A 144179-nucleotide genomic window follows, 5' to 3' on the forward strand; every position below is an offset into this window, starting at 1 on the left:
CAATGAATCATGGAACACTATATCTAAAACTAATGATGTAATGTATGGGGATTAACATAACAATAAAAAAATTTTAAAAAAATGAAGAAGGAAAAATAACTGGATACCGTGAAAATACAAAGGATTAAATGAGAAAATTATCAAAAATTATATCACAAATTAGACAACCTAGAAGAAATGGATAAATTTCTAGAAACATAATCTTCCAAACTGAATCAGGAGGAAAGAGAAAATTTGAACAGACCCATTACTAGTAATGAAATTTAAACAGTAATCAAAAAACTCCTAACAAACAAAAGTCCAGGACGAGACAGCTTCACAGGTGAATTCTACCAAAATATTTAAAGAAGAGTTAATACCTATTCTTCTCAAACTATTCCAAAAAAATAGAAGAAGGAAAACTTCCAAATTCATTCTATGAGGCCAGCATTACCCTGATACCAAAACCAGATAAAGACTCTATAAAAAAGAAAATTCTCACTGTCTCTGTCAAATAAATAAAAATCTTTAAAAAAATAAAATAAAAATAAAAAATAAATAAAAAAGAAAACTACAGGCCAATATCTCAAATATAAAATAAAATAAAATAAAATCCACCAGAAATATTAGCAAATTGAATTCAACAATACATTTTTAAAAGTCATTCACCACAATCAAGTAGGATTTATTCCAGGGATTCAAGGATGCTTCAATATTCACAAATCAACATGATACATTATAAGATAAAGGATAAAAATCACATGATCATCTCAGTAGTTGCAGAAAAGTATTTGATAAAATAAAACATCCATTTATAATAAAAATCCTCAACAAAGTAGGTCTAGAGGGAACATACCTCAACAGAATAAAGGCCATATCTGATAAGCCCACAGCTAATACCATACTCAATGGTGAACTGAGAGATTTTCCTCTAAGGTTAGCAACAAGACAGGGATGTCCACTCTCACCACTGTTATTCAACATAGTACTGGAAGTCCTAGCCTCAGCAATCACAACAAAAAGAAATAAAGGCATCCAAACTGGTAAGAAAGAAGTAAAACTCACTATTTGAAAATGACATAAAACTATATATAGGAAACTTTACAGATTCTACCAAAAAGGGATTAGAACTGATAAATGTATTCAGTAAATTTGCAGGATACAAAATTAATATACAGAAACCTGTTGTATTTCTATACACTAATAACAAAGTAGCAGAAAGAGAAATTAAGAAACAATCCTATTTACAATTGCACCAAAAAAAAAAAAGATACCTAGAAATAAACTTAACCAAGGAGGTAGAAGACCTATACTCTGAAAACTATAAAACATTGATGAAAGAAGTTGAAGATGACACAAATGAATGGAAAGATATTCCATGCTCTTGGATTCAAAGAACAAATACTGTTAAAATGTCCACACTACCCAAAGCAATCTACAGATTTAATGCAATTTCTATCAAAATACCAATAGCATTTTTCACAGAATTAAAAAATAATCCTAAAATTTGTAAGGAATCACAAAAGACCTCAAATAGTTAAAGCAATCTTGAGAAGAAAGAACAAAGCTGGAGAAAATTCCAGATTTCAAGTTTTATTACAAAGCTATAGTAATCAAAACAATATGGTACTGGCACAATAAAAATTGACACGTAGATCAATAGAACAAGTAGAAAGCCCAGGAATAAACCCGTGTTTATATGGTCAACTAATCTATGACAAAAGAGGTAGGAATATGCAATGGGGGAAAAAAACAGTCTCTTCAACAAATGGTGCTGGGAAAACTGGATGCAAAAGAATGAACCTGGACCACTGTTTTATACCTTACATGATAATATCTCAAAATGGATTAAAAACCTAAATGTGAGACCTGAAAACATAAAACTGCTGGAAGAAAACATAGGCAGTGATCTTTTTGACATCAGCCTTAGCAACATTTTTCTAGATAGGTCTCTCTAGACAAGGAAAATAAAAGCAAAATTAAACTATTGGGACTACTGTAAAATAAAAAGCTTTTGCACAACAAAGGAAATCATTAATAAAACAAAAAGGCAACCTACTGAGTAGAAGATATTTGCAAATGATATAGATTAATATCCAAAATATATAAGGAACTTACATAACTCAACACCAAAAAAGCAAATAATCCTGTTAAAAAATGGGCAGAGGATCTGAATAGACATTTTTCAAAACAAAACAAAACATAGAGATGGCCAATAGATACATGATAGATGCTCAATGTCACTAATCAATCAGGGAAATGCAAATCCAAACCACAGTGGATATCACCTTACACCTGTCAGAATGGCTAGAATTAAAAAGAGAAGAAATAACAAGTATTGGTAGGATGTGGAGAAAAAGAAACAGTCATGCACTATTGGTGGGACTGAACACTGGTTGAAGCCACTGTGGGAAACAGTATGGAGTTTCCTCAAAAAATTAAAAATAAAAATACCATACAATACAGTAATTCCACTCTCGGGTATTTACCCAAAGAAAACAAAAACACTAATTCGAAAAGAAAGCTGCACCCATATGTTTATTTCAGCATTATTTACAATAGTCAAGATATGGAAGCAAATCAAGGGTCCATTAATAGATGAATAAAGAGGATATGTAATGTATATCTAAATCTATCTATCCATCCATCCAATGGAATATTACTCAGCCATAAAAAAGAATGAGACCTTGTGTTTTGTGGCAACATGGATAGACCTAGAGGATATTATGCTAAGTGAAATGTCAGACAGAAAAAGAGAAATGTCATATTATTTCACTTATCTGTGAAATCTAAAAAACAAACCAAATGAACAAAGAAGCAAACCAAAGACAGACTCTTCAAATACAGAGAACAAACTGGTTGTTGCCAGAGGGGAGGTGGGCGTGGGGATGGGTAAAATAGATAAAGGAGATTAAGAGGTACAAACTTTGAGTTATAAAATAAGTCATGGAGATGAAAAGTACAGCATAAGAAATATAGTCAATAATTTTGTTAATAACATGGTGACAGACGGTGACTACAGTGTGATGAGCACTGAGTAATATATAGAATTGTTGAATCAATGTTGTACACCTGAAAGTAATATAACGTTGTATATTTCAATAAAAAAATTAAAAATTTAAATAACAAGTGCATTTTATATCGCAAACCAAACAGTGATGTGTACATATGTGAATATATACAGACAACTAAAACAGAATATTCAAGAAAAAGAGTTACAATTTCTATGTGCCATGCATTCTGGTATTTCCTATTCATCCCATTTTGTTAAAAATATAATTCCTGTTGCAACCCACAAAACCAATTCCATAACCACTATGGAGTTATCACCTTCAACCTGAAAATTTGCACTGTACAATAAGGTTCTCGATAAAGAGTTCTGTGCAGTGGAGTGCTAGGACGTTAAAGAACAGTTTCCCCAGGGTTGGAGGGGGAGTTCAGCTGCAGTGTTTGCCCACTGCTGTGGTGTAGATATTCCCACCATGACCGCTACCAGCCAGTGATGTGTTTAACAACCAGCTAACAAAATTCCTGAGGATCTAGCAATGGACTCGCATGAGTTGGTACGAGGCAACCCGGCAGACCACTGATTCTAGGAAAACTGGCTACACATAGGAGAAAAATAAGGATTGGACCTCTATATCACACCACATATGAAAATCCATTTCACATGAGCTGAATACCTGAAATGTGAAGAACAAAGTTATGTGTGAACATGAAATGTGAAATGCACAACTTATAAAAGTAAAAAACAAATACAAATTCCTGGGTAGAAAAGGATTTTTTAAGGACATGAAAAATACTACTCAAATTTAGTAGAGGCTTTGAAAACTAAAGGGTAAGACAACCAGGAGACTAACTGCAGGAGATCCTAGGTGGGAGAGAAAAGAGATTGTGTTCTCAGAATCCAGGGGCTCAGGCTGCCCAGCAGTCACTGAAGGGAAAAGGGGCCATTGGGCAGAGTTGCAGCCGTGACGGGGATGGGACAAAGGGAGCTGGGATAGTGAGGGACATAAAGCACTGCTGGAGACCCCACCAGAAGCAGAGTGGATGGGGAGAAAGAGCCTGGCTTCTCCCCTTCAATCTCCTACTTGTGCTTCCCATTTGCTAAATGAAAATGGCAGCCAGTCGGCAAGGGACCTTGGGAAATGTTTTTCAGAGATGAGCTCCCTCCAGGATAGAGGAGGGAAAGGCTGAATAAGGATCTGACAGCAAACAGGTAAATAAATGCCCAACAGGTCAGGGGGTTGCATATTAAAGCTAGACTGAGTCCATTTCATATCCAGCAGATCTGGAATTTTTTTTTTAAGATTTTATTTATCTATTTGTCAGAAAGAGAGAGAGCACAAAGCAGGGAGAGCACCAGGCAGAGGGAGAAGCAGGCCTCCCGCTGAGCAGGGAGCCCAATGCGGGACTCGATCCCAGGACCCTGGGATCATGACCTGAGCTGAAGGCAGATGCTTAACCAACTGAGCCACCCAGGTGCCCCTGGAATACTTCTAAAGTTAGACCATTAAAAAGCATTTTAAGGATATGGATCGAAGACAACTCTCATACTCTGGCAGTGAGCAGGGAAACGGACACAGCTAAGTTTGAAAATGGAGTGTCTTCCTTGGTAAAACTGAAGATGCACACACTTTCTGTGACCTAGAAATTCTACTCCAAGGTATGAATTCCAGAGAAAATGCTCACATTTATGAATAAGGTGACATGTACAAGAATATTAACCATTTGGGGATGGTAAAAACTTGGAAACCAATTAAATGTCTATCAATAAAAGAATGGATTTTTTAAATGTTATAGATTAATACAATAATGGAATACTATGTCATGGTTAAAATGAATGAACTATTTCCACATCCATCAACATGCATTAATCCCCTAAACCATGCTATTAAAACAAAGCAAGTAGGGGCACCTGGATGGCTCAGTCATTAAGCGTCTGCCTTCGGCTCAGGTCATGATCCTGGGGTCCTGAGGTCCTGGGATCAAGCCCCACATGGGGCTCCCTGCTCAGCGGGAAGCCTGCTTCTCCCTCTCCCACTCCCGCTGCTTGTGTTCCCTCTCTCACTGTGTCTCTCTCTGTCAAATAAATAAAATCTTTAAAAAAAAAAAAAAACAAAGCAAGTAGCAGAAGATCACACACAATATTATTCACATGAAGTTTTAAAACATAAGAGATAATTATGTTCCATGGGATATTGTTTGGGATTATGTACATAAATAGCAAAAGTATAAAGACATACATCATTTTTTAAAAGATTTTATTTATTTATTTGAGAGAGAGAGAGAGCACAGAGGGAGAGTGGGAGAGGGAGAAGCAGACTCCCCACTGAGCCGAGAGCTCGATGGGAGGCTCGATTCCAGGACCCTGAGATCATGAGCTGAGCTGAAGGCAGACGCTTAACCATCTGAGCCACCCAAGTGTCCCCGTACATGGGTTTTTTAAAAAATGTATTTTGGATACTAACCCTTTATTGGATACATCATTTGCAAAGGCCTTCTCCCATTCAGTCAGTTGACTTTTAGTTTTGTTGATTGTTTCCTGCACTGTGCAGAAGCTTTTTATTTGATGAAGTACCAATAATTTATTTTTGCTTTTATTTCCCTTGCCTCAGGAGACCTATATAGAAAAATGTTACTGTGACTGATGTCAGAGAAATGACTGCCTGTGCTCTCTTCAAGGATTTTTATGGTTTCAGATCTCACATGTAGGTTTTTAATCCATTGTGGCTTATTTTTGTGTATGGTGTAAAAAAGTGGTCCAGTTTCATTCTTTTGAATGTTACTGTCCAGTTTCCCCAACCATCTATTAAACAAACTGTCCTTTTCTCATTGTATATTCTTTCCTCCTTTGTCAGAGAGTGATTGACCATATAATTGTGGGTTTATTTCTGGGTTTTCTATTCTGGTCCATTGATCTGTGTGTCTCTTTTTGTGCCATACTGTTTTGATTACTACAGCTTTGTAAGATAACTTAAATCTGGAATTGTGATACCTCCACTTTTGTTTTTCTTTTTCAAGATTGCTTTGGCTATTCTGGGTCTTCTGTGGTTCCTTACAAATTGTAAGATTGTTTGTTCTAGTTCTGTCAAAAATGCTGCTGGTATTTTGATAGAGACTGCATTAAATGTGTAGATTGCTTTGGGTAGTGTAGACATTTTAACAATACTGGTTCTTCCAATCCATGAGCATGGAATGTCTTTCCATTTCTTGAGTCATCTTCAATTTCTTTCATCAGTGTCTTATAGTTTTCAGAGTACAGATCTTTCACCTCTTTGGTTAGGTTTATTCCTAAAACAAACCATTCCTGGGATTGTTTTCTTAATGTCTATTTCTGCTGCTTCATTATTAGTGTATAGAAATGCAACAGATTTCTGCATATTGAATTTGTATCCTGCAACTTTACTGAATTCATTTATCAGTTCTAGTGGTTTTTTGATGGTCTTTAGGATTTTCTATATTAATATTTCTATTTTCTATATGTAGCATCGTGTCATCTACAAATAGTGAAAGTTTTACTTCTTCGTTACCAATTTGGATGCCTTTTATTTCTTTTTGTTGTCTGATCACCATGGCTAGGGCTTTCAGTATTATGTTGAATCAAAGTGGTGAGAGTGGACATCCTTGTCTTGTCTTGTTTCTGACAAGAAAGGCTCTCAGTTTTTTACCATGGAGTAGGATGTTGGCTGTGGGTTTTTCATATAAGGCCCCGATGTATGCTCCCTTTAGACCTACTTTGTTGAGGGTTTTTATCATGAATGGATGTTGTATTTTGTCAAATGCTTTTTCTGTATCTACTGAAATCATCATATGATTTTTATCCTTCCTCTTAAAAAATGAGAAGACATGAACGGACATACAGATGGCCAGCCAACAGACCCATGAAAAGATGCTCAACATCATTCATCATCAGAGAAATGCAAACCAAAACTACAATGAGATATCACCTCTCACTTGTCAGAATGGCTAAAATTAGCAACACAAGAAACAAGTGTTGGTGAGGATGTGGAGAAAAAGTAACCCTTGTGCATTATTAGTGGGAATGTTGATTGGTGTAGCCATCGGGCAAAAACAGTATGAAGGTCCCTCAAAAAGTTGAAAATAGAACTACCATACAATTTACCCCCCCAATACAAAAACACTAATTCAAATGGATACATGCACCCCTATGTGTATTGCAGCATTATTTACAATAGCCAAATTATGCAAGCAGCCCATGTGTCCACTGACAGATGAAAGGATAAAGAAGATGTGGTATATATGTGTGTGTGTGTGTATACACACACATATCTATACACAATGGAATATTATTTAGCCATGAAAAATGATGAAATCTTGCCATTTGCAACAACATGGATGGAGCTAGAGAGTATTATGCTAAGTGAAATAAGTCAGAGAAAGACAAATACCATATGATTTCACTCATGTGGAATTTAAGAAACAGAACAAATGAGCAAAGAGAGAGAAAGAGAGAGAAAGAGGCAAGCCAAGAAACAGACTCTTTACTATAGAAAACAAACTGATGGTTACTAGAGGGGAGGTGGGTGGGGGGAGGGGTTAAAGAGGTGAAGGGGATTAAGAATACAGTAATGATGAGCACTGAATAATGTATAGAATTGTAGAATCACTATATTGTACACCAGAAACTAATATAACACTGTATGTTATCTATATGGAATTAAAATCTTAATTTAAAAAAAGACATGCATGGGAAGGATGAATACAAAATTCAGAGTAATAGTAACTCTGGGAGTGGTATAGATGAAAATGGAATCATGGGGTGGTCCCCAGGAATCTCTTCCAACAATATTTAAATGCTTTGTTTCTCAAGCTAGGTGAACAATACTTGCCTGTTCATTACATTTTCTTTCTACCTTTTTGTGTGTCTGATATATTTGATTTTTATTAAAAAGATAAGGAAGCACTGGCATCAAACCCTAATGTTTGTCAAAACTCTGTAACATGTTTATAAGGACTCATCACATACAGCTCGTGCAAGAGATAGCAATGGTTCATAAACTGTCCATTAAGTAATTACTCCCTGTGTTTCTGAACTTGTGAGCTTTCCTCTGAATAGCTCAGCTTCTTTGTTTTGTCAAGTACGTAAAAAGCCAGAAGGATTTTAGATAGTATTGGTGGCTGACATTTATTAAGCACCTACTCTGTACAAGATACAAATCATCCCCTGTGTTATGTGAGACAAACACAGCACCAGGAGGCTAAGTCAGTTTCCCAAACCCAACCAGCCAATCAGGGACAGAGTGGGGTCCAGAGCCTTCTCTATACTTTCCTTTTGCCCCTCCCAGAGTAGCCATTATGTTTCTGTCTCACTTACGAGTAATTTTTAAACAAGTACGGATAAAATAAGTACTCCTCACAGTTTCTAGAACTGACCATAAGGAAAACAAGATTGACAGAGCTTCTGAGAAGTGAGGCCCCCTATCAGACCTCGTTCTGAAGCCCTGAGGTAGCTCCCACCAGTTGCGTGACCTCCGGCGAGCTAATGAGACCACCTGCATTCTAGTCCTGGCTCTACCACTTCCAATTCATAACTTAGCTTCTTTAAGCATCACAAAACCTCATTAAGTTTGTCTGAGTTAAATGAAAACATGCACAGTGCCAGGTCTGTAACTTCCCTGAGACTGTTACCCTCTGGGCAGAGCCCCAATGGTGCCCATCTCTTCCCAAACCCACATCCAGTCACCTCGCATTTGAAACTGACCTTAGCGGAAGGATTTATACCACAGAAATTGGCAATTTCTACATTTCAGGGTTTTTTCTTTGTTTGCTTTGAGACTGGTTGTTAAACATTTACCAGCACCCCTGTGTTGTTGGAAGTTGCTTTGTCAATTGAAAAGCACTATATAAATATTAGCTATTATTATTTAAGATTTCATGACCAACAGAACAAAAAGAACTTTTAAGGGTGAATACACCTCCCACAAGAATATTGTTCTGCATCTCACAGAAAACCTCATGCAGTACACAAATTTAAGGCCTTCCTCTGCACCCCAAGCTGGTACGATGGGGCTCCTGGGACAGAGTGGTCTTTCCAGGGAGTCAGTCCAGCTCAGTGGGGCAGAGCTCCAGGGTTTGGTTATGAGCGAGCTGATGGTATCTGCAATGTTACTTTTGACTCTTGTGTTATGTTTTCTTTTTTAAGATTTTATTCATTTATTTGACAGAGAGAGAGACCACACAAGCAGGGGTAGCAGCCGAGGGAGAGAGAGAAGCAGGCTCTCCACTGAGCAGGGAGCCGGATGTGGGACTCGATCCCAGGACCCTGGGACCATGACCTGAGCTGAAGGCAGATGCCTAACTGACTGAGCCACCCAGGGGCCCCATCTTGTGCTGTGTTCTTCCTGAAACCCCCGTGAGCACAGAGGACCCTGTCTTTGGTTTCCTTTGCCACTCCCTAACTGTGTGAGGGAGAATACCTTCTTCTAAAGGTTTATTGGACAGAATTTCCACTTCATCAAAGGCTTAGGATAATACATTTAAGATTTTAAATTATGAGTATATTTAAAAATGCCACACTTAACATAGGAAAGGTAATGATGAAAATCTAAATGTGTAATGATTTGTGATTTTTTTTTTCTAAATGGCACAAGAATGTGGCTACTCTGAGAACTGCCTTGTGACATTTCTTGTATAAATATTAACTTGCTCAGAAAGTGGAAAATCCTCAGCATGACAAACACCTGAATATATTTTACTAAAATTTTCAGCAGCCTCTTCCCTTAGACATATTTAAAGAGCAATTGCAGAGCAGAATTAAATGCTTTCCTCAGCATGCTCTAAATGAGAGGAAATGGAATTGTAATGAAGTCTATGCAGGCTGCTTCAGCCACCACCACAAATGAAAACACTCCCTTCCCTGTTCTAATCACCACGGGCTGACTTGGCTGATTAGAAATTCCCAACTCAGAACCTAAGCTCTTTGAATTGGAGGAAAAATGTTGCCAGCTCATTTTCAGATTTACCTCCGAGAGTCCAGTTGCTACAAAGCAATGGACAAAATGTACTCCATGTAAATGGTTTGTTCTTCCTAACGGCCAAGCTTACAGGAATCGTGTATGGTTTCTATTTGCCTTCACGGCGGCAGAGTTACGACACTCAATATTTAAAGTGTTTCCCAGTGAAGCAGAATCGCAGGTGCTGAATCATGGCCCTACTTGTCCTCAGCTGCCTGCCCCTCAGCTTGGCCCCTCTAGAATGTTCCCCCAATTCTGCTGCTACAGTTCTCCTCCTAAAATTTCAGGCATTCACAGATCAACTTCACAGCTGCCTCCTGTACTCTTATTTATTTAACGTTTTTATTTTGATCAAATCTCAATGTCTCTAAGCTTGATTTTGCCCTAAGCTCTAATAGCTGTGGGGGCCCGTGTTATTTGCTGTCACGCAGTAGAAGAAAATACTTGCAAAACATATCTGCTAAAAGCTTGTGCATAGGGTACAGAAAGAATGCTTACAACTCAGTAACAAGAAAACAATCCAATTTAAAAATGGGCAGATTTAAACAGACACCCTACAAAAGACAATATACCAATGGCCAATAAGCACATGATAATATGTTCAACATCATTAGACATCAGACAAATGCAAATTGAAACCACAGCAAGATACCACTACACACTACAATTTAAAAGACTAATAATTCAATGTTGGTGAGGACGTAGAATAAACCAGAGTCTCATACAACACTGTATGTAAAATGGCACAAATACTTTGGGGGAGAAAATCCTGGCATTTTCTTAAAAGTTGAAACAATATATTCAAAAACACAATCATCTAGTAAATGGTTGTCTCTACATTAGACATAGAAATATATACAGAATAAAACTTTTTTTTTTTTAAATATTCGAGAGAGAGGGAGAGAGAGGGTGCAAGCAAGGGGAGGGGCAGAAGAGGGAGACAAGCAGACCCCCTTCCCCGCTGAGCGGGGAGCCAGATGAGGGGCTCGATCCCAGGACCCTGAGATCAAAACCTGAGCCGAAATCAAGAGTCAGACGCTTAACTGACTGGGCCACCCAGGCACCCCTAAAACGGGTTTTTTTTTAAGTTAAATATATAGTTACCATGTGACCCAGCAGTTGAACTTCTAGTTACTCATCCAAGTGAAAGTAAAATCCACAGAAAGATCTGGACATGAATTTCTGGGGACGGAGACCGTTCTGGGGAATAGCGAGCGAGCCTCTGTGAGCGACGCCTCATCCTAAGAGCTGAGTGCTTGGGGGAGGGATGGAGGCGGCAGCCTAAGGTGCCCTCGGCTTGCCTCGTAGGGAGCCATTACCTCACCAGGAGGACCCCAAGCTTGGTGTGTTGCCCCCAAGGCAGAGCCTCCACTCCGTGCCTGGTGACTGGGCGGCAGAAGAGAACCTTAACCAGGAAGGAAAACATATTTTTGCATTTTAGACAGATCACCCTAGCACTGATCTGAGGTCTGCCAAACTGGCAACCCGGGGTGAAAAGAACTCACCGTGAAGAGCAAAGCAGAAAAGAAACCAAGAGACTGGGCCTGGTTAAGGTCTTACTTTTCCTTTTTAAGTTCTTAGTCAGAATTTTAAATATTGTAGACCAGAGTCTGGTTCATCTGGCTCATCAGTAGGGAGAGCCCCAAACGGCAAGCTTACGGGGCAAAGGTAGTGGGTCGCAGAGGAAGTTGGAGCCTTTGTCAGCATGATGAAGCTGAGCATTCTGGAATACGGGAGCGCCGCGCACTCCCCTCACATTCTGTCACATTAAGGTAAAAAGTGAGAGCCCATAACAATATCTAGACAGAACACTATGATCTTACCTTGAACAAGTTTCTCTCTGTTCTCTGTAGGCTGTAGAAGGCAGAATGTTTCCCCCTAAATGTCAATGCCCTAACACCTGCAAATTCTGAACATGTTACATTAAATGGCAAAAGACTTTGCAGCCGTAGCAACAGATTTTACGATTGGGAGATTATTCTGGATTATGTGGGCAGGCCCACTTGAATCACGTGAGCCTTTAAAAGCACCAAACTTTCTCCAGCTGGGGCAAAAGATGTAGCGGAAGGGAAAGTGGGTGAGATGTGAAGCCTGAGAGGGACTGGACTGGCCCGGGCTGGAGGGGCCGCATAGACCGCATGAGAAGGAACGTGGGCATCTTTTACAAGCAAAGACTGGCCCCCAGCTGACAGCTGGGAACTCCATCCTACAACTGCAAGGAATTGAATTTGGCCAACAACCTCAATGAGCCTGGAAACACAATCTTTCCCAGAGCCTCCAGGGAAGAGCGCAGCCCAGCGGACAGCCTGATTTCAGCCTTGTGAGGCCTTCAGCAGAGGACCCAGCTGAGGCCCCTTATGCTCAGACTGCTCAGCCATGAAACTGTTCTGGCAGCAATAGAAAACTCATACATAAACACACTTTTTTTTTTAAAGAAGCAAGCAAGCAAAAGTGACTTTGAATATAATTCTCTTTCCTCATTGCAAACATGTGATGTAGGAATCTTGGAGTACTCTGATCAAAAAAAAGTTACAATCTATACTCCCACCGATGCCTCTCAGTATATGGCTGCATACAATGGGAGCCTGAAGCTCTATGTAGGGGATTTTCTCTCCAGGGCCTTCTAGAAGACGAGTGGAGAATGGATTTCAGTGAGATCAAGACTGTAACCAGGATACTGTCCTACTTCAGTTGAGGGATGATAGGGCAGGGCTAGCTGGTATGAAGTCAGGTTGAAGAGCTACCCAGACTGAATGGTTCTGGAAGAGCCGGATAGGTGGAAGGTAGTCCCGGTGATTCTAAGAATGCAAGAGAAGGGGACTTGGGGTGAGAGGCCCACGGTGGGAGCTGAGTATGGGGGAGCTTTGTGGAACATCCACGTGGCATCCAGGAGGTGCCTGGATATGGAAAAGTGAAGCTCAGTGATCCTCAGAGACTCCAATTTGGGAATAGTTAACATATAGGTCCAGAAAATGCTTATGGATTTCCTTTTGCTTTAAAATACAGTAAGAAGAGGAATGAGGAAGAGATACATATAGAGAGTAATAGAGGATTTTGTGTGTTTGAGGTGATTAGAAAAGGACTGGAGAGAAAAAAGTTAGAAAAGATGAGAAAACTGTTGGCTGAGGCGGAACTGATGGATATATTTACTAATAAACTACAAAAAAGGTGTGCCCAGAGTTTGCGATCTCTCTCGGAGGGAGGCAGAAGCTACAGAATGTTCCCGTTCGCCCCCAGTGAGCACTGGCAGCCAGGACAGCTCGGTCCTGCCAGGCCCAGCGAATGATGAGGTGGGCGCAACAGGCCGCAGAAGGAGGCACGGGAGATGGGTCCGCCAGCCATCCGCACACGCGCGGCCTCACCAGCTGGGGGTTTGTCATGTCAGGAAGGTGAATGTTGTGTTCCTCTTGAGAACCGCAAGTGAAGCTTTAGCTATTTCTAACATCATTTTCAGGGAAATTGGAGACTCCTCCTACCCCCCCCTTTCTGTGAAAACAGGGCTGCTTATTGGGTAACATGGAAAAATCTCAGCTCCTGCAGCAGCCACCTGTGCATTCAACAGTTTCCTCATGGAAAGCTCACAGTGACTTTTCTTTTTTTTAATTTTATTATGTTATGTTAATCACCATACATTACATCATTAGTTTTTGATTTGGTGTTCCATGATTCATTGTTTGCATATAACACGCAGTGCTCCATGCAGAACGTGCCCTCTTTAATACCCGTCACCAGGCTAACCCATCTCCCATCCCCCTCCCCTCTAGAACCCTCAGTTTGTTTCTCCATAGTCTCTCATGGTTCGTCTCCCCCTCCAATTTCCCCCCCTTCATTTTTCCCTTCCTGCTATCTTCTTTTTTTTTTTTTTTTAACATATAATGTATTATTTGTTTCAGAGGTACAGGTCTGTGATTCATCAGTCTTACACAATTCACAGCTCTCACCATAGCACATACCCTCCCCAATGTCTATCACCCTGCCACCCCATCCCTCCCAACCCCCCCCGCCACTCCAGCAACCCTCAGTTTGTTTCCTGAGATTAAGAATTCCTCATATCAGTGAGATCAGATGACACATGTCTTTCTTTGATTCCCTGACACAGTAACTTTTCTTGATGTCCTTTGCTAAATCCCAGTCAGGGAAGGTACTTGAAAGCTGCAGGCAGCAGCGGAGGCGGGCCGGGGGGGCGGGGCGGGGAATAAATCGCCCACACAGCACAGCGCAGGAGGGCGCCCTGCTGAACTGCCAGGTGTGCGGGAAACAGCCGGGAAAGGTAGCATTTAGGACACAGTGTGCCTCTAGATGGGCTCAAAAAGAACTACAGTTTAACCCATTCCAAAGCACCAAATGATTATTTTAGGTCATAGGACCAGATGCTACACTTTCATGATTCTTCCTGACACCTCTAATTTTGGCTAGGAATCAAAAGAGTTGTTAAGATTCTCTTCCACTCTCTAACACATCTAATCCAAAACTGCCTATGTGAAGTGTCTCCAGAATCTTATATTGTTGCCTTTTAAATTCCCCTTAGATACAGGGGGGATATTGTTGCACTCAAACACATTTCCACCACAAGAATTAAAAAGTACTTATACTTTTATTCTACTCTGTATCAGTGCCACACACACACACACACACTCACACACTCACACACAAAATGGATCACTTAATAAGTTATAACATTCCATGTTTTAATAGTAATACAAGGACATAAACGATCATTTCCTGAGTTAACAGTGCAATGTAAAATTTAATCTGTATTGCTAATAAGACATTTTACGGCATAGAAATGTGATCAAAATGATCATTTACTTTATCATGTCATAAAACACAAGAGCTTACTGTAGAACAGTGATACACTTTAAATGGTAAGGAAGTTTGTGACTCATCACAAAAGATTCCTGTATGGACTTGTTGCCATGATAGATTCCAGGTCAGAGATCAGTAGTAAAATAAGTTATGGTACAAAATAAAGTCAACAAGTCATCTATACTGAAGAACAGTTGATTTCATTGAAGAAACTGAAACCTGGATTCTAGCTGACCTTTTAGTTAGTATGTACAAAAATGTGCTCTTAAAAAATCCTAAGTAATCACAAATTTAGACAAAACAGTTGAATAAAGGACAATGACAGCTCTTCATTATGCTGTAAAACTATGGATCTCATCTTTGGAAAAGTTCAGATCATGCAGCAACCTGAAAAACAAATACAAAGGACATGTTTCTTTGGGAAAATGTTTAAAAATAAAGAAGATCAAAGTTTACCATCATAAACATAGTATTTTTTCATTTTCCCCGCTTAGCATGTACTTTCTAAAAAAAAAAAAAACCCCACAATTATCACTTCTAAAAAACTAATAATCATTTCTTGATATCATCAAATATCTAGTCAGTGTTCAAATTTTCAATTGTCTAATAGATGCCATAATTTTTAAGTTTGTTTAATGCCAATTTAAAGTCTACCCATTGTGATTGGCTGATGTCTTTTAGGTATCTTTTGAGCTACAATATCCCTTCTCTCTCTTTGTCCTGCAATTTCTTTGTTGACAAAATCAGATTTCTATGTGTTGAGCCTCCCAGAGACTTCATTTTGCTGCATCTTTATGGTGTACTTTATAGCACATAATACCTGACTGCCTCTCTTTTTGAATGCTAACAACCATTGGTGATCTACGTACACATCCATTAGTTCATTAGGGACTAAAGTTGCTGACACCTACTATAATTCTTTACTTATCAGCTAAGGAATTCTATAGAGAAAAACAAACTTCTGCTAATTTATTATGTAGTTACTCAGTAGTATAGCTCATACAGAAAAGGCAGAATAAATGCATGATATTTTCCCCCCTTTATTCACCAGTTTTCAAAGTAAGGAGTTGATCCTCCTAGCATTCTATCTTCATTCTCCTAAACTGAACAAGACAAGCATATGATTCCATATGATTTCACTCATGTGGAGTTTAAGAAACAAAACGAACAAACAAAAAAGAAAAAAAAAAAACAGACTCTTGAATACGAAGAACAAATCAGGGGTTGCCAGTGGGGATGAGATGACATAGATAAAGGGGATCAAGAGTACACTTATTGTGATGAACACTGAGTAATGTACAGAAATGCTGAATCATTATATTGTATGCGTGAAACTAACATAACACTGTATGTTATAAATAACAAAAAATTTTGCTGAAAACAAAAACATTTGTTTAGTACTCACTCTATGTAGTCACTGTGCTAAGATTTCACATGCCTAAACATTATTATTTATTACCTTGTACAGACGAGTGCACTAAAGCTTGGAAAGGTTAAGTAATTGGCTCTAGGACACCCGATTAGTGATTGCAAGATGACTGTGAGTGGTAGAGCTGGGATTCAGATTCAAGTTAGCAGCTTCTAGACATACACACATATTCAGACAAAATAACAGTACGGAATAGGAGCCCCAGGGCCAACTTGGTGCAACAGTCAAGCCTCTCCCTGGCTGAACTCATCCCACCTTTCCAGCCACGCTCACTTGTGGCTTCACACTGGCCACGCCAGTCTCGTCTTTTGAATACCTGCATCCTCAAAGTGTCTGCTGTTCCTCTGCCTACCCTACCCTTCTCCACCTCCTCTGACTGGCAATATTTTGGCCATCACTCAGAGAACAGGTCTTTCTGAGCATGCAGCTCCTCTCTCTCCAATACACTACCCCTAGGTAGAAGTAAATTGCCTCTTCCTGAATTTTCATAACACTTCGTTTTTACCTCTCCTAAGAGTGTTTATGATATTCTGAGTCATATTTTAGTTACCAGTGTGTGCAACTGTTTCCACCACTAGATAGGGTGGGCCTCGAGAGCAGAGACTGTTTTATTTATCTAGGTAATAAACAAGTGGGTATTTAGTAAACGAAAGCACCTTTACTGAGCAAGTAATTATCTTGCTCTTTATATTAAAATAAAATCCATTTCTGAGTCTTTCTCTGTTATCATATCATACAAATTTAACAAATTTTCACCAAATATGGAGAGTATGTTTGATATGGTTATACATACATAGCAGACATGAGATTAACTTTGGAGGGCCTTAGGGAGTGCGCATCACAGAGTCATTTTTCAGGACAGCAAAAACTATGATATAGTAAGAGATCCAAGTAACTGCCAAATAAGAGATACACCACATCCATTAAGATGGTCAAGGCAAGGAAATCAAAGAAATGAGAGTCTTAAATTAGATGTCACAAGGGCAGATGTTATGAATTGCAAGTACAGGCACTCTTCAGAGATATTGTGGATTCAGTTCCAGACCACTGCAATAAAGCAAATATTGCAAGAGGGCAAGTCAAATGAATTTTTTGTTTTCCAATGCATATAAAAGTTATTTTTACACTATAGTCTAGTAAGTGTGCAATGTCATTATGTCTAAAAAAAAAATGCAATGGCATTATGTCTAAAAAAAAATGTAAAAGATCTCTGCCTGCCTTATTTAATTAAACAATACTTTACTGCTAAAAAATGCTAACCATCATCTGAGCTCCCGGCAAGTTGTAATCATTGATTGTAGATCACTGTAACAAATGTAGTAATAATGAAGAAGGGTGAAATATTGTGAGAATTACTAAAATGAGACACAAAGTGAGAAAATGCTGTTGGGAAAATAGCACCGATGGACTTGCTTGATGCAGGGTTGCCACCAACCTTCGATATGTTAAAAAAAAAATGCAGTATCTGCGAAGCACAATCAAGTGAAGAGCAGCACTGAAACGAGGTGTGCCTGTACTGATGTGAATCAGGCTACAGCTCACAAGGCAACTCCATGCAGCATGTTCGAAGGTGAGCAAAAGCAGGGATCCATAGATGATGATCAGTAACACTCCTGAGCAATCCTAGGCAAGCCAGCTAGTGCAGCACGGAAAGATTAGCCCTGAGGTAACGCTGAGAAACTAAAGCTGTAGAGATTATAGTCAATTTTAAAAATGCAGACATACTAGGATCTTGGCTCCCTTCTATTCAATTCCACACACACCGAGGCTCCAGTGTGCAAGGAAGTGGGCTAAGCCTTGCACGGAATGAGAACGAGAAGGAAGAACCCACAAATAGCCCATCATTCATGGGAGAAAACAACCCACTTCTTTAGGAGGCTGGACAAGGGATTCTTCCTCAGTCAGTTAATTGTGCTACGTGGCCTTAAAGACAGTCTCTTTCAATGCTGAAGAGTTTATGATTCCCATTATTTCAAAGGATTATTATGCTGCAATCTATAAAGCAAGCATTAAGATACATCTAAAATAGCAGTGTCAATAAAATTGAAGAATGTAGCTCTTAGCCTTTTTCTTTTTGAAAAAGTATTTTACTTCAAACCATATTGTTAGTCTTCACTATAATTTTAATAGTTTTGTTTTAACTTTGAAAGATTAAGAGTTTAAATTGTAGTATTTTTTAAAAATTTTGAGAGTACTTAAACAAAAGAACATTTCTGAAGGTATTAAAATCCAGAAATACACTTAAATTTAATTAAAATGCTTTTAAAATGCAACATGGAAAGAAACATTTCTCAACGTCTTTATTTATTGAGGTCAATCTTTTTTTTTTTTTAAGATTTTATTTATTTATTTGACACAGAGAGAGAGATAGCAAGAGAGAGAGAAAGAGAGAAAGAGCACAAGCAGGGGGAGCGGCAGGCAGAGGGAGAAGCAGGCTTCCTGCATGAGCAGGGAGCCTGATGCGGGGCTTGATCCCAGGACTCTGGAATCATGACCTGAGCCGAAGGCAGTGGTTTAACCAACTGAGCTACCCAGGCGCCCCGAGGTCAATCTTTTTCTTAATTAAAATTAAAAATAAAAAAGCAAGAGAGAAAACTATCCAGGAAAATGTTAGGTTTAGTCATATATCAAAAACAAAGAAAAACAGGGCATTTAAGGCAGTCATATTTTAAAATCACCTAGACACCCAATAGTGGCTACATTTAACGAAATATTTTATTTTTATTTATTTTATTTTTATTATTTATTTATTTATTTATGTTATGTTATGTTATGTTATGTTATGTCACCATACAGTATATCATTAGTTTTTGATGTAGTGTTCCATGATTCATTGTTTGCATATAACACCTAGCGCTCCATGCAGTATGTGCCCTCCTTAATACCCATCACTGGGCTATTTTAAAGTGTCATTTTAGATTTAAATCAGAGCAAGGTTAATTTCAAATAAGATGAACACCACCACTGATGTTTCATTATCCAGAGTCAACTCTTAGTCTTTGCTTATTTATGTTCCAGCCTCTCCTTCTGTCTTACTGTCTGGTTTTCAATCACTGTAATTTACTAGCTTTTGCCTAGTTGCAGAGAATGAAGAAAAGTCAAAAGCTACAATGAGATGAACAGTGCTTATTAATTCCTATATGTTATAAAGCTTTGGTGGAAGAAGAGGTTGAATCCAATGTCCCACCTAAGATTGTGGCACCAAACTTGTGAATATGTATCCATAGTGCGGGTCATTAGCAGAAATCATCACTCACATCTAACTCCATGCATAAACCTGGCCTCCAACCTCCTTCCTGCATGAAGGTTAAAAACTTTACTATTTTCTTAGGCTGTAACAGACTATTGCAGTGTCGGTTTGTATGAATGGGAAGAACAGAGGGCTAAGTCAATTGCTTTTTATGGAAGATTTGCATAGAGTATTCTTTTCCCTACCACATTGCTACTCACCTTATTCCTTGTTCTGTGAATGGTGTTGGTCCACAAATGCAGATGAGGACTCTGGAGTTGTCTAAACTTCTTTTCAAAAATTGAGAAAGAAGAGCTGGTGAAATGTATCCCCGTTTGCCATTCCATTCAGAAGTAGGTGCTGAGAGAACAAATTCAACATCAAATCTAGAGAAAAGAAATATTTTTTAAAAGTCTATTATTTTAAACATATTATTAGCATGTTTCAAGTTCATGAAAATGTTTTCCTTTTTCCCCCTAGAGAACAATTTAATACATTAAGATTGATACACTTGCTAGAAAAGCACTAGAAAAGATTGGAAGCAAAGATTTAACAAAAACATACAGGTAAATCCATATTTACTAAGGATTAGCTTTTGCTATGGATAAGAAGAGTAATCTGGCATTATTTACTGAATTCACTAGATAGAGAGTTCTAAGGGATCTCAGAGAACTCCACATTTCTATTAATAATCTGCTTGTATAAATCACAGTACAGAGCAATTTAATGACATGTACATTTTAATCTCCAACCCAAACCTCTCCAATGAGTTCCAGACCCAAGAGAGCCTATTTGACTTCTTACTATTGCTGTCTCAACCGCTTCAACCTCAACTTATTACCTCCCTACCCCACACCTGATGTTATCCTTGTGAATGGTGACATAGAACTTGGTTGCCAAAGCCAGGAGCCTGGGATTTATCCTGGGGACCTTTTCTGCGTCACCCCCCATAGGCACACCCTCACCAAACCCTACTTGTCTCAGTCTTCCCATGCTGCCCATCCTCTTTCTTTCTGTCAATGCTTCTACCATGCCCCACTCATCACTTCTTAGCTCAAGCATCATTTCCACAGGGGGAAGCACTGCAGCCCATCAGCCCTTTGTTACAATGTGTTGGAGAAATGTCTTTCTTTCCCTTTTCTTCAGCTTGTAAATATGTGGTCATCAAGATGACTATTCTATGAATGTCCACCTTCCCCGTTAGATCATGAGCTCCATGAGAACAAGGGCCATGTTTGCTTTGGCTGTCAATGCATCCCTAGCAGCCAACACCCAGGAGTCACTCAAGTACTAAGAAACCACACATATGAAAGAAAAAGGAAAGATACAGAATTAAAATGAGAAAGAAGAACATCAAACCAAGTTTCACAATGTAACTACAGGCCATTTTTTCCCCATAGTTCTGTAATCTGTTGAGTGAACTGCTGGTAAAGAATCACAGTAAATAAAAAATTTCATGTTGTACCTGCTCTCCGATGTAGCAAACACAATTCTTACCATTTTTAGTAGCATCAGATCAAATGATTTTCTACCATTTCCAGTGAATAACTGAGATATTTTCTCAAGACTAGCAGAAATGAATCATCCATTAATGTCAATCTTAAGAAAAAGCAGACGTGAACAGTTTCCCTTGTGAGGGCGCCTGGGGGGCCAAGGACCAGAATGGAAACAAGATGGGGTCGGTGCTGCGCCCCTCACATCGCTGTGCTGCAGCCGAGTTATGGTTCCCAAAAACTGGCACGAAGCACAGTGGACCAACTCAGAGTGCCTGCTGGGGGTGAGAAAACCGGTCCTAGCTCTCACCCAGATGCCAGCCTCTAGGTCTTATTTGTCCATTTGTAGGACAAGGTAGGAGAACTCTGTGATCCCTATACTAATACTCTGATTTTATATTTAAGAACCCTGTAGAATTATGTTTATTTCTTACCTCTGAGGCTCCCATGTAGTTTTAGCAGCACTCTAATCTACTCTGTACAAAAGAGCTTCCCCAAAGACTTTCTTTCACTAACTGATTTTTCCTTGCTAGCATGTAAAATTAAGATAGTTTTAGGTAATTCTAGAATATCGTATTTGTTTACTGCTCCATGAGGGCAGGATCCTTGCCTGCCTTATTTAATACTGGACCCAGGCTTGGCTTGAGGTAAGTGTGCAAGAATACCTGATGAATGAATAAAGAAATGTATTTATAAAGAAGCCATACTGATCAAAAATAAAAACTGCACTTAGAAGAACAAAAGTCATATGTTGGCATCTATGAAATCACATTAAAAAATGTACGTGAATTCGTAAGTACATTTTTCTGGGAAGATCCATATAACCTTTGAACAGATTATCAAGGGAGACCCAAAAGCAGGTGCAGAACTACTATCTTAAGACATTTCCAATTACACATAGACAACTGGATAAAATATAGCAACTGCCTTGCTAAATTAAAAATAAAAAAGTGTCTCCTCTGGCTCTATTTCCAACAAGTCTGTCACTGGAACAAAACTGCGAAGATATATAAATCAATAGTGGTGTCCCTCTCATCTGAAAAAATTCATAATTTTCCTTTACTGAGATGTTTAAAAAATAAAGCCTATCATTGGCATACTTTCTGCAGGCATCTACTAAAGGGTGGTAAATAACTGAGATCCTTACATAAATGATGTAAACTTCTCATGCATTTCACATTTATTCACACAATGGTCCCTTGGCCATAACTTTTGGGCACTCAATGGAAAAAGTGAACAGCCACATGGATGCAATTTTTAGGGATATTGTAAAGAGGCTGCTACCTTGCTTATCCCCTTTATAGGACTAGAAGAGCTTACAGTGGAGTAGAAGCCATGCCAAGTTAAGACTCAAGAATAGTTAAAAGAGGGACTCCTTTTTACCCAATCAAGACACAGATGGTTACTATGGAATCCTCTCTTCTGGATTATTCTGAAAGGCCAACTTACCATCTGAAACAATTATAGCCTTGAGGCATAAGGGTAAATGTTCTGAAATTCCTTCCTGCCCTATGATTTCAAAATGCAGGGAAGGACTAGAACTCTTGAACGTTACCTGAAAATAAATTAGGTAATCCATAAAGTGCAAAGCAACAAAAAAAGAGAGTGAAGAGAGAGAAAATAGACCTGCTTCTAGAAAAGGCCTGTGTGTTCTAAATGTCAGTGGAAGTAAATATGCTTGTGAAAAAAGTTCTTTTAGAGTAGACTAATAATGATCTGAGATGACAAATCTTGACATACAAATGTATTCATTCAGTCTAAATCTTGTGCAGAGCCCGCAGTCATCCAACAACCGAGGTCCTCCTCCTTCAGCCAATCAGCTTCTGAAACCTACCTCCTTCACATTTCTTACACACGTCCCCTACCTTCCCATTTTACTGCCACAACTCCACATCAAGCCCTTAGATCTCTTGTCTAAAATACTGCCCTAATGCCCTCAGCCCGAATCTATCTGACACATCACTGCTGTATTAGTTCTCCTAAAAACCCATATCCCATCTCAAAACTTTCTGCTTACAAAGCTTCTGTGATTTGTCACTGCCCAGAGAATAGTATTTCAGGGTATCCAGGGCCTAGATTTCTCTAGATAAAGAAAAATATTAGATTATATGGTATTTGTCTTTCTCTATTTTCTCTATTTTGTTTGCCATTATACAACTCCATCCGTGTTGTTGCAAATGGCAAGATTTCATTCTTTTTTGTGGCTGAATAATATCATATGATTTCACTCATACACAGAATTTAAGAAACAAAACAAATGAGCAAAGGAAAAAAGAAGAGAGAGTGAGGGCGCCTGGGTGGCTCAGTTGGTTAAGCGACTGCCTTCGGCTCAGGTCATGATCCTGGAGTCCCTGGATCGAGTCCCGCATCGGGCTCCCTGCTCAGCAGGGAGTCTGCTTCTCTCTCTGACCCTCCCCCCTCTCATGTACTCGCTCTCTCTCATTCTCTCTCTCTCAAATAAATAAATAAAATCTTTAAAAAAAAAAAAAAAGGTTTTAAAAAAAAAAAAAAGAAGAAGAGAGAGTGAGACGAACCAAGAAGCTAACACTTAACTATAGAGAACAACAGGTGGTTATCAGAGGGGAGGTGGGTGGAGATGGGTGAACTAGGTGATGGGGATTAAGGAGTGCACTTATGATGAGCACTGAGTCATGTACAGAATTGCTGAATCACTATACTCTACACCTGAAACTAACAGAACATGTTAACTATACTGGAATCAAAATTAAAAACTTAATAAAAAATACCAGAAACAGCAAGAAGACTTGCTATTTGCTCACAGGAAAACTCACAAACTAAACTCACAAAATAAACAGCTAGGGATTAAAATTTGATAAAATATATATATTATGGAAACACTTCTCAAAACGAATCTGATGAAATACTAGTGTTCTTCTTGATGTTAATGCTAATCCATGAGAAAAGGTTAACCTATCAAATGAGTTTGGGACTACTGGGTTAAGAAAAGTTAAATAGATTTCTTCAAAATTTCTCAAAACCTTGAATATGCTAATTTCCAGCAAATCTTCAAGAAGGTAATATAGTATACATTCTTTCTCAAACTTTTTATTCACAGAGCCCTTTAAAGGGGAACACATGAATATTTCAAAAAACACATTCCAAGAAACACACCATTTGAGGGACATCTGGGAGGAACAGAGCGCTTAAGGGTCCAGATTAGGGGCCCACATATCTGAGCACACCACAGGCTAGAGAAAAAGGGGCTCGGGCACATTTTTCAATTTACTTGTGCCTCTGAAGTCATCAGCTTTTGCTATCTCAAGTGGACTGAAACACTGCTAGTCCTGATGCGGAAATCAGAGTACAGAAACAGAGCCAGTCATTATCTACAGAGCCTGTCAGTAATAAAGGGAGATGAGCTTCCTTTCCATGTGGCTGGAGCTTTCCATGCCCACTTTGTACACACTTATTTGATATATGAATTATACTTAAGGTCTTCCATTCCCTGATTTTAATCTACCCTGTTTCTTCGGCTGCAAAACAAGAAGATTCAAAGTGATCACCACTAAGATTCCTTCTAAATAGATCTAATTAATGGTTTTATTTTTGCAGTTATTTCACATTGTTCTCCATCATGCACCGTATATAGTCCAATGAAACTGGACTGTGCTCTTTTGCTAAATGCTGAATCACTCAACATACTGGCCCTCGTGGTTTTTTGCTCCTAAAATCCTGTTACCCAAATTCCTTTTGCTGTTCACAGAAATGCTAATTGCTTCCCAAAGCCCAACTCCAAAGCCCCTTCTTCCACTGAAGCTTTGCCATCCCCACCCTCAGAAAAACAGATCCACTCTTTCCTCTTCTTAGACCTCTGTAACACAGGATTTGTTCCTCTCAAGGTACAGACTTTATAGTTGCCGCTGACCCTCAGAACTTCTCCACCACTAGGGTATTCTTACTCACTCTGCATCTTTTCCCAACATTAAGTACGTTTTGCAAATAGTGAGCACAGAGACATCTGAAGTGATGCATGTGATCCACTGGTGCCTATAACGGGGTACACAATCCCCTGTCCTTTGTGCCCCACTCCTTTGCTGCTTGGAATCCCTTTCCCTTTCTCTTTCCCTTATGCCCTAAACATTAACCTCATCCTTTCTAAAGGAAAAATAAGGACACTAACATATTAAGTGTGCGGGGTACAATATTCTGTGCTGGGTACTTTACCTTGCTAGAGGCTATTTGTCAAAATATATCAATAGCCTTGGTATTCTCTGATCTCATGATTCTTCTGATGAATTTTTATCCTGTATAGAGAGGTACAGAACAACTTCTGATCACTATGCCAAACAGCAGGGGATTGGTTAAATAAATCATGGTATGCTTACATGACTGAATATAACGCAGCTATGAAAAGTCATGGTACAGTGCAGGTTTTCCCAACTGGCACTACTGCCATTTGGGGATGGATATTTCTTTGTAGCGAGAGGCTGTCCTGTGTGCTGTAGGAAGTTAGCAGCCTTCCTGGCCTCTACTAACTAGATGCCCTCCGTGGTGAGGATAAAAAAATGTTCTCAGACAAATGTTCTTCAGTTCTGCTGAAGTCATGGCGGGGGGTGGGGACAGGATGGGGGGAGTTGAGGTGGCAGCAAAAATTACTCCAGATGGAGAACCACTGGTTTAAAGTATTCCATACACAGAATAGGCATAATACACTAAGTAGAAAATATAGTTATAAAACATATAGTCAGTATGACTACATTGTTTAAAAAATGCAAAACAAAAAGATGAGTGTGTATACGTGCACACGTGTTTGTGTGTCAGAGAGAGACAGATAGCTTTACTAAAAGAAGGTTATTTTCTCCAAAAATGACTGCTCTGAAAGTAAAGGAAAACATTTGTTACATTTATATATTACAAAATGTGGCCCAGAAGACAATCTCGTTGTCAAGCTATCCCACCCCTCAAAAATCATTCTGCAAAAGCTGAGAACTCACACAGCTAGGGCATTCTGCTGGGATGGGACCTCATACATAACACCGTTCAGTAGTCAAGAGAAAGATAAGTGAAATTTAATTTGCATTCCAGTTTACATAGTAATTAGCTACATCTACTACCATACATATTTGCCTTCTGTTTTCTCTCAATTTTCTTAAGAAAAATAAATGTGTGAGATTTTGCTAGATCTGAAATGTTGTGAATGGAGTCTTAACTACTGGAGTTAAGAGTCAAGTGTAATAACATACTTGAACAAAATTCAACTAAGCTCTTTTCTGCTCAAATTTTATACTTAATGGAGGGGCGCCTGGGTGGCTCAGTCGTTAAGCGTCTGCCTTCGGCTCGGGTCATGATCCCAGGGTCCTGGGATCGAGCCCCGCATTGGACTCCCTGCTCCACGTACGGGAAGCCTGCTTCTCCCTCTCCCACTCCCCCTGCTTGTGTTCCCTCTCTCGCTGTGTCTCTCTCTGTCAAATAAATAAAATCTTTAAAAACAAAAAAAAATTTTATACTTAATGGAAATTTGATTGAAATAGAAATATCCCAAAAAAAGTGCTTATGATATACCTGTGTTTTGCACAATTCTATTGTCTAGCAATGGGGGTAAATGAAGAGATACATTCCATGGACTGCATTAGAAAATAAACCAACACAGTATCTTGTTCACTGTCGTACCCCTGTATACAGGCACATGGTAGAAGCTCACATGTATTCAGTGAATGAATGTTACAAATACGCTAATTCTGGGCTTGGCACTTACATATACACTACCTCATTGACCAAACAATTCTATGATGTAGGTATTGATATCCCTATTCTACAAATGGAAAAACCGGAGCCTTAAATGCTAACTGAAATACAGATGTGACTAACTAAAATAACCTTATATTAAATCTCAACTTTTACTTTCCTTTTTTGTATGGGACTCAATAATCAATAGTGCTACAAAACCCATCTACAAACTTTTATGGCTAGCTTTCTCATACAGCCTCAGAATATGGTAACATTGCTGACAAACACTCCAAAGCCATCTATACAAGCACAGCCTTTCTGTTTTCCAGTGAGGGCCCAACAGGAGTCTCCAGGGAGCATACGTTATACAACGTTAGACGTCAGCGCCAACAGAGTGCCTCATGCAAGGACAGCTATGTCTCCGAGAAGAGGAAGGAGGAGGTCAGTGAGGGGAGAAAGAGAAAGGGAGAGAGAGAGAGAGCACACACAGGAGTGAGAACGGAGAGCAAGAAGAGAAAGAAGGAGAAGAGGGAGGATAAAGGCAGGCCAGAAGTCAGAACACTAGCACTTCTCTCTGCAAGGCACCAGTTAGACCAGTCACCCAGATGTGAAAAAGGGGTCTTGCCTCACCTTCAACACTCCAGCCTATGTAATCCACCAACCCAAATTATGTAGACCAAAACAAAACGAAATGAAATGAAACACACTGTATATTCAGAGGCTGTCAACACATTTCTTTATACCAAATACTTCTTAAATCAAGTTTAACTCCTATTGGAAGACTAAATGGACAATGTCTGTTCATTCAAATAATGGTAAATGCATCTTCTTGTACAAGGAAACAATCTTAAAAAATAAATTTGTCAAAACACTGCCAGAAATACTTTTTTTAAAAACCTAAAGTTAAAAAGCCTAGCTATGCTGTTTAAATTATTTTAAATATTTGGTTAGGAAAACAGGAGCTCACACAGTTAATACAGAAACAAAACACAGGTAGGTAGAGTTCTTCTAAACCACAATTCAAATATCTTGAGGTAGGGCTTCCCAGTTTTCAAGGCAGTTATACAATCTTCTCTAATCCTCACATTACAGCCTTATGAAGTAAACAGGAAATATGTCATTATTTTATTTTGAAGATAAAGAGGCCCAAAGAGCTAAGTAATTTCTGAGTAAGTTCCAAGCTAGTGAAGAGCAGAATGAAAACTCAAAATTAGGGCTTTAGGCTTTTTGATACATGCTGCTTCTAATTTTCCACTTTGAAAACAGCAGAAAAGACACTTGTAAACCCAGGAATTTGTATTTCTCTAAACCATGCTCTAAACTGCCATATAACTACCAAAATAATAGTAAATGCTCTTAGAGGTTTATGGTTTAAGTATGTAAGAAGACTAAATACTTCAAGGATAAATAAGTTCGGGTCGTCCTTAACTTGTGAATGTTATTTATGAAGAGAGAAGGAAGAGGAGGATGGAGGAAAAGCCAGAGGCGGCCAAGCATTCCCTTAGCTAGGATGCTCAGAAAGTATGCACAAGAAACGGAGCCCCTGAACAGCTGAGTTTCTGACGTCTTTAACTCTAACTTTCAAAAGGCCTAGAATTTTATCTGTACTGTACGATCCTCAGCGTATTTACTTCATATATTTTGTGTGAAGTCCTTATAGAGCCCCGAATTTCTTAAAAATAGCTCTAGAAATGCTTTAGAAAGTATGACAGCTAGTCCAATTCACTCTTCTAAACAATTCCTTTAAAATTTCCTACCGCTTTTAAATCTGCTTAGGGCACATGGGGCACACGGCCATTTCAATCATCTTATTTCAGCTGGCTGTGCTAGGGCTTTTTTTAATGAAACAGATTTCCATGCTCTTTCATTTTACCACAGTTTGGCCTGACTCAAGCTCTTCTCTACTGCCTATCCCAGCAGTTTCCAAGGTGTGCACTGAGGACCACAGCCATTAATCAGTGTTAATGTAAATAGACAAAAATAAAGAAAATCTTAAAATCTTAACAATGTATAAGGAAGCCCCCATCTTGAAGTCACAATGGACATTAGCATATTAAAGGCTCTAAGAAATCCTGTACTAAAGAAAAATACTTATTTTTGCTTAGTCCATCTCATCACATTTATTTGATTTGTACCCACTATAACAAGAAAATCTTGAATTATCAAATTGGCTATACTATGTCATTTTCAATGAAACCCAACTCAGTATAAGTCACACAAACGTAAAGCCCAGTATATATTTTATTGATACATATATGATGTCATATTAATCTTATTGAAAGTATTTCTTTGGGGGAAGGGAATTAACATTGCTTACATTGAAAGAATTACTGATTAGCTTATTTTGTCTTTGAAGGAGCTTCCTGGCCAATTAAAAACTCCAATCAAAGAAGATAAGGCCTAGACTGACTACACATTTTTGAATATTGAAATGCAGAGCTAACACCAGTTTAATACCTTTTATCTTTAAATGCTAATTTCTCCAACTGGCTTCTCCAAATTATATCATCCTCTGTTTTATTGAAGAACATCAGCTTCACTTTCCTTAAAAGAAAAAACAACAACAACTCAAAAAGAACTATTTCGATTACATTAAACACACGCATGAAAGGAAAAGTCTAAACGTAAAGTGGCATGAAATGTTTTTTTAGTGCCAATTAGGTAACCAAAAGTATCAAAAATAAAAGAATCAAGTTAGTAAAACAGCTAGGACTGGAGGGCATCGGGTAAGAAATGGTAAATGAGGGAATGAGAATATGTCTATTAAGGTCCACTGAGTATTTAATTAATTTAGAACACCTCATACTAATCTAACAGCCTCACAAAGGACAGTAATTGAAGATAAAATTACATACCTGAGACCGGGTATGTTAGTCAAAGCATAATTCAGTATTTTAACCATTGGTGTGAAGCCTGTTCCAGCTGCCAATAAAAAGAGATCTTCTAATTCTCGGAACTGGGATATTTTAAAATTGCCCTCAGGATTGCTTACGGAAACAAAATCTCCTAAACAATGAAATACAAACTAAATCAGAAAAAAAAAAAAATCAGGGAAACGGAGGTTAAGCTACTTGAATTCAGAACACTGATGAGTAACAGGGTGAATGTATAACTTTCAGACTACAGCTTAGTCTTTAAAATGTATAAGGAGTTTTGGGAATACTCATTAAGCCCCCAAGTATACTCGGATTACGTCATTCTAACCAAATTAATAATGAGGCTTTATTATACTCATTTCCCATAATTATTTTCCCAAACCATCTGGAGTCTCTAATTTACAAAGTACTGACAAGTATTTAAGTAGAAGTTATCAGTAAAGAACTGATTGCTAAACTAAATTATAAGCACCTCGAAAGTAAAGTCCATGTATACCTGCCTTGCACAGTACAAGGTGGAGAATATATAACTCACTACTTTCGTATTGATTCATAGCCAGAGCAATAAAACTAGGAGAGAAAATTGAAATAGCAATGTATTCTACAGTCACATGTTAGTAAATGTGCTAATGTCACCTCCATCAAATCTTTGAAAAAAACCTATGATTAAAACAACAGCTGTTCTGAATTTAATGCCTATAAAAACAAAGACCAGAAATTGTACTTAGAGCATGTGACTTCTCAATCTAGAATAAGAATATTTGCAAAAAATCATTTGCAGTGCATTTGATATAATCACTATGTACCACTCATATAAGAGAACTGCCTTTAGGACATTTCAGAAATTTCCAATGTAATTTTTAAAATAAAAAAAATAAAGTTAAACATTTTTAAAACAATTTCAAATACTTTATTTTTTTTCAATGCTCATAAATTTTCCTTCTTGTCCATAGCAGGATAGTAAGAATCTTGCAGTAACTGATGAATTAAGTATTGGAAAGGAACAGACGCTCCCTGTTCTAGTTCAAAAGGACCATAAGATCAGAATATCTTCACGAAAAAGTAAGCTGGCTGTTTACTGGAGATGCCTCAAAGAATGAGGCTAACTTGAGAATTTTGTCAGCAGTCCAGTCTTTCCAATGTCAGAAAACTGATTAGGCTCGGCAAGGGACCTGATTTTAATCGAGTTCACGAGATATTAAAGTAGGCCTACCAGAACAGCAATTGACTTACAGAAGGCTATCTGCACCTAGCGACCTGAACCTTACATACCCCACCTGAGGCATCTCATTCCCAGTACCAGAACATTTGGAAGGCCAAAATAATCATAAAAGAGTTGCTTGGTGAACATGGAATTGAAACAAAGAAGTGGATAATTTCATAGGGCAGCTCATGTAGGCCGTGATGAGGCTTCATGAGTTAGCACTACCAAGCCAGTATGTCACCCTCTAAGTGACACAAGTATTTGCGCTATGTCTAGCTCCCCTGGATGAAGCTGAAAAAACACTGATCTTGTTCTTTGGGCTTTCCTTTTCCATGCTCCAGGCTAATTCTCCACCCTGCTCTGTTCACACAACCTCTATAAATAGGGTATAACAACATGGGTTCAGTTTCCACATGCTATATTACAATCATGCGTCAGTCTACCACAAGATGATAGTCACCTTCGCTAGATTTGCAGGCATTCCAAGATTCTTTAGGTTCACATTTATATTCAGTATTTTGATTTATGTAATCAAAGAGGACTAATCACATCCATCATGTAAAGACTGGCTTAACTTTCAAAATGCAACAAATTTTCTTTATTTCCAAATTTTAGTGACCTACTTCACTGGTACTTGATGTTACTGCTAAAGCTGTGTTAGAAATGGGAAGAGCACTTTTACTGTTAAACAAAAGGCAGTGAAAAGTTGCAGATGCAGAAAAAGGAACAGAAACAGGAACAGGGGTCTTGACATCTTAATAGATGTCATTATAGTCTTTTTATTAGTTCTTTCAAAGTACATTTATTGAGACCCTATTATGTGCCAATTGCCATGCTAGGTATGGGAACTACAAAGATAACACAATCTTTACCCTCAAACTCAAAGTTCTGTAAAGAAGGAATGTTATTTATTCCTATCCTAGAGCTATGAACAAAGTGTTAGTTACTGAGGGGTTCAGGAGAAAGGAGGCTTCATAAAGGACATGATATTTTGTTTTGGTCTTTAAAAAAAAAGGCTACCTGACAGGTAGAGAAAGGTACATGCATGTAGGAGGCACCTGCATGTACCTATGAATGAGGATGATAAATTGTGGAACTCTGAATAGTATTCACACAAGTAGTTACATGGAGAGATGAAGCTGGAGAGATCAGGAAAGTCTGTGCTGACATAATGACATGCAGAGGACTTAATCAGTTAAGTAATGGACACGCATCAGAATTTTCAAAGCTGCAGAACAACCTGATTAAATCTATCCTCAGGGTAGTTTGGAGATGCAGATAAACAGAAAGAGAAAGACACAGTTAGAGGCAACTGAGAGAGACAGAGGTCATGAGAGAAATGATGAAGTCTGAGAGGGTGGCAGAAGGGATAGAAAGGAATGAGTAACAAGTGACTAGAACTTAGTGGCAGACAGGACTGGGAGGGCAAAAATGGAGTCAAGAATGACTCAAGCCTGCAGACTGGGTCCAGGACGCACAGTGATGCTGTAAATAATAAAAATGAGGAATGTGGGAGTAAGGATAGGTTGGGTGGGACAAAGAGAACATGACTTCAGTTGTAGACATGTTGAATTTCATTATTTCATGGACTCCCACATGTAGATAACTAGAAGACAGTGTATGTAACATGTGATCCAATCTAGAACACAAATGAGGTTAAAAAACGAATACTAACCAATATGAAGATGATCAAGCTCTGGTGTGAAGAGTCCAGCAGGATAGATTTTGATCAAAAAGTAGATGTATTTATTGTTGAGAAGAACCGGTTCCTTGAACTCTGAGAGTAAGAAATCACATACAGGTGTATATGGCTTCACAATTTCAGTACCTAGAAGAAGTCATGACAAAGAAATTCCATTCTAAAAATCTCCAAAGCTCTGAATAATGATCAAACATACTAATTTTATGATGCTATCAGTACATATTTAAAACTGTACATCTAATGTATATATAATTCTAAGTATATTTTCTATATATAGTATGTGTGTGTGTGTAAATATATCCCAAGCCTATGCATGCCGAAATAATTTACACAAATCAATACTTTACACATCATATAAACAATGTATTTTTATTAAGTGTGGCATAAGATGATAGGGATTTATGGTAATAAACTTAGACAACCATCTGTTCTATCAGGATATAAACTTTGTAATGGGCTACAAAAAAAAGGCATCAAAAGTTTACACAGAGATATAAGAAAGTACTTACATAATAATTTTAATTATGTACCAAATTTTTAACAATGGTTACTGATAGCCACGGGGATCATTTGGGTTGAGAAAGGGAAGAATTTCACTTTACTTTATATATTTTGAATTGTTTTAATGTTTTAAAATATGTTACTTTGGCAACTGAAGGAAAAAATATTAATCCAACTAGCTCTAAGAATATAATATTAAAAAAAACAGGATAAATTTAATAAGAATTCATGTTATATTTTTAGCTAGCCAAATTCCATAGAAAGAGGAGTCACCACAATTGAAAAGACCAACATTTTCTACATGGCTCCTTGACATATACAGAATTAATCTACCTGTAAATTCTAATCCATTGACAGTAACTGCGCTGGGGAGCATACCAGCTATTGAATGACACCTGGCACTGGTGACGATGAAGGGAGGAACTTCCTAGAGCTGTGGTGGTATGTTGTACCGACCAAGTCCTGGCTGGCAGTTGGCTAGACTGACTGCAGGAAACACTGAGAACTGATGTGAGAATGTGGCCTTCTGCAGCTTTGAAAGGCCAAGAAAATGTTAGACGTGGCTAAGAAGAGCATTTAAAACAAGTACATAAGGTAACTTCAGGATGAAAACGAGGGGAAAAATTCCCAGTAAGGAGTATCTTTATAGAGCTGCTTATCCCGGTGGCAGATGGAAGGAAATCATTTATAATCATGCACTCCTTTTGAATTTTATAAATTCAACTCTATAATGACACAAGCAGACGTGGCTCCAACACGTTGGAACGCTGCATCTACAAACCTAGAACTGGGCTATCACTCACTCAGCTGCCAGAAACATGTATTAAGAACCTAAACGGGTACTTCCCAAAAGATTAGTACTGATTTGGAACTGCTTTTAAATAAAGAAAATGTTTCCCCAAAGCCTCTATTACCTTACCTGTAATAGTTAGCTTGAGGTAAACATGTTGCCCAACTGGCACCTGAAGATGAGTGCTTGGTGGTAGCATCAGGCAGAAAAGCTTCGTATCATGAGTAACGCCTTCCTTGGAAATTAACTGGCACTTTCTGTAGTACAAACCTAGAAAGCGATTCATTTTCTCTTATCGATGAGTAAATTAAGTAAGAAGTAACACCAGACCCGCTAAGTGAAAGCACAGATTCAGCTTCAACGCTTTCACAAGCTTGAAATTCACTAAAATGCCTACGCACTTTAAAAATTCATCAGTAGTCTGAAAATCTTACAGTTGGAATTTCATTTTATTTCCTGAGATACCTATTTTCTAAAACCTGCCAGTACTTCTGTAGGTTGAAAAACAAACTATTAAGTGAGTCTTATTTCCTCATATCTAATTATAGCATAGTAAAAGCATTACATTTTAAGAAGTTAAAACCTAATTTATTTCTTCATAAATTCACTTTTTAAATAATTTCATCTTTTAAGCCGATTACTCACAGCTATATAACTACATTACAGATGTGAAAAATATTTGATAATCAAGAAATCTACATTCTAAAGTCTTTTCTTACAGCGTGGTCTTAAAATTCAAGTATTTAAGGTTTAACAATATTAGTACTATGAAATAATTTTGATAAACGCAGGAAAAATAAACACTCTTTCTCTATGTTGTGTATAAATTATAGAACATTTTAACTGTCAAGAAATGATTAAAACAAAAAAAATAAAATTTTATGTTTAAGGGTGTAAGTTTTCATTACCTGGAAAATTAATTTAAGTGAAAAATGAAAATTCCCAGTTTGTGCTACTAATATACAAATAAATAAAAAGGAACAAACTGTTTCCATAAGTACTGAAAATATTTAAAATTAATATCCCAAGCTCAGGAAATATGTATTATTTGTATACAGAGCAAGAGAATACTATTTAAGTTAGAAGAACTTGTTATAGAAATTCTGAAAGCATTAATATTTTCACTTACAAAACTCTTGTGGACATAAACAGCATGCCAGACTAGACTAATGATACTGGTTTGTTTTGTTATTTCCTGTCTTACAAAACAGCATTTACAGAGATGGAAAGGAATCAACTCTGATAATGTATTTCTTAACCTAATTATTCTCACTTTTTTTTTTAACCTAAAAATATTTAAGTAAGCACAGATTTACTCCAGATTATAGGAAAAGTGAAGGCCCAACACTTAATAATCAATGGTTTGTGGAAAACTAAAATTCACTTATAATCCTAAGAAATCATTTTGGGCATGGTTTCATCCAACTTCTCTTCTTCCCTTGTCCCTTCGGGCCCTAAAGACCCTGGTCACTAAATCTTTCCACCTGCCCCCCTGGTAGCTCAGTACACACATAAATTTAGAGTGCAGCATAACACACCAAAACCAAGGGGCATTACTGAAGTCACCTCATTCTAGTGCCAAGGCATAGCTCAGACCAGATTACAGCTAAAGGAATCACTGTAAAGTTATCCTAGAACACCTAATCCAGTATTAGACTGACAAAGGATCAATGGACATAGGCTCATCTAGAAGGAGAAATGAAGGTTCAAATGATCTCCTCGTCCCTTCCTTTCTGGGACCCAGAGTGAGAACACAATCAGAGACCCACATACTATATGTCTAAACATGTAAAAGTTATAAATCAGATGAATAACAGTTAAATAAAATATGTTCTTTGCTGTACCTTGAAATATACCTTCAAAATGTCCTAGAAGGTTAGGTTCAAATTCAGGATTCTTGAACTCCTCAGAGTTCTATGCAGGAAGATGGCAGAGGGATGAGAGCCCCCCCGCCACCCCCTTCTTCTCTCACCTCAGGCTCTGCCTGATACTGAGTGGAGCTTTATGCAGGTGTGGACATACCAGCCCATATGTTTAAGTTCATCCTCTTGCTTTCCTCATAAACAGCCTTGGCCACTCCTTGAATGCAAGGGGAGTTGGGGCCATTTGAGCAGGAATTCTGGGTTCCAGATACTTAGCATGCAGTTGTTGAAGGAAAGAGGGTGAACTGAGGTGGACATTTCTTGGCCTTGCATACTTCTCATCCTGTGGGAGGGGCGTGACCAGAAGAGAGGAGGAGTTCTCTAAGTCTGGAGTCCAGGGCAGGGTCTGAGGGTCTTTAGTGCTCTCTTACAATGACATTGAATGCATGCCCTTCTGAAAACGTTACTGCTGGCTGAAAAGGTTCATGTTCTGACTTGACAATTTCAACTCTAGCATTTGCCAGAAAGGATTTGCTGCAGGAGGTATGCATCTCCTCAATTATATTTCAAACACAATGAAAGCCCGGGTTACAGTAATTTATGGACACTTCTTTTTAAGTTCATAGAGTATTCTTGCTATTTAACACCCAAAAGATAATTTCAACATCTTGCCTATAAGTCTGCCATAATTTCAAAGAACATCCAGGTTCTAAAAGTTTAGGAAACACTAAAGACAGTTTTCATCTTTTAATTACACCGAGGAGAGAGACGGCACAGACAGATGGCCGTGAAATATATGAGAAAAGACCGGAAGGAGACACGCTGGCTACTTCAGGCTGCACAGTGCCATTATTTAAGTGTCAGGTTTTTGGCTTTGTAAGCATAAATAATTATACAAGAAAATGAGAAACTGAAATAAATATAAGATGGTGAAAGAGAAGCATAAGACAGAAAAATTTCTGTCCCAAACACCTAACTTCTCTTAATAACATACATATGATATTACTCAGGGTAATACTGAAATAGTAAGGATAATATGATTAATTTGGGCATACTCTTTTCTTCTGGCTGAAAAGAAACTGTATTTTTCCTTCTAAAGAACAGAATTTCACAAGGCTCGAGTCTAGACTAAGTCTTCAGTGGGAGAGAGAACACAAAGAGAACCCTGGTTACGAGTCCACACTGCCTTCCATCTGGTCTTCAACTCCTACTTGAACTTAGTACACTTTTAAAGCACCTATCCACTCTTACTTTCCCTACTGGAAACAGAGGCTTAGAGAAGTTAAATAGCTTGTGCAAGGTCACAGAGCAGCTCGAGAAGATGTGGGAAGAGGCAAGATGGGATTAGAGTTTCTTGTTCCAGTTCATCGGCTTTGTTCAAAAAGTGAGAAGCCACTGTTCTAGACTGGCTTATGGTTTGGTGTCTTCCTCCCTGTTCTAACCATGTCAGTTCAAGCACAAATACTTATAGATTATCCCTCCATCCTTTACAACTTCCTACTAACTATTTAATGTACAGATTAAGGAATCAGTTCAGCAAGTCAAGATTCATCCCAGGTATATCTCTTCTTGAATATTCCCATTCTCTACTATTCTCATCAACCACACTTTTTCTTAGCACTCATTACTACTTTTGATCACCTAAATGTCATTTACTTACCTCCTAATTTGCAATCTACCTTTACTCATTTATTCCTCCAAGATCTTCCCGAACCAATGTAGGGCAACCAATTAGTGGGACCACACACTTAAAAATGCAGTCCATGGAAAAGAGACAACCCCAAACATACTAACATCTATAATAGTTAAAAACATATTTATGTACATACCTAGATATATCCACACAGAAAAAAACACAACCTACAGCCATTCAATACAATAGACATTCCACTCAGAATCTGTCATAGTTCACATAGCAGGGGCCAGGATGATTTAGCCTAGCTAGCTATTTCTACCAAGACAGTGATCTTGATGAGCAATGAACCTGACTGCAGGGATGATGTCCAGAACACTTGAGTATAAACTATTTTCAAGCACTGTACAAATGTTTAACATTTTGACTACTGATAAAATAATTCAAACTTATGAAGTTATTAGAACATCTTCCTATACTGAAGATACAACAAAGTTGGAATATTACTCTTAAAAGAATTACATAACTGCACTTATTTTGTTGTTTTTAAAAAATTATTGAGGCTTTTCACTAATTTTGATAAAGCTTCCACTTAATCTCTAGTAGTTTAAATATCCTCACTCAAACCACTCTGTATATATGAATAAGAACACACAGGCTGCCTGGGTGGTTCAGTCAGTTAAGCATCTGACTCTTGATTTTGGCTCAGATCATGATCTCAGGGTCGTGAGATCAAGCCCCACGTTGGCCTCTGTGCTGGGTGTGAAGTCTGCTCAAGATTCTCTTTCTGTCCCTCCCACCCCATTCTCTCTCTCTCTCTCTCTCTCTTAAAAAAAAAAAAAAGAATACATCCACAACTGGTCTTCAAACACTAAGGATGATAAATAACTGTGGATACATGTCTATTCATATATTAGAATAAAACACAATGAAAGAGAATGCTCAAAGACTGAGAATTCTCATACATAATTGTTAAATTAGTATTATCAAATCAACAGTAAAGCACAGATTCCTTTTTGTTTTAGCTATTGTTAAAAATATTCCTAAAGTTATAAAGATGTTTTACTACCTCAGACTGATGGGAACTGAATCTTTCAAGGTGAGGATTTTGTGGAGTTAAACATAGGAGAAAGGCAGCTCTTTCTCCAAGACTAGATTCAATGGAGTCTTAGACCAACACACCATTTAGCAAGACTGTCACTAAATTTGAACACCTCTATACCTATCACCTTTCCTCTCTTGTTCTGTAACTAATAATGCAGCCAACACTGTATATTCAAGTGCCTGAATCACCTGAATTCTAAGGTTTTAAACTTCTTCCATTTTATCTTTTAATTCAGTAAATAATTTCTTACTCAGTTAGAGTCTGCCCCATCTACTCTGTGTTTCTTCAGATTTCACATTTGGGCCATTCGAACAGAGACGAAAAAAGACAGCAAGAATGCCAAAGCATTGTATGGTTACTGAGTATGCAACAACTTCACGTGTGCCGGGCAGAGGAGAGAACTGAAGAGAACAAAGCACAGGGAAGTTTTTCTTTGCTACTTGCAGTACTTCTTCATTTCTAGTAATTTTGAATGCTTATTTTAGGCAGCAAAGAAACACGGATGTATAGGCAAAGATTGGGGAGAGGTGTGGGCTGGCTCTTCTTACACCTGCAAGATGGTCTAGTCCATGGTGAGCAAGCAGCTTGCCTGCAGAATCACGGGCCCTACAGAAAGGCTCAATTAAAGGATTGCTTAGAGTGTGTCCACAAGCACATTTACGAGTACAGACAGTACACCTCGGGGTGTGTGTGTGTGTGTGTGTGTGTGTGTGTGTGATCCGCATTTAAGAAGCCATTATGAAAGTATAGGTCAAACCGTGCAAAACTGTCAGCTTCCTAGGTTAAAAATAGTAAAATATCAACAATTTCACGTAGTTCAACTTAGATTAAAAAGAGTAAAGTTACAGATTCAATACATATATTTAGCATAAAGGTTTATAAGTGGCTGCTGACATCAAAATTGTGACAAAATTTTTTAAACTCTTCTTTACAATTTTGTATCCTGATGTTCATTTACTGAGGTGTTTGTTGGCAAATCTATAAAACTAACTGTCTCATGATCAAAGGCCCCACAGTAAAGGCAACTGCAATTAAAATAAAATTTTAGGTTGGCTGCAGAAAGAGTAACCCAATTACCTATCAGTTGCTGACCCTTAATAGACAAACAAGGTCCTCAGCCATCACACACACACACACACACACTATTCACTCATAATCGTCACCTCTGGGGGAGAAAATGGGAAGCATCCAACTTAAAAATGGTAGTCTAGTTCCACTGATACTATTGCATTTGGATTAAAGGTTAAAATGAAGTAGTTTCTCTTCTCTAATTATGTTCTTTGCTTTATTTTAATCTTTTGTGTAAGTAAATTCTAGATTTGCCATGAGAAGGTATCACATTAAAAGTTTTAGATTTACATGCTTATTTTCAAACAAACTTCATTTAGCTAAGAAATTTTAATAAGAGTAAATCAGCATGCTAGTATTGTAAGAGTCAATAATTTTAACATACTGAAAACCCAGGACCATGTGATGGACTGTAAACATTTGACATTACTGACAGCAACTTAATTGTAATAATTTGATGATGTAAGTGTTCAGCTTTGTTAGTGACTAATTGACAATTTCTGTCATGAGTTAAGGAGTGGAAAGAACAAAGAAGAAATTATCTTTGCTAATTCAGTCACATAAGTAAACACATCCCCTAAACTCTGAGTCTTTTTCCAAAGTGGAAAACCCAATTCAATGAAAAATACCTGCATTGCTTCAATTTCAGACAAGAAAGCTAAAACTAACTGTGGTGGTTCATGACTCAAGCAGAAATTTATGGCAGAGACAAAAGAGTTCAGGGAAAGCCTTGGGAAATTACTGAGAAAACCTGAGTGATGCTCATTTTAACAATTTCCAAATGGAGGTCACCCTTTATTCTTAGTATCATTTATTTCTTGGACTTGGCTTTTATCTGGTTTGCTATGATTTTTCAATCACTAGATAGACAATATCAGGGCAAGAGATTTCACTTTAATAATATCTCTTTTCATTCTTACTGTCTTTTATCTATTTTCTTCTGATCTGCTGGATCACACTATTATTCCTCTATGTTCTCTCTCCCTTCCTAATACCGCAAAATTCAGACCTCTGCTCCCATAAAAGAATTCTATTTGGACCTTTCCCCACTTGTGGCTTACATTTTTCTTTCTCTACAACCTGCAAAATGCTGGCACAGTAAGTACCTAGTAACAATTTGAAGCTCTTCCTGGAAAACCCTTCATAGTTTCTTGTTATTTGTTTGAAAGTTATTTTCACAACATTGCTTGAAATTCACCTCTTTCAGGGAGTCACTCACAATAAAACTCATCCACATCTGTTTGCTTGGGGTTACCTTGGAATATGCTCAGTCTGTACTACAGAACTTGCTCTTGTTAGTCTGTCGCTTTATAAAAAAGTATTCTTCAGTCTCATGTCAGTGTATGTTCTTTCAATTGGGAAAATAATTAACACAGTGCCTAAAACAGCTTTCTACTCACAATGTCTACCCAAAATAATGCTACCTGATAACTTTTCTGAAATTAAATATTATCCACAAATATAACTTTGTAATTTTTAAAATATTTATAATAATTTTAAATATTTAAAGACGCTAAAGTGAATACGTGCAGTTAATTCCTTCTAACTCCCCTAAAATAATAGCAAAGGGGTGTGTGTGTGTGTGTTTGGTTGTTTTTTAAGGCATAAGCCTGCAAGCACAGAAAGAATGGAAATAAGAAAAAGCAACAAAACTTTAGGAGCTGACAAGGCAAAGAAATGACTGGTAACTGACTCAGCAGACTCAATAATGCTGATCTTAAATTAGAAGTAAAGAAAACCAAGATTTGACTCACTTGTAACAAAAAAATCCCTGAAGGCTCAGAAATTGGCAGGACCAGTTATATCTGGAATCAGAGTGAAGGTGTAGCTGAACAACCACTTTCTGGGTGAAAGTTCATTTAAAAAATCTAGATGCTCCCACCCGTCACCTTTTCTGAAGTCTTCCCCTACTTAACATAGCCACATGACTGACCCTCTCCTATTCCGGGAAAACATTAGAAGTGTACTCTCTAGAGTGGGTAAAACAAAGGGTCTCTGGATTGGGTATATGTTATAGGCTGAATTGTGTTCCCCTCAATTTTCCTATGTTGAAGCTGTAACCCCCAGTACCTCACAATGTGACTACTTGGAGACAGGTTCTTTTAAAAAGTGAAAATAAGGTCATTAGTGGGAGTGATCCCTAATCCAATATGATTGATAACTTTGTAAAAAGAGGCAATCAGGGGCACAGACACACAGAGGGAAGATAATATGAAGATGGCCACCTACAAGCCAAGGACAGAAGCATCAGACGGAACTAACTTTGCCAACATCTTGATCTTGGACTTCTGGCCTCTAGATTGAGAAAATAAATTTCTGTTATCAGGCCACCCAGTCTGGTACTTTGTTATGGCAGCCTTAGCAACTAATACAGTATGCTGTATTGGACTTCTGAAATTCTGGGTGCAAAGTAGGAGACTGTCCACTCTCGAGACTGACAAAATACTGGCATTGAACTCGGGAACTAGGAAACAATCCATCCATATAGTTAACATTACTGTCAATAAGTCACACCCACATGCACAACATTTCTGAGCAGTTTTTAGAGTTCCACTCCCAGAAATATGAGCAGATAGTCAAGGATGAGCAGACCTTCAAAGAAAGCATCTAACATGAAAGACTAAAACAAACAAGGCGCCTGGGTGGCTCAGTTGGTTAAGCGACTGCCTTCGGCTCAGGTCATGATCCTGGAGTCCCCGGATCGAGTCCCGCATTGGGCTTCCTGCTCTGCAGGGAGTCTGCTTCTCCCTCTGACCCTCCCCCCTTTCAGGTGCTCTCTCTCTCCTCTCATCCTCTCTCTCAAATAAATAAATAAAATCTTTAAAAAAAAAAAAAAGAAAGACTAAAACAAACAAACTTTGGGGACACAGGTTACACAGGGAGAGGGAAACACAAAAGCTCTATCAGTAATTAAAAGATAAGAGAGGCTGGGGCGCCTGAGTGGCTCAGTCGGTTAAGCATCTGCCTTTGGCTCAGGTCATGATCCCAGGGCCCTGGGATGGAGCTCCACATTGGGCTCACTGCACAGCGGGGGGCCTGCTTCTCCCTCTCCCTCTGCCTGCCGCTCTATCTGTGCTCTCTCTCTCTCTCTGTCAAATAAATGAATAAAATCTTTAAAAAAAAAAAAAAGATAAGAGAGGCTATTAAGAATAGGATGCTAGGGGCACCTGGGTGGTTTAGTTGGTTAAGCATCCAACTCTTGATTTCACCTCAGGTCATGATCTCAGGGTTGTGAGATGGAGACCTGTGTGGGGCTTCATGCTGGGCATGGTGCCTACTTAAGATTCTTTCTCTCCCTCTGCCCCTGCCTGCCCCTCTCTCCCTCTCTTAAGAAAAAAAAGAATAGGATGATAAAAAAAAGGAACAGAAATCAAGAGTTCTTAGGAGTTAAAAATATGAGAGCAGAAATGAGTAACTCAGTAGAAGAGCTGAAAGACACAGCTAAAGAAATCACTCAAAAAATAGAAAAGGGCAAAATTGAAAATAAGAGAAAAAATGAGCTATTTAGAAGTTTAAAAGGTTTAAAATAAGAATACTTCTAGACAGCAAAAACAGACTATGAAGAGAAGGAAAATCAATATTTCTCAGAACTGAAGGTCATAAGTTTCCATAACGAAAAGATAGCACAAAGGAGAAAGAGCCAACATGAAAAATGAAAACAGACCCAAATTAAGGCATATCAAATTGTGAAATTTCAAAGAGCAAGTCCTGCCAATTTCCAAAAAGATAGTGTACATTTACCATGTGAAAATTCATTGGGTAGAACACTTATAATATTCATCCCTTTCTATAAATGTTATACTAACATTAAAAACCTAAAAAAATAAAGGAAAAAGGGAAATGAATGAAGAAATGAAATGAAGAAGGAAATGGATTACATCCTTTAGAAATAAACTGAGACAATGGTTTAGATAAGCAGAAAAAAAATACACACGTCTCCTTTAATATAAAAAAATTAGATGTGCATACAAGGTATAAACTTAAACTTGGTTGGGGGAATTCGGAGGGGGAGATGAACCATGAAAGACTATGGACTCCGAGAAACAAACTGAGGTGTTTTAGAGGGGAAGGTGTGGGGGGATGGGTTAGACTAGTGATGGGTATTAAGAAGGGCACGTACTGCATGGAGCACTGGGTGTTATACAAAAACAATGAATCATGGAACACTACATCAAACACTAATGATGTATGGTGACTAACATAACATAATAAAATAAAATTTAAAAAAATAAACTTGGTTGTGCACCTTTTATAAAAAGGAACCTGAAAGAGTAAATGGTTGAACAACAGTCTAAGCACAAGTGGGCTTCCCCATTCAGATATCACTATCTAATAACTGTAATGTCTAAATATTAGATATTAGAGGCTGAAATTTAATCTCTATTAAAAACAAAAGAGTTTTCCAAACAAGTAAAAGCTAAAGGAGTTCATCACCCTAAACCAGTCTTACAAGAAATGTTAGAGGTACTTCATTAAGCTGAAAAGAAAGAGCACTAATTAGTAACAAGAAAATACATGAAAGTATAAATTTCATTGGTAAAGGTAAATATATGGTAAAGGTAGTGGATTAATCATTTATAAAGCTAATATGAAGGTTAATGACGAAAGTGATAAAAACAACTATAACTACAATAATTATTTAAAGTTTACACAAGAAAAAGGTTCTTATTAAATGTGACATCAAAAACATAAAACGTGGGTGTAGGGAAAGAGTAAAAATGTAGAGCTGTAGAATGCATTCAAACTTAAGTTGCTATCAACTTAAAATAGACCATTACAAATATAGATTTTTATATGTAAGCCTCATGGTAATCATAAAGCAAAAACCTACAGTAGATACATGAAAAGTAACAAAAAAGGAATCCGAAGAGTAACACCAAAGAAAGTCATCAAATCTCAGGAGAGAGCAAGAGAAGAAGAAAGGAACAGAGAACTACAAAACAGCCAGAAAACAATTAACAAGATGGCAAAAAGCACATTTCTATCAATAATCACTTTAAATGTAAATGAACTAAATCCTCCAGTCAAAAGACATAGAGTAGCTGAATGAATTAAAAAACAGGACCCATCTATATACAGCTTACAAGAGACTCCTCACTTTGTGAGGAGACACACAAATGGAAAGCAAAGGGATGAAAAAAGATATTCCATGAGAATGGAAACCCAAAGAAAGCTGGGTTAGCTATATTATATCACACAAAATAGACTTTAAACAAGGACTGTAATCAGAGACAAAGAAGGCATTATAACATAATGATAAAGGGATCAATCCAACAAGAGGATATAACATTTGTAAATACTTATGTACCCAACAGAGGCTAGAGTACCCAAATATATCAACCAAATATTAATAGACCTAATGGGAGAAACTGACAATATAGTAATTGTAAGGGACTTTAATATCCCACTTATACCAGGAAGGAAATCAGTAAGGAAACACTGGCCTTAAATGACACAACAGACCAGACTGACTTAATAGGATAAACACAATAGGATTCTACCCAAGAGTAAGTAACAGAATACACATTCTTCTCAAGTGCACAAGGAACATTCTCCAGGATAGATCATATGTTAGATCACAAAACAAGTTTAATACATTTAAGAAGATTAAAATCGTATCAAACATCTTTTCCCACTATAATGGTATGAAACTAGAAATCAATCACAAGAAAAGTGAAAAATTCACAAACGTGTGGAGATTAAACAGTGCGCTTGAACAACCAATGGATCAACAAAGAAATCAAAGGAGAAATCAAAAAAACTTTGAGACAAATGAAAAGGAAATACAACATATCAAAATTTATGGGACACAGCAAAAGCAGTTCTAAGAGGAAGTTCATAGTGCTAAATACCTACCTCAATAAACAAATAAATCTCAAATAAACAACCTAGCTTCACATCTCAAAGAATGAGAAAAAGAAGAACAAATAAAGCACTAAGTTAATAGAGGGAAGAAAATATTAAGGATCAGAGTGGAAATAAATGAAACAGAGACTAATAAGACAATAAAAGAGATGAATGAAACTAAGAGTTGGTACCACGATTAGATAAATAGAATTGACTAACCTTTAGCTAGACCCACCAAGAAAAAAAATAGGGCTCAAATGAATAAAATCAGAAACAAAAGAGAAGATGTTACAACTGGTACCACAGAAATATAAAGGATCATAAAAGAATTCTATGAACAATTATACATCAACAAATTGAACAACCTAGAGGAAGCAGATAAATTCCTGGAAACATACAATCTTTCAAGACCAAACCATGAAAAAATAGAAAATCTCAATGACCAATTATTAGAAAGGATTGAATCAGTGAGTAAAAACCTCCCAACAAACAAAAGTCCAAGACCAGATGTCTTCACTAGTGAATTCTACCAAACATTCAAAGTAAAGTTACAGGCCAATATCTTGATGAACATAAATGTAAAAATCCTCAACAAAATATCAACCAACTGGACTCAACAATACATTAAAAGGATCATACACCATGATCAAGAAGGATTTATCCTAGGGACACAGGAATGGTTCAACACCCACACATCAATGAATGTGATATACTACATTAATAAATGGAAGATAGAAATCATATGATCATCTCAATAGATGCAGAAAAAGCATTTGACAAAATTCAACACCCATTTATGACAGAAACTTTTAACAAAGTGGGTAGAGAGGGAATACACCTCAATGTAATAAAGGTTGTGAATAACAAGGCCATAGTTAACATCATCCTCAATGGTAGAAAGCTGATCAGGAACAAGACAAGGATGCCCCTCTCACCACTTTTATTCAGTATAATACTGGAAGTCCCAGTCACAGTAATTAGGAAAGAAAAAGAAATAAAAAGCATCAAATTAGAAAGGAAGAAGTAAAACTGTCACTATTTGCAGATGATACAATATTATATAGAAAAAAACCCTAAAGACTCCACCAAAAAGCTGTTAGAAATGATAAATGAAGTTGCAGTATATGAAATCAATACACAAAAAAATCTGTTGCATTTCTATACACTAATAATGAACTATCAGAAAGAGAAATTAAGAAAACAATCTCATTTACAATTGTATCAAAAAGAATAAAATACCTAGGAATAAATTTAACCAAGGAGGTGAAAAACCTGTACTCTGAAAGCTATAAGATACAGATGGAAGAAACTGAAGATGACAAATAAATGGAAAAAAATACTGTGCTAATGAATTGTAGGAACCCATAAATATTGTTTTAAAAAAATGTCCATACTACCTAAAGGAATCTACAGATTCAGTGTAATCACTATCAAAATACCAATAGCATGTTTCACAGAACTAAAATAATTAATCCTAAAATTTGTATGGAATCAGAAAACCCTCAAATAGCCAAAGCAATCCTGATAATGAACAAAGCTGGAGGTACCATACTCCCAGTTTTCAAACTATACCACAAAGCTATAGTAAGCAAAACAGTATAGTAGCCATAAAAACAGACATATAGATCAATAAAACAGAACAGAGAACCCAGAAATAAACCCATATTGATATATATATATATACATGTCAACTGATTATATAATTTATGACAAAAGACGCAAGAATATATACAATGGGGAAAGGAGAGTCCCTTCAAATAACTGGTGCTAGGAAAATAGGACACAACAGGCAAAATAATGAAAATAGCTTATTATCTTATACCATACACAAAAATTAAAGTAGATTAAAGACAGGAATGTAAGACCTGAAACCACCCACTCCTAGAAGAAAACAGATGGTAAGCTCCTTGACGTTGATCCTAGCAATGATTTTTTGGACATCAAAATCAAAGGCAACAAAAGCAAAAATAAAGTGGGACACTACATCAAACTAAAAAGCTTCTACATGGAAAAGAAAACCATCAACAATATTTGCAACAAACTCAACACCAAAAAAACAATAATCCAGTCAAGAAATGGGCAGAAGACATGAACAGACATTTCTCCAAAGAAGAAATACAATGGCCAACAGACACATGAAAAAATGCTCAGCATCACTTGGTATCAGGGAAATACAAATCAAAACCACAATGAGATACCACCTCACACTGGTCAGAATGGTTAAAATTAACAACTCAGATGTTGGCGAGGATGTGGAGAAAGGGGAACCCTCTTACATTGGTGGGAATGCGAACTGGTACAGCCACTCTGGAAAACGGTATGGAGGATCCTCAAGAAGTTAAAAATAGAGCTGCCCTTTGACCCAGCAATTGCACTACTGGGTATTTATCCAAAGGATACAAACATAGAGTTTCAAAGGGGCACACGCACCCTATCGTTTATAGCAGCAATATTTACAATAGCCAAAAAATGGAAAGAGCCCAGATATTATTCATCAATAGATGAACAGATGAAGAAGGTGTGTGTGTGTGTGTGTGTGTGTGTGTGTGTGTGTGTGTGTGTGTGTGTAATGGAATATTACTCAGCCATCAAAAAGAATGAAAGCTAGTCATTTGCAATGACACGGATGGAACAACAGGACATTATGCTAAGCAATATAAGTCAGTCTGAGAAAGACAAATACCATATGATTTCACTCATATGTGGAATTTAAGAAACAAAACAGATGAACATAGGGGAAGAGAAGGAAAATAAAATAAGATGAAAATAGGGAGGCAAACCATAAGAGACTCTTAACTATAGGAAACAAACTGAGGGTTGCTGGAGGGGAGGTGGGTGGGGGAAATGGGATAATTGGGTGATGGACATTAAGGAGGGCACTTGATGTAATGAGCACTGGATGTTATATGCAACTGATGAATCACTAAATGCTACCCCTGAAACTAATAATACAGTATATGTTAACTAAATTGAATTTAAATAAAAAATTAAAAAAGAAAAAAGAAAACCATCAACAAAATGAAAAGGAAACCTGAATGGGAGAAAATATTTGCAAATCTTATATCTGATAAAAGGTTAATATCCAAAATATATAAAAAAACTCATACAACTCAATAGCAAAAACACAATCGATTAAAAAATAGATTAAAAATCTAAAAACAAAATTCAAAGGACCCAAAGAGACATTTTTCCAAAGAGGACATACAGATGGCCAATAAGTACATGAAAAGGTGCTCAACATCGCTAACCACCAGGGAAATGTAAATTAAAACCACAATGAGCTATATCACCTCACACCTGTGAGAATGGCTATTATCAAAAGGATAAGAAATCACAAGTGTTGGCAAAGATGCGGAGAAAAGGGTATTGTTATGCACTGCTGGAGGGAATGTAAATTGGTGCAGCCACTATGGGAAACAGCATGGAGGTTTCTCAGAAAATTAAAAATAGAAGTACCGTATGATCCAGTATGCCACTTCTGGGTATTTATCTGAAGAAAACGAAGACACTAATTTGGAAATATATGTGTACCTCCATGTTCATTGCAGCATTATGTACAGTAGCCAAGATATGGAAGCAACCTAAGTGTCCACTGATAAATGAATGGATAAAGAAGATATGGTATGTATGTATATACAGATACAGCTATTTTAAAAAAGAATAAAGGCCTGCCACTTGCAACAACATGGATGGCTCGAGGATATTATGCTAAGTGAAACAAGTCAGACACAGAGAGACGAATACTGTATGATCTCACTTACATATGGAATCTAAAAAAACGAAACAAAACAAATAAACAAACCCAAGCTCATAGATACAGAAAACAGACTGATGGTTGGCAGAGGTGGAGGTGGTGGGGTGGGCAAAATATGTGAAGAGGGTTAAAAGGTACAAACTTCCAGATATAAAATAAATAAATCATGGGGACATAACATACTGCATGGTGATTACAGTTAATAATACAGTAATGAATATTTGAAAGTTGCTAAGAAAGCAGATTTTAAAAGAGCTCATCACAAGAAAAAAAAGTTTTTGTGACTGTACAGTGATGGATGTTAACTAGACTTACTGTGATGATCATTTCACAAAGTCTATAAATATCAAATCATTGTTATATACCAGAAACTAGAATATTATATGTCAGTCATATCTCAATTTAATAAAAGGAGGAAAACAGATACAATGTCCTTTTACAACTTCTTACAGGGAGATAGAAGGGCCCTCTGGCCCCTCCCAAAATAGCCTTCCAAACTCTGGTACAATTGCACCACTGACACAACAATTTGATGAACACAGGACACAAAATAATAGCGCAGCATACCTGTATCTTTCTTTGGAATAAGTAAATTATGATTCTCTAGGGGGTGACCAAGACGTTTCCAAGAAGTATTCTCTTTTTTCTTTAGGACAATCTCTATTTTTCCCACATTCTCAACAACCCGCACTAAAAAGAAGATAAATTCCATTTGTATTCATTGAAACTAAATATAACACATTACTTTAAAATCAGTCTTTCTCAAACAATACAAATGTCCTGATCTGATACAAATAACAAGGATCATTATTAGTAAGAGAAGACTCTATACATATTCGTCAAAATTGTTTATGCCTTAAATGATATTAAATCCAGCTTATTTTATGAATCAAATTAACTTTTTTCAAACTAATTTATCAAGGGCCAAACTAACATGTATTGCTAGTTTTCATACAAGCTCAAATACGGCCATGGCAAGTACTTAACACATAGCTTTAAAAAAAAAAAAAGGAGGGAGCTAACATATACAAATTAGTCATTGAGTGGACCTATAAAAGCAAATTTAATTTATACTCTTCCATTTCTTAATTGGGATCTGAGGGGTTCTTATGAATAAATTTAGTAGACCAATACTGAACCGAGTAAACAAAGAAAAAGCCGCATGAATCATTATAAAGTACATATGAATCTTAAATAATTAAAGACCTTTTAGGGTATCTTTTAATTTTTGACTGAGTTCAGAATATATGGGTATAATAACAAAATACAGACTTTTATATACTGGTTAAAGTTTATGAACTGAATATGCTTTTAAGGATCTAAAGTATATTTCAGTTTGTCTTTAGAAACAATCTATTCATTCCTCAAGGTAAACACATAATTCAACAGCAATTTAACAATAACTTTTTTAAGATAGTCAAATACATTCATTTCAATGAGCACTGATTTGAAGCTTAACCAATACAGAAACATGGTCCTTGATTTTAATTTATACAATTTACAGAGCTTGCTACCATATATAGGAAAGAGAAAGCACAGAACCAGTGTAAGGTATTCTGACAGTACTTTAAAACAAGAAATTACATATATATATTTTTAAATATACACATTTACACATATATGTGTGTATATATCTCTATATATCTATATCTATATAATGAAATATAATTCAGCCTAAAAAAAAAAAAGAAAGAAATCCTTCCATTTGCAAGAACATATGAACCCGGAGGCTTTATGCTAAATGAAATAAGCCAGACAGAGAAGATAATACTGCATGGTATCACTTATATGTAGTATCTTTAAAGAAAAAAAAAGTCACGTACTCATTAAAAAGAGAGTAGAATGGTGGTTGCCGGGCTGGTGGGGGGCGGGGGCGGGGTAAGGGATGGGGAGAGGATGACAAAAGGGTACAAACTTTCAGTTAAGACATGAATAAGTCTGAGGACCTAATGTACAACCGTGGTAACTCCGTTGATAATACTGTATAATTCCAATTTGCTAAGACAGCGGTCTCACACGCAAAAAGGAAATATGTGAGGTGATGGATGTGTTAACTTGATTGTGGGAATCTTTTTACAATGTATACATATATCAAATCATCATGCAATTAAATCTATTATAATTTTGTCAATTACACATCAATAGAGCTAAAAACAAAAGACAAAAAAACAAGAAACCACTATTCTATGAATCTTCTGTTGTTAAACAGCTTTGTGAAATCCACATTGTACTTTTATATGCAGCAATATTCATAACTTAATATGCTCTGTGAACATTACACATTTATATATATATGCCTAAGAAAAATTTGTCTGGTCTAGTATATTTCTACAAATTGCATGTCAGGAGGAGGGCAGAGACAAGGAAGGAAGGAAGAACGGAAAGAAGACAAGAATTTTAGAAGAAAATTAGGAGAGAAAAAGGAAAGGATAAAAAGATGAAAGGAACAAGGAGAAAGAAAAAAACAGAGAAAAAACCTGAAACCAGAGGGAGAAGAACATATTTATAAAAAATTAATGTATTTGTTTACACAGAAAATGTCACATCTTTGTTTTGCAATATGAAAATCTACATATGAAAAATGAGACAAATGCTGATTTTCTCTTTCTCTCTCTCTCTCTTCCCATGTATGTATATATGTAGGTGTATATATACACATAATTATTTTTTGGTAGCTTACCAGAAAAATCTTCTTGAATTTCATGACTTAGCCCTAGGAAAGAAAAATAAGTCTAGTTAAAATCCAACTTCAATTCACACAGTCTACGAACACCATGTAAGATCATCTAAACAGTTCTTACATGCACTATTTCAAATCTCTCAAGATAAGTAAAACATATTCTGATAGCCAGGAGAAAAAAACTGTACACAACCCAAATGTCCAACTGTTTAAATATAAATCCATACAGGCTTTCAACTTTTCAATTTCTCTCCCTACTAAAGAGCAAATCCCCAATTGCCCACAAGTGGGTAACCACACTAGTCCAAAGCATGGTCCCAGAATGACAAACTTACAAGCCAAGAAGGGAGCAGGGTAGGTAGGGATGCAGCACCTGCAGCGCGCATGCTCTACTGTGTGCACAGGTACACGTGTGCGTACAGGCCAGGCTTGGGTCTGGCTCCGTTTTCTCTTTCTTATTGTTCTCTAAGGTTGAATATTTATTCAGCTATTGAAAGAAAATTACTGAGTATCTATGTGTTACTTTCTAGGCATTATCGATACAACAGTTAATGAAAGAGAAAAACCACTGCCGTTATGGAAACTGCATTCCAGAAGGGGGAGAGAGATGCAAGAAATGTTTTTACAGACATCGGCTCTAAACTTCACTGTGTTAATATGGTTATCTGGAACTTAAAATTCTACATTATTTTAGTCTTTCCGATCCAATATCAGCATCCAACAGTGTCATATTTTTTGACTGTGGAATTTTTGTTTCTTTTGTATTGTGTGTTACATATTGTTAGCTATAGTGGGAACAAAATTAGCCATAAAGTATTTGAAACATAATAGATGGTGGCACAGAGGTTTTACTTAAAGAAAAATCATGCAGTGCTAATGAGTAACGTATACTTTTCTAGACATCTGAGTGTTTGGTTAAAACTCTCCCTTAAGAGGCAATATACATTAGATCTTTTATTTTCTTTTAAGATTTTTTATTTATGAGAGAAAGGGCACAGGCAGGGGGAGGGGCAGCGGGCAGCGAGAAGCAGACTCCCCTAAAGAGTGGGGAGCCAGATGGAGGGCTCGATTCCAGGACCTTGAGATCATGACCTGAGCCAAAGTGAGACACTTAACTGATTGAGCCACCCAGGCACCCCTCCCTATGCGTTAGATCTTATGCTAAGAAAAAATAGGACAAATTATTTCTAGAAGAAAAGTTTAAGGTTCTAGTTTGATTAATCTACTGAATGGAGAAAATAGGAAAGAAAAAACATTTATCAACTCTGATCAAATTCAAGACAAAAGATACTTCATTAATACAATAAAGCAGTGAACAGAATCCTGAGTCAGCTGATGTCTGGGGAATCAGTCTCTGTTTTGCAAAAGTAAATGATATGTTCTTCATATAAGAACGCCTGCTTAAAACACAATTTTCTTGTTATTGTTGTTGTTTTTATTGCTTCATTTCTACCTTCTAACTAGAGTAACATCAGCTTCATTAGAGAAGAAAAGGGTGAAATCCTAGTGTCATTTGGATGAAAAGCAGATTAAGAATCTGGTACTTTTGATTCCAGATTTTAGTTCCTGGTTTCTTTCTTCTGATCTTTCATTTCTCAAAGCAGACAGAAGTGATTGTATAGTTGATCTCTCGTCATGAAGGAACAGGCGGCTGAGGAATACAACACAACCTTACGGTCCATGTTGCAGCCTCTGACTTCCCATGACAGAGCCGGCAAAAACCAGGTCCATGGAACTAGCACTTCAGGATGGCTGCTTGGTAGGAGCACGTGACAGGCCTCCAGAGATTTGTTTGTAGGTGTCAAGTAAAAGACACTTAACAAAGCCAGGAAAACAAATATTTCATATTATGACTGATTTTGACTGCATCCAATTATTTAAACTTGGGAAAAATGAGGTCATGCTGCCATTTCCTAGCTCTATCATCAGTATAAAGAAAAAACAGAATAGAAATTGATCAAAAGTGACAAACCAATTGACAATATCAGATAAAAATATTATAGCTACCTAGACTGTAGACCAAGTTATTGCCAACCTTAAAGGAAACTGGAGTTGTTTCCATTAATATAAAGTACTTACCCATATGTATAATATATGAATAATCCTTGATAATTGTTTCTGCTCTAAAGGAATCATCCTGATGATCAACTATTACTGAGTCTAAGTTAATATCCTTGAACAGAAAGCAAAAAGAGAAAGATTAAAAAGTAAAATTTTCCCCAAATTTCTACAATTACACTTTTAAGATGATCCATGGATGTTCATATGGCACTTCTTTATAGAATTCACAAGATGAGTAAAGGTAGTTAATCCTGTTTTTTTCTCATACAACCCAGTTCTCCTTCAAAACACATAGTGCAATTTTTTTTTTTTAAAGATTTTATTTATTTATTTGACAGAGAGAGAGAAAGAGAGACAGCGAGAGAGGGAACACAAGCAGGGGGAGTGGGAGAGGGAGAAGCAGGCTTTCCGCTGAGCCAGAAGCCCAATGCGGAACTCGATCCCAGGACCCTGGCATCATGACCCGAGCCGCAGGCAGACGCTTAACGACTGAGCCACGCAGGTGCCCCCACATAGTGCAATTTTAATTATACATTTGTCTCTGCTTAATATCTACCTCACCTACTCATCTCTAAGCTCTAAATGTATGGGACTATCTAGAATATTGCTTAGTACCTAGTAGGTGCTCAATAAATATTTGTTGAATAAATAATTTGGAAAAAATTAGAATCAGACCAGCAATCAAGATATGTATGCTTATTTTAATCTTTCTACTATTACATGATGCTGGGCAAATTACACAACCTCTGACTTCAGCTTATAAGAAAAATTCACTAACAAATTTTTAGATATCTCTAATTTCTACATAGCCTCGGCACCTATCATTTATACCATACACTGAGCACATTATTCCACATAGAAATCTTCCCCCTTCCCTCAGTCATTCATCCCCCGTGCCTCACTGATATTACCAACGGGAGTAGACCCCAACCTCCCTAGGCTGTGCCCTCTTGGTTTTGGACTGCATGATGAGGAGGAGACACTAACAAGAGGGAGTGGAAAGGGTTCAGGCAGTGCCTCTGGCCCTCTGGGCTGTAATCAGGCAGAGAGCCTGGTCATTCCACGCTGCTACAGTCAGGGGAAATCACAGCATGCAGTCTCAGAAATTCCTAGCTGCCAGAACTTGTCTTTAAATTTACATGGTTCCTCAAGTGTGGGAACCTTGCCAGTTGCTGAAGGATCTATTTGGAGATGTTATACGTTGTCTGTGTATTTATCTGATTTCCCAGACTGTAAGTCCCATGAAAGCCAAGTATCTACATATGTGGCTCATCATTAGATCCCTGAATTCTTAAATAGTGTTGCAAATAAAGTAGGAGTTCAATAAGTACTTAGTAAATCGACTGTCTCCTTAATTTTAGTTTCAAGAGGGCATCTGAATCCCATTAGTGGTTTAAGCTTAGTAAGCCACAGTAATACAGTCTCTACTGTCTCTCAAATCCCAATTTATATGCAGGAAATTAGTTCTTACAATAAAGTTAACTGGGATTCTCACTTTTGTTATCCATGCTTAAAACACACACACACAAAGTATATAATATATTTCCTAGTCTAGCTTTTTTAACGAGGCTACAGCACGGTTGTTAAGAGTATATACTCTGGAGCCAGCCTGTCTGGGTTTAAAATGCTAGACCTGCCACTTACTGTGTGGCATTGGGTAAATTATTTAAGCTACTCCATGGAGTTTCTGTGAGTAAATAAGTTAATATAAGGGTGCTTAGAAAATAGCTAACATTTGTTGAGCATTTACTTTTTTTCTGATTTTAAAGTTTACCTTCTGTTTAGTATATATGACAATGGTGACTAACGAGTCTGTCTGGAACCAGTCATAGCTGTAAAATATTAAAAGAAGGAATAATTACATTGACAATCTTGTACTAAATATATTAAATCATTAAATATATGATTTAAAAATATATATGGTTTAAAAATATACAATATAACTTAACATAAGTATATGATTTTAAATATATGGCTTAAAATCTACAGTAAGAAATATATTTCTCTAGGGAAACTTTTTTCTAAATAATGGGGGGGGTGTCTACCATTATATAGGTGGTAATTATTTCTGAATTTAAAATACCTATACTCGCATGTATTCCAACTTGGATTAAAACAAACAATATCCCCTTGATAAGATACTTTTTTTTTTTAAAGATTTTATTTATTTGACAGAGAGAGACACAGCGAAGAGGGAACACAAGCAGGGGGAGTGGGAGAGGGAGAAGCAGGTTTCCCACCGAGCAGGGGGCCCGATGTGGGGCTTGATCCCAGGATCAGGACCTGAGCTGAAGGCAGACGCTTAACCGACTGAACCACCTAGGCGCCCCTTGATAAGATACTTTTTAGAAAGGTTACATTCTACTAAAATCTTTTATCAGTAACACAACATATTTTCTTAAGAAGCATGATAAAATCTACATACTTATTACCTTCACTCCTCCCTGTCACAAATTATTCAAGATATTAATCAAGGTCTTTTAATGGTTCAACAGGAAAACTTAAGGTAAAACTTCTGTTTTGTAATAGGTGTACATCAAACTGATACTGTTTTTGCACTTATTACATACATAAGGACACCCACAGGTAAATCCTAGAGGTTTCCTCATGCCCTTCAGTTAAAACTGTATATGAAATACTTAAATAGATTTAACAAACATAGCAGGATGCTGCTGTTACGGGCTGGTGGTAGAGAGAAAGGCAGAAAGAGAAAAAAATCACAAAGAATAATCATAACCCTGAAGGCATCTGAAATGTTAACATTAACAAAAATACATATGGATCAAATAATATACTAAGACAGCTGCTGTGCAGTACACTTTAAAAACAGAATATAGTAGTTGAATAAATTATGGTATGGTCATATGATGGAAGGCAGACAAAAAAATGCTTTTGCAGAATATTTAATGACATAGGAAATTGCTCACAGAATACATTGCAATGCCAGTATTATCAAAATAGAATAACACAGAAATAGGTGTTATACGAGTCAAACTGGGTAGAATAAACCAAATATTAAGTATATATCTAGAGTTGATAGATTATGACTGATTTTATCACCTGCTTTTTGTATTTCTCTGTATTTTTCAAGTTTTCTACCATGAATGTATACTTTATAATCAGAAAATAAAATTTTTGAATAGTTTTTTAAAGTTAAAAATATTTTTGAAGTTTTTTAAGTTTAAAGTTTTTTTTAAACACAAAGATTTAAACACAATGGTTTTTAAATTGGATCAAACTTCAGTTATACTAAAAATTCACATTTGCAGAAAACAGCTCATTCTCCAACAATGCCTGATAAATGGGACACTACAGTTCTTGTATCAAAGATGCATGATTAATATAGTAGGCAATAACTCAAAGTCAGAGCTGTTTATTTTTTTTTAATGTGTATGTTTTGGTGTAGAACTGATTTAGCTTTAAAAAAGCAAAACAAGAATGCATACCTTGGAGAACTAGGACCTTCTTTGGCAAGTGTATCTGACACTTGGCTCTTGGGAAGCATGCCTTCACAAAGAAAAACAAAAGAGCTACAGTTCATCTAGAAAGCATATTTATCTTTTTTTGCTTTTTAGTAAAGGTATTAAAATGTCATAAAAGGACACAAATCATAGATGTACTACGTAATGAATTTTCATAAAGTAAAACATACCCTTGTAGTTAGCACCCATCCTATGCCCCCTTCTAATCACCACCTCTCCTCCAAGGGTACCCATTATTCTGACTTCTAGCATCATTAGTTTTTGCCTATATTTGACCTTTATAAAATGTAATCATAAGATATTTTCTCTTTTGGTCTGGCTTTTTTTGTCCTGCATTACAGGCCTTACATCAAATAAGCATGATTGATAGTAAGCAGTAAGTCAAACCTGGAGGTTTCTGAGATTTTACCCCTGCTGTTGAATGCAACAGTAGTTTGTTCCTTTTTATTACTAAGCATTACTACATTGTATAAATATACGAGAATTTATACATTCTCCTGTTGATGGACATTTGGGTTGTTTCCAGTTTTTGGCTATTAGACACAAATAGCACTGTTATAAACATTCTTGTATATGTACGTGTACATTCTTAAAGAACGTATATCCACATTTCTGGTAAGTTTATAAGCTATGTGTATGTTCAGCTTTAGTAGATGCTGCTAAACGCTCTTCCAAAGTGGTTGTACCGATTTACACTTTTTTACCAGAAACGTCTGAGTTCCAGATGCTCCACAACCTCAATGACACATGGTGTTGTCTTTTTCCATCTTAGTCATTCTTGTGGGCATGTGTCAACACAGCATTTTAAAAGCCCACTAAAACTGTGATTTTCAAATGAAAACTCTGAGACGTGGAAGAGCTCTGGAGATTCTGGAAGCATTAAGTATTTCCCTCCTACAACAGGAGTGCATTGTTTGTTACCTATAAGGTTCAGTTTGGAAAAAAGGAGGACTGCTGCTAAAAGACTTTTGAAAATCACCGTATCAATTACATTTCTATTCCTCAAACTCTGCAGGAAAACAAATTTTATGTTTAGTCTCTGGTGAGTCTTAGAATTCTCACATTAGAAGTCATAGTAATTATATAAAGTCAGAGAGGAGAGGCACCTTTCAGACAGGCTAGTTTAGAGGTTTCCAGGATTCTTTCTGGCCAAGAAGCTTCTGTTTAAACCCAACTTAAATGCAAGCCATATTTTGGGGGATGAGGCTGATCATCAGTCCTGAGCTCAAGCCTTGTACTCAGTTTCCATCTCTTCCTATGTAACTCAATTAACTTTCAGATAAACAAAGGAAGTCTCAGAGATGTGACATAACAAAGCCAAAGTTATGAACTAACTAGTGGTGAACCCTAAAGAAGAATGCTTTACTAGAAAACTAAAAGTATAACAACAGGACTATAATAATTAAAATGTATTTTTGTCTAAAATGACAAAAAATAAGAAAAGATAATCTTATCAAAGTATTTGAAAATCACTGGAAAGATATTTTACTAAGAGATTAATGTCATTTATCTTTTAGAGGACTTATAGATATATAAATAAAAAACAAATGCATCACAATCTAACAATTTGTATAAGAAAAAGCTATCAACAGGATTCACAGATTGTTAGTCAATTTTGATCTTATTAGGACCTGATTAGGACCAAGAAATCTGGACTTGAGGTGTCAGCACTGTGATCTTACAAAAACCACCATTTCTGCTTCCTCGAATTCAAACTAGTAAAGAAATCTGCCCTGCAATCTCATGAGAAAGCAAATGAGCTGATTTCCACACCTTCTAAAAAAGTATATGGTGTCATACAAATATAACTTTTTAGAACAGAATAATGTCATAGGCTGTGGAATGTGTCTTGATTTCAACATTTACCAAGCAAAACAAAACATCTTATATATAATATCCTTCTAGAAAAGCTGAAGGAATCTGTGGTGAATATGGGGTTGAGTAAAACAGTTAATTAAAGTTAGCGGACTAAATGAACATTCTCCTCCCCAAAAGTGCTGCTTGATGACTGATGTTAATTTGAAGGGATCAGTTCTCTAGTGGACTACCATAGCAGTTTACCTCACTCAGGATTTAAAAAGCTGTTTGAATAATGACATTGCAGGCAGACATCACATCTGCAAATACACAGACTTACCACATAGACTTAAATGAGCCAAATACGAGAAACAGCTAATAAATATAAATATTACAATCTTAGAGAATCCAAGATCATAATAGGTAACTGTGCTGGCCAGATCACTTGTGAAATGTTAATATTCCATTCTCAAGACCATCTTGAACCAAGGTATTAGTTAAATACAGTGCATCCAGAGGAGGGCGATAGGAAAGTAAAGGTTCTGGAAGTCATATGTGGTGGGAATGGAAATGCCCAGTCCATCAGTAATGAATCTTTAAGCGAAGATTGTATGCCTAGTATCACAAAAGAGTCAATCATCAGATGAAACCTAAGATCAGCCCTTCACTGAAAGCAGTGCTACACTATCAGACAAAAAGCTTCTGGTATTACATCACAAACTGCAACAAGTAAGTCTACAATATAGTCTATTTTCTCAAGTTAAAAAAGAAAAGGTAATTTGGCAATCTAGATTGTAGCTATATTTCTATAAGTTTCCTTTACAAATATGGAGAAAAAACCCTATAAAATAGTGCAATCGGAGTAGCCCCAGGCATTTCCTAAGAGTCAATACTGACCCCTACACCATACTTATTTTGGTTTTTGTGGATGGCGGGCGTCAGGGGCGGGGGGGTAGGTGCACGGTGGACATTGGCAGCTGTAATTCTGAGTCAAACTGAATGGCTGAAGAAGCCAGAGCTGCTGAGCCTGGTAAAGAAGTTTAATAGGCTACTCAGCATCTATATGAAAACACTGGTGTTGAGCTCCATGCCGGAGGGATGTGACTTGCTCAATCTTGCTTCTGTGGGTAGAACTCCTCATCACTACAAATATTCAAGCTGCGGGCAGATGAACACATGTTCAGGGATGTTACAGGAGAGACTACTTACTTACTGTAAGAGTAATGGCTGGAATAAGGGATCTAAAATGTTCTGCCAAATCCTCTAAGGCAAGTGAAGACATCTTTTGTATAAAAAAAATATCGAAATACTATCCCAAATAATTCTGTAAAGCAATTTTGTATGTGAAGGTAACTTAACTCATGTGAATATGATCCATTTTTTTACCATAAACATATATGACTTACCATTTAAGACTTTCTTTTCTTCACGATAGTCTGTACAGTGATTTAGAAAAAAAAGCCAGGTAAGAATACTATAATAAAAGAGAGTATCACTTAATATTATATTTGAAGATAACAGCCCTGTTTTTGAAGGGCTTTCTTTCAAGGTCTGAAGAGAAAAACAAGGCTAATAAATAGATGGCCTATGTTTGAAATAAGGAAGCATCATCTCTGAAAATTACCAGGCCTATTTTTTCTCCAGGTGTTTATCTCCCACTTCACTGAGGTTTTTTCTACTTCTTTGAACATTTTTTTCTAATATCTTGGTTAATTTCTTTAGAAAGCATACAAAAACCCAAGTTTTGTCCAGGTTATCGTATTCTAAAGTAGTCAAAAGTATCCAGAATTTATTATATTATACTTTATAAATAAAACATACATGTTAACAACCCAAAGAAAGACACTTTATTATCTTTCTTATCTAGGTCAGTACTTAAAATGATTATTGTTACTCCAAATTTAAATGGCAAAATTATTAAAATATAAGACTTTCACTTGCATATGCAATGCACTACAATTAGTGTTACAACCCAGGAAAATTTAACAGGTATTTTCTTTCAGGATGGCAGCCAACTCAATCTACATTGTATTTTGATCACCACAAGTGCCACACCATATGGTCAAAATAAAACCCTCAGCAAGTTAACAGAGTTAAAAAAAAAAAAAAAAGAAAGAAAGAATGACAAGCCAACAAAATAACCAAATAATAAACTGACAGATATCAATTGTTAAGGTGAACTTGTTTCACAGAAAAAGAAACTAAACTACTTAAATGAAAGCTTTCAAATTTTTTATGTTCTGATTTTCAATCAATCAGAGATCTCATAATTACCTCCATTTCACCCAACTATCATAAAATAATCATGATTTAGGAAGCCAGATGACTACTGTTTTTATTTTCTTTATTTTACTGAAATAATTTCATAGCTGAAAGGGATCTTAACCACATACAGCAAATTATCTGATAATTTGGATCTGATCCCCTCATTTAAGACTGAAAACCAGAGGTCAAGGACTTGAATGAAACCCATAGCTCTTCAGGAACAAAGCCAAGATTGGACTTCATCTTCTGAAACTCAGCATCATATTTCTTACTATGCCATTGCTATTGTTAATACTTCCAAAAGACGAAAGACCTAAAAATCATTTAAATTATACCTCAAAATGAGCTTTGTTTATCAAGTGCCAAGTAAAAATCTAGTCATTACAGTTCGCAAGGGATCATCAATGTCCCTGCTTGATCACTTACTTTCATCAGTGTTTCATCTGTCTTTCCTACTGCAGTTGTGATTGTTTTATCTTAGAACAAACAACAAACTCACAGATAGAAGTAAATTAAATCTATTTTCAGTGCACCACATAGTTGGCAGTTTGAGGAATCTCATTTATCAAGTAAAACAATTTGTTTTCATCTAAGAGGATCACTGATTTTGAAAAACTGCCCCAGGTAATTTGTTTCTAGGGGGAAGTGTACATTTATCTTATATGACTTACCTTCTGCCTGATGTGAATTGATTGAACCTGTCAGAACTTTCTGGATCCTACCAAATAGGTAATTTTTTCCCTGAATCTTTTTTTTTTTTTATACAACAATTACCAGTAGGAAGAAATCTACTTAAACAATCTAAATTACATTTAAAAACTCTACTAGTCTTTTGCAACTCTTTTAAAAAAACTGAGACATAGAAATAAGAGGCAATTTTGTGTTATTAAGCACATTTACATCTGAATCATGTTAGTCACATGAGACTGACAAGAAATCTGATATTCCATCTCGATAATTAATCCCATCATTTTAGCGTGCTCCATGGCCAGAAGATTTTGTGTTTTCTCACAATGTTGGTTAAACTGCATTACTCTGGTAAGAATTTCTGCTTTCTGGAGAGATCGGAGTCATTTTGAAAACTAGCACTGCAATTTATAGACTACACTCTACTCTTTTTTGGTAAGAGAGTGGATGAGAATTTTTCATTGTGACCCCAATCTAGATTACCTCTGTTGAGTGGAGCCAGGGAGGACCCCTCTGGGATAAAGAAAGAAAAATCCTGTTTTACCAGTATGCTCCTTCTTTTAATAAATATTTATTGATCAGCATCTTAATAGAGATATTGGTAGAATACGAACCCATTTTGATAAAAAGTTAGGAAAATACAAATATATATTCAGTTTGCTTACTGAATTACTAAAATTACCCATAAATTTGGAAAGATTCATAATGAGAGTAGTAACATGGTTACCTTTGTGTGTGTAGGGGAGGGTAAACAAGTAGATGGGAGACAAGTATGACAAGGGCACTTTTCATGCTTGAATCATGTGAATGCATTATTTATTCAAATAAATTAAATAAACAGAATTAAAAATGAAATGTTGATACGTTCTTTTGAATACACACAATATGATAATGCTTTAAAAGAGGTATGTAGAAGGTTAGGTATAGAAGCATAGAGAAGGGTATCTCTACTTGGAAGGAATTTGAAAGGACTCCATTGAGGAGGTAATATTTTAGCTGTGTTTTGAAAACATGCAGGCATTTGTCACAAGGCCCTGAAGAAAAGCATTCTAGGAAGACAAATGCTGAGCATTTATATTTGAATGTTTTACATTTATCATGAAGCTACAAACCTCATCTTCTCTTCTTATTTTCTCTTCTCTGGATTTTGGGTTAGATAATTTTGGGCTGGATAATTCTCCGTTGTGGGGGTCTATCCTGTGCGCTCTGCTGGATAATTTTGGGGTGGATAATTCTCTGTTGTGGGGGTCTATCCTGTGCACTGTAGGATATTCAGAGCATCACTGTCCTCTCCTCTACCCACTAGAATGCAAGTAGCATCTAGTTTAGTTGCGACAACGAAAATGTCTCCAGACATTGCTCTCTTGAGGAGCAAAATCAACCCCTGTTGATTTTGGCATATATAAATATTGGCATATGTAAATATAAATATAAATATATATATATATATATATGCGCAAAAGTGGGTAACTTTTATGAGGTGATTCTCTGCCTTACAAAAAAGAAGCATCCATGAGTTCTTTAAATGGCAGGATTCTCCAGTTGAATAACTATAGCTTTTAAGTAAGGTACATATACATATAAACCTCAGTATCTTCACTTTTATTTTTATTTAAAATTAAAAAAAATTTTTTTTGTTTCAACTTTCTATTGAAATTCCGGGTAGCTAAAAAAAAGGGGGGGGGATGGGAGGGGGAAAAATTCCAATTAGTTAACATATAGTAGCTTCACTTTTAAAGTGAAGGTGTTAGAACAGCTTCTAAATCCTCTTTCATCTCTAAGTAGTCTACTGATCTATGGTTCCAAGTGCTTTATAGTCAGTAACTGCTTGAGTGAGTGGGTGTGAAAATGAAAAACATAAAAGTATTAGAAACCATGATAAAGTAATGAGAAATTAAGAAGAAACATTTCTGACACTGCCCTATGCCATTGGCAATATGACTATTTTTAAAATATGACTTCCATTAAAATTTTTTAAAGTATACTTATGGTCTAGAACAGTGCTGCCCAAAAGAAATATAATGCAAGCCACAAGCATAATTTTAAATTCTCTAATAACCACATTAACAAAATAAAAAGGAACAGGTTAAATTAATTCTAATAATATATTTCTACTTAACACAATATATCCAGAACATTATCATTTCAACATGTAATCAATGTAAAATTTATGAGACATTTTACATTCTTTTTTTTCAACTAAGTCTTGAAATGCAGTATTTTACACTTTTAACACATCTATATTTGGAGGAGGCGCATTCTAGCATTCAAGAACCACAGGTGGTGTGTGTCTACAATAATGGCAGCAAAGGATTAAAATAAGGGCAAAAAGCAAGAACATTTTTCATCTTTGCCAGAGAATGAAGTGTTCCACATAAATAAGTAATCAAGAACTGAAGCTTTACCTTTGCAAGCAAAGTTTCTCCTTTTATTCATTATTGATATCTTTCTAAAGCACAATACAAACCATAATGCTTTTTAAACAAAGGATTATTAAAAAAAAACCAGATTCTTCCCTTGATAAGGATCCACTAGTATTGCGTTTGGTTTTTTTTAAAGATTTTATTAATTTATTAATGAGAGAGACGGGGGGAGGGGGGGAGGCAGAAGCAGAGGGAGAAGCAGGCTCCCTGCTGAGCCCGATGCAGGACTTGATCCCAGGACCCTGGGACCATGACCTGGGCCAAAGGCAGACACTTAACCGACTGAGCCCCCCAGGCGCCCCCACTAGTATTATGCTTTATATTCTGATGCTGTTAGCTCCTGCATATGCATTTCGCCACTGCTACACTAGAAACCACCAGATAAACTGAAAACTTTTCTTCCAGAACTGCCCAACTGTAGGGATGCCCATAAAATGCCTGGATTCTGGATTCCCTTGCTTTGGGGTCTGGCAGGCCACCTACCTAAAAGAGGGTGCCAGGGATCTTGTACTGAAAGAAGCCCATGCATAAAATTCCTCTTCGGTGTAGCCCCTGTCACCCCATCTCCCCCCCCACAAATCCTCATGCCGGCAATAGTCTCTCTCCACCTACTGTTCCCACCTCATCTCTGGCTTCACTCTCTACTCCTACTTCATCTGTTTTCATCCTCTGTCCCCATCTCATCTAGAAGTTGCAAGTTCTACTTGCAGTGTGAACACATGCTCTGGTTTGCCAGAGTCACAGTTTATCCCCTGTCATCCAGCACAATTATGAACAGAGCCTCCTTGCATACTCAGAACTGCCCCAGTTTGGACAACTACACAGTTATCCCAATCTAGTAGTTTCCATCAATAAGGCCAGCTGAGTTCAATGATCAATCCCTGCCCAAAGGCACAAGCGGTCCTTACATTAAAATGGTACTTCACCTTAATTATCATGAACATTCCTTATTTCTGACACATTAGATCTTTCTCTTTAGTTACTCTGTCCCTTTTTATATGCTCTACTCCTGCTGGTTAGCCTGGAGTTCAAACTGCATCTTGGTACATCTTAAGTCTCTACTGTTAAAAAACAAACAAACCTGATCCCCTTACTTGCAGTTAACATCTTCCTGATTTGTGAAATTCTTGTCTGCTTCCTAATGCTTTGCAAGTTGTCTCATCAGTACCTGCTTCTGGCCTCGCCCTAGCAAAACCCGGATGCTCCAAAAGGGCTTTATAGCGAAACACAGATTCACAGCCCTCAGCTCTTATGCCATGGCAACAGGAATGAGAACACTTTGGTTTTCACAGAAACCGAACCATCTTTCAGGTGAAACACACCAGTCCATGCTAGCTTATACCTAGTAACTGTAGGGATACAAAAAAAGGACTAGAAAAGGTAAGCAGCCTCAGTCCTGCAGGAGTGGAGGGGCGAAGGGAGCTAGGATAGCAGCAACCACTATCTCCAGCATCTCTGGGCCCGCAGCTTCTCCTGCGCTAGGTGCTCCGCAAACAGGACTTCCCTGAATCCTCACAAGGACGTTAGGATGTTTCGTGCTTAAGCCCCATTTTACTGTCAAGGAAAAACGTTCAGATCTGTTCACTGATGCCAAAGAACGTAACAGCTTATGAGTGGCAGAGATGGGACTTGAGCCCATGTTAGTGTCCTCTTTCTGTAGGTCCTCTGCTGCCTCAGTAATCAGCATCAGGGCTGGGGACAGTGTTAAAAGGAAACTTTTGATTTACGAATACATAATACCTGACTCCATATCTCTTTCTCAGTAAGAAATGTGTTTGCACTCCCCTGAGCCAGGAGGAGGAGGAGGAGAGAGAACACTCATTACAGTTTTCACTTCTTTCTGATTAGGATTTAATTAGAAAGCCTATTTCCTAGACCGCTCAAACCCTCCTGATTTTGGTTTCATGGTTGTTGTTTTATTTTTCTTCCTTGTCTTAACTACCTATATTTTATCCTCATTGTTACTGGATGATTTTAAGTTGCCAATTATTTTCTCTCAGCATTTTTAGGATACTGTTCTATTGTTTTCTGGCTTCTACTGTTGTTCTGGTAAATAAGCAGTAACAGCTAATAAATTAAACGAGTTAGCATTCAATTCAGCAGGCACTGCTTTGTTGGCACATCTGTCTCTCGCGGCTGTTTCGGTATCTCCTCATTGTCTTTAGTGTTCTGCAGTTTTACTACAAAGAGTCTATGCATGGATTTCTTTTTATTTATCTTGTTTGGAATTGCTGAACTAGCTGAATTTGAGGATTTATGACATCAATGACATCTGGAAAATTCTTAGCCACTATCCCTTCACATGTTGCCTCTTCCTCCTTCTCACTACCACTTATTTCTGGAAATCTGATTACAAGTGTCAGATCCCCCGCGTCTCGTGACTATTTGTCTACCCTTTTATTTCTCTATGCCACATTCTGTATAATTTCTGCTGCTCAATCTTGCAGTTCACTGAGCTCTTTGGCTATTTGTGCTATGTAGTTTTCAGCAGCTCTATTTTTCATTTCTAGAAGTTCTATTTGTTTTTATTTTTTTTAATTCAATATGATTATTTTTAATCTTGCTTTTTACTTGTTACTAATACATTTCTTTTAAAGATAATTCTTTGAAATATATTGCAAATATAATTATTTTTATTCTGTATATGAATAATGAAGTCCTGGGGGTGAAAATCTGCTCTTTTCTGCTGACCTGCTTCCTCATGTTGTCTAATTTTTTAGTGTGTACTAATAATTATCTGATGTGTACCTGTGGAAATCTTGAGGGTTTTAGGTTGAAAGTGTGTTTCACCATTAAAAATCTGTATCTACCTCTGCCAAACAGCCTGGGAAACCACTAATGAGAGGCCATTTTATTTTTTGGTTTGAGGTTTCTGAGACCACAAAGGTGGAATATATTTGAATTCCCAGTTCTCATGTAGGCAGGGCTGTGGTTACAAATTCTCAGAGGAAGTCTCTCTTTCCTCTCCCCCATCACCTCATAAACAAGGTCAGAGAACCTAAGATAAAGAACAAGATAACCTAATATCTTCCTTGTTGTTGGACTTTTTTTTTTTTTTTTTTTTGCTTTCCCATTCACTGATCTAGACCTCCAAGAGTCCAAGCCATAGGCAGCAGTCTCAGTTCCAACTCCCTGCCTTTACAGACCCACGATCTGGTCTTTCATCCCGTGTGACCATTAAAATTCCAGTGTGGCTCTTAAGTTCCTAATATCTAGATAACTGCTGGAGGGAAACAGAGGTAGCTTATCACCCTGGATTGCTGCTTCTACTTACCCTTTTTGTATGGGGAAATATCTGGAGATTTCTTTTTGAACTAATCTGCTTATTTTAAATGGTATTTGTTGTATTGGTGAAGCATTTTGAGGATGATCTGTCTTCCATTTCCAGAAAGGAGGAAGGAAACCAGAAAAGTCCTTTTACTAACTTCATGTCTCCTGTGGACTAAAAGCCTAAGGAGCCTGCCATACTTTCTGATTACCCTGAATGGTAACACAGAAGAACACACGACCGCTAGTACCAGATTATGTAAATGAGATAAACAACAGTCAGGATGAGGTAAAAGTAGTCATTTAGAAACTACAGTTAACATCATGTCTCCTGTTGGCAGTGAATCAGTGAACTTCGCAGTCAATTAAAAGGAGAAAGGAACTGCTTTACAAAGTAAATGGGTTTACAAGAATTTCTACACACTAAAGGTCAGACTAGTATGCTTTTGGTATATACACATATTGCTTTTTTGTTCTGTAACAATGGGAAGAAAAAAAATAATCCTTTTTGAGGATCTATTACAGTCACAGTGAAAGGAACTTTATTCATGTTAGTTCTTAACCCTACGTATCACTGTACAGATTAAAACTGAGGCTCAAAGGTAGAAACTGGCCCAAAGAAGGCATGGCCAATAGGCCATGGAGCTAGGGTTCAAGTCTAGGTATGCCTGTGCTATTTCCCTACTGCTGATGGAGGCCTCTGGCAACAAAGCCTTGAATTACAAAACTCACTGAACTAATTTGTTTGACTCAGGTCAAACAAGCCAATTTATTCCTAATTTGAGTATCAAAGTCAGGAGTTATTCAAAAGAAATGACTACCATTCCTTCCATAGTAAAGAATTGCGAAACCTAAAATTTTCAGAGGGTGCTCTTCTGAAATAAGCTTAGGAGGTAAAGAGGTGACCTCCAACACCATACAGATTATAGAGTCAGGTCACAAGGTAAGGGGAAGAAATCAGTGTATTTTAAAAGTACCTTAAAATCAGAACATGGGTTTTCCATACTAAAGGAGGGAGAAGGTTCAAGGCAAATGGGAGACAAAGCTGGAAGGAAAAATTTCACTGTATAAGTTGTTATATCTTCTGATTTTTGAGTCATGTGAATATATTGCATATTCAAAGAGAAATTCTAAAAAACTAGTCTAAAAGTCAACTCTAACCAAACGTTCTGGCTGATCTATATAATGACAGAATAAAAGACTAATGAAAACTATATAAGGAGTAAATAAAGTTGGTTCACTTCCATAATGCTCATTCCTCACACTATGGGTGTTCCCTCAAAACATGTCAAAATTTTAAGGTAATGTCATTGCTTCATTCTAAAGAACTAAAGTAAAATCTTTACAGGGCTAGACCAAGAGGCCAGTGAAAAATAAGAACAATACAGTGATTTATTTAAATCTCTCTGTTGAAATCTAAGTAAAAAAAAAGTACATGCGTGTCACAGGTCACTGTGGGTTAGCACCGGCACCACTTACCTTTAGGAACAGCAGGCTTAATGGCCATTCTGCCAACCAGGCATTCTTTCAGCATGGATTCGTAATTCACCCAACGATGAACCTAGTACAGGATATAAATGAAAGAAAAGCAACATGACTCTAACTCCATGAGATGCTCTAATTTTAGTCGCAGCAAAACTAACCATTCTTATAGTGCTCTGAAAAAACTAAGAAGTAGATTCAATTAGCCAATAAGGGAGTGACAGGAAGGCAGCATACATAGGGATTCTTTAGAACAATGTTCTCTAAGTGTTGTCTACAGACCTCTGGAGGTTCTTGACAGCCTTTCAGATATCCATGAGGTCTCAATTAGTCTCATAATAATACTGAGATGTTATTTGCCTTTTTCACCGATGTTGACACTTGCACTGATGTGGAAAAAGCAATGGTGGGTGAAACTGCTTGCATGTTGGCACGAATCAAGGCAGCAGTCTCAATCTTAGTATTCTTCACCATCACATATCCATGGAGGTCAGGGGGGATTGGTTTCATTTAAGAATATCCTTCATGAAGAGGCACCTGGATGGCTCAGTCAGTTGAGCATCTGACTCTTGATCTCAGGGTCAAGAGTTCAAGCCCTGCATTGGGCTCCACGCTTCACGTGGAGCCTACTTTAAAAAAAAAAAAAAAAAAAGAATATCTTTCATGAAGTAGAAGAAAACAATTAATTTTCTTAAACCTCAATGCTTGAGTGTAGGTCTTGTTTACGTGCTGTGTAAATGTTTTCAAAAACATTTCTGCTGCAAAGTAAGATGGTCACCTTGAGGAAAAACACCAAGGTAATTATTTTTTTTGTTTAAAGATTTTATTTGAGAGTGAGACAGAGCACAAGCGGGGCGGGGGGGGAGCGCGGCAGGCAGAGGGAAGAGCTGGCTCCCGCTCAGCAGGGAGCCCAACATGGGACTCAATCCCAGGACCCTGGGATCATGACCTGAGCTGAAGGCAGATGCTTAACCACCTGAGCCACATAGGCAACAACCAGGGTAATTACTTGATTTGCAAACTGAAGTGAGCTTTTGTCTCAGAAGGCTCTTTATATGTAAAAGAAAAAAAAGACTGATAAACAAACTGGTTATTCAGACTTGGGTATCTGACAGACATTTTCATGAAAATGAACAGATTGAGACTGTCACTTCAAGGAAAACAACTGACAGTTTTTGTTGCCAGACTCACCGGTAGGAATTAAATTTAAATATCCTCTGGAGACACCTTCTCAATATACATTAAAAGCCTAAAAATATGCAGCTCTTTCACTGAGTAATTCATGAATTTACCTGAGAAAATACTCACACATACAGAAAGATGCAGATACCAGGATATTCATCATAGCACTATTTATATTAGCAAAATATTGGAAATAATCTAGATGTCCAAATGTAAAAGACCAGTAAAGGAAAACTAATATATTATTCAATAAAATATTAGACCATCAGTAAAATAAATAATCAGGTCAAATAATACTGACACGAGAATCTTTGTGTATGCTCCTAAGTAAATAAATATATACTGAAATAGCAAATACATAATATGTAATTATAAATGGGCACTCATTTATTAACAGAAATTGGTAAATCCCATTTACCAAATATTTATGGAACATCCAATGATATGTAAAGCAATATCCCTGGGGCTATAGCGTTGGGTAGAATTATATAGATAAATGAAGGAGAAAGATACTCAAGGAGGCAAAAGTATGAGGTTTGTTAATCATGGAAGCACTTGCTCAAAGCACTTCAGTTCGCTCAAAGCAAAATGCATGTTGAAAATATTTGCCTTAATACAGTCTTTTAAGGCCTCAAAGGCCATGCTAAGGACTTTCAATTTATCCCACTGTCAATGGTGCGCCTCTAAAGAGTTGTAGAACAAGGTGCTAAGATGACTGTCTTAAACAATACTCATCCAGCTGTCATGTTATTTACATTGGTACTAAAGGCAAAAGTATCAGGGCAGTATTAAAATAGCAGGGCCAGAGAAGGTGATAATGACTTCATCTAAGGCAGTGGGAAGAGAGAAAAGGATGTAATGTTTAAAGACCGCATCAAGGGATTTCACCAGTGACTGGATACTGGTGCACAATGAGGAAGGCAAAGATTACTCAAGTGGCTTCAAGTCCCCATTACCAGAAACAGGAAACAGAGGAGGAATAAAAGGGAAGAAGATGAGTTGATATTATTTGAAGGCAAAACAAGTTGAAGTGCCTATGGGTAATCAAATTGCCCAACAGCATTTGGAAATAAAAAACAAGAGGTCAGAAGCAGGATCCAAAGTAGAGACAGAAATCTGACAGTAAAAAGATTACTTAATATTCTTTGTACAACTCAAATACTAGCCCTGAATAAATTCTCAAATATTTAAAGATAGAAGCTTCCCCACAGTTTCTAGAATATAAAGTTGTTTACTTCTGTGGTAAGTAAAAGTCTTAAATAAACATCACTGGTCCTGTTAAAGCCAAGGGGAATGCAGCAATCTGGTAACTAACATACTGTTTAAACTGCTAAAGAATTTAACAACATAGCAGTTCTTGTGACTTCTCCAAAACTTAAATAAGGTTTACTTAAATAAGGTCCATATAACCTCATGACCCTGAGATCACCTCTGTAACCTCCTGAGGCTGAATATACTCTTCCACAAGAAGAGTTTCCAGTAAAATCTAGGTTACAGAATAGATAAAAGAAAAAAGTATGGCAGACAATTTTTCACACAAATATTCCCAAACTTTTCTATTTAGCTTGCATTGCTAGATAATAACAAATACCAAATGACAATGGGAATTTGCCTTAAATAAGCAATAAGAACCTCCCCAGGAGAATGCTATTATGACCAATGGCCAAACATGACTTTCTTCCAACCCACGAAGAACATTAACAGCAAATGGGATTCTGCTATTTAAGCAGATGCACCTCAGTACATTTAAATATAAAATAAACTGTATTTCTGGCAACCTGGTCAAAAAATAAATCCTAAAATAAATGAGAAGGTAGGAGGAACAGAAATCAAATTATATTTGTTCAGGAGTCAACTCGGGGCACCTGGGTGGCTCAGTCGGTTGAGCATCTGACTCTTGGTTTCAGCTCAGGTCGTGATCTCAGGGTCGTGAGATGGAGCACGTTGGGCTCCGTGCTCAGCACAGAGTCTGCTTGAGGATTCTCTCCCTCTGCCCCTCTGCCCACTCGTGCTCTAATAAATAATCTTAAAGAAAAAAAAAAAAGAAGTCAACTCTAAAAATAACCCAATCTCATTCCACTATCTCAAATGGTATTAAAATCCCCGTACCACAACATGGATCATCATCACTAAAATACAAAATAAAGCATATGTGAGACAAAGGCAAATTTCTGTTCTTCTCAAGATTGTTGTTTCAAAATAACAGTTCAGCCTATTGATAGTAGTTAAGATACTCTATGTAACTTTTAAGTAGTACAAGAGCTAATGTTTGTTTTTAGTAAATGTAAGGGGAAATATAAGGGGAAAGATGACTAATTTAAATATCTTTTGAAATATACATATAAAATCTCTGCTACCACTCTAGGAAAAATAGATTTTTCTATTCACTAATCATCTAACTTTCTACATGATATGCAGATTCAGTATAGCAAGACAGGCCGGTTATTTAACATTCCCAAACAAGAAAAAACTAAGCACAGAGAAGCTAAGTGTCTTGTTCTTTCTTCTAATTGTTACTGCCTCCCATGACCCAATCATCATCATCATCATCAGAATCAATCAAAACTGAGTAAACAGCTGTCAGCAGAGGAGACAGCAAGCACTTGACAGTAGATGCCCAGATACAGATTTGAAACCAGCTCTAAAATTACAGTGAAATAATTCAAAGGCAAATTAAACAAACAGTTGTTACTTATGAGCATCTTCCTACATTTCAAAATTCAAGCCAACACATGTGAAATTTGTACAGCTATTTTCTTTTTTGACTACAACTATCACACTGCTAAATCTAAGAGAACTCTTCCACTGTAATACTCATGATTACCTTCACCACCTTACCTGATCAAAGAGGTCAGTGCCATCGGATCCTGCTGCTCTCATTAGTTCGTCTTCTCCACCAGGATGATACTCCATATATGGGCTGACATTATAAACAAACCCTATCAAAGCAAGGGCAAATAATATCCTAAATGAACTTCTTAAAAGTTGTACAAACTAGAAATGTAAGCTCCAATAAATCTTTTCAAATACCTCCTATTTAACAAATCATTTATTATTTCAAAGTATTAAGTACATCAAGGCTCTCAGATTTCATCAGACTCACAAGCAAACAAGTTAGCCCGCCAGTTTCATGGGTCCTGGGCAGAAAACGTCAGACGCAAAGGATAATTTAGTACTCATATCACTAGCAGTAGCTACAATATCAGCATTTGCATGAGTTCCCTGAACCCCGATTCCTACAGACCTATGTGAAGAGGGCCACATACTACCTGTGCACTACTGTGCTGTATGACAGGAGGAGAACTCCGAGTATAGGCAAGCCGAAGTTTTTAGAGTAGGCAGGAAGTGGGTGGGTGCCCTTTGTTCTGGGGGGAGACATCATCTTTATTATACCAAACAGTAGGCAAGCCTGTCCTTTACTCCAGAGGGAGTCTCGAGTTCTACTACCCAAGGTGGTTTACTATGCCAGCATCCCTGAAAAGACTGTCCAGAACAAAGACAGTGAGTGTTTCTGTTTGTAAGATGGGCAGATATCCGAAAAACCTAGAGCGAACTGCCTCCTTAACACAAATAATGAAACACTGTTCATGATTTTTAAAAGTTCTCTCTCTCTACTCCATCACCCTCTACTGCCCTGGTAGGAAAATCTGATGAAAAAGAATCAAACCGTCACCCATGTGTCTGATCATCTCAGCGACTGCTGGGCAAGCAAGGGTGACTGGGCCACTGAGGCATGCCCTGAGAAAGCAAGCACAATCCTTCTCTGCAGTTGTCCAAGGAACAAAGATTCTTGCTGAGATCTTAATAATCCTTTTATCTTCTCCAAACATGTATCTCATCTGTTCATACATTTAAATATATCTTTATTTAAAAAAAAAAAAGAATAGGGAACAACAAATGGAGGAAAATTTGCTCAATGAATAGCCTTCCCAAGGAAATGAATTGCTTTTTAATCCTTTACTTGAAAACTAGACAATAGACAAATCCAGCCCTGAAGACACCTCAAGGTACAATGAGATCACCTGGTTTTCTTATATCCTGACTATTCTCTCCTTATGTTATGACTTCCATGAATTTAAATAACTTTAGGTAACTTAAAATTTTCATCCTATATGATAATCTTGGGAGGAAAGAAGAGACTGGATTTCAGGCCCAAAAAGGTATTGTATAGTTTTTCCACAAGTTTAATTTTAGAGACTAACCAACCAGGTAGATTTCTTTATAAGATGGCTTAAAAGCAATTTAGGCAACAAAAAGAAGTAAATTCACAAAATCTCTTTTAGCAGTCCTCCAAGTAAGTCTGAGGGAAAAAAAACGAACAAAACGACTGGTGGAGTTCTCTCCTTTCTCTTCCCTATCCACCTTCTCTACCAAATTTGGAAGGAATTTTTCCTATTGTTTAATGCTTAAAATCCACAGACCACAAATGCCAGAGGTAATGATTAGAGTCAGAATTATTCCCAATAGGTTGTTTTTTTGGGTTTTGTTTTTGTTTTTGTTTTTAAGATAGAATGCCTTACTTGGAATTCCAAACCTGCTTGGCCACCAAACCTCAACTGGAGTTTCTCAAGAACATGAAACTTACAACACACAATCATGAACCTTCTGTGATAGAATTTCATATTTCAGCAACTGGCAGAAAGATAAACAGGGAGCTTTGCCAGTTATCCATAATCAGCATATAAAGCCTAGAACATCCCACATGTGTTCTCTTCGACCTCTCAACCCTTTAGATTGACCCTTATCCTCTCATATTCTCACTCCAGACCTGAACAGCTTCCATGCTCTTCAAATGGACAAAACTAGGAATGCCTATAAAATCCCCCACTGTAAGGAATTGAGACTGTAAGTGTCTCAGTCCAAGAAATGTTAGATCCAACCACACTTGGCAGTTTTAGTAACTTGTTAATTATGAGACATAAACCCAGCTCCCAAAATGCAACTGATGTTTTTCCTCTGGTGCAGAGGCTCTTTCTTCTCTCTTTTTCTTCCTCTATCTTATCTCCTTCCTTTTCCCTTTTCAAAAGCATTTCCTAAAACTAAAACTTGAATGTGGCAGAAGAAAACAAATGCAAAGAACCTAACTTTATGCTTTTCTTTCATGCTTCATTGTATCCTACTTGTACTATACATGGTTTTTAGACAGTAATCTCTAGCCTAGAGCCTTCCACGGATTCTTACCACCTGGTTTTTGAAACTAATTTTGCTTGCATCTTTCTAAATTTTGCAATGACACAATTAACTTCTTCCTACAGCTCTAGTTGCTCAAGTATCACAGATTTGTACAACCGATTGCCCATTAAATATAAATACATGGTATTTAGGGACCCACAGACATAATCTCAACTTAATGTTAGGCTATTAATGAATTCTGTAAAACCTAAATCCTAATAATGACATTAAGAACAAAAATGGGCAGGAAGAGATTCATAAAACACCAACCTTGAATGGCACAAAACTGCTGTGACCAAGATCCTCTGGTCACAGCCCAACTGGTGCTTTAGATCATTTACATGGGTCACCTTCAGTTGCAGAGGGGGCAGTTAGGGAGAATATCTACTGATTAGTCAATCACTCTATCTATCCATCCACCCATCCACCCATCTTACCTACCCATCCTGATATTTTTTTTTTTTTAAATTCTGACCAGGAGTAGATACAAGGATTGACTGAGTACTGTTAAGAAAAGCAAGTTAATTTTACAATATACAGACATACCAATCATAACGTTATACACCCTGAACTTATAAAGTGTTATATGTCAATTATATCTCAGTGTAACTGAAAAAATAAATAAATAAATAAATAAGAACAACTTATTAAATTAAAATACAACAGTTTTATTAGGAACATCTACTCTAATGTTTAAAGACAACATTTTTTAAATGCCCTAGCAATATTCAGGGGTACATATTTTAGCTAATTCATCCTAGCTGAGCTGCAGTGCAACTGAAAGCACACATTCAGAACAACAGCTACACTGAGTTCTTTATGTAATGTACTGGTAGTACCTGTTCTAGTATTTCCAAACTAAATTATCTCTTATGTTATATGTCTGGAACTCTGAGCTCTCAAATAAGTTCTTAGAATAAAAATTACTCAATTTAAAATTACCACTTAGTGCTTTGTATCATCAGAAACTTATACTGCCAATTCAATCACTGAATGATAGCGTCTTAAGACTGGGAGAACTCTAAAGGCAATTTTTAGTCTGATTTCTGATCCAGTACAGGACTTACCTCTCTAAGATCTACAGACAGACCATCATCCAGCATCTGCTTGAAGAGTACCAGCGTCTAGGAGCTCACTGCTTATTTAAAGACTTAGTTCAAGGATCAATATCATTTTTATACCTAAAAACTAATGTTGCCATTTTACACACAAAGAACTCTTCTCCATCTTCGTAAATGCTGCCCCTAGTTTTTCACATATACTTTTTATATTTGTTGTAATTTAAACCCTAACTGCTACTGCTAAAGACTAAGGCATCTTACAACAAAATATTTGTGTGTAAAAATTTTAAAAACCCACAACAAAACGTGCAAAAGAAAATATACCAGTCGCCTAACCCAACTAACAATGTTACTATGACTGAGCATTAAATGTCATCCTGAATTCCCTAGAAGCCAAGGCTAAAAAGAGACACTACTAACACTGGTTGCATTATCTGATCTTAAAAAGTGTTAAAAAGAAACAAACAAACAAAAGGAGACGCCTTACTTCTTTAAAAAGGAAAAAGCCCCTTTGAGTTTTTGATGTTGATATTGTGAGGAACACGAGTCCCTGTATAGGGGTCACTGACCACACGACAGATAGTATGATTTAACAATCTGCAAAAACCTTCTTCAGGCAACATTCCTACCATCCTCTGCAGCCCTAAGTTACCACGAATGTATGTTCTGTCTCTTGAGACTAGCAAATTAGGGGCATTTCATATAAATGGAAGCATACGATATAGGGTCCTTTATTTGCCTTCTTTCACTGAGTATAATATTTTCAAGGTTCATCCATGTTGTAGCATGTGTCAATACATCATTCCTTTTTATGGCTGAGTAATATTCCATGCGTGGATAGAGCACACGTTGTTTATCTGTTCGTCAGTTTATTGACATTTAAGTTGTTTCCACTTTGGGATTATTAGGAATAATGCTGCTGTGAACATTCATGTACACATTTTTGTGTGGACATATATTTTTATTTATTTTGAGTCTATACATAGAAGTAAATCTGCTGGGTCATATACAATTTATGTTTAACCTTTTGAGGAACTGCCAGAATGTTTTCTATTCCCAGCAGCAATGTGGGAAGCTTCCAATTTCAGAGCACTCTTTTTCAGTCACCACTCCAACTTCCCATAGACAGAAAAAGCCTTTTCCCAACCACAGAACCTGAATCACTTATCTCAGATAACTGAACTCACAACTGGATTGCAGTAAACTCCAAGTCATTCTCAACCCCAGCTCTACATCTGACACCACAATGTAAGCCTCAAGTGACATTTATACCTAGTAATCTATCTCCCAGATGAGGCTCCCACAATTTTTCAGGTTAAGTAACTACATGTGAACTGTAACAGCCCACTGATAAGGAGTGAACTGCATCCCCATGGTTTGAGGCCACACACGCATTGATAATTTGTCATTTTCTTTGTTCTATTTTATGTCAGAGATTGTCAAAGCATGATCCAGAGCTTCCTGAGGGAGCTTAAAAGTCTTTTGGTGGGTGGTCCAAGGCCAAAACATTTTTGTAGTAATACTAACAAGATGTCATCTGCCTTTTTAAAAATCTTTCTTCCACAAGTGTATGAAGTGCAGAAGGTGACACAAGCATACAACTGTCACCTATGAAGTCACACTTTAAAGATATTTGCCAAGGGGCGCCTGGGTGGCTCAGTCGTTAAGCGGCTGCCTTCAGCTCAGGTCATGATCCCAGGGTCCTGGGATCGAGCCCCGCATCGGGCTCCCTGCTCAGTGGGAAGCCTGCTTCTCCCTCTCCCACTCCCCCTGCTTGTATTCCCTCTCTCGCTTCTCTCTCTCTCTCTGTTGAATAAATAAATTAAAAAATATATATATAAAAAAAGATATTTGCCAAAATGTAAAACAATGCCACTTCTCTAATTTTTGGTTTGGAAAATACAGTTATTTTTCATAAAAAATATCTATTATTTGTGATAACATATGGTGAGTTTATTGTTTTTATTTTAAAGTTAATTTAAAAATATTCTTTAATGTCTTTTTTTTTTTTTAAGGTGGTTTTATTGGGGCACCTGGGTGGCTTAGTCAGTTGAACATCAGACTTTTTTTTTTTTTAAGATTTTTTATTTATTTTTATTTGACAGAGAGACACAGCAAGAGAGGGAACACAAGCAGGGGGAGTGGGAGAGGGAGAAGCAGGCTTCCCGCAGAGCAGGTAGCCCGATGCGGGGCTTGATCCCAGGATCCCGGGATCATGACCTCAGCTGAAGGCAGATGCTTAACGACTGAGCCGCCCAGGGGCCCCGAACATCATACTCTTGATTTCAGCTCAGGTCATGATTGCAGGGTCATGAGATCAAGCCCCAAATCAGGCTCCACACTCAGCATGGAGTTGGCTTGGGATATTCTCCCTCCTCCTACTCACATGCTCGTGCGCTCTCTCTCTCACTCTCAAATAAATAAATAAATAAAATCTTGGTTTTATTAAAGCACAGCGACAGGACCTGTGGGCAGAAAGAGCTGCCTCTTCAAATTTCATAATTTCTATTTCTGAAAGGCAAAAACATCAATAGATAAAACCATCATAAACAAAAGCTCCTTGGGGTCAACAATAATTTTTACAAGAGTAAAGAGATCTTAAAGCCAAAAAAGTTTGACAACTATTGCTATAAGTATTTTTTGTACTCAAATTTTTGTAGTTTTATACAATTTTTATAATCAGATTCAAAATTAATTTTTGTTTAAAATTCAAACAGAAATTTAACTCTAAAGCCCCACATTATATTCACTCAACAACAATTTATTTAATGCCTATCATGTACACATCAAGTATTATGCAACTACATTGTAGTATTCCTATTTATTTCACTATTCACTACTGTTCATTTTGTTGGCTCTAAAATCAATGAAGGAAAAAGGTGTGTACACACAATAAAATCATAGCATATTTTACTGTATTCAAATGTACAGGTCCATTTTTGCAAGGACTGTGACCACTTTGCCATCTTGTGTTCAGTAAAGAAATAGCACATTAATTTTAAGTCTACTGATATTTATCTACTTCTATCAACTGCTGAGACAGGGTGTTAAAACATGCAACAATAACTGTGGATTTTAATTCTACCTTTCAATACTATGAATGTTTGCTTCATGTATTTTGAAGCTTTGTTATAAAGCATAAACAGTCTTCATAGTGAACTGACTCTTTTAACATTATGAAATGTCTTTATCTCTAATAAGATTCTTTGTCTTTGGTAATATACTTTATCTAATATTAATATAGGCCAACCTTGTTATACTTACTGTCTAGATAGTATACATTTTCTTACACATATACTTTCATCCTATCTGTGTATTTATATTTAAAGTGTATCCCTTCTACAGAGCACCTAAATAGACATTTCTACAAAGACACACAAATGGCCAACAGACACATGAAAACATGCTCAACATCACTCGTCATCAGAAAAATGCAAATATCAAATCGAAACTACAATAAGAAATCACCTCACACCTGTCAGAATGGCTAAAATCAAAAACACAAGAAATAACAAGTGTTGGCAAGGATGTGGAAAAAAAGGAACCCTCATGCACTGTTGGTGGGAATACAAATTGGTGTAGCCACTCTGGAAAACAGTAGGAAGGTTCCTCAAAAAAAATTAAAAGTAGAAATACCATATAATCCAGTAATTCCACTACTGGGTATCTACCCAAAGAAAACAAAAACACTAATTTGAAAAGACATGTACACCCCTACCTTTATTACAGCATTATTTACAATAGCCAAGATATGGAAGCAACCCAAGTGTCCATCGACTAATGAATGGATAAAGATGTGGTATATATACATATTGGCATATTAGTCATCCACAAAAAAAAGAATGAGATCTTGCCATTTGCAAAAACATGGATGAACCTAGAGGGTATTATGCTAAGTGAAATAAATCAGACAGACAAATACCATATGATTTCACTCATATGTGGAATTTAAGAAACAAAACAAATGAACAAAGAAAGAAAAAAAAGAGGCAAAAAAAAACCACAAAGCAACCCTGACTCTTAAATACAGAGAATAAATTGGTGGTTGCCAGAGAGGAGGTGGATTGGGGGATGGGTGAATTAGATAAAGGGGATTAAGAGTACACATACAGTGTTGAGCAGTGAATACTGTATAGAATTGCTGAATCATTATATTATACAACTGAAACTAATATACCACTGTATGTAATTATACTTCAATTTTAGAAAAAAGAAACAAAGAAAAGGAATCGACCTAAGTAACTTTGGAAACCAATGTTTTGACTGGAAATGTAAAACCAAAGACAAATAATTATATAAAACACTGCAAAATAAACAAACGAAAACAAATAAATACAGTGTATCTCTTCCTTATAACCATCATGTAGTTAGGTCCTGATGCACAATCACACAATCTGTATCTTTCAATTCAAATGACTGGTCCATTTACACTTAATTATTGATGTGGCTGAATTTAGAGCTACCATTTTATCTAGTCTTCATCCTTACCCTCAAATTTTCTTTTTCTTCTTCCAAGTTTTCTATCTGTGTCTCTCTATTCCTCTCTCCCTGCCTTCTTTTGGGTTAACAAAATATTTTTAGAATTTCATTTTATCTATTGACTTTTTAGCTATACCTCCTCGCATTATTTTTAAAGTAATTGTTCTAGGGATATCTAGTATATATACTTAACTTTAACCAGTTTACTTGAGTTAATCCTATACCCAACTAAGTGCTGGACAGTAAGAGTACCTTAGAATTTCAGGATTAAAAGCATTCGTCTCTTATACTCCTGAAAAGTTTCTAAAATGACTGTAAAAGATAAATAACACATAAAACCAAAAAGACACAGAAATCAGAAGAAGAGACGACAGCAATAAAGTTCTGGAAGCCTGAAAGCCAAATGGATGAGTGAACATTCTTAGCAGAATGAAGAAAGGTGAAATAGACCCTGTGAAAGCTGGAGGGGAACCTATAAAAACCCAGTGTGTGCAAGAGAACCCATCCCCTCCACCCCCACCCCGCCCAAAGTGTAAGAATCAGAGATTCCAGGTAGTTCTGAAGTTAGGGGGCAGGAAGATCTTGAATTCAATTGAAGCAGCAATATGAGCCTTAAATCCCCTCCCCCATCCTACACTACCAAGCAACCAGCCCCTTCCCAACCCTGCAGGAAGTGCAGGCTTATTCTCTAGAGAGGATGAACCAGAGAAACATTATACCAAAGGAAACACACTTGGGAGTGGGGAGAGGCTTGAACTAAAATCCAGAAGCAAAAGCTTACATGTCAAAACGTTAAGATCCACCTCCTACCACCACCATCCCAGCAGCTCCCATTTCCTAAATAACCCTCAGAACACTTATTTGCAGATGATGGGGAGGATTCCAGCCCAAAAGACTTGCATACAGTCGGTTGGGGACACCTGCCAGCGCAGCCAAACCAATGCATAAAAGAGTTCTGCCCACACACAGAGCTTCCATTTAGCTCTCTGGTCCATCACTCTCAAAATAAAAGGACAGACATTTGAAGAAAGCCTCTAAAATTAAGATTAGTATCTAAGCAACTTAAATTGCCAACCTCTGGTGCACAATTTTAAAAAGAAAAAGATGAAAAATGAGACCAGCACTGCCTCAGAGAAACTAGAAAAGAGCGAGGTAACAACTGTCGTGAATACAACTTGGAGCTTCTAACTCCACCAAACTACCTCAATGATGGTGAGTCCAATTTACAAAAGAGCCAAGACAATCTGAACTGAATGCCTCAGTCTGCATGGGAAAATTTAAATAGGATGTGATAAAGGCCTCTGTGCACTTCAGAACATCAACAGGGCATAATTATCAAAGATCATCTTATGTGACATTAGTATTAGGAAAAACAGCCCTGACATTTAACTAGGAAATTGATTTAAAAGGAAATTGATCAGTAAAAGCATTAAAAATTAACCAACAGCCTGAGGAATCAGTTACACTCTAAATATTTTGAAAAAAAATCACAAACCTCTCCTAGGGAGAACAATAACAAAACATCATTAGCAACAGCCACATTTACTATATAGTTAAAGTGGATTTACAATTTATATCAATATTAAGCAAGACACCCTCTCTCTAAAAGATTAGTTATCCCTATTCCATGGGATCATTTCCCTCTGTCTGCCTATGCCTTAGGTCTACCAGTGACAGCTACCAACCAGCACTTGACTGCCTTGCTATTAATTACTTGGGGGAAGGGGGAGCAAGTATGTCCTTGTGCTTTGGATTATTTATTTTCCAAAATAAGTCAGCTGCAAAGATTAGCTCCAAGATATAATAATGAACTTCAGAAGTAGAAAACCACAAAAAATATTTGTTCCTACCCTTAACAAAAAGAAAAAGCCAGGGGTGCCTGGGTGGCTCAGTTGGTTATGTGTCTAACTTTGGCTCAGGTCATGATCTCAGGGTCCTGGGATGGGCCCCACCTCGAGCCCCACATCGGGCTCTGCGGTCAGCAGGGAGTCTGCTTGTCCCTCTCCCTCTGTCCCTCTCCCTGGTTGTGCTCTCTCTGTTTCTCTCAAATAAATAAAATGTTTTAAAAATAAAACCAAAAAAAAGAAAAAGCCAGACAATCCATAAAAACCATAAGTTTTTGAGCCCATCTGGAAAGTGAGGTCATAAGGCAACCAATAATCTAAACTCCAGAGTGATTAGCCCCTCTGAGGAGGTGAGACTCATGAATTGTTTCATCTTTGATAGAGCACGGGAAAAAGAGACATCACTATAAAAGAACTGAAGTTTTAACACTCTTTAAGGGCCAAATGTGCACTCATGCCAATTTAGAACCCTGAAGGCCTCAGACACAGGATTCTGTACCCACTCACAAATTGCTTTTTCAGTTTCCCACCTCAAGAGATGCTCATGAGAAGTACAAGCAGGGCAGAGCTGAGAAAGTAATATTGCTGATACTGGTGTATAATGCCTGCTCCAAGATATGAGGGTAAAGCAGGAGTACCAAGAAGTCTATGCACACTTTCAGACTGCCCAAACCCAAGGTGATTATCAGCTACTGGTGGGGCAGAAGCAAGAAATTCATCCGTGCTTCAGACTGAACCCTCACGTGCAGCAAAAGTTGTCCGTTTGCTTGGGAAGGTACAGTAAAGCCTCTCATTCTTGAGTTCCGGCATTGATACCAGGCAGAAGTTAGCTGCTGCTGGAAAGGGAAGGAAACACACATCCTCCTTCACTCTGGTCTGACACCAGGCAAATGCAAGATCAACACTGGGGGAGGGACAGAAAGCCCACTCATGCCCACACTCTGTGCTGATACAAAATAGAGCTCTTCTAGTGCTGGAAGAGAAGCAGGGCAAGGCAAAGCTCCACTGTCAGGAGGGGAGGAGGTTGGGGAGAGACAAAAAACCTGCTGGCATTCTAGATCTTGCACTGAGGATGAGGCAGAAGATAATTTCCACTGGGGAAGTGACACAAGCCCTGAAAAAGTTCAGCCTCTGGGGCTCAAGTTCACAGGAGCCCCCTGAGACTGAGGCTCAAACAGGAAAATTGCAAAACCCCTTCTGCCTCCACCACAAGTCTTGCACCAAGTAACCAGCAAGAGCAGCTGGGAGCATGGAAGGAGACTCTACACAGCTATGTAAGTCAAGCTGTCAGCTAAGAGTGCAACAGGAACAAGGAGAAAATCCTCTACCGCTGCGGGACCCACACAAACAAGTTAGCAGCAACCCACTGTGGGAGGAGTTTGACGTCTGAGGTATACTGATGGTAACAAGAGCAACAATACACCCCAAAACCAGCTCAACTACTACCCAGACTGACTCAATCTAATTGTCTGCCAGAAAAAGTGTACTCGTTTCTAAGTGTAAATACCTCAGGTTTTACTGTGCACCTTATGCAATATGTGACATTCAATCAAACATTACAAGTCACACTGAAAAAAAAAAGACAAAAAACCCATTGTCAAGAGAGAAAAACAATAAAAAACAACACAACCAGACTTGAAGATGGTGTATATGTTAGAACTATTATACAGGGATACTAAAATAACTATAATATCTTTTTTTTATAGATTTTTATTTATTTATTTGACAGAGAGACAGCGAGAGAGGGAACACAAGCAGGGGGAGTGGGAGAGGGAGAAGCAGGCTTCTTGTGGAGCAGGGAGCCCGATGCTGGGCTCGATCCCCAGGACCCTGAAATCACGACCTGAGCCAAATGCAGACGCTTAACGACTGAGCCACCCAGGCGCCCCTATAATTAATATCTTTAAAAAATCTAGCAGAAAATGTGGATGACATTTAACAGAGAGGAAATATCATCACAGAAACAGAAACTATAAAAAGGAGTTTAATGGAAATACTAATACATTTTAAAGTGGGGCTCAAAACTCAATAATGGACCATGAATCTATATAAGAAAACTATCCAGAAATAACAAAGTTTCAAACTGATTAAGGAACTCCAGGGGCCAATAATCTGGAAACATCAAATATCAAGTTTCTCAACTGGTTACTATTCTGTGAAATAATAAAACAATACCATGGTTTAAAACTCCTACACATATCAAAATATACAAATGATTCGAGGTACATTTACTGAACACTAACCAGGAGCCACGCCCTGTGCTGGAAGCTAGGGGTAGGGAGAGAAGCAGTATATTAGTATCCCCAAACTCAATTTAAATAGGAAAAATATTAAAAATGGCCAAAAAATGTTATAGCTGTTCTAACAGAAGTCCAACACCAAGTGCTAAGGAAGAAAGCCCAGGGGAAGAAACACAGTCCAAGAGGGCCAAAGTCATGAGGAGGTTAAAGGAAGAAACTGTTGGCAGAAAGAAAGCAAAGAACTGAAGGGTGTTAAATAGTGCTGGATGGGCAACTGCCCAAGGTCATGAGGAGGCTGGAGAGGACTGGCAAGAGCACACACAGAGATGAGCCATAGTTAAGAAAATATCTTAGAAAGAGTAATCTTTGAAAAGAACGTGTCTTGGGTGTCTGGGTGGCTCAGAGGGTTAAGCATCTGCCTTTGGCTCAGGTCCTGGGATCAAGTACCGCATCAGGCTCCCTGCTCCGCGGAGAGTCTGCTTCTCCCTCTGCCCCTAACCCTGCTCATGCTCTCATTCTCTCTCAAATAAATAAATAAAATCTTAAAAAAAACAAAAAGTGTCTTTCTAATACAAGAGGAGAGAAGAAAGAAAACAGAAATCACTAACTTTAAGCACCTTCTACTCATGGTGAACACCTCCACATGTGCATGTGATCTCTCTCTCACACAATCACACCACCCAGCCTCTGCACGTGCTTCTTCCCAGAGCCTAGAGTGCCATTCCCATTCCTCTTCGCCTAGTTAACTCTTGTTTAGCTTTCAGATCTCAGCTCCATCTCTGTAGTCCTCACTCAGCACAGCATACCTCTCCTTCACAATACCTGTCAGACCTGATTAATGCTTTGTGCTCCCCACTGTATTGTAAATTCCCTAAAATCAAAAGCCATCTCTGTTTTATATTTCCATGTTATCCCCAGAACCTGGGAGAGTACATGATAAGAAATATTGATTAAATGAGTGAACCAAGATAGAGGAAAAGTTCAAAACTATCTTCTCTATTTTTTATGAATGACAACTACACACGGGTAACAAAAAAAACAAAAGCTATGTTTCATTAAATTACTAGAAATAAAAACTGTCCCAGAAGGATATCCTATATGATTGTTAATTAACATAAAAAAGAACTACAAGTAATAGGCACCCCATGGTAATTTCTTAATGAATTAATTTACGTATGGCACTCAAAATGAATAACACACAAATGCTAAACAGGATTCAATCCAGAGTTGAATATAATAAAACAGGAGAAAGTATACTGTAATAGTTTAAGCTTAAAAGCTTAGAATGGGGTAATTCAAGAATATAACAAGAGTGACTACAAATTATCGCCATAAATATATTGATGCCAATACTGCAGGAAAAAGAGTCTTAAAATAAGCACCTTCCTAACTATGATAGGAGTAGAAATTAATGAAATAGAAAATGGACAAGCAACAAAAATCAAAAACAAAAGTTAATAAAATTGATAAACTTCTAGTAAGACTGATCAAGAAAAAAAAAAGAAGCCAAAAATTAGCAGTATCTGGACTGCAACAGGGTATATCACTATAGAACCTAAAGACACTAAAGATGTAATAAGGGAATGTTGTAAACAACTTTATATCAATATGGTCAATAACTGAGATTAAAATGAACAAATTCACTGAAAAAACATAACTTGCAAAAATTGGCATAAGAACAAAAGAAAATTTGAAAAGCCTGTACCTTTTTTTAAAATTAAATTTATTATCAAAAACATTCCCACAAAGAAAAAAATTTCAAAACATTGGCTGAAGTTTGTAAAATGCTGTGTCAACCAAACAAAACCCCTGTGGGTCAGATGAGGCCCCAAAACCACCCGTTCTCTTCCTCTACCGAATTTTTAGTGGATGAGAGGGAGGGACAGAAAGAAGAAAACTTAAAAACAACAAAAGCAAGGAAAAGATTGACAATTTAGGAGATAATGACAGTAAAAGCAAATCGTCTTGGATGTCAGCAGGATAGAATGAATAAAATCGACAAGGATGAGATTATCTGCATTTCAGAGCGGAAAACAGGCAATGTGAAAACCTACAGATCAGATTAGAAATGAGTGAGTAAGGGGAAATGTAGCTGTAAAAAAATGTTGATTTGTATTTCCTAAGCAAGCAAGCAATAGCAGAAGAGAGGTGTTCAGAAATCTGCTGCCGAGAAGTAATGAGGACCATACACAAAGTGGACTGTGTACAGAAGAGCTGAGCTACCTGTGATAATAGTACATTATTGTTCAGATACACCCTGCACAGCTATGACAATACATTTCATTATAAATTAAAAAGTTAGTCCCAAATTTGAAAAGCTGTTCTTAGAAGAAAAAAGTTTCTCTGCTAGAGACAAATAATATTGCAGTTTCTCAAAATAAAAGTGAAGCAAGGAGCTAAGGGGACCTAAAGAAAAGAGCTTACTGTTGGAAAAATCAGCTCTGTTCTTGGTGGACTTGAATCTAACCCAAAAAGTATAAAACTTACTTTATTTCTGGAGTATAAATAAAAAACAGCCTAGTCGATTCTCTTTTCTCCCAGCAGTTATGTTCTCCAAAGTCACTGTGAACACTGAATTAGCAAATACTGAACCATTGCTCCTTGGGGAAAAGGCAGCGTTAGGTTCCTGTAAGCCTCTGGTCACATTTTTGTCAAATAATACATAACCGTGGTGCTTAAGGTGTATTTCTGTTTAAAGACACCTTAGTCAATATGTATTGCTGCTTCATGAGCGTTTAATTCACAGCCAACAGCACTGAACTCGTGCCGGAACAAAGCTTATCTAACATACATATTTTCTCTGTGAGGCACTATGCTTGGGGGCCACTTTAAACCAAAACACCAACAAAAAGCACAAAATATGAAAAACATGGCACTAAAAAGACCTCAAGAAAGACACATCTTTACATGTATGAGAGCAGAAATCGGAAGGCAGAGCATCGCCTTGTTAACCTCAAGTAGGAATGTGTGCTTGGGCCAAACACATTCTTCCCTGCGCTGCTCATGTCTGCAAAGGACTATGAAAGCACTGTTGAGTATTGATTTCTGGGGTTATAAAGCAATTTTAGTGAGTAGGCAAATTTGCAAATTTGCAATTCATGAATAATGAGGATTGACTGTATGCACAAAAATTTACACTACCATCCTACAAAGTAAAATTTAAAAAACGTTTACTGTAAATATATCTAGAAATCTAGGAAGCTGGACTAGAAATATAATAGGACTAAATACTACTTCTCGGACTCAATTTACCAAGATTTTCTTCTTTTTTTTTTTTAAGATTTATTTATTTATTTGAGACAGAGAGCAGAGCGAGTGAGAGAGAACACGAGTGGGGGTAGGCGCAGAGGGAGAGGGAGAAGCGGGCTCCTTGCTGAGCAGAGAGCTTGATGTAGGGCTCGATCCCAGGACCCTGGGATCATGACCTGAGCTGAAGGCAGATGCTTAACTGACTAAGCCACCCAGGTTCCCCTCTTTTATTTTTTTTTTAAAAGAGAGAGAGAGAGAGAGAGAGAGTGCACGGTGGGGAGGGGCAGAGGGGAAGGGAGGGAGAGAATCCCAAGCAGGTTCCACACCCAGCATGGAGCATAGGCAGGGCTCCATCCCAGGATCCTGAGATCATGACCTGAGCTGAAATCAAGAGCTGGACACTCAACCGACTGAGCCACCCAGGTGTCCCAAGATATTCTAAATACTAATGAAACACAAAAGGTATGGACCCATTTGAAGTCACTTTTACAGTGATCTCAAGCAAGCCTCTTCAATTTACTAGTGTAAGATAATCAGCATTAGGAGAAATCAAAGCATGTTTATTTCTAAGTTATAAATGAAATCCATTAAATCCCTTATGAGCAACTTAATGTGATAAATTTTTAAGATTTTATTTATTTATTTATTTATTTGAGAGAGAGAGGGCACAGGCTCAGACTTCCCGCTGAGCACAGAGCCCAACCCAGGGTCTTAATCTCAGGACCCTGTGATCATGACCTGAACCAAAACCAAGACTCAGACTCGTAACTGACTGAGCCACCCAGGTGCCCCAAATCCCATCAATTTTTTTAACAGAGCAGCCAGTCTACTGAGGGTTATCAACTTTTTCTAAATACCATTCATTCAAATGACTGAGTATACACTCACCCTCACTCTCACTGAGATCAAAGGCTGTATACCATGCTGCCAAAAAATGATTTCATGACTTAATATATCATTACCCACACTGATTACATCCTACAATAAAATATACCACAGGGGAAACAAAGTCTGATCTAGGCTCTACGGAGCTTTCACAGATGAGTGATTCAGATGTTTGCTCAAAGTTTCACATGTTTGTAAATCACCTTTAGTTCTCAAGAAACAGCAATAATGGAGAAAACTACAAAAGTTTGCGTTAATGGTAAATTCAACAAGATTTTTAAAAAAGCATTATCATTCCTATCCGTTCCTTCAACGTTCCAATTACCTCCTACTGCATTACAGTAATTACATACTTCACAGAAAATGGTGATTAAGTGAACTGCTGCCAGCCAAGTGTTCTTTTCATACCATCATTTTTAGGAATGTAACTGGACTCAACACACCTGAACATGTGCATAAATACTAATATATACTCAAAAAAAGAAAATAATTCCCATAATATTAGCCGTAAAAACCCATACCAAAGGTATATTTTCTAAGATTTCTTAAAAAAAAATACTAAAACTAATTGTGTCTACTTTAACCCGATCAGCTGAAATTGGAACAGATCTAAATATGGGGCAATTGTTAGACAAATGAAGAATTTAATATTTTATCAAGGGGGGAAAAATGATACCATGATACCATGTTTCCCTATGGTATAGCTTTGATTAAAAATTGGGCCCAAGCATTATCTCTGACATTCAAAGCTAAATTTGGCATACATTCCCCTTTTAAGAAGATATCATTTATATTTTAAATTAGAACAATAAGAAAAAGACAGTAACATTTAGTCACACGCTTACTTTAAATTATAACTGTCTCAGAAATTACCAGTAATCTGTTTAATCTGTTTGTCTCACATTCATCCTACTTTCTACTGTCTTTGTCAACATCCTGGTTCCCCTAATACCACCTGAACTTCTGTAACGAGCTAAATGTTTTTTGTCCCATTTAATTCACTACACCCACCACCAGACTAATGTTTCCAAGGCATACTCTGATCACAATGTCCCCACATTCATATACCTCTTAGAGCTCATACTGCCATCTAAATTAAGGACACATTTCTCAGCCTGGCTTTCAAGGTCCTTAACGATCTGACCTAGCATACCTTTCTAGTCTGCTTTATAACTGTCCAACAGTAAGTTCCAGAATGTTTCTCAAGCCTTTCTGCATCTGTAGGTTAGGCTTTTCCCTCCACTTTGATGTACCTCCTCCTTATTTTCTGATGAAAACCTGTCCTCAGCTTCCAAGCTATCACTACCACAACAGTGTCCCTGATTTTTCTAACCCACATGTCTCCCTCCCTCCAATCTGATGTCACTTTCTTTATAGCTTCTTACGGCACTTCACTCAGATGTGTCCACCTGTCAGTCATTTATCCTCTCCTACTAGAGGGGAAGCTCAAAGAGCACCACCTAAATTGAGTGCTCTTGATAATAAAAACTGAACTCGTCAAAAAGGGGAAAAAAAAGACACACTTAACTTTTTGCAAAGGGGAAAAAAGCCTTATTACTAACAGAGTAATAGAGACTTTAAACAAATTTATCCTTAAATCGACGACCTTACCAGAAAGAGGTGCCATGCATTCAATCCTTATAGGAGATATATAACTGGGAGCAGTGTACGTATTACTTTTGAAACATAGCACACTAGTCCCTTATCTCCATCAATACACCAAATGAATAATGAAGTGTGACTGTGTTGTATTAATGCCTCATTGATCTAACATAACTAAGACACAAAGGGTTCACATAAGTGAGTTTTCTGGAGAAGTGGCTGTAGAAACAGAACTCACACGCCTACAGCCTGGACCAGCTGAGAGATTCTCCTGCACACTGACCTCCACTTCACCCAGTCTAGCAGAAAACACTCAGGCAGAGTGTGGCGGTCATTATACTTACACCTGGTAAAACAGGTGGGCAGCATGGAGAAAGAGCAAGGAGGGTATTCAAAACCCTATAGAATGGCAAAAGGAGGGGCGCCTGGGTGGCTCAGTTAGTTAAGTGGCCAACTCTGGATTTTGGCTCAGGTCATGATCTCAGGGTCATGAGATGGCACCCCATGTCAGGCTCCACACTCAGCGGTGAGTCTGTCTCTCTCCCTCTCCCTCTGCCCTTCCCCCCTCGTGCACACGCATGCGCGCTCTTGCTCTTTCTCTCAAATAAATTTTTAAAAATTTTTAAAAAATAAATAAAATAGCAAAAGGAGTTTTTTGCATCTAGCAGAATCCTCATTCCAGCTTATGGGCACTATCCACAGCTGTATTTCCCTGAGAAACTTTGGGGACTTGAGCAGCTGTTCTTCTGTCTCAGAACAAGCTATGTCATCACCTGCTGAAGAGTCCACCCCCTTTGCCACTGAAAAAAATTTCACACTCTGTGTCTGTTATGGGTTGAACTGCATAACCCCCAAATTCATATGTTGAAGTCCTACCCACCAATACTTCAGAACATGACCTATTTGGATATAGGGTCAATGCAGATATAATTAGATGAGGTCATTCTAGAGTAGGGTAGGGTCCTAATCTAATATGACTGGGGTCCTTGTAAAAATAGGAAATTTGGACCCAGACAAGTACACAGGGAGAATGCAATGTGAAGCTGAAGGCAGACTGGGGTGATGCTTCTACAAGCCAAGCAACTTCAAAGATTGGTAGCAAACCAGCAGAAGCTAGGTGAGAGACACAGACATTTTTCTTTTTCACAGCCTTATGAAAAAGGCACCTTGATCTCAGACTTTAACCTCCAGAATGGTGGGACAATAATTATCTGTAGTTTAAGCCACCTAGTTTGTGCTATTTTGTTTGGGCATCCCTAGGAAACTGATATCTTTCCATTTATCACATCACCAATCTACTATGATAACCACACAGCTCTTTAAGTAACAAAACTTTTTAAAAATGTTAAGCGAATTCATTCAACAAACAACACATATTGATGATGTCTATGTGCCAGGCACCAAGGACAGAACAGTATGACACGACATGGTCTCTGCCCTCATACAGGTCACAGTGTAATCAGGATAACTGACAATATACCATAACTATACAATGATAAAATTACAATTGTGTAACACCAATGACCAACAAGCCGACACTTTAAAGATAGCGGGCATATTTAACCATGTCTGGATGGCTCAATGACATTGCTCCGGAAGCCCACTGTACATTCCCATGCCCTTTACTGCTTTCGTTCCCCTCTGAGATGCGAGGTTGTTGATTACCACGAGGTCTGCTTTTATCAGCCACTCTCCTGTATCTCTGCTCACTCTCTCCAGCCCACTCATTTCTAGTTTGGTGCTTCTAATTTGCTATGGGCTACAAAAATCAGGTCATTAATATTGCTAAGAAATTTACATTAAATAATAAAAATTGCTTCATGTGAGAACTTAAGATTTGGCTTAAACACAGGCTTTCTGATTTACTTTCGGTTCTCAGAGACATTTTTTCTGGCAGAACAATTTCTCCCATTCAAAGCAATTCTGTTATAAGGCACTAAGGTGGGACATGATTATATATAAGCTAGAGTGTTACTGAATAACCACCCAGCAAACACTTGCTTTCTTTCTAAGGGAGTACAGTGCGGGTATGCTATGTAAACAGTTACCTAAGAAAGAAATACTGTTGAAATTCAGAATTATATACTTTGTAGTCCAGCATAAGGCATATTTTTGTTATCTACTTGTGAATCATATCACCAAATAACAGGACCATGAGGTCATATGACATTACAACTAGAAAGCCCAGCCAAAACTTTTTGCAGTACGTAATAAATACCACGTACCTCTTATGCATATCCAACAATCGTCTTTTTTGTTGTGTTTTTTAAGTTCTTCTTCAGTTACTTCAATTAACCTGCCTCTTAATCCCGTTAGATCCTTTCCACTTTTGGTGAGGCGAATCCAATCCATAAGACTTCTGCCCTGTTTTAGAGGGACCTAAAAAAGGAACAGAGAAGAATTCAATGTGGCTTCTTTGAGTCAGCTGCTTCTCCCTGCCCCACCTGCTGCTTCTCCGCAGGCTGCACACTACTCTTATTCTTTCAAAAAGAGAAGAAAACTCAAATCTAACAATTCTACAATTTTTTTTTTTTACAGCTTTAGGTGGTTGTCAAAATCATCTCTGCTGTATTAGAATTATAAATAGAACAATATAAAATACATGAACTATGAGGTAGGGCTTAGAAATTCTGTCACACAAACGTTCACCATAATGGTATCTAATAAAACAAGAACAGTATTGAACCTGGAGGCAGAAAACAAATTTTGGTCCTGGCTCTGATCTGTCACTAATATGTTGGAGTCACTTACCAACTTGGACCAAAATTTCTTTCCCTTAAAAATCACAAGAGATTGAATAGAAGAAAATATAAATGGCCAGCTAAAGTTGATTTTCTGGATTGTCAATATACACAGAACATTAGAAATCACAAGGCAGCAATCTGTTTTCTAAGAATTCACTAAGAAACAAAAGTTCTCAAATAATGGAAAATAAAAAAAACTCTAACACTCTAGGGAAGGGTTTGGCAAACTGGCCCATGCCTGTTTCTGTATCACCCTGGAGCTTAGAATCATTTTCACACGTTGTGGTGCTGGTGGTGGTGAAGAGACTCAATTGTCATGTGGCCCTCAAAGCCAAAAATATTTATTATCTGGCCCTTTGCAGAAAAGTCTGCCTACCCCTGCAAAGAAGATCTGGTAAAGGGATTGAGCTACTGTCTCAACTTGTATAACTAGTTTGTAACATAGTACCAGAGGAATGTTTAATGTAAAAGAAGGCACGTGCGAAGAAATATATTGCTACAGACTGAATGTTTGTGCCTCTCCAAAATTCAAGTTGAAATCCTAACCTCCAATGCGATGGTATTAGGAAGTAAGGTCTTTGGTAGGTGATTAAATCATAAAGGTAGAGCCTTCATGAATGCTACTAAAGCCCTCATTAAAAAGGCCTCAAAGAGCTCCCTCATCCTTTCTGCCATTTTTCCCCACATCCTCATTATCTGGGCCTTTGCAGAAAAGTCTGCCTACCCTGCAAAGAAGATCTGGTAAAGGGATTGAGCTACTGTCCAAACGGTTCTCTGTTATAACAGACTGAATAGACTAAGATATTTATATAGCTCACTTTCTGGAATCTTGTCTATTGTAGGCATTCATTTACCCCCAAAATAACCAAGTTAATAGGTCTGTGGTATCACTACAATTTCACATTCCTTCCTACCAGTTACATCATCCCATTCTTACCATCCCTGAAACTCTCTAGGTCTCTTGGTCCCAATAAATGAAGTAAAGTACGAGAATATGATCATTCCCATCCCAAACCAAAATCATTCATCTCTCTTATTTATGTGGATTCCATAATCCACTGGGTAGTTAATGCATAATCTTCTGAAAACTCAAATCTAACCATGGGCCCTCCCTCCTTCAGTGGCTCCCCACACTACTTTATTTTTTTTTAAGATTTTCATTTATTTATTTGAGAGAGAGAGAGAGTGAGTGAGAGAGAGAGAGAGAGCACAAGCAGGGGAGGAGGGAGAGGGAGAAGCAGACTCCCCGCTGAGCAGGGACCCCGATGCAGGGCTGGATCCCAGGACCCCGGGACCATGACCTGAGCCAAAGGCAGCTGCTTAACCGACTGAGCCACCCAGGCGCCCCCCACACTATCTTATAATAATGTCTCTAAATTCCCTAGAGTGGTTTACCAGGCCCTTTATATCTGGTCATAGTTTACCTCACTAGCTCTGAGTTTTAATTTTTGCTCCTTCCTATTAAATGCTTTAGCTAAATGGGAACTGATTCCTTGATTGCTATGAAATACCTCCTCCTTGGCCTGGCCCAATTCCCTCCCTCTCTCTCTCACAGACACTACCTCCTCCAGAAGCCTTCTCTGACCCCAACCTCTCTGTGGTCATAACACACAGTTATAGCACTTACCACATTTATAACTATTTATTAGTGTGTGCAGCCTATTAGACTAAACTCCTTGGAAACAGAGACCATATCTTCAGCATATGGGAGGTTCTCAAAAAATATTTACTTACTAGTATTAGTAGAAATAATACTAGCTATCATATATAGAATGCATACTCTGCACCAGACACTGTGTTCAGGACTTTACACAACAATCACACAACAATCCATGGAATCCGAATAAAAGTCTAAGGGCAAGTAACACATGAGTGCTTACCACATACCAAGACTGTGCTAAGAGAAACATTATCTCATTTAATCCTGTGAATGGCCCTATAAAATGGGTACTGTTATTCTCTTTTACACCTGAGAAAACTGAGACTCAGAGACTTAGTCATGGGAGTTGGGAAAAGAATCTGGGTCTTTCTCACTCAAAAGTCTATGCTTTTAACTATTATGATATATAACCTCCCCAACTAGCTTCTATTTTTTCAATCTCTACCCATTTCATACAATCCTGAATCAGGTTCTGATACGTGCAAGATTACCTCATTTCATAAAGGGGGGGAAAGTCTCAGTTTCCCTTTGAATTGTGCAATAACTGAATTTTGTTCTCTGTTTAGACCCGAAGACTCACCTTTGCCATCACCACCTGTGGACCTTTTGTTTTTGCCTCTGAGCTTTCTCCTTTATTTTTTTTTTTTTAAAGATTTTATTTATTTATTTGACAGAGAGAGAGACAGCAAGAGAGGGAACACAAGCAAGGGGAGTGGGAGAGGGAGAAGCAGGCTTCCCACTGAGCAGGGAGCCCGATGTGGGGCTCGATCCCAGGACCCCGGGATCAGGACCTGAGCTGAAGGCAGACGCTTAACGACTGAGCCACCCAGGCGCCCCTGAGCTTTCTCCTTTAAAAGGATGCTGAGAACGTGGTTTGTAGTTTTAGTACAGAAGGCCAGCAACTCTTATATTTTAATTCAGAGATTCTTTCTCCAGAAAGACTATACTATTTAGCCAAGCATTTAGTTCAAGGACAGAAAAGGTCAAACATCAAGAAGGAGGGGACAGATGATTAGATGACTGGATGATATATGGAGCTATGGAGCAATAAATGAAATATCACAGCCAGAGTCACATCACATCAAACTTTTAGGGTCCAAAGCAACATTTCTTAACCAGTTTTCTTTTCTGTGATATAGAGATAACAAAAGCAACCACTTTGTGGGATTACTGTAAAGATTAAATGAGTTAATACACTACACATGAAGCACTCAGAACACATACATACATACATACCGTAAGCACTGAATAAATCTCAGCTTTATTATTATTATAGTTGGAGTTACAGACTTCTGAAAAGCTAATGAAAGCTACAGATCCCTGAATCCATAATTCTGATCTAGAGTCAACTTCAAGTTTAAGTGGAGAGAGAAAAAAAAGTCAGTGAAGATCCTAAATCATGCTAACACCCAAGAGTCCAGAAATGGGGGTTTGGGCGGAGTGGTCCAAGTAGGTGGAAGTTTCAAAAACAAAACCTGAACAAAACATGAAGATGAACTTACAGAATGAGGAACTAACGAATAACTGCACAGGAGACAATTTTATTAAATTTTATAAATATAAAATACATTTGTATTCCACCTGTTGCTAACAGTAACTATGTTCAACAAAAAGTGAGAGTATTATATTAGCTTCAAAGTCAGCAAGTGATGTCAATAGAAAAGACAGTGTGATAAAACAGGTACCAGAGGAAGAAAGCCAGTATGACTTAGAGAGGTGTCCGTAAACCCACCGGAGGACTGTAGACATTTGTTCTCGCTCCCCCCCATCTTCCCTAGCTCTGGGAGTCCCCACCTTTGGAGGATGGTCACCGGTCAATGTCACTACTGCCCAACCTTTCCCTTCTCCTAGGGAACCCACATCACTCACAACTCCTTCCGGAAAGTGCAGAACAAAAGACCGGAGACGAGGAGAGACTGAGGGAAGGAAGCTAATACTGAGTACCTATGATAACGGCAAAAGCACGGTGCTGGCCCTGTCATATACAACTCAATTTAATTCGCGGGAAAAGACTTACCAGAACCGGAAAAGAGGATGAGGGGGGAGGGGCTAGTAGGTGAGAGAGAGGACTGCAAACGGCCGGGGAAAGAGATCGCTAGCTAGGGCAGGAATAACGAAGGCTAGAGATGAGGACAAGAGGTGGAAGAGGGGGCCGAAAGAGAGAATGGACCGTTCGGTAGTACGGAACGCCGGCGGGAGGCGAGCTGAACAAGACGCACGGTGTCATCCACTTACCTTGCTACGCCCCCCGGAGGCGACGCGCTGCTGCGAGCTGGGGGCCGGGAAAGACTGGGAAGGGACGTTCAGCATCCTGGACCCCTGGCCCGGGCCTTGCCCGGGGTCCGCCGCCGGACAGGATCGCTCAGTTCTACCCCTCCAGGGTAACACCTCCCGCTCCGGCTCCGAGGCCGGGCAGAGGCCAAGCCCCCGACCCACTTCCGGGGTCGCCGAGGGTGAGGCGCGCCATGACGCAGCACGTCGAGGCCGCGGGGGGCGGAGCCAACGGGACGAACGCAGCGCCGGAGGGGAGGAACCAGACCCAAGTACGCGTGCTGCATTAGCCCTGCACCCTGAATTTCAGCACCGCAGTGAGGTGACAGCTATTCCGTGTTAGGATTAAAGACAGAGCGAAGCTGTTCCTTAGCCGTGGTGCTGACAGAATCTGAGCATAAATTCTTTTAAACTCCTCTTAACCCAGAACACAAGTGTCTGTTGTTATGCCCCACCTTCACACGGCTTGAAATATGGAATAAAATAACACTATCAAAGCATTTTGATTTCTCTGAAACTCTCTCCTCTAAAGCATCCGGCTGTACAGGAAAGAGAACTTTTAAGAGTTAAGGCGTCAAATGCAAACAGCCACAGCCACTCTTATGAGGTGAAGCTTCACCTTTAAGAACCCCCGCTAATGACAAACGAGTCAAAGAAGCTAGTAAAGTCTTCTGCTCCATTCACCCACTCACAAGTTCTTCCTCCTCATCTAACTTCTTGTCTTTGCTGAAAGCTACAGGGAATTGTGTACAGATACAGCCCATCCCCAGATGTAGTGACGAAGAGTTATGTTTGTCAGATAGGTTTAGTTTGAATGCCATCTCTGCACTTAATAAATGAGCAGACTTACACAAGTTATTTCAGTATCTCAAAGTCTCATTTTCCCCCTCTGCCTAATGGATTTAGGTTTCAGTAAGAATTAAATGAGATGTCATATGTAAACTACCTAGTACAGTGCCTGGTTAATAGTAGGCACCCAAAAAATGGCAGTGGCTTGTCATACTATTCCGACATATTGAAAGAAGCTCAAATACTGTGCAGCTAACAACAAGTCCCTAATGATCAAGGTCCAGATTGGTGACCTGGTGGGTTTTTTGCATAGCCCTTGGGGAACACACACATCCTGAGTGTAGAATCCAGTGAAGGGAAAGTTTTCAGAAGAAATACAGTTCTAAATAACTCTCCCTGTCCACCCGCCATTACTAACTTTTCCTGACTCTGACACATGATTTAAACTTGCTCTGTTTCAACTGCCTTGTCCTTAAAGTGCCTGTAAATCAATGTTTGTAGTATCCTTTCAATTAGAAGGAAAAGCGTGTGACCTATGTAGCCATTCAAGTAAGAGGCATTTCTTAGCCAGGTAACCATCTCTGACCTTCACCTCTACCCATCATGATTCTGGGGTACTAAGAAACATTTGCAATGAAAATGCTTATTGGGAGACTGCATTTGAGCTAAAGAACCTCATGACCATAGTCTAGGTTACCTCTACCTTACAATGTGCTCCTGTTTTTCTCTGTCATTAAATGGTGATGTATTCTTCTATAAGTCTACATTTTAAAAAACTAATCAGAGAATTTCTTATTTCACTTCCCATGAGAAAATCTGTACATGACAATATCAGGAGCAAGGAGCCAGAACAAAGGAAGGTGATGCTGTTGAAGAATGTTTCATATCTGCCAAATGTCTTAGCTCCCCCTTAGACAGAAATAGAAAAAGATCAAATTCTAGACTTTTGGCTCTCCTTTTTTAGACTCCATAGAAGTCGTGCTCACTTAAACATTTCTTTTTAAATTCTGGGGATCCCTCAATGAAGTGCTCTAATTATTGAACACAAATGCTATTTTACTACTAGATTTAAGGGCAGCAGAGGAGTATTAAAGTGATATTACTTGATTCATCATTCATTAAAAATCCCTAAAATTTAATAGCCATGGCATTAATTGACATTCTCAATTATGGACAATGATTTAAAGTGTTTTTCACAATCTGCTAGCAAACACATAATATTGTGTGATTGGTAGCATAAGGTGATTTTTTTCGTTATCTAAAAATATTCATCAGCAACACAATACCTAACGGAGATCAGTAGGAAATACCAGATGTTACAAGATTCAGTCTTGAAAATTAAATATTGTCATTCTTTGCAAAGTTTTAGCTAAATATTTGCAAAATTATAACTAAAATTAAATTTGTAATTTGATGAAGAGATCAAAAGTATCTTTTGTAAGCCCCAAATGTTTACAGTCCAATCAAGACATCTGTAAATGGCACTTATTTTTAAATTCCAACACTGAATTATAGCATAGGGGTAAAAAAAGCCAAACTACTATAGAATTACAAAATATTTCATTTTATTAATAATTTATATACAAATAAATTAGTATGAAGGATTATGATACATTTGTACACTAAATTTAAATCCTATAAGCTTTGAATGTCATCGCAAGTAACTAATCAGGTTAATTTTCACAGATCAGCTCCTCAATATCATCTTCACTATCAGAATCTTCATAAAATGAAATTGTGGCTTGAATTGGAAAATTTTTCAGAAGAGCTTCTGCTTCTTGATATAAGTAATCATAACACTTTGATTTGGGCCAAAATAGTCTGAAAGAAGCAGACAACATAATAGGCTTTATTTTTTTCACATTCAGAATCCTTATATTCATGAAATGTTCAAATGCTAAGAGCTCCACATACTTAACAATTGATGTATGCCTTTAGATAGTCTAAAAATGCTATTATCTCAGGTGTCATGGGAGTCTACTTGCCAAAGCATCAATAACTAATTAATCATTTTAAGTCTTTATCCAAGCTGTAAATTGGATCAAACAAATTCACATGAAACCCTGTGTGATAAATATTTAGATCACTTTAGGTATTATGAATATATTTATTCTCACAATATACAGATGGTTTGTCTTCCAATTTCCAAATTCCTTTGGGGGGAAAATGAATCCTACCATTACATTAAAAATTCTGAAACCCAGTTTTATAAAGACAACAATATATTATGCACCTTCCAGAAAAGCAGAAATCACCTGATATCTTGCTTAACTGTTAGTTACAGATGTAGCTAACAATGTAAGTTTAGAAGAGTACAAAAAGCAATATTTTAAAGTTTTTCTATGCACTCACACCAGGGCTATAGGAAGGCTTCCTCTGACCCCAACCTTGATCCCATCTCCCTCCCATTTCCCCATCCAACAAAACTGGAAATACCGTATTGGGATATTGAGAATAATGCTGGCTTTTCACAACTTACATGTAACCCAATTACCTCAGAATTTCAAATTTTTGACAAATATTAATCTTGCCATCTGGTCTTCTATTATTTTCCTCCAAAGAAAAGAAAAGAAGAAGGATATGGCTGACTCATCAATAACAGTGCAGTCATTTTAGTGTAGGGTAGTTAGCCCCACGTACCCATTTATAACAAAGTGCTTCTAACAAAGAGAAGGTTACATTATGTTCAGTATACTCAATTTTAAAAGGCACAAAAGTAGGCAATATAGTTTATAAATGTTTCTAGCCAAATGACAAAAAAAGTTTTAATTTTGGTGCCTTTAATAAGCAACCATCAATAATTCAGTCATTCAATAAATATTTTAGTGATCTCGTGCCAGATGTAACTCATAATTCAAAGATGAAAAAATCTTAGTCTCTATCCTCAAGAAATAACAGTATTCAAGACATAAATTAATAAAAATAAAATAAACTTAAAAGTACTACAAATAAATGGCTACAGTAGTTCAGAAAAGAAAGGGATTTCTTATACAGGAAACAGATGATTTTCCAATGCTTAACTAGAACTGTCAGACCCAAAGAATGTTGTTTAATTGTTACCACACTCTGCCCAGAATCTCTGACTGACCACTTTCCTTTCAGGGACTTCATACTTTCCTGAATTCTCCCCTGTCCTGAGTGATTCTTCTCGGTCTCCTTTGTGGACCTCTTTTTCTCTGTGTACAGGTTGGTATTGGCCTTCCCCAGTGTTTTATCAAGAGTGATCATCTCTCCTCTCTCATTCTTCTGGAAGATCTGATCCACTGACATGATTTCTTCAACTGTTCATTTACTGAAGACTCCCAATTGTCTGTATTTCCACTTAAGATCTTGACTCTGGGCCCCTTACCTGTGTGTGTGCGTGCGTGCGTGTGTGTGTGAGTGTGTGTGCGTGCAGCTCTTTACTAGACATATGCATTTGGATACCCCCTAGGCACATTAAATACAATAAATGAAAAATTGGACTCGTTATCTTGTTCCCCAAATCTGTTTTAAGCCCTAATTTCCACTCTGTTAATACAGCATTCATCTGGTCATCTGCCACAAACTTGGAAGCCATTCTGTCTTTTTACCTCCTCTTTACCTGCCATATACAATACATTATAAGCCTAATCTATTATGTCATCTAAGCATTCCCCAAATTCACCCAGTCCCATCCACACTTCCAATACCTTAGAATGGCTCTTTATCATATATTGCCTGAATTACAGTAACTTCCAATTTCATTTAGTTTTCTAACTAAGCCTATATACCATTTTCTTAGTGCTTTTTCTGAAACATAAATCTGATCACACTACCTTTGAGTAACCCCCAATACCATCCACAGAATAAAGGTCATGGGTTTCCAATGCCACATACAGGAATAGAACAAACTCTATACCAAGGTGTACAAGATCCGGCTTATGGCTTACCTACTAGAATGACCACAGCTTCATGCACCCAAATTCCAGCTCCTTGAGGCTCCCATAGGGAGCCATGTTGTTCTATGACTCTGTATCCCCTCTATGCTATTTCTTCTGTCCCCTTTTTCTCCACCTACCATCCATCTGGCTAACTTCAAGCCTCAGCTATGTAATCACATCCTATCATACACACTTCCCAGATCTTTCCCTGCTCCCTCAGGGAGAGTTAGGTACTTCATGTCCTTTACATACGAACCAAACTAAACTATTATAACACTTGCCAATGGGGTGTGATTATTTTTTTCCTGTGTCCATCACTAGGTAGAAAATTAATCAGCATGTATTGACTTCTACAAGCTATTTATAAACATATACATACAAATATCATACGCTCTGTATTTCACAGCTCTCTGAAGAAAACTGCAGAATGAACCTTTCACCTGAATAAAAGCTACAAAGATTTCTACAGAAAGGCCGACAACCCGTGGCTAGGAACCATAAACTAGCTCTTCATTGTTATGTCAAGTAACCTCGACCCTTCTTAGGAAGCTTCGTGATCTTTAGGATTTTCATTACACTCCATTTTTTCTTCCACGTCAAGCTCGATTTGCTGTAAAACCGCAACTATGAACACCCGTCTTCCGTCTGGTTTGCAAGAGAGTAAGAACATACACACTCTGCCTGCTGTGAAGTCAATTTCATTCGAACCCTTTAGCATTAAACAACACAAAACTGGTTTGCAGACACGAGATGTCACCGGTCGACTTTCACGATGCCATCCACTTTCCCTCTTTATAATATACTCTTGAAGAGTTTACTGAGTGGGCACTGATTAACAGTTCTTTTAGGTGAGAGCGTGAGCTACATTTATCAATTCGATGAGTAAAAGACCTCTGGGATCCGTGAAGACAGACTTTCCCAGAGAGAACTGCAAGGCCAGCCATGGAGCTACGCGCTGCGATTCCCGACTCTACCCTGGGCTGGAGGAGCGGGAGACCTTCCGTGAGGCCTATCACTCACCTGACTGGGTGTCTGTACTGGGAAAGCTTTCCTGAGGCTTCGGTCACCCCGGGGCCGTCCGGCATCTGGGGACGAAAGAAGATGAATCGCAGTTATCACTCACCTTCTAGAAAGGTGGAAAGCGGTCTAGTGTTCCTCGCGCCCGCGGGGAATGTGACCCCCGGGGCTCTCCGCAGCCTCGCTCCTGGCCAGATCCGCGCGTCCGTGGCTCTGGAGGACACCCTCGCAGCATCAGGACCTCCGGTAGGGCCACGGGCGGGCGCGAGCTTAAACGAGGGGCAGGCCGGGCGCGTGTCTCCCTCGGGCAGGGCATACCCTGTCCGGGTAGCTCATCTGCCCTCCGGGGAGGCGCGGCCCGAGGCGCTCGGCTCACTCACCGCCTCCGCCAAGTGCTGCGGCGCCCCCTCCTCCTTGTAGCCTCTGGCGTCAACCCACGGTCTCCAGAAGCCTGCGGGTCTGCGGGCTGGGGGGCACAAGGCGCGCAGAGGAGACGGGAGCCCAGACCCGGGAGGACCGCCCGAAGCCGAGCACGGACCCGGGACCGGTGGGGGGCGGAGAGCGGAGGGGAGGAGCCGGGGAGGCGCGGGCGGTAGGGCCGGGGTGGGGGAGGCGCCGCCGCCGGAGTCCGCGCCCTCGCGCTGCGTCCGGCGGTCGGGGTCCGCGGGCGGCGAGCGGCGGCAGCAGCGCGCGCACTCGTCGGCTCCGCTCGCCGAGGGCTCCCCGGTTTCCATGGCGCGGCGGGGCCGAGCAGAAGGCGGCTGCCAGCTCGCGGGCCAGCCGGGCCTCTTCGCTCCGCCAGACCCGAGACCCGAGCTTTATATAGAGAGCACCGGCTGCCTGCTGCATACTGAGAGGTTCGCTCCCTCTCCGCCCCTCTCTCCCCAGCTAGCCGCATAAACAAAAAGGTTGCGCGTGAAGGCGCAACGGGCTGAACCCCGGGTGCGAACGCGTGCAGCTCCCAAATGGCCCGGGAATGGGTTTTGTTGAGCGAGTGTTAATCGCTCTTCGACACATGGCTGCGGGGGAAAAAACAACATTCGCCCGAGCAGCCAATTTCCAAGTGAGGAGTCTAGGAGGCGATAGAATTAAGCAATTCTACACGTTTTGTGTATTTCTGCAAAAAGGCCAAGTGGCTGGTAATTGCTTGACTCGAGGCTTTTTGGAATGTGGTCAATGCAACAAGCTCTGCATCCCGTCTGCTAAAAGCTGGGATGCGGACTAAATTAAAAGGAATGGCCTTAACTCCTCTTTCCGGCAGAATGAAAGCTGGGTGAATGAACAGACTCCTTACGAAAGGAAATTTTCGTTAATGTATTGACAGACTAGGTTCTGCCTAGTATTATTTGTAGATTAAAAAAAAAAAAAAAGTGAATGGTAAAAGACTGAACCGAGACTGAACAGCCACGAGAACCGAAGATTGGAGTCATGTGATTTAGGCATAGAACTCTATATTATTTTCTCCTCTCTTTGTGATTTTCCTCAACATCTTACCAGTGTCCCCTGAAGAGAAGTCTTGAATTTCATGTATACACTTCAGTCACTACTTGGCATTTTGTCACTCAGTGATAATTAGAAATTATTTTGTGGAGGCAGGGTGTGTGTAGAATGATAATGAAATCTTGAAAAGTTATGGGACCAGTTGTGAACCTCTCCGTGACCCTGTTTCTCTTATTTAAGTTGACCCTCACTTATTACAAAGATCCATTAAACTTGGTAAAAAGCGTTATGCTTGGAAAACATATATAGGAAAGATAATATATAAATGCCGTAATTTTTTTCAAATGGTTTAAATAATAGAGCTGAGCTACTTAACAGTTGTAGATAAAAGCTTTTAATGCAAGTAATAGTGTCTCAGCTATCCATTCAGTTACTGTGTAGGAAAATAATCTAATTAATACTTAAGGATCTACCCATCAGGAAAGTGAGATATGGTTTGTTTCAGATAACGAAATCAGTAAGGATAGGTACCTAATGCATGTCTCAATGTCCTAGAATTATTGTTGGCTAAATAAAATAAAACTTATAGAATGCTTGCTACAAGGCCTCACACATAGGAAGCTCTCAACAATTTTAAGCTATGTTTAAAAAATGTAAGTCCTTAACAAGTGTTAAGCTGTCTGATGAAATGTTCATCATTTCGGTTTCATAAACATCTTTTAAGGTGTCTGTAATGTGGTAAGTACTGTGCTTTCGGGAGGTAATGGTGAATAAGATATCCCCCACCCCCCACCCCCATCCTCAAGAGGGTTACAGTCATTGTGATCACAACGGCCACATAAGCAAAGGTGTTTAAAAGTGCCACATTCAATAGCAAAAGCACATTTTAACCAGCGAAGTGGTACAAGGGAGGGAATTGATAAATCTACTTGGGACAACCAGGAAAACCTTTTTAGAGTAAAAGAAACCTAAATTGGGATTTCTAGAAGGATCAAGAAATAGTGTAGTTTGTGTGTGTGGTGCAGGAGGGAAAAGAGAAGGAAGGAACAGTGCTTCTAAGGAGTAGGGATTGCTGGAGCAGAGATGTGGCTGAAGAGAGAGAAGGGCTTGGGTTAACAGGAGGCTAATATACCATGATAAAGCATTTTGGATTTATTCTGTAAGCACTGGTGAAATATTTTAAGCAGGAGAATGGAATGGTCAAAGTTTACACTGTTTTAAAAAGATTTTATTTATTTGACAAAGAGAGAGAGCACAAGCGGGGGGGGAGTAGCAGGTAGAGAGAGAGGGAGAAGCAGGCTGCCCATTTAACAAGGAGCCTGATGTGGGGGTCGATCCTAGGACTCTGGGATCATGACCTGAGCTGAAGGCAGATACTTAACTGACTGAGATACCCAGGCACCACTAAAGTTTACATTTTATAAAAGTCTCTCTGGCAGCCATATGGAAGACAGATTTAGGGAAGGCTGATACTGGAAGCAGGGAAATCATTTACAAAATCATTGTCATAGTTCAGGCAAAAGGTGATGAGAAGATGTATAGTAAGGATGGAAATGAAAGAACATATTTGAGGGATACTTAGGAAATAGAATCTATACTACTACCTGAATCATAAAATGTGGGGAGACATGAAAGTGGAGTCTATATATGCTCCCAGGTTTCTAACCTGGTTAACTAGGTAAATGGTGATGGCTCAAACAAAAACAGAGAAAACAGGGAATATAGGAGGAAGAGCAGGTGAGATGCTTTTAGGTTATTTTATTCAGGGAAAAAATAATGAATTTGGTTTTGGATCTTGAATCAGTCAGGTCAGGCTGGGCTATGCGGCAATAAAAAAGAACTCCAAACTCTCATTGCCTTAGAATATAGAGGTTTATTTCTGACTCATGCTGTATTCCATTTTTGGTGGGTAGGATTTACTCCAGGTCATCTCCACGTAAGGATACTAACTAATGGAACCTCTTTCCACTGAAACCATGCCATTTGTCATAACAGGGGGAAGGGAATAAAATTAACAGATTTTTAAAGACTTAGTAACAGGTAGGTGGGGAAGCTATCAAAAGGACAATCAGAGATATGAAGTTCAGAGTTCAGTAGAGAGTTTAGGACTAAATATTTAAATGTGGGAATCATAAGAAAAGAAGTAGTAATTTAAAATTGTAGGGACTGATTCATTTTCCCAGGAAATTTTGTAGCGTGAGAACAGGACCAAGGACAGAGCTCTGGAGAGCAACATTTGCTTGTGAAGTGAGAAGAGATGCAAAACAAAACCTCCCCGAAAAGGAATGATGAAGGTAGTACAAGGTGCATTTGTAGAGCAGGTGTTGTGGGACCATGGAATGAAAGAGTTCCAACAAGAAAGGAAAGGCCTAGGGCATTAAGTGCCACCACTGGGTCAAACAAAATAAGGATGCATGTTCATTGAATTTGGCAAGCAGGGGTCATAAGTGACTTTAACAACATCTCAAGTATATGGAGAGAGAAGCTTTTTTTTTTTTTTTTTTTTTTACAGTAAATTGAGCTGTAGAGGTGAAAAATAAAATGGTAAGTTGAGACTACCTTTTTGAGAGGAAAAAAGAGAGAAAAGGAATGTTGGGTCAGTAGAGGGGTTTTGTTTTTAGGGTGCAAGGGGCAAAAGAATGTTTATAAGATGAAGAGATGAGGCAGGAGTGGAGAGATCTCTAGAGAAAGGGGACTGGACAATGCTCCAGGTCCCCTAGGAGGAAAGAAGAAATGAGATCAGGAGCTGTGGGGAGGAGTCTCATGCAGTTGGAGGGTATGCATCAGTGATTCCTCAAGAAGCAAGTTTAATCAAGGTGACTAGATCTGGCATGAAGAAGGAGGGGGTAATGGGATGATGAGACATGAATCGGAGAGAACATCAATTGTCTTAAAATTGTGAAAAAAAACTTGTAATTTTCCTACAAGTTACTGTGTAGGAAAATAATCTAATTAATACTTAAGGATCTATAATGATCTACCCATCAGGAAAGTGAGATATGGTTTGTTTCAGATAACGAAATCAGTATGGATATGTACATAATGCATGTCTCAATGCCCTAGAATTATTGTTGGCTAAATAAAATAAAACTTATAGAATGCTTGCTACAAAGCCTCACACATACGAAGCTCTCAACAAATTTTAAGCTATGTTTAAAAAATGTAAGGGAGAGCCAATTAACAAAAATATGGTAAAATGTATATTTGATCAAATTCAAGTAAACTGAGAAGTAGAAATATATATTGCTGGAACTAGACCATTTATACATTTATCCATTTGTTCCATCTATTTATACAGATGCTGAAGCTCATTGCCAGTGTGGCCAAGATCAAATAACTTATTCATGTTACATTTATATTTAGAAATCTATATGAGTCCCACTAGTGCATTTAAAACATGTGCTTTTTTATTAAGATATAATTTACATTTAACATTATATTAGTTTCAGGTGTACAACACGATGATTCAATATGTGTATATATTATGAAATAATGATCACAGTAAGTCTAGTTTAACGTCTATCACCACACATAGTTACAATTGTTTTTCTTGTGATGGGGATTTTAAGATCTACCCTATTAGCAACTTTCAATATTCAAAAGATTATTATTTTTTTAAAGGTTTTATTTATTTGACAGAGAGAGCACAAGCAGAGGGAGAGAGAGGGAGAAGCAGGTTCCCTGCTGAGCAAGGAGCCTGATGTGGGACTCGATCCCAGGACCCTGGGATCATGACCTGGGCCGAAGGCAGCCGCTTAACCGACTGAGCCACCCAGGCGTCCCTATACAAAAGATTATTAATAACTATAGTCACCAGGCTGTAGATTACATCCCCAGGACTTGTTTATTTTATAACTGGAAGTTTGTACCATTTGACAACCTTCATTCATTTCATGAACACCCATCCCCCACCTCTGGCAACCACCCATCTCTTCTCTGTATCTATGAGTTTGGGCTTGTTTGTTTGTTTAAAGATTCCTCATATAAGTGAGATCAAATGTTATTTGTCTTTCTCGGACCTATTTTATTTAGCACAATGCCCTCAAGTGCCATCCACGTTGTCCCAAATGTCAGAATTTTCTCCTTTTTCATGATATATATATATATATATATATATATACATACATATATATTACATTTTCTTTATCCATTCATCTATTTGTAGATAATTAGATTGTTTCCATGTCTTAGCTTTTATAAATAATGCTGCAGTGGGGGTAACAGATACCTTTTCAAGTCAGTGTTTTTGTTTCCTTTGGACAAATACCTAGATATGCAATTGCTGGGTCATACGGTAGTTCTATTTTTTATTTCTTGAGGAACTTCTATATTGTTTTTCATAGTGTCTGCACCAATTTGCATTCCCACCAACAGTGTACAAGTGTATCCTTTTCTCCACATCCTCAGTGATATTTGCTATGTCTTGTGTTTTTGATAATAGCCATTCTAGCAGGTGTGAGGTGATATCTCATTGTGGTTTTGTTTTTCATTTCCCTGATGATGAGTGATGTTGAGCACCTTTTCATTTACCTACTGGCCATTGATACATCTTCTTTGGAAAAATGTCTATTCAGATCTTCTGCTCATTTCTTAAATGGCTTGTTTGCTTTTTTGCTATTGAGTTGTAAGAGTCCTTTATATATTTTGGATATTAGCACCTTATCAGATGTATTATGCAAATATTTTCTCTCATTCAGTAGGTTGCCTTTTCATTTTTTTTTTTTTTAAGATTTTATTTATTTGCGAGAGACAGAATGAGAGACAGAGAGCATGAGAGGGAGGAGGGTCAGAGGGAGAAGCAGACTCCCCGCTGAGCAGGGAGCCCAATGTGGGACTCGATCCCGGGACTCCAGGATCATGACCTGAGCCGAAGACAGTCACTTAACCAACTGAGCCACCCAGGCGCCCCTGCCTTTTCATTTTGTTGATGGTTTCCTCCTCTCTAGTTTGATGTAGTCCCACTTGTTTATTTTTGCTTTTGTTGTCTTTGATTTTAGAGTCTGATCCAAAAAACTCATTGTGAAGACTGATGTCAAGGATCTTATAGCCTAAGGGGTTTTTTCTAAGAGTTTTATGTTTTCGGATCTTATGCTCAAGTCTTTAATCCATTTTGAGTTGATTTTTTTGTATGGTGCGAGATATTGATCCAGTTTGCATGTGTGTGTCCAGTTTTCCCAACATCATTTATTAAAGAGACTGTTCTTTTCCCATTGCATATTCTTGCCTCTTTGTCATACATTAATTGACCATATATGCATGGGTTTATTTCTGGGCTCTCTATTCTCTTCTATTGATCTATGTGCATATGTTTATGCCAATATTGTATTGATGAGTAACGCTTTGTAATATGGTTTAAAATCAAGAAGCATGACGCCTCCAACTTTGTTCTTCTTTCTCAGGCTTACTTTGGCTATTCAGGGTCTTTTGTGGTTCCATACAACTTTTAGGGTTGTTTGTTTGATTTCTGTGAAAAATGCCATTGGAATTTTGAATTCTGAATTCTGTAGATTGCTTTGAGTATTATAAGCATTTTAACAATATTAATTCTTTTAATCCATGAACACGGAATCTTCTCATTTATTTGTGTCTTTTTCAATTTCTTTCATCAGTATCTTAAAGTTTGCAGAGTATAAATCTTTCACCTCCTTCGTTAAATTTATTCCTAAGAATGTAATCTTTTTAATACATTTGTAAGTGGGAATGTTTTCTTAATTTCTCTTTCTGATAATTTGTTATTAGTGTATAGAAACCCAATTGATTTTTATGTATTAATTTTGTATCCTGCTACTTTACTGAATTCATTTATTAGCTAACATTTTTTGGCAAAGTCTTTAGGGTTTTCTATATATCATGGCATCCTCAAATGGAGAAGTTTTTATTTTTTCCTTTGCATTTTGGTTATCTTTTATTTCTTCTTCTTGCCTAATTACTGTGGTTAAGACTTCTAATTCTGTGTTGAATAAAAGCAGCAAGGGTGGTTATCCTTGTCTTATTCCTGATCTTAGAGGAAAAGCTTTCAGCTTTACACCATTGAATGTGATGTTAGATATGGGCTTGTCATATATGGCCTTTATTATGTTGAGGTATGTTCCCTCTATAACCACTTTGTTGAGAGTTTTTATCATAAATGGATGTTGAATTTTGTCAAATACTTTTCCTGAATCTGTTGAGATGATACAACTTTTATCCTTCATTTTGTTAATGTTATATATCATGTTGATTGACTTATAGATGTTGAGCCATCCTTGCATCCCTGGAATAAATCCCACTTGGTTATGGTGTATGATCCTTATAATGTATGCTTGAATTCTGTTTTTTAATATCCTGTTGAGGATTGTTGCCTCTATGTCTATCAGGAACACTGGTATGTAATTTTCTCTTCTTATATGATCCTTGTCTGATTTTGGTATCAGGGTAATGCTGGCCTCATAAAATGAAGTTGGAAGTGTTCCTTCCTCTTCTATTTTCTGAGAGTTTGAGAAAGATTGGTATTAATTCTTCTTTGAATGTTTGGTAGAATTCACCAGTAAAGCCATCTGCTCCTGGACCTTTATTTGTTGGGAGGTTTTTGATTACTGATTGAATTTCCTTACTAGTAATTGTCCTGTTCAGATTTTTGATTTCTTCATGTTTCAGTCTTGGTAGATGTACATTTCTAGGAATTTATCCATTTCTAAAATATGTACTTTATGTAACATATTAATATGTTCTTCATAACATACCAATGAGGCAGACAGATATACATAATCTTTTAGGATTAAAAACATAAAAATCTTCATTCATTCAACTAAAAAGAAAGTATTATAAACTCACCTTACACATGGTAAACATGTGTACCTAACATGTTTGTTTTTTTTAATTTTGGGATTTTTATATGACTATAAGATGAGAGAAGAGAAACATACCCTGGAGAAAGGATGCTAGGCAATGGTCCTTGAGAGGATGGATGGAAAAAATCAAAAGCACATAAAAACAATGAGTACGTGCTTCTCTATTATCCAGAAAATAATATTAAATGAAAAGATAAATTAGAGCTTGAACTAGGTTCCCATTTTGAATGTGACCTGATGTTGCCCCACCCTTTTCAATGGACAGGATGACCTCAACTAAGGTATGACTTAGTCTCCACTTAGAGACTAAGGTGAGAAACAGAAGTGTGAAGGAATCAGGGGAATATAATGACTCACATATGCTATTGCCACCATGTGCCTCCTTTATAATGTCAGTTTTGCTTATATGAAAGCAGGGCCAGTCTCAGTTTATGCACATCCTTTTTTATCCATGATTTTATGAATATTATTTAAGGAAAATTATAACATATGCCTTATAAGCTAGACTCCTTTTTAAAAGACTCTACTTATAAAGTGTGCTCCTTTCTAACATAATTATTCATTTGTGTCTGAATGCCAACAGAGTCAAATTTATTAACTTACTTATTTGGGGTATTTTATTTTAGTTATGTAATTATGCTTTCATGCAAAAAGATGGTGAAAAATCCAATACAAAACTCTACACACGATATGTATGAGGATCTTTTTGGAGTGACAGAAATGTTCTAAAATTGGATCACAGTGATAGTTGCACAACTCTGTAATTTACTAAATGTCATTAACTTGTTCAGTAAAAATGGGTGAATTTTATGGTGTGCAAAATATAGCTCAATATGAAAACTTTAAATATGACATTAAAGTATTGATTCCTAACCATTCTCAGTCTAGGCTTGAGAAACTAAACACTGCAGTCAGAATCAAGCCTATTGGAGGTGTTTCTGATTTGGGGTTTTTAAAAAAATGCATCTTGAATAGAAAAAGTGGTTGTTACAATGTCTGTTATAACTTTGGAATTTGCTTTAAAGCATATGCTATATTTACACTGGCCTCTGGACAGTTCTAGGTAGTTTTATTGCAGTGCAGTCTCTGCAAGGCTCCACATCGATGCTTTGATTCATGGTGATCAGAATAAGATCTTTAGAAAAGATTGTACTGGGTCTACAATAAGGACTTAAGGCTTCCAAACTATTGAGTGCAGTGACAAACTATCTGTCAGGTCTCTGTCCATAAAGTCTCCACTATTGCTGATTTGTTAGGAGCCAGACCCTTATACTGAGGCCATTATAAAAGAAACGTTTGCATCACTTCAATTTGAGATCGAACTAAAGAGCAAGCAAATGTTTTCAAGTAACTAGGATTTTTATTGTGCATTATCAGAAAGTTAAACACATGAAGGGCTTCTAAACTTATTAGTAAGCTAAAATACTCTTTTTCCCCCTTACAATTGGATTGAAACTTCTATGGTCAACCCTTTATGCCAATAAAATCTTACTTGAGATAATTGATTTCATAGAGGTTGAACTGAAACTTTTTTCAGTTTGAAGATTAGATTCTTCGTGAAAGGTGGCATTTTCAAGCTTCAGGCATTTGAGGATCTTCCCAGGTTTAAGATAAAGATAACAGTTGTGGTAAAACTGACTTAGAACTGAGCAGAGCTAGCGTGTGTTGTTTTAAACCAAGAAGGTGCTCACAGATGGCTCAGAGAGAGATTTAGCAAGTCTGTGCTAATCACACTCATACATGGGAATATCTCCATTGAAAACAGCCAGATTTCATTGTGCTCCTTAAGTAACTTTATTACTTGGTTAACAATAACAGTAAAGTAAATATGTAATGGCCAAAAACAATATGCTTTATATTATAGTTGGATGTATATTATTAAAACCACAGTGAGAGTTTATGAAAGGTGGTTCCAATTCAAAGTATACTGAAGATACAAAGTATTTGCAGAAGTTTAGCTTTGGACAGGTAAACTATTCAGAGTTCTTGATGGCTTTGCTTCTAGACATTTCTAAACTTCTATGCAAGCCCCAAATAGGTTAATTTCTCCTACCTAATAAATTATATAAAATAAAAATACAGTATGTAAAAGATGTATTCACTTGACTAAAGGAGATTGATCTTCTCATTACAAACTGTATTTTACCATGTTTTGTCACATCTGACACTTTATGTTAAATGTCATTAACTATACAATTTTAATATCCTATATTATTAAATGTCAGTGGCCAAAATATGATAAACATGAAGATTTAGTTTTAATTTTTGTTTTTAGAATGAAACATAAAATAGAGAGATGATTCAGAAAAGAAAATTAAATTCAGTTAAACATTTATTGATCAGCCGCTGTCTGCCAAGCACTGTATTAAACACTGAGCATACAGTTTGAACAAGACTAACATGTCTTATTTCCAGCTCTCATAGTGCTTGTATTCTGGCTGGAAAACAGAAAATAAATAAATGAAGAAGATAATCACAGATCTGTAAGAGTTCTATAGACAGAATTGAAGAGGGATTTAATACAAAGTAATCGGAGGAAGCCTCTCTTAAGCAGGGTAATCAGGGAAGGTCTAGGAAGAGATGACATTTAGGCTGAGCCTTGAATGAAAAATGAGAGAGGACCATTTCCTAAATGATCTATAAATTATTTCTGCTATATCCAGACCATACAAAATCATAGCAGAAAATACCTACCTGTTCTGGTTGGTTCATGCTATTAGTGGGAGACCAGACAGCCGATGTGTGGGTTGTACCAGAGAAGGAAAGATATATTGAATAGTATTTTTCTGTATTTGTTTCTGAGTTTTATTAGTTACTTAGATTCTAGAATGAAATTCATTTTCCTTAAATATGTAAATGACTCCCAGTTTAATGGGAAGCCCAAAGTATTAAGTTTAAAAGGTGTCATAGTGGGCGCCTGGGTGGCTCAGTTGGTTAAGCGACTGCCTTCGGCTCAGGTCATGATCCTGGAGTCCCTGGATCGAGTCCCGCATTGGGCTCCCTGCTCAGCAGGGAGTCTGCTTCTCCCTCTGACCCTCCCCCCTCTCATGTACTCACTCTCTCTCATTCTCTCTCTCTCAAATAAATAAATAAAATCTTTAAAAAAAAAAAAAAAAGGGTGTCATAGTATAATATGGTAGCAGCAATATGTGCATGATAAGTTAAGTAGGGAAACCAAAAGTTAGTAGTATGAAATTGAGTAGAATTGACTTTTTATTACTGAATGAAATATATATGACGATTTACAGAAAGTTACAAGCTAAGAATGAACTATCAGTGAAGATATAAGAAAATGAGACTTTGTCTATCTTTAATGCTGCTAGGCATTCATTAGGCTCTCAGTGATGACTGATTAATTGAAATAGGAAAAACAGACAAGTGTGGTCTGCATAAAACTTGTCTAAATTTTATCTGTTATCCCATAATCATCTTGGTTACTACAATGAGACATTTCAGTTGTCAAGACTGGTTTCCTATCCCATAGCTGCTCCCGATCCCCCACTCTCGTTCTTGCTGAAAGAATCCCAATTTTGTGCAGATATGAAGAGGTCAAGTGCTTTGGGAAAAACTAGGGTCTTCCTCAATCGCAAGGAGAGAATCATGATGTGATCTTGCTGGTGATTAGTTTAGGCAGTCATGTGATCCAGTTCTGACCAATGATATTTAAAAAGTAGTCTGTACTATGGTGGCAGAGTGATTGTGGGAAAAGTCTTTCTTACTGCCTAAAAGAAAAGGATGGGAGGAAACACACCAGTCCTCAATGTTCTACCTCTCAATCTTATATTTACTTTTTATACCAGGATTTGGGGCTCATGAAAGCTTATATGGGTTTAAGATCCTGAAACTAGCAGGTTGGAAGGAGGTAAAGATCCTGGGAACATTTTGATAACCATCTGTGGAAATATCCAACATCAGGACTTTTGGTATGAGAATGTGAATTTTCTTATTTGAATTTTACCCCCTGAAAAGGTGTTTTAGTTACTTGTAGCTGCATGTATCTTCATTCAGTGACTAGTTCTATTTTCAGGTAGTATTCAATAGATTAACTGAACATACTCTTTTGTAATCCAAATAGGCAGTTGATTTGAAATTTTAATATGGGCATGCCAAACTATTCTTCCCAGCAATAGGATGTGGTTCCACAATGCAGTGCTCCTTGAGTAGGTAAATACAAATTGTTATAATTATCTCACTGATCCTTAAAATCTTCATTGTAGAAAAAGTGCTATGCTATTTAGTTGTTCTGTCTTTTGAAAGTTTACACTGAAATTTAACAAGCAGGTTCTTAAGCCTGTTGCCCTTTAAAAACACAAAAGAGCCAATTATTTTACTAGCAAAATTAGTTTCTTTGGGAATAGCAGAGAATTGCAATTTGAGACAAGCAAACTACGGTGAACCCTGGAGAAGTCCAGAAAACAAAAGAGAAGGGCTTGTTTTTATAGGGGAAAGGAGGAAGCTGGAAGGTCTATTATAACTTTTCATTGGCTGAGTGTGGTGGTTTCCCATTGGCTGAGCTGCTGCTAGGCAAGGAGAAATTCTTCTATCCTCCTGCCTCCTAGGTAAAGTAAGCTTCTTCCTATTGGGGAATGCAAGGTATGCTTCTTACCTAGAGTGGTAGTGTAGGAAAGCTCCCCCTCCAGGACTTCCTGACTCCATTTTAAATGAGGTTTCCTTTAATTTACTTTCACAAGCCTTTTAGCCTCAGGACCCCTTTAAATTCTTAAAAATTATTGAGAATAATTATTTCAAAATGAAAAATTAAATGAAAATTATTGAGGACCCCAAAGACCTTTAGCTTATGTTGATTATATCTATCAATATTAACTTTATTAAAAATTAAAACTGAGCAAATTGTAAACTATATATTTATTAATTCCTTTAAAATAACAATTACCCCTTGCATATTAACATGAAATATGTACTCATATAAAAATGACTATATTTTCCAGAACTAATTTCTTTTGCTGATTTCTTTAATGTCTTGCTTAATAAAAGATGACTGGATTCTCAAGTCTGTTCTGCATTCAATCTGTTGCAATATGTTGCCTTCATTGAAGTGAATGGAGAAAATACAGTCTCAAACAGATATGTCTGGAAAAGGAAGCATTTTGTGAACACTTAACTCCATTCTAGAGACTCCCTAGGAGTCCTGCACACTTAATAAACCACCAATCTGAGGTAACATAGACTACACTGACCTGACGAGACTTTGAGAAGCCATGTTCTTTTGTTTTTCATCAGCACGTAGTTACAAACAAACACTGGCAGATTAGGAGAGTTAGAGCTAATTCTCTATCTCCTCAGGAAAATTTTACTTTCCATAATCATAAAAAATGTAGCTGGCCATTCTATTTACCAATCAAATTTTTCTTACATTTAAAAATTACTGAAGGCCAGGGCATCTGGGTGGCTCAGTCAGTTAAGTGTCTGCCTTCAGCTCAGGTCATGATCTCAGGGTCCTGGGATAGACTCAGTGGGGAGTCTGCTTCCCCTTCTTCCTCTGCCCTTCCCCACAGCTCATTCTCTCTATCCCTCAAATAAATAAATAAAATCTTTTTAAAAAGTTACTGAAGACAAATTCAGGAGAAGACTAAAGTGAGAAGACGTGGGCTCAGAATTAATTATGAAATACCATGTCTGATAATCATTAGTGTTCTCCAGTAATTCTGGGATGTTCATCCTGGATACATAGCAGGATGCACTTCCTTTCCCTTCAAGTCAGGTGTGGCCATGTGACTTCTTTAGCCAGTGATATATGAGTGGAAGTGAAATGTCTTATTTCTGATTGAAGCCATAAGAACAAATAAGCAATTTGTCACATTCCTTTCCCTCTTGTCCGGATGGAGGGGATTCCATCAGCTGATTAAGAAAGATATGGAGCAGGACCGTCTGCTGAAGTAAACTTTGTGGTTTAAAACTAGTGAGATTTTGGAATTGTGCCTATAGGATAACTCAGCCTATGTTGCCTAATTCCCTTTACTTTATGATCCATTAAAGAACAATGCCATGAAAGCAAACAATATAGTCATAAAATTCTGTCTTCAACAAGCTAGAACACTAGATAAGGATTGTATCACTTTTGACCAAGATTCATAGGGAAAGAAAAATATTTAATGTGATCTTTGAAGCAAATTATAATAATCAAAACAATACCAAGTTGGGATGAATTACTAATATTGCTGTAGGCAACATTTTGGAGTTATTTTAACAAAAAGAATTTTCATTCATCCACAGAACAATTCATCACCTGAAGTTATATGAAGGCTCTGCTAGGCTCTAGAGAGAAACATTGATGGGATCCACCCTCATGAAGTGAATCATTTCCTGAAAACTTTATAGAAATTATTAGTCTAAGTCAGTCCTCAGCCCCTTATTTAAGAAAAAAAATACCTTTTGTTTTATGATACATAATAGAAACTTGAATTAGCAGTGACTTAAGCAAAATGGATGTTTATCTTTTTCTCTCATATAAAATAGTTTACTAGATAGATATTCCAGGGTTGGTATGGTAGCTTTTTTTTTTTTTTTAAAGATTTCATTTATTTGTTTGTTTATTTATTTATTTAGAGTGCTAGTGGGGGGGAGGGGCAGAGGGAGAGGGAGAGAGAGAATCTCAAGCAGACTCCAAACTGAGTGCAGAGCCTGATGTGGGGCTCGATCTCATGACCCTGAGATCATGACCTGAGCTGAAATCAAGAGTTGGCCACTTAACCAACTGAGCTATCCATGTGTGAGAGCTCTTTTTTAATAAGGGACCCACATGGTTTCCTTCCGTCTCATTGTGCCATCATCCCTAGGATATGAACCTTGCCTTTGTTGCGCAAGATAGCTGCTAGAAATCCAAGCATCAGTCTATACTCCAGGTAATATTATGGTAGAAGAGACAAGAAGCATAAAAGGGCCAATGACATCTTTTAAGGAGGTGTCTTGGAAGTTGCTATATAATTTTTTTTAGTCTCTTCGTTCAGAATTTAGCCACATAGCCACACCTCGCTGCAAGGAAAGCTAGAAAACACAGCTTTTATTGTGAGCAACCCTATCCCTACCTAAAAACCAGGAGGTTTGTTACCAAGAAAGAATGGATATTGGGGTGGTAACTAACAGATTGTGTCACACTCTTCTGTAACAGGTACAGATTAAAACTACCTTCAAGAAATTTTATCAGAAGAATAATTCATAAAACAGTTGATTCTCTCCTTCATACTTACAAGTTCAGTGGACTCTGGGAGTCTGGAGCTATCTTGCTTTTAATCATAGCACTGGGTATAGTTTGAAAGCAAGTTTTCTCTAAGTTTGCGAAGGTGAGATAGCAGGATGAATTGGTCTATTGGGATCACCCTTAATCACTGAATGCTAACTGTAGAATATTATATCCAGGAGGCAATCTTTTGGCTATAGTATATTTACTTTTTTATAACCTTTAATATTGGATCATTTCAAACTTATAAGGATTGCAAGGACTCCTATATTGCATGCCCTTTACCCAGGTTCACCAGTTGTTAAACATTTTGTCCCACTTGATTTACTGTTTTCTTGGCATACACCCCCCCACACACACACACAGATTTTTTTTCTCAATTATTTAAGAGTAAGTTGCAGACATCATGCTCCTTTATGCCTAAATACTTTGGTGTGCATATGCTAAAATCAAGGACAATTTCTTTCGTAACCACAGCACAATTTAAAAAATCAGGAAATTCTACATTGATACAATAACTATTATCTAATCCCCAGTCAATATTCAAATGTCACTAATTGTCCCAATTATTCCTTTTATATCTGTATTTCTTTTCCTAGCCTAGAATCCAATCCAGAATCATGCACTGAATTTAGTTTGCATGTCTCTTTAGTCCCCTTTGATCTGTGGCAGTCCCTCAGCCTTGTTTTGTCTTTCATGACCTTAGCATTTTTTAAGAACACTGACCAATTATTTTGCAGAAGGCTCCACAAATTGAGGGTATCTGACATTTCTTCATGATTAATTCAAGTTATGCAAATTTGGGGGGAATAATTCAGTAGTGATGTTTTATATCTTGCAAGACATCCTAACAGGTGGTACGTGATATGACTTTGTCTCATTAATTGTGATATTAAACTTAATCATTTCCTTAAAGTAGTATCTGCCAGGTTTCCCCACTGTGAAGTTATTTTCCCTTTGTAATTAATAAGTAGTTATGGGGAGATACTCTAAGACTATGTAAACACCCTGTTTCTCACCAAATGTTCACCAGTGGTTTTGGAATCCACTGATGATTCTTGCCTAAATCAATTACTATGATGATGGTTTCAAAATGACAACTTTCTTGCTCCATCTTTCCTTCCACCTGTGTTAATTGGCATTTTAGGCCATAGTGTTTTGATTTTTTTAAAATCCAGATATCCCATTATTCAGAATTCTGTTTGATATTTAAGTCTGTGGGCATGAAAAAGATAAAGCAATCCATTGTTTTATAAACAAAGTGTCTTAGTTTAGGCCTCTATGACAAATTGTCCAAGACTGGGTGGCTTATTAGCAATAGAAATGTATTTCTTACAGTTCTGCAGGCTAGAAGTCCAAGATCAGGATGCCAGCATGGTAGGTTCTGGTGAGAGCCTCCTTCCCATTTGCAGACCGCCATCTTCCTGTAGCCTCACATTGAGGAAAGAGCTGGAGATCTCTCTGGGGTCTCCTTTATAACGGCACTAATCCCATTCTTGAGGGCTCCATCTTATGACCTAATCACCTCCCCAAAGCCCCATTCCTAACAGCAGCACATTGAGGGGTTAGGATTTCAACATATGAATTTTGAGGTAGCACAAATATTTACTCCATGACTGAAAGTTCTTAAAATTCTCTCTTGGAGCACAGTGTGATTTTGATGGGTGGTTTTTTATAGAAAAGCCCGAAATCTTATAACCATCAAAGAGTTGGAAGCATTTTAAAAATTTGTTTTACATAAAATAACCGAGGCACTAGGAAATTAAGTACTTTGTCTAAGATCCCTTAGTGGGTAACTAGCAGAGCCAAAGTTCAAACCCAAGCAACTCAACTCCAGAGAATGTGCTCAATAACCACTGGGTTATAAAGAACCAATGAGCAGAGCTGAACACTGGAAGTACTCGCAAGAATGGACAGTATCTGGGTGGCTGGTGTATTGAGGGCAGCTTTCCTTTCCTAGGCTGGGGACCATGGTTATGGACTCCTCCTGTTCCCAGAGCAGAGTATTACCAAAAGCAAGGCAGGACTGGGTCCTACAAGGGCCTGAAGTTGTATTTTTAAATGATAGCTAAGAAAGGTTATATTGAATTAGACACTAAGATAGTAAAAATTTTGAAACATGGTGATTAATTATTTGTAGTCTATCTAAAGTTTTTAGAATGTAAGATGCTTCCTTGTCATAGATACATTTAACCCCCCGTCATGTCAATATAGGGCCTCACGCATACCTCAGTGATGCCCGTTGTCCTCAAATCTAGAGCTGGTCAGGGCTGACCTTTCCAGCCTTCAGCCCTGGTCGGGGAGGGGTATTTGCCTGGTGCATATGCTGGGGAAGGGATGTCTGACTGCAGCAAACATAGACTTCCAGCTAATTCTTCTGTTTTCAGCACACCCTACATCCTCGTCTCCAAAGATAACTGGTGCCTCCAATTCTTGAGACTGCCCAGGGTTCTGCATCATGAGTCAGCTTGTTTTTGGGTGTTGTCTTCTCCCACTGTTGGTTCAGGTGTCAGCTTTCTTCAAACTGATGACTCAGTGACTAGTCCTCCATACTTTCTTTCCCTTTGCCCTTGAGCATGTGTGCCTTTTTGCATTCCTTCACCATCATCTGAGTAGGGTGTTAGGAGAGACAAATGTGTGTATTCAATCCATATTTCCTGATACCTCTTTAATTATATCATTAAAGGTTAAGTTAGACTGAAGCAGAACCAAGAACAATCTATAGGTCAGTATAAAATTGGGTGTATACTCTTCTTCTAATACAACTCTTACTGATAAGCTGCTGAGGCAGAAATTAGAGGGCTTTTTTTCTTAATGAATGTTAACTCTAGCAAGTTATGCAAGAGCTGGTTTCTAGAGACAATTGAATTCTCCTGTGCCGTATAGGTGCCATAATATACATATTGCATACATGTACACATAATACATATATTATGTCCTGGATATTGAATCCAGTAGTTTGTTATACAAATTAGGGCAGAATCACGTGATGAGTTCTAGTGTGTTTAGGGAGGGCAATGGTGTTACTTCTCCACCCCACCCCACCCCCACCTTGTCTTCTATTTGTTCACTGATTGTTCTATCAGCCTGTGGCTATTTTAAGGAAAAGGGAATTTATTGAAAGGGGACCAGGGGTTCATAGACCCAAAGGGATGCTGGAATTCAAGTGAAGGAATGGTGAGAACAAGGAGACTCAGGAAGTAGGGAATACAGACCACCACCCAGAAACAGCCTGGTGGGAATGTTGCTGCTGACCCGGCTGCTGTATAAGAAGGATCTTCAGCGGGCCCCCATCTGTGCTGCACTCTCTGGGATGTCCCTCACCCGACCCAAGCCACTACAAGGGGACGTTATCAAGTTGGTCACAACCTTGGGAAACTGAACTCGACCCTGCCAGGACCTTCTGGTGTGTACGGCCTGCCTCCCGGAGTCAGCCACTCACTGATGAGGTGAGCTTACATCGGGCAGAAGACAGATCTGTATCTTTGACTTTTGGCTTCTAGAAAATGGGAAATAAGAGCCAGGAATTCCTACCCCTAAGAATTCTCCATGAAGAGATCAAGATATTTTGGGAAGGGGACTCTGTATCAGACACCTGTTGGGCCCTGCCTCACATCCTCTCAGCCTCACTGCTTTTTGCACACTTGGTTTTGGAAAACTGCTGTGTAGGCTTCCAGTGGCTTCATGCGGATGGCACGTTGCCCTCAGCATGCCCTGAACATCTTTTGCGACCTGTTCCGACACTATGGGCGACTGTCAGGCATGCTCTCCCTGCACAGCCCTGAAGTCAGGAGAGTTATTGCCTCCTGGGGTCACCCTCAGCCAACAGTTTATGAATCAATGTCTCCCTCTGTCAAATCATTTGGTAGACAGTTCTGAAACTCTCTATACATTCCTCGGCAGGCCTTGGAGAGATCAAGCCTCAGTTGCCCACAGTAAGTAAATAACCTGATAAAATATCCTTGTAGTAGTTTTTTCTTCTTCCCTGCTTTATACTTTCTGGTCCCTTACTCTTACTCTTGCTCCCTGCGATCACATGCTAAATAAACCTCCTGCACACAGGTCTTTGTTTCAGGCTCTGCTCTGGGGGTAACTCAAGCTAAGACAGAGCACATACTACAGGGTCAAAATAAAGTTAGCTTCAGGGATTAGGTCCGTGAAAGCAGCAAGCAGCATTTATGTGGATCCTGTTTGTTCTAATTTTAAAAAGAAAAAAAAAAATACAGTGTATCCAAGGTGTGGGTAACTGCTGCCCCAGCCTCAGGACTGTCTCTGCCTTATCTTACAAGAGGTTCTTGCTCAGTGATTGCTGGGCTGTCATAGAAGAGGATAGAAGAGGACCCAGATCCCTCCTCAGGCCCATTCTCTAAGCAGTAGGCTTTTCCCTTCTTGGGCCACTTCCTCCAGATAAATTCTTAGGCATCTGGGGTCCCATATAGTATGTCCATTTCTTGCTCCTCTCTTCAGTCTGTCCATCCCCACAGCCCCTTTATCCCTTCCATACCGAATGTTCACTTATAACAGACCTCAATGACTCATTAAATCTAGAGCCTAAATCAAAAGCAGCCAAAATAGTCAAATCCCTTTCTCTAAGGGCATGGGAGGCTGGGTCTTTGAACTCCCAGAGGGTAAGAAATAATTACATTCCATCCCTCTAATTCAGCAAGGAAAAGGTTGAGAAAGAATAGAATAGTAAAATTTTCACAGAGTGATGGAATATTTACATTCTACTACGAGTATTCCATGTCCCTTTTTCTCGTTGGATCTTATGCCCTTCCCAGTTCAGATCCTCACCAGCATCCACCTGGACTTGTCCAGAATCTTTGCCTCTACCCTACAGACATTATCTTTTAACATAAAAATCTGACCAAGTCATTCTACTGTGTAGAAACCCATAATGGTTCTTGATAGTCCTATAGATAAACAAAGATGTCCACATCCTCATCTTCCAAATCTGTGAGTATATTTTGGTAATATCTCTTGTAAACTGGAAAGTGTACAAGGACTTCAGGACAATGTAATAATCATAGCAAAGTTTCATGTAATGAAGTTAACTAATTTCTTTGAGTGAACATTTTAAGCAATTTAAAATCTTAGATTTTAACAAGTCAAATCTAGTTGAAAGATAGGTTTTGTATAGACATTATGAAGAGATATAAGCTCATAACATCAAACATCAGGTTATATTATCTAGACACAGCTGTTAAGGAACCAATCTTGGGCAAAACTTTCCAAACTTCTCACTTAAAAAATCGGAACTCTGTTTATGAAAACACAACTCAGAAGAAATTTTGGGGCTTCCCTAGTGTTATGTCATCCAAGGGAGACAAACTTGGTGACATGCTGCTGTAGAAATCTGACCCTTTCGGAATTTACAGGAAGAGCAAGAAGCATTGCACAACAGCAAATCCATCTACAGTCTTACAATCCTGAGGACTGAGGCTGGCAGTATTTTCATGGTAATTTTATTTGCATTTTACAGATGAGGAATTGGCACCAGGAGGCTGAGCAACTTAGCTGCAGGTCCCAGAGCTGGTAAACGACTGTGTTGGGATTTGAGCTGTGGTCTCAACTATAAGGGGGTCTATCGTCTGCTGCTGCCTCCAAACAGGGTCACCATTTCCTAGATGTGCTCTTCAGCAGGATGGCTTTCTAAAAACCCCAGTGATCACAATGAGGAGGTAGGGGTTGAACTGAGCTAACCAGAACATAGCAGGTATGAACACTCCTGTCTCTATTTTGGCTGAGGATATTCCAGGCTGTGAAGGTCTGACTGAAAGGTCTAGGGGCTCCAGGCCCCTCAGGAATGTCTCTCTGCCTCAAGGCTGACTTTATAATTGGAGGTTTCTGTCCCCAGATAAATGAGTGGTGCGTGGTAGTGCTCTTCCTGTGAGAAATAAAAGATTCTAGACTTCACTCTCCATGGCATGTTTGCTCCATAATATTAAATTCAATTATTTGAATTTAATTTGCTAATAGATTGAAATTTAATTTTAAACATAGAATGCATTTTAGTAATGAGGATCCAACTTATTGAAATTTTTTTTTTTAGAGAGAGAGAGAGAGAGCACACATGCACGAGAGCGAGTGGGGAAAGAGAGGGAGAGAGAGAATCCCAAGCAGGCTCCATGCCCAGCCCAATGCAGGACTCGATCTCACTACCCTGAGATCATGAGCTGAGCCGAAATCAAGAGTCCGGACACTTAACCGACTGAGCCACCTAGGTGCCCATGAAATTCTTAATAACAATAGTTTCCTTATAAAATGAAACCGGAAAGTGTTTGTTACCTTTGAGAAATGCCCCTCCTTGATCAGGTTCTTATCCTAAACCATATTTCTGGTTCTCTCTTTACTGTTAATCTTGACAGTAGAACCGAGGCCTTTTTGAATCCACACCTGGGTGTGGACCCTGCTTTTCCCTGCCCCCTCCCCCGACCTGTGAGGAGCTGGAGATACTGCTGTCACAAAACTCTGTCTAATAAATCTGTTTCTCACTCTGCCTTTCCTGAAGATTTTGCTTTGTGTCAGGGTCTGCTTATGGGAAAACCTGAACAAAGATAAAGGCCAAGTGAAACCCCGCTGTGGGTTCAAATCCATGTCCTTTCTGAGGGCTGGGTTTTTGACACTGAGAGATCACACTATGTTCCTAGGCTTAGACCCATTGTCTCTAGTTTAAAAATCCTTCTGCATAAGCCTACCCCAAATCCTGGGCACGGAGGTGGCCATGCTCAGCAGTTGGACTCTAGCTGATGATTGCTAGGTCCTGGCTCTGGGGTCAGACATAGCTTCAGGGATGCACAGGGAGTCCATGTTAAAGAGCAACACTAAGCTCCAATAGCACCTGCTCCAGGAAGCTTTTTCTAGTCTTCTCATCCTAAGTAGGAAAAACTCACCTCCTCCTTTGTGCCTCTGCCACCCTGGATACACTTCTGGCCAAGCACCAAGCATATGTTATTATAGTCATTCATTCACATCTGTATCTTTATAATAGACAGCAAGCTCCTTGAAGGAAAAGATCATGTGTTCTTCATCATTGTGTCCCTGCTACCCAACAAGATTCCAGAAACCAATATTATGGAGGCACTTCATAAATGTTTGGTTGTTGAATGAATGGATTTTCTATGATCCACTCCCAGGATCTCCAGGAGTAAGGTATTGTGAATGATGGGTCTGCATATCAGCATCCACTCACCATGCTCACCTGAGACAGCTCAGGCCGGTGACTGTGCCCGTTCTCCTGGCAGTCCAATTAGAACACTCTGAGGCATAGCGCGCCTGGGTGGCTCAGATGGTGAAGCATCCGACTTTTGGCTTCAGCTCAGGTCATAATCTCAGGATCATGAGATAGAGCCCCGCATCGGGCCCCCACTTGGTGGGGAGTCTGCTTGAGAGTCTCTCTCTTCCTCTCCTTCTGCCCCGCCCCACGCTCTCTCTCTCTGTCTCTCTCTAAAATAAATTAATTAATTAAAATAAAAACACTCTGAGGCAAGGGGTGAAATGGGTCTGAGCCTGGTAGCTTCTTCCTCATTTGGCCTTTTGAACTATTTCCTAGAGGAAGAAACCAGCTGCATAGAGCTGCACAGGCTTGTTGCCATATATACTCGTTCCTATACTAGGAACGGACAGCCTAGGCCCTAGGTCTGGCCAGTGGCAACCTGCTCTAGAGCTCCAAGAATTTAGCCACCAGTTCACCAGAGGATAGGCTGCAGGATGGTGACTCACCCTTCTTCTCCCTTGGCTAGAGCCATGAATAACTCTGCTCCTAGTCTCTGGTTTCAGAGTGAGCATGGGGGAAGGCTGTCAGCTGTCATCGGCAGCTTTTCCAGGAATTCTGCCCTGTCCTTTCTGAGCATGGAGAATGGTGTCTATTAGAGCACTTTATTTTGCCCTTGGCTCTTCTAACTGTTAGTGAGAACTGTGTTCTCAGCTGCAGGACTGAAGCCTTTTCCTTGAGAAAGACACATAATGGAAAATGTAGTCCATATTTTACATGTGGTTAGAGGGAAGATACATAAAAAAGCCAGAGCCTCTTACTCACAAGGGGCATCCAAATATATGCACAGGGTGTGCATAAGTAAAGAAATAATGGAATAAACTGTGCTACTTCAGAACAGAGTTTTTTCGACGCATGAGGAATAACCGTCAGTACCGAAGAGTAAACAAATCGGTGACATGCTTTTAAGTGAAAAAGCAAATGATGCAATTTATGCTTAAAAAAATCCCATACGTGTATATGTATAATGGCATATTTTGTAAAAACAAATGTCTGTAAGCATGTACAAAAAAATGTAGAAGGGTAGAAGGTAATTGGGTAGAAGGTAATTTTCACATTTTTATTGCTCATAATTCTATTTTGTTTAAATTTTTACAACAGGCATGTTTTTTACTTACAAACAAAAAAACTGAAGAAAAACTTAACAGAAAAAAAGAGAAATGGTCAACAAAAATGCACAATTTTTCAAAGAAAATACGCAAATTGTCATTCACCAAAAATTTTAAATGTATATTTTAACTAATTTTAAAGAAAAGCAAACTAAAGCAACAACAAAGCGCTATTTCTGGCACATCAAACTGGAAACTAATTTTCTAACCCTCTTAAGTAGTCTGGATGAGAATGTAGTGAGAGACAGGCACATTTTTTTCCACCGGTGGTGGGAGTTTATACAATTTACATTGGCACACTAATTCAGAACAATAAAGGCAAAATATGTTTGAACCTTAAAAAAGTTTTACTTTTCTATTTTACTCGCCAATTCCAAATCTAGAACCTATTGAAAGGAAATAATTTACATATCAAAAATTTATGTAGAAAAATACTTATCATGAATCATTCGCAACCGAAATTAAAAACAATAGAGGCACCTAGGTGGCTCAGTCGTTAAAGCATCTGCCTTCGGCTCAGGTCATGATCCCAGGGTCCTGGGATCGAGCCCCGTGTTGGGCTCCCGGCTCAGTGGGGAATCTATTTCTCTCTCTCCCACTCCCCCTGCTTGTGTTCCCTCTCTCACTATGTCTCTCTCTGTCAAATAAATAAATAAAATCTTAAAAAAAAAGAAATTAAAAACAATCTATTCAATAATACAGATATCATTAAAGGATAATATCATGCACCCATTTAAAATCTTATGCTCAAAGAATATTTAATGACATGTCAAAATCTCATCTTATAATTCAGTGAAACTGGGGGCGAAGACTATCTAAGGTATGAAATCAGCTTGAGGTAATCAAATATCTAGGTGTGCATACATACTCATACCGACATGGACAAGAGACTAGAAAAATACACCAAAACATTAAACTTTGTGATAGCTGGGGTTGCCATTATAGGTAATTTTATTTCTTTATAATTTTCTACACTTTCCACTTTTTCAGCAATGTTCTGATTTTCCACTTATCAGGAAAACTAGTGAAGTTAAACTAAATAACATGAAAAGTAAAAGGGGAAAAACCTACTATAGTTCTTTAGGACTAGCAGCAAACAGATAAGCTATTAGCTGTGTTTCTGTGGTGTACTGCTCTTAGTGAAGTCTGTTTTAGGGCAAAGAAGATTTTTTAAAAAGTCAGTAATGTCTACTTGTAATTTTCCATTAGCTTTTAATGTAGAATATCTTGGGGTTTTTTTTGAATTTGGAATCGCATAGCTCAAATAAACCTATAACAGTTTTTGAAAGGTCCATAAATATTTTTACAACATCAGGGGAATTCAAATAGATTCAGCTGGGTTGTACCTGCAACGTCCAGCCAGTCATGTATAGAAAGATCTTGTTACCAAGAGTCTGTGCTTTCGCGGTTCGACTCCAACTCTGATTAAGCTCTGCACCAACACGGGATTTAAGGCGTCTGTATTTTGGATCCAGAGGATAAAAGAGCTCATTTTATCTCACCACACTCTCCAGGCAACAAATGCTCCAGATATCAGGCCTGGCACCAGCAAATGCTCCCTTGTTGTTTTCACTAATGCCTTGTCTTTACATAAATGTTACTTTTGCTGGGAGTTTTTGTTTATGTTATTTAATATGAGGACAGAAGATTCTGGTGGGGGGGGTTGATAATTTTTTAAAACACTTGCCTTAAGTATTTCTTAAAAACATAACTCTGTATACTTTATATGGGTGATTTATACAGTCACCGTCGTTGATAAGAAAATTCCTGCCAGTTTCCTCATCTTTCCTTGAGAGGCTCAGATCATAGGAGAAAAGGTATCCAGTGACTCTCACTATTTTCTCTCCAAAACTGTTCTCTCTATATTGAAACACATTTAAGAAAGAAATCACAACAAAACTCATTTGGGAAAGAGGCAGTCTAGTCCAGATTTGGTAAACATTTATACTTTGCACTTCCTTTAAAGTAAACAGAAAGCTCTGGAGATCTGCCTCTGAGTGCTAATGAAAACACCCCACATGGCCCAGGTGGCATATGACAGACAAGTGTTCCTCACACAAGTACCTGGGAGAATACAGTGCTCCCACATAGCAGGACCAGCAAGCTTTGTCCATTGATACGATTTGCCAATATACTTGAAAGTTACTGACATTAAACCTTTGGTGTCTCTAGTCCAAGTGTATATTTGACCCTCTTCGCTGATTTACCACGCCATGCTATACATCACTCTAATATCATCTCATAGAGAGTAAAATATTATTCAGTATTTGAGGTCAAGTAGACTGGAACTTAAAATTCCCTTTCATTTGGCTCAATCTCCATGTGACCTTAGGCATCTTTTACCAGGGGGGGCTCTTCCTAGAAACTACTATATCAAGGGCACTGTGTAGGAACTCTCGTTACTATGTGTGTGTTATTTATCTTTATTTCCAAATTACATAACCAATGGCAGAACAATCTAAAGAGGAGGCAGGGCAGTTAACCAAGATACATGTGAGGTCTTACCAGGTGCCAGGGCCACGTGGCATGCCCGTGACGAGCCTGTGGCATATCCATCTATGCTCAGACATTCTTCTCATGGGCTATTGAGTTGGTCAGTCCATGGGTTAAAAGAGTACTGGCTTCAGGGCATGTGTTCTTTATTCACTTGTCCTGTTCCAAAGTTCTTTGAACATCCTAAGTGATCAGAAGCTCTTTGAAATAAAGTCTGGATTCTGTTCCTATTGGGTTATGTAAGTCTAACTTCTTCATCTTTTATATCCTGACCTCAATGTTCTAGTTAATCAAATAAAATGGCATTTTGTGAAAGAAATTAGATCTCACTGCAATTATGACAGGCTACTTCTTTTTTTTTAATAAGGAGAAACAAAATGGAAAGGAAAATTGCCAACAGCCTACGGAGGCTCCCCAAAGCCTCTTTTGTGGAAGCTGACTGCTTTGGGCAACATATTTGACAACTGGCTCAGCAACCCAGCTGTGTGTGGCTTGTCTTCGACAACTGACCTGCCACATGGGTGAGTTGCTCCCAACATGCCTTGATGGGCATTGTGCTTTCCCTGGAAGGTTTTCTTAACATAAGAGGTCCAGATACTCTTCAGTAGCCCAAGTCCATCATTTTCCAGGCTCATTTCCCTTAGATCCCTTGAACCTGATTCTGCCATGACTTTGGACAATGTATTTCATCTTAATTATAAAGCCTCAGTTTAGTCATCTGCTCACAGTGAGGGAGGGGCAGAGACAGAGGGAGAGAGAATTGTAAGCAGACTCCACATGGAGCACAAAGCCAGACGTGAGGTTCAATCTCATGACCCTGAGATCATGACCTGAGCCCAACTCAAGAGTCAGACACTCAACAGACTGAGCCACCCAGGTGCCCTGAGATAAGATATTTAAAATGCTATCACAAAGACCAAGAAGCACGTGAGAAGATTCTCAATATTATTAGTCATTATGCAGATACAAATCAAAACCACAGTGAGATATTACTTCATACCACTTAGGAAGGCTAAAATAAAAAAAAAATTGAAAATAACAAATGTTGGTGAGGATGTGGAGAAATTAGAACCCTCATATGTTTCTGGTGGCAATATAAAATGGAAACTGAAAAACAGTTTAGCAGTTCCTCAACAAGTCAAGTATGGCTAAATCATGTGACCCAGTAATACCACTCCTGAGTATATACCCAAAAGAACTGAAAACAGTGCCCCCCAAAAACTTGAACATGAATATTTAAAGAAGCACTATTTCCAATAGCCAAAACACAGAAACGATCTAAACGTCAACCAACTGATGAATGGACAGACAAAATGTGGTCTATCCATACAGTGGACTATTATTCAGCCATAAAAAGAATGAAGTACTGATACATGCTACAATATGGATGAAACCTTGAGAATATTATACTAAACATAAGAAAGTGGATCCAAAGGCAACATGTTATATGAGTCAATTTATATGAAGTATCCAGAGTGGGCAAATCCACAGAGATAAAAAGCAGATTAGTAGTTGCCAGGGACTGGTGGGAGGGAAGAATGGGGAGTGTCCTGGACATAGGGTTTCCTTTTGGGGTGATGAAAGTGTTCCAGCACTAGATAGTGGTGATGGTTGCATGTCACTATGAATATACTGAATGTCACCAATGGTAAATTTTATGTTACATGTGGTATTTTGTCACAATAAAATGTATTTTGAGAGTAAACATTCAGCCTTTACTAAATAATTTTGGCATTTTAATGTATTCTGAGAACAATATTACCTGACGGTTATTATCTAGTAATTTGGTGCATTGAGTTTTATTCTATTAGTAGAATTATTGTCTAACTGGTATAATTCTTATCTCCAACTGAACTGCATGCTGCCTTATATAGGGACAGGGCCTCATTACCTTCCACCAAGCTATTCCTGCATACAGACAGAACTTCCTGTGAGAATTGATTTCAGAGGCGCTGAACATCTTATCTGCCCCTGTTTTTACCCCATAAGCCCACGTTGTACCATGAAATTCCATACCAGAAGGACTCTTTTGTATAAGGTACTATGTCTCTACCATCAGAATAATAAACTGAAAGAGTTAATACTATGTACCGACAGATCAGAAAATTTAACATCTTAGCAAGAATTAAGCCAGTTACCAAAAAAGCATCTGAAAAAAATGGGACTTTGCACAGGAGATTTGGTGGGGGCTGACTGAGGTGACAGTTTGGCCTGTTAAGGTGAACTCCAGTGATTGGCTCTTAATCACCAGGGCAGTGGGAGAAAACAATACTCTGGAGGAGGACAGCTGAAAGGGAGGTGAGAAATTTGAAAAGCAAATTTCACCTAGGTGAGATTTTACCAGGATCTTGTGTTGCACCCAAAGCAGTATGCTTATCTCAATACAATAGACACTCAATATAACAATCAAGGTGCTTTTCTTTTGAAGGAAGAAATGAGTGAATGGATGATGTCTGGAATAGATTTTAAAAGGCCCCCTTCCCATACCCCTCTCTTTTATCCCGAGTTATAACAGAAATAATAATAACAACAACAACAACAATAATAATAATGATGATAATAATAAACATTTATATGGCTTACAATGGGCTGAACAATTTTGGGATGCCTGGATGGCTCAGTCGGTTAAGCGTCTGCCTTCGGCTCAGGTCATGATCCCAGGGTCCTGGGATTGAGTTCTGCATCGGGCTCCCTGCTCAGCAGGAAGTCTTCTTCTCCCTCTACCCTCCCCCTTGCTCGTGATCTCTCTCTCTCTCTCTGGCTGACAAATAAATAAATAAAATCTTTAAATAAAACAATTTATATGATTATTTTATTCACTCTGCCCTTAATCCTATGAGACAGTTACTATTATTACCCCAATTCACAGCAACTTTGAAAGGATAAGCAACTCGCCCAAGTTATAGCCTAGTGAAGCCAGCTTTCAACCCATCCAGCACCTCCACTCTAACCACTATGCTGATTGTTCGAACGCCCTCTGTCCCTGTCCGTGGAAACATTAGCAGGGGCTAATCGAGTCTAAGAAAATGAGTCCAGCTAACAGTAGCAAAGAGCAATCATGATTGAACACTGTGGGGTGGAGGACCATTTTGATCATTTCCCTCTCTGCCCCTCCTAGTCACCCCACACCTCCCATGTGAGCCTGGGGGATTTGTTACTATTAAAGCAAGATCATCACAGCCCCTGTGAGAGCATATCAAGTGCTCATTCCAGTTTGAGTTGGCATTTTGTGTGTGTGTGTGTGTGTGTGTGTGTGTGTAAAACAAAACTAAACAAAAAGGCATATTGAAATAACGAATACAATTTACAACACTTATTAGTTGTTAAGTGATATTTGTTGCAAATACTATGTTTAGCTTGTGTGGAATATATATAGCCCATTATATTTCTTTTATTGTGTTTCAACATATCTACAGAATGACCATTCATGAGTTACAGTAACACGGCTACTCTGTCATCTATATGTTTACTCAATGATATCTTAAGACAGCTTTCTGATCAGCAACTTCAGACAAGCCAAAACCTGAGCTGAATATTTCCTAGCTTCTGCACTCACTTTTGTATAGATTGGGCCACTTCTCCTTCCACGTATGCAGATTTGTTTATCACATTTATGTACTTTCAAAGCAGCTGAAAGGAAGACTTTGGATCCAAACCATCTCGGTGTAGAGTGTCATACAACCAAATAATCTGGTAACATTTGGAATTTTTCACTTTCCACTGCAATATTTAGGCCATGTGTGCAAATTAATCTGCATATGCATAATATAGGAATACATTTGTAGACGGAGTCTATTTAGCAATCTGTTTTCCTCTTTCTACGTATCATTCTCCCCAATGGCTTAAAATCAGTGCAGCCGTTATTTCCCTGATCTGTAGAATTTTTCTTTCTGAGCTGAGGAATTTGCTAGGCTATAGCTTTTCCTCCAATTAATCGTAAAACGTTTATCTCTTCTAACCTGTGATGCTCTCCAGAGGTAGTGAGCAAAGAACAGTATCAGAGTTTAAATCCAAGAGTGATGTGACCAGGAGCATCTGTCCCTTTCTTACTTGAGCAGAGGGATAGAGGGACTGGGTCCATGTTACTAACCTAAGCATGCACATGTGGTAACGTGTTACTCCAAACACCTGATGGTCCTCCACTCCTCCCACCCCGCCACTCACCCCCTGACTACACACACACAAACCCACATGCTGGCAAATGGCAAAATCAATGCAACCAGATGGGTGGCGACCTGAGAGTTGCTGAGACCATATGATGCAGTCAGAGACTTTATTTGCTGGAGATGTTAATTACTTTGTGCTCAGATAAATACTATCATGTGCAGGAAAGGGACTATTATTTGGAGTTGACTCCTGTTTTAGAGCATGGGCTGTCAGGAGGCTGCTCTGGTTGGTCGCTTTCGGATCTACACTCTCAGCAAGGCTTCCTGAAAAGATAATTAAAGGACTCCCAGCTCAGCTAAGCACATAATGTTTACATCAGGCAGAGAGCAACAAAAAAACTTCTCAAAATTTGTATTTTGGCTTCTGAGCTTCTGCAGGAATCCATAAAAGCATGTTAAATTTATGTATCTAGTAGCTCACACTGTGCTTGTTGAACCTTTCTTACTTTCAAAATAGGTAGCTGCTTGGGACTCTGAAATGGATCAAAAAAAAGGCAGAAGGTGAGGGCTTAGGGAATGCCCTGAACAGCAGTTACAGATTCAACAATCAAACAATTAACTGGCTGTGTGGCTGCTCTGTTTTCAAGACCGTACTGTGCACCCTGGGGAATAAAGACGTTATTTCTGTAGGAGACAACAGTAGAGAACAAAAATACAAAAGAAGGGCAGACACTAACCACGATGCCTACTCAAGAGGCATTTCTTTCTTTTTCACAGCAGAACTCCAGTTTTGTTTGAGTAGCAATGTGCCTTGCCCCAAATGATGAATTATTTAAGCCAATTTTGGCATCCCTTTTCTCCTTTCCCAGAACACTTTTTTTTTGCTAGCTTCTCTAATTAGGGATGACACACTTGCCATTGGTACTTTCTTCTAACCTTGGGACACTCATGTGAAGATGAAATGCCTGGAGCTACAGCAGCCATCTTGTGACGGTGAAGCAAAAAGCACATAGATGAAAATCCAACAGTCTGAGAATGGTGAAACCAAAGGGTTTTTTGACTTGTTGATGAAACTTTGGAAACACACAATAAATATCCTTAGAGTTTAACCTTCCATTAACGTGATCTTCTATGGCATATAACTGAAGGTTTTCTAAATTGATACAATGTATATTCATAAACTATCACTCAAACAATAGCAAGTTCTAAAATCTACGATGTTGGGGCACCTGGGTGGCTCAGATATTAAGTGTCTGCCTTTGGCTCAGGTCATGATCTCCAGGTCCTGGGATCAAACCCCATGTTGGGCTCCCAGCTCCGCAGGGAGCCTACTTCTCCCTCTAGCTCTGCCTCTCCCCTTGTCTGTGCTCCCTCTGTCTCTCTCTCTCTCTCAAATCAATAAATAAAATCTTTAAAATAAAATAAAATCTATGATGTTGAGCACTAGAGCAAGGATAACTAAGATAGAAATATTTATCAAACACTTACTATTGTGCCAGGTGTTCTGCTTGATGTTATTAGGCATACACTATGGAAAAGTACAACAGAAAATACTTCTGTTATAGTAGAAGAGATACAACTTGAGCTAGGCCCTGAAAGTGGTTAGAACTGAGACAAGTAGAAGGTAAGAAAGGAGATCCTTCTAGAGAGGGAGAGCAACATAAACAAAGGTGAGGTGGTATGAAAGGTCATGATTTCCGTAGGAGACAAGAAGTAGGTCATGCTGAAAAAAGGAGAGGTAAAGCACTGGGTGCAAAGAGATGTCATGTTGAGTGGGAGAGGCTCAATTATTGAAGGTTATGATAGACAGAGGAGTTTGGGCCTGACCATCAGGTAATTTGGGAACCACGGAAGGCCACACGAAGTACCATGAAGAAAATGATTACAAAACTGAATGCAGGATAGGATGGAGGTGATAGAGACTGGGGATAGATGGACCAGTCAAAAAACTGTTTTGAAATAATAATATTAATATAACACTATAATAACAATAGCCAATGATTTAGCATTTATTAGGTGCCAGACTCTGTTCTAAGGGTTCTACATTTAATCCTCAAATAACTTTATGAGATAGGTGTGAATACTTTAACAGATGAAGATCTGAGGCCCTGAGAGGTTCCTAACTTGCCAAAGGTAACACAATTAAGACAAAACAGTAATAAAGTAATTAAGTAATAATATGGGTATTAGGGCTTAGATTAGGGTGGTGTATCAGGGAAAAGAAAGAAGCCAGTCTAGTAGGCTCTTTAATCTTAGCAGCTCCCTTCCTATCCCTGAATTCATTAACAGAAATTAATAAAAGTTCCTTTGCCTTAGATCCAGTTGTTTCTAGAACTCTTTCTGGACATTGTCTCTCAAACCTGCTTACTCCGTCTTATAGGTTCTGCACTATAACACCTTCCCCATGTTTCTCATTGTTGTTGTCAATCTTCTCCCATAGACTTACTGCCTTGACCTCTCATTGATTCATGGAACATGAACCCCAAGTGCCCTGTGCTTTGATCACACAGTCATGGCCAACCCCCTTCTCATTCTCATGGCCAGGCTGCCTTAGCTCTTAGAACCCTGAGCCTCCAGCCTGGCCTGTAGGAAGAGCAGGTGGAGTATGAGACACATTTACAGAGGAAGAATTGGTATTTTGAGGGCCTGATTTGTTACTGAATTGCTTTCAGGGGATGAATGAAAAGATAATGTTATAAACAGCAGTATTTCTAGTCTCAAGAGTGGAAGAATAGTGTTACCATCCACAGAAGGTGAGATGTGGAAAAAGGTCAATGACAAGATCAATTTGGATATAATATGATAGACCTGGAGCCTAATAGTGTCAGAAATTATTAGAGGTTTTTGAACCAAATCCTCCGATGTCAGGTTTGTGTGTAACATTCAGGCAGAAAAAAAATTAGTAGCTAGGATAAAGTAGCCTAATGTGAAGTCTGTGGCTCAAAAAGCTGGTTTGGGAATCAAAAACATAGTTATGGGAGTGAAAAGTGAATGAAGAAACTGAGTAGAACAAGCTGATATCAAGGGAAGAGTCTTTTTCCCCCCACAAGGGAAGTCTTAAGGACTCAGGGCACAAAGCCCCAGATGGGAAGCATATAAAAAAGAGGAACCAAGGAACCAGAAATGGAGACTGAGAAGGAATAGAAGAGTAGAAGTAGAATTGATTGAGTGCCAAAGAACTCTATAAAAGGAGAGTTTCAAAGAATCTTTAGCTGAGATAAAATCTTCCTTAGAGAAATCAAAGCTGAATTGAAAAAAAATGTTTTTAAAAGGATCTCCAAACCTTTAGAGTTAGATCCTACTTTAAAATTTAATATATTTTCAGATTACACCCATTGATTTTATCCATTCACTTACTGAAGGACATCTTGGTTGCTTCCAGGTTTTGGCAATTATGAATAGAGCTGCTGTAAATATCTGTGTGCAGGTGTTTGTGTGGACGGAAGTTTTCAACTCCTTTGGGAAAATCCCAAGCGGTACTACTACTGGATCATATGGTAGGAGTATGTTTAGCTTTGTAAGAAACTGCCAAATTGTCTTCCAAAGTGGTTGTACCATTTTGGAATTCCCCACTAGTAATGAATGAGAGTTCCTGTTGTTCCTCATCCTCGCCAGCATTTGGTGTTGTCTGTGTTCTGGATTTTTGACTACTCTAATAGATGTGTGTGGCATCTCACTATTGTTTTAATTTGCATTTCCCTGCTAACATATGATGTAGAGTATCTTTTCATATGCTTACTTGCCATCTCTATACCATTTCTCGTGAGGTGTCTGTTAAAGTCTTTGGCCCATTTTTTTCATTTAGTCTGGTTGTTTGTGTCCTTATTGTTGAGTTTTAAGAGTTCTCTGTATATTTTCGGTAACAATTTTTTTTTAAGTTTTTATTTATTTATCTGACAGACAGAGAGACAGCGAGAGAGGGAACACAAGCAGGGGGAGTGGGAGAGGGAGAAGCAGGCTTCCTGCTGAGCAGGGAGCCCGATGCGGGGCTCGATCCCAGGATCCTGGGATCATGACCTGAGCCGAAGGCAGACGCTTAACGACTGAGCCACCCAGGAGCCCCTTCGGTAACAATTCTTTATCAGATGTGTCTCTTACAAATATTTTCTCCATGTCCATTGATGTCAGCAAAATCTCTAATTTTATCTCATTTCTGCTACCCCCATGATTTTTCTCTGAGGCTGAAAAATGAGCTTTTTCTCCTAGAATTATATTGTATGATATGGTAGCCACTAGCCACCTGTGGCTATTTTAATTTAAATTAATTAAAATTAAACAGAATTTAAAATTCAGTCTCTCCATTGCACTAGCTACATTTCTGGTGCCACAAGTACATAACGGCTACTGTGATGCACAAAGCAGATGTAGAACATTTCCACCACTGCACATAGTTCTACTGGATCACTCTGTTCTATAGGTTCAGGAGATCGTATTTGTATAGGATAAGAGCATGCTACATTTTCTACTTGCAGATCAGAATGTCGCTACATAGTGCCAGAATAACCTCATACTTTTGTTCTTTTTTCTCCTGGCATTAATTAAAATTTCCACCTAATTGGATCATTGTTAGAAATAGTTAAGGTAATTTGCCACTATTCCCAGATGTTTCTGGCATTTGCAAATGTCTATAAAGTTGATATTATCTTTTCATAATTTTTTATTCATATTTAAGGATCTGAATTCCCTACATACTCCTTGAGTCTCAAGTTCCAGTTTAGGATGTAAAAGAAGGACATGAATGTTCACTAGGAAATCAAGATTTGGTGCTCATCCTTTTGTCTGACTTGAATGTTGAAGCATTTTATAGGAACAGCATGCTTGAGTATAAATAAAATACAATCTCTATTTTAAGTACATACCTAAGAGCCAGTGTCCATCAGACTAGAGACAAAGAGACATTTTTATAGATCAAATTAGCAAGAGCATTATATGAATAATTGAAACAGCGTCAACTAAATAACCAAGCACAGTAAATAAATAAACCCTAAACTGGCAGGATTTTCTTGGCAACCCTAAATCCAGTCAATGTTTGCTGCATACCAGTATTCTTGATGCAATTAAAACACAGTAGTATGCATATGTTGTATTCTACAAAATATATATATACATATATTTTACAGAAATGTATGTTATTCTGCCATTATAATCTATATGTTTTTATACTGTAGACCTTCATGATGTTTCTCTCTGAAGATGTAAAAGAGAAATGCATAAGAAACCTAGTGATATTTGTAAGTTTTGGTTTCCCAGTCCTATGCCCCTGCCTTTCTCTTCCACACACACACACACACACACACACACACACACACCCTGGAGTTATAGCCAAGAAGAAAACATCCTAACAAATCCACTTACGACATAACGGCATCTTTTCATACTTCACATTGCACAGACCAGAGAAAAATGTCAATATTTCTGCTGTCTTCAGAACTTGACGAGGATTATCAAGTGGTGACTGTGGGAAGACATTTTCTATCCTTCTTTTATCTCCTTATATCTCAGGATGTTCAGAAAAGAGTATTATGCTTTCTTTTCTGTTTAAAAATCATCCAGTGTTTCTTGTGAGTCATGAGCCAGAGGAGTAATGTGATTCCATCGTATGGCTGAGTAAACACAGAGATCTGATTTCAAGCTAGGGACAAATTTCAACGTGCAAATATAAATCACATAGTTGATCCTTTTTTTTTCCTCTTTTAAGCGATCCTGCCAGGCATCCAAGAGGGTGAAAATCACACTTCACTTGAGCACGTGATTTCCCACTTTTTATCACCTTTTCTTGTTAAAACATGACATTTCTTTCTTGAATGTTTTTTCTCCCAACTTGGTAAATCCTTTTAATTAATTTTTCAAGGTTAAATAATTTTGATTATTAGTGTTTGGTTAATGAATGAGGATGTTTCAGGACAAAACATCAGAGTGTATTCTAAGGAAAAGTTTAATATGGGAAGAACTGGGGCAAATTATAAGACACACAAATAAATCCATTTTCCTATTTTTGTGGATATACAGCTGAATAAAAATGGTACAAGCAGGTAGAAATGTTCTTTGCATCTTCTAATCCCATGAGTTTATCTCATTGCCTCACTTTTTTAATTCCTAAGAAAGGGCATGCAAGTCATAACCTATAGCCACCATGAAGTGAGAACACTAAGAAGAAAAACATCTATCTGGTCATTTGGCCATTTGGCCAATTTGGGAAGCTTTATGTGAAAGAAAGAAAAGAATGAGACAAATTAGAGGGTGGGTGAGAATGGAATATATGTACACCTTAGAGGAGAGTGGTTGAGTTAGAGCAGATTTCCTACTCAGAATCCCGCCATCTCCTTGATCATGGGGAATCAGTCCCAGCTCTAGTTGAACCATTAACTCAGTTTGGAACCAAGGATAAACCACTTGATCTCTCTCTGGACAACAAACCTCCTTGCCTCATAAATTAAGGATTTATGAGGCGCACAGAATGTTAGGGTTTCATGACTAGAGAAAGTAAGAAGGGTGACCATAAGACCCAACAATAACTCTCATTTTACTCCTGGGACTGGGAGGGAGAGAGTCTTGCTAGAGGACAGCTTGATACCCTAGATCCGTGATATATACTCAGTAGATTTGGCTTCTTGTCCTCGTCTCTCTTCCCACTAACCCGTACTCTATGATTCCACGCAAGGCATTGTGTGCTTGATCATCAGAGCAGCTTCAAGCAGGGAGCCTGGATCTTCTCACTGGACATTTGCTTCTGTGGAGCCCTCACGCAAACCCACATGCTGGGAGTTTGTGGGATAAGTTGATCTTTTATTATTTCCAAGAGTAAGTGCTGTGTGGATATAAAGATCTGTAGACAAACAAATGTCCTTCCGAGTGGAAGGTGGAATGGAGCGGGGGGGTGGGAGAGGGGGGGCAGGTGCTGGAGCTGCACACTGGCTGGATTGCCGGTTGCCCACGCTGCACCAAGGACTTGCTCTCAGAGACCACTGTGCCTCCCCGTACGGAGGGCCTGAGGAAGGGCGGAGATGTGGACCCTCCCCAGAGCAGCCCTCATTCAATGACTCATGGGAGTAGGTGTGTAAATGTCCCAACCCCTTCATCCTTCTGGGGTGCATGATCAGGATATCCCTCGTGGGATTAGGTTCCACTCATCCCTGAAGATGGCTGCTTCCTAATGCACCCACCCTGCACTGGCTACCTTCCTTCCCTGTCTCAAGTCCCCTCTCTCCTCTGGTCACAACTTTCTCCTAACAAACTATCTGCACTTAAATTCTTATCTTATGGTCTGCTCCTGTGGGAGGCCAAACTAAGATTGGAGATTATTGCAAATCTGGCTTATAATATATGAGTTTTATTTAAAAGCAAATCTTTTGGGGCACCTGGGTGGCTCAATTGGTTAAGTAGACTGGGTCCTGGGATCGAGCCCCGCATGGGGCTCCCTGCTCAGCAGGGAGCCTGCTTCTCCCTCTCTCTCTGCCTGTTGCTCTGCCTACTTGTGTTCTCTCTCTCTCTCTCTTTCTCTCTGTAAAATAAATGAATAAATAAATAATTGTTTAAAGATAACTTGTGCCAGATGTTCCTAAGCACTTTACAGATGTGAATCTTATATAACCTTTCAAGACTTTCTGAATTGAGGTGCTAAATGAAATTTTTAGATTTGAATTTCTGGCAATAATAGAATATAAATGTTTCAGATGTTTTATTTCCTTTTCCCTTTTTTTTAAAAATTGAAGTCTAGTTGACACAAACGTGACATTAGTTTCAGGTGTACAACAAAGTGATTCCACAACTCTCTGCATTATGCTGTGCTCACAGCAAGTGTAGTTACTGCTTTCCCTTTTTCTTTTTAAATGAGTTAAAGTTAAAAATGGATAAATCCATAAGTATGTTAAGGTTTTTCACTTGATTGTAAAACTCTATACAATCTGAGATCACCTGAGAGACAAAGCAGGATACAATAGTCCAGCCTTACCCATGGTTTCGATTTCCATGGTTTCAGTTACCCAGGGTCAATCGCCATCCGGAAACAGATGATCCTCCTGACTTATCATCAGAAGGCCAATAGTAGCCTAACGCTACGTCATAACCCAGGTGTCACTCACCTCACTTCATCTCAACACATAGGCATTTTATCATGTCACATCGTCATAAGAAGGGTGAGTACAGTACAATAAGATATTTTGAGAGAAAGACCACATTTACATAACTTTTATTACAGTATATTGCTATAACTGTTCTATTTTATTACTAGTTATTGCTGTTAATCTCTTACTGTGCCTAATTTATGAATTAAACTTTATCATAGGTATGTATAGGAAAAAATATAGCATATATAGGGCTCAGTACTAACCACGGTTTCAGGCATCCAGTTGGCGTCTTAGAACATAACCACCACAAATAAGGGGGAACTAGTGTATATGTTAGGATGCCATTATTTTACACTGACTCTCAGTTATAGTTTACTTATGCTTCAGTTTCTCTTATTAAAATTGAAGTAATTTGGGGCACCTGGGTGGCTGAGTCGGGTAAGCGGCTGACTCTTGAATCAGCTCAGGTCATGATCTCAGGGTCCTGGGATGGGCAATGTCAGGCTCCACACTCAAAGGGGAGTCTGCTTGAAGATTCTCTATCTCTCTCTTTCCTTCCACCCCCCCCCCCCCATGCACTTGCACAGGTGCACTCTCTCTCTCAAATAAATAAATAAATAAATCTTTAGAAAAAACTGAAGTAATTATAATGGTTCGGTTTTTTTCTTTTTTTCTTTTGAAAGAACATCCAGGAGTGCCTGGGTGGCTCAGTCAGTTAAGCGTCTGCCTTTGGCTCAGGTCATGATCTCAGGGTCCTGGGATCAAGCCCCACATCTGATTCCCTTACTCAGCGGGAAGTCTCTTCTCCCTCTCCCCCTGTGCCTCCTCCCCACCACTCATGCTCTCTTTCTTTCCCTCTCAGTCTCAAATAAATAAATAAAATCTTTAAAAAGATTTAAAAAAAGAACACCCAAATTTTATTTATTTAGAGAGAGAGAGAAAGAGAGAGTGTGTGCACGAGTGGGGAATGGGGGAGAGGCAGAGGGAGAGAGAGAATCTCAAGCAGACTCCACGCTGAGTTTGGGGCCTGACATGGGGCTCAAGATCTCACAACCCTGAAATGATGACTGAACCAAAATCAAGAGTCAGATGTTCAACCTACTGAGCCACCCAGGCGCCCCATAATGGTTCACTTTTACTGAATTCTGTGTCTTATTGATGTTTGAATAATACAACTATAACTAATTCATATTATTCTATTTTTATTATAACAGAATATCCTTAATATACATTAAAATGCACTGTGGTATAATAATAGCATATAGTAAGAATGAAGAGATTTTTCGTTGAGACATGAAACCAGTGTAATCTTGGGCAAATTACTTAACCTTTCTGTGCCTTAGTTTCCTTACCTGTGAAATCAAGATATGGGTATGGGTTATGAGATGTCAGCCTCCAGTTCTTGTCAGGAGCATTTTTCTTGTTCGGGGCTGGGTTATCCTCCGAGAAAATGTGAACAACCATAGACCATCACGCTTCTGTTAGGGGGTGACTATGTTTCTGTGAGTAAATCAGCGTGTTTCAATCCTTTTCACTTTTTCTCCACCTTTGAGTACAGATTTAGCCTAGAAAGGAAGGACAATCATATTACTGAAACACAACAAGCAGTCTTCCTGAAAGGAGACACTTTCCTGTGTCTTGGCAATAGGAGGTTGGTAATAATGAGGGAAGAGAATAGTTAATTTAGTCATCTTCCCTCTATATCTTCTTGTCTTGTAGTTTGGCAGTGACATGGCAACTGGATAATCACCATCAGGCCTCCCCCGGCCTCCCCCTCCTCCCCTACCCTTGCAGCTTTGCCATTGTTTCAGACTTTATTAGTCATTATATAATGTGTTGCCTTTTCAACTTGTATCCCTTTTGTGAGTCATCAATTGACTTAATTTGAGTGTTTTTTTTAATCTTCTGATTCTTTGGTGGCAGATGGTAGTGTTTGACAGATTTTCTCATCTTAATGAAGGACCAAACAATTGGAGTATTGTGCGTGTGTCAATATCTTCATAAATCTTAGTAGTTTTCCCCATGTTTCAAGAGTTCCTGGAAATTTAATAGGTACTAAGCTTGTAAAGTCTATTTAGGCAAACACGGTTGAACATAATCTATTCCCTTACAAGAAACAGATGTATAGAATTTTTCTCAATGTTTAAAAAAAAATTTTTAGGGATGTCTGGGTGGCTCAGTCGGTTAAGCATCTGCCTTCAGCTCAGGTCATGATCTCGGGGTCTTGGGGTCGAGCCCTGTGTTGGGTTCCCTGCTCAGCAGGAGCCTGCTTCTCCCTCTCCCTCTGCTGCTCCCCTGCTTGTGCTCTCTTGCTTGTTCGCTCTCTCTCTCTCAAATAAATAAATAAAATCTTAAAAAAAATAAACTTTATAAAAAAACCTTTTAATTATTTAAACTGCACATATTTACTGAGTATCCATTATTTAATGAGCACTGTCTGGGAATTCAAAATGGAAAGAGGAGGAGGAGACATTTCTAAC

At 38.2% G+C, this 144179-nt stretch overlaps 2 protein-coding genes across 8 annotated transcripts; both read right to left on the reverse strand.

Moving 5' to 3' along the window:
- Positions 1 to 14623: 14623 nt before the first annotated feature.
- LOC116635429 (cytochrome b5 reductase 4) lies at positions 14624 to 103558 on the reverse strand. Of its 7 annotated transcripts, none has more exons than XM_032409351.1 (16): positions 97441 to 97673; positions 93027 to 93180; positions 73108 to 73208; positions 69085 to 69166; positions 60370 to 60399; positions 57131 to 57191; positions 55459 to 55516; positions 53703 to 53796; positions 51624 to 51656; positions 49511 to 49633; positions 33804 to 33944; positions 32357 to 32509; positions 29457 to 29607; positions 29059 to 29145; positions 19642 to 19806; positions 14624 to 15149 (listed from the first exon to the last, which is right to left on the reverse strand). In XM_032409351.1, the coding sequence occupies exons 1-16, from the start codon at positions 97513 to 97515 to the stop codon at positions 15095 to 15097; spliced, it is 1563 nt and encodes a 520-aa protein (XP_032265242.1). In that variant the 5' UTR covers positions 97516 to 97673; the 3' UTR covers positions 14624 to 15094. The 7 variants fall into 7 exon arrangements, with proteins under 7 accessions (XP_032265242.1, XP_032265247.1, XP_032265248.1 ...); XM_032409354.1 differs by lacking the exon at positions 97441 to 97673 and adding an exon at positions 103291 to 103558 and having other exon boundaries at positions 15095 to 15149; XM_032409355.1 differs by lacking the exon at positions 97441 to 97673 and adding an exon at positions 102177 to 103161 and having other exon boundaries at positions 15095 to 15149.
- RIPPLY2 (ripply transcriptional repressor 2) lies at positions 99881 to 103918 on the reverse strand. The gene is made up of 3 exons (XM_032410087.1): positions 103565 to 103918; positions 103188 to 103252; positions 99881 to 100086 (listed from the first exon to the last, which is right to left on the reverse strand). Exons 1-3 carry the CDS (start codon positions 103916 to 103918, stop codon positions 99939 to 99941), a joined length of 567 nt encoding a protein of 188 aa, XP_032265978.1. The 3' UTR covers positions 99881 to 99938.
- Positions 103919 to 144179: the final 40261 nt, after the last annotated feature.

Source organism: Phoca vitulina, unplaced genomic scaffold, assembly GCF_004348235.1.
Source record: "Phoca vitulina isolate PV1807 unplaced genomic scaffold, GSC_HSeal_1.0 scaffold11, whole genome shotgun sequence".
In the NCBI taxonomy this organism is placed as follows: Eukaryota; Metazoa; Chordata; class Mammalia; order Carnivora; family Phocidae; genus Phoca; species Phoca vitulina.

Excerpts from the sequence above, each read along its gene's own strand:
- LOC116635429 (XM_032409351.1), bottom strand. The coding sequence starts at position 97,515 with ATGCTGAACGTCCCTTCCCAGTCTTTCCCGGCCCCCAGCTCGCAGCAG. Across the intron at positions 57,192-60,369 it reads AGAAAAGAAAGTCTTAAATG|GCATGCTTCCCAAGAGCCAA; the intron begins GTAAGTCATATA and ends TTCTTTGTGAAG. Across the intron at positions 19,807-29,058 it reads TTAGCATTTAAAGATAAAAG|ATTTGATGTTGAATTTGTTC; the intron begins GTATTAAACTGG and ends TCTTTTCTCTAG.
- RIPPLY2 (XM_032410087.1), bottom strand. The coding sequence starts at position 103,918 with ATGGAAACCGGGGAGCCCTCGGCGAGCGGAGCCGACGAGTGCGCGCGC. Across the intron at positions 103,253-103,564 it reads CGCAGCACTTGGCGGAGGCG|ATGCCGGACGGCCCCGGGGT; the intron begins GTGAGTGAGCCG and ends TTTCGTCCCCAG. Across the intron at positions 100,087-103,187 it reads CAGTACAGACACCCAGTCAG|ACTATTTTGGCCCAAATCAA; the intron begins GTGAGTGATAGG and ends TGCTTCTTTCAG.